This window comes from Anoplopoma fimbria, chromosome 24 (assembly GCF_027596085.1).
Source record: "Anoplopoma fimbria isolate UVic2021 breed Golden Eagle Sablefish chromosome 24, Afim_UVic_2022, whole genome shotgun sequence".
NCBI lineage: Eukaryota > Metazoa > Chordata > Actinopteri > Perciformes > Anoplopomatidae > Anoplopoma > Anoplopoma fimbria.
This window is the reverse complement of record NC_072472.1, coordinates 2,818,093-2,938,143: the sequence shown is the minus strand read 5'-3', so window position 1 is coordinate 2,938,143 and position 120,051 is coordinate 2,818,093. Positions and strand designations below refer to the sequence as shown.

The 120,051-nt window shown below is 37.0% G+C and overlaps 6 protein-coding genes across 7 annotated transcripts in view; 4 read left to right on the top strand and 2 right to left on the bottom strand.

The window, feature by feature from the left end:
* Nucleotides 1-5,196: 5,196 nt before the first annotated feature.
* Nucleotides 5,197-16,786, top strand: foxred1 (FAD-dependent oxidoreductase domain containing 1). Its single transcript, XM_054625946.1, has 11 exons — nt 5,197-5,403; nt 6,500-6,720; nt 7,564-7,674; nt 8,639-8,757; nt 8,895-8,989; nt 9,796-9,897; nt 10,602-10,678; nt 11,835-11,995; nt 13,308-13,437; nt 13,526-13,630; nt 14,300-16,786. The coding sequence occupies exons 1-11, from the start codon at nt 5,223-5,225 to the stop codon at nt 14,552-14,554; spliced, it is 1,557 nt and encodes a 518-aa protein (XP_054481921.1). The 5' UTR covers nt 5,197-5,222; the 3' UTR covers nt 14,555-16,786.
* A 5,336-nt stretch (nt 16,787-22,122) lies between these two features.
* On the top strand, nt 22,123-23,289 carry LOC129113842 (ATP-sensitive inward rectifier potassium channel 1-like; the record flags this gene model as incomplete). The annotated part of the gene is made up of 1 exon (XM_054626318.1): nt 22,123-23,289. A coding segment is annotated over one exon (1,167 nt), but the record flags the coding sequence as incomplete, so codon positions are not given.
* Nucleotides 23,290-36,517: 13,228 nt separating this feature from the next.
* On the bottom strand, nt 36,518-61,857 carry vps37d (VPS37D subunit of ESCRT-I). 2 transcript variants are annotated; one of them, XM_054626023.1, is made up of 4 exons: nt 61,597-61,857; nt 57,092-57,263; nt 42,291-42,373; nt 36,518-37,140 (listed from the first exon to the last, which is right to left on the bottom strand). In XM_054626023.1, exons 1-4 carry the CDS (start codon nt 61,717-61,719, stop codon nt 36,607-36,609), a joined length of 912 nt encoding a protein of 303 aa, XP_054481998.1. In that variant the 5' UTR covers nt 61,720-61,857; the 3' UTR covers nt 36,518-36,606. The 2 variants fall into 2 exon arrangements, with proteins under 2 accessions (XP_054481998.1, XP_054481999.1); XM_054626024.1 differs by having other exon boundaries at nt 57,092-57,257.
* Nucleotides 61,858-67,899: 6,042 nt separating this feature from the next.
* On the bottom strand, nt 67,900-74,554 carry LOC129113638 (uncharacterized). Its single transcript, XM_054626046.1, has 5 exons — nt 74,382-74,554; nt 73,603-73,721; nt 71,136-71,187; nt 69,906-69,982; nt 67,900-68,995 (listed from the first exon to the last, which is right to left on the bottom strand). The coding sequence occupies exons 2-5, from the start codon at nt 73,712-73,714 to the stop codon at nt 68,340-68,342; spliced, it is 897 nt and encodes a 298-aa protein (XP_054482021.1). The 5' UTR covers nt 73,715-73,721; nt 74,382-74,554; the 3' UTR covers nt 67,900-68,339.
* Nucleotides 74,555-75,567: 1,013 nt separating this feature from the next.
* rabep1 (rabaptin, RAB GTPase binding effector protein 1) lies at nt 75,568-101,121 on the top strand. Its single transcript, XM_054626029.1, is given in 19 exon segments — nt 75,568-75,698; nt 80,203-80,331; nt 80,482-80,685; nt 80,929-81,089; nt 82,539-82,658; nt 83,161-83,296; nt 84,102-84,280; nt 85,251-85,361; nt 86,465-86,555; nt 86,558-86,925; nt 88,333-88,437; nt 88,599-88,715; nt 91,604-91,702; nt 93,512-93,652; nt 95,753-95,942; nt 97,648-97,703; nt 98,122-98,220; nt 98,544-98,660; nt 99,473-101,121. Coding segments are annotated over 19 exon segments (2,571 nt in total). The 5' UTR covers nt 75,568-75,652; the 3' UTR covers nt 99,575-101,121.
* Nucleotides 101,122-104,965: 3,844 nt separating this feature from the next.
* The window catches only part of mpzl1l (myelin protein zero-like 1 like), a 20,614-nt gene continuing 5,528 nt past the window's right edge, over nt 104,966-120,051 (top strand). The window contains exons 1-6 of the mRNA XM_054626230.1: nt 104,966-105,045; nt 105,772-106,008; nt 110,031-110,212; nt 112,819-113,029; nt 116,299-116,428; nt 119,683-119,788. Of these exons, the coding sequence (XP_054482205.1) occupies nt 105,936-106,008; nt 110,031-110,212; nt 112,819-113,029; nt 116,299-116,428; nt 119,683-119,788 (702 nt within the window). The 5' untranslated portion in view covers nt 104,966-105,045; nt 105,772-105,935. The remainder of the gene's footprint in view (nt 105,046-105,771; nt 106,009-110,030; nt 110,213-112,818; nt 113,030-116,298; nt 116,429-119,682; nt 119,789-120,051) is intronic.

Here is a 120,051-nt window from a genome sequence, read left to right as displayed (position 1 = left end):
AACTAGAAAACTTTTTTTTTATTTAAAAGACTATTTAAAAAAAACTAGAGTCTGTATATTCAGAATATTAGCGAAAGATATACAATCTCAAAAAAACTTATTTTTATTTAAAAGAATAAAAGTCTGAAATTTTTATGCATATCAAAAAAATAAGACCTTGTCCGAATATGAAATTATAAAAACTAAAAAAAAAATCTGTATATTCAGAATAAAGCGAGATATTTTATTTAAAAGACTATTTAAAAGAATAAACCAAAGTCTGACATTTTTATGCATATCAAAAAAAAGACCTTGTCCGAATATGAAATTATAAAAACTAAAAAAAAAAATGATGCATATCAAAAAAATATTCAGAATAAAAAGTCTACAAACTCTAAAATTTTTTTTATTTAGAAAAATTTAAAATAAAAACCACAGTCTGAAATTTTGATGCATATCAAAATAAGACCTTGTCCAAAAAAATTATAAAAACTAAAAAAAAAAAAATCTGTATATTCAGAATAAAAGCGAGATATCTACAAACTAAAACTGTTTTTTTTTATTTAAAAAAATAATAAACCACAGTCTGAAATGTTTATGCATATCAAAATAAGACCTTGTCCAAATATAAAATTATAAAAACTAAAAAAAAAAAATCTGTATATTCAGAATAAAAGCGAGATATCTACAAACTCTAAAACCTTTTTTTTTTTATTTAAAAGAATAAACCACAGTCTGAAATTTTGATGCATATCAAAATAAGACCTTGTCCAAACATAAAATTATAAAAACAAAAAAAAAAAATCTGTATATTCAGACTATAAAAGCAAGATATCTACAAACTCTAAAACCTTTTTTTTTTATTTAAAAGAATAAACCACAGTCTGAAATTTATGCATAAAAAATAAACCTTGTCCGAATATAAAATTATAAAAAAAAAAAATCTGTATATTCAGAATAAAGCGAGATATCTACAAACTCTAAAACCTTTTTTTTATTTAAAAGACTATTTAAAAGAATAAAAAGTCTGAAAGATGCATATCAAAAAAGACCTTGTCCGAATATGAAATTATAAAAAAAAAAAAAAAATCTGTATATTCAGAATAAAAGCGAAATATCTACAATCTCTAAAACCTTTTTTTTTATTTAAAAGACTTTTTTTATTTAAATTTTAAAGAGTCTGAAATTTTTATGTATATAAAAATAAGACCTTGTCCGAATATAAAATTATAAAAACAAAAAAAAATCTGTATATTCAGAATCGAGATATCTACAAATTCAAAAACTTTTTTTTTATTTAAAAGAATAAACCAGAGTCTGAAATTTTGATGCATATCAAAAAAAGGCCTTAAAGTAAGACTAATTAATAATAATATGTTTCATACAAATGAATTAATAGACTAATTCACTACTTGCTGTTTTATAGTTCTATTTTATTTGTATTTTTATTTTATTGTATAACATTTATTATCTTAATCTGTTTACTCTGTACTTGAGCTGCTGCAACACCCACAGGAATATCTATCTAACTACTTATTACCAGACAAAAGTAATTCTAATGCTTTTCCTTACCTATCTAAATCACTTTGAATGTTTTTTTCAAATGTGATATAGAAATAAATAATAAGTAACCACCTGTAAAAATTCTAATAAAAAAATAAAAACAATATGAGAAGAACAGACAGAGTCAATAAATAAAACAGAGAACAAGGGGCAGAATATTGAAAATGGTTTTAAAGTATAAGTGTTTTGATTTTGGGTGATATTGCGATTATTCCATGAGGCCGCAATCCATTCCTACAAACACAGAGATTTATAAATCTTAATGTGTTACGTCGTAATTATTACTCTCTCTTTAAAATCTACACCAAAATACCTTTAGTAGCTAAATGTCCAGGATGATTGTTCCATATTATGTTATTGTTAGAGATCATTACACTTAATTGTAATTTATTACACAGAGACAATTAAGCTGCAACCCAAATGTGTCTGTTTTGGGGGATTGTGATTTATTTTCTCATTTTTTTAATGGTTTTACTTGCTATGACAGAAGCAAAGAAATGTATTTGACTACATTGAAAGTATGACTTGAAGTCTGAAATCAGCTTATATTGTATTGTGTCTCACAGTAAAACATGTGTACTGTAAAGAGGAAATGTTAATTCCTGTTTGTAGTTTGCTAATTTCACAGTGTAACTTTTTTTTAGTTGAGTGACAATCTTACTCATCTTTAAGGGTGAGCCCTCTAGTGGCCATGTCCTCTTTACAAATGTATATCGATGGTGAAAGTGATAAGCAGTATTTTATTATATATTCATATCCATGTGATTCTCTTGTGCATATAAACTCAAAGTAATGTGTCACAAACTGCTTCAAACCAAAACACAAAGAGTTCCCTTTGCTTCCCCTTCTACAAACAACATTTAAAACATGTTTCGAGTTCCGACTCAAGATACTGCCCACGTTTCATTGTATGTGTTCCTCTAATTATGCCCAACTTCCTGCCACCATGCCTGTTATTGTGTTGGCATCCTGGGCTGGTTTATTCTCACAGACGGATCAGAAATGAACAGGGGCCCAGTTCAGGTAGCTGTCTGCAGATCCAGTACTCGAGTTTCAAAACATGCAGGGTAATTTTATATATACAGTACCAGTCAAAAGTTTGGACACACCTTCTCATTCAACTACTTTGAAGAATCTAAAATATAAAACATATTCTGGTTTGTTGAGCATTTGTTTGTTTACCACATAATTCCATATGTGTTCCTTCATAGTTTGGATGTCTTCAATATTAATCTACAATGTAGAAAGAAAAAGAAAAAAACCATTGAATGAGAAGGCGTGTCCAAATTTTTGACTGGTACTGTATATCAAGGTATTTTAGAATAAAAAGACCTTGTGATATATATATATATATGTATGTATAATATATATATAATATACTAAATAAACTTGTCAAGAAAGCCAGCAGTGTGCTGGGGTGTCCACTGGATACGGTGGAGGTGGTGGGAGACAGGAGGGTGATGGCCAAGCTGTCATCCCTGATGAACAACACCTCCCCCCCCATGCAGGACACCCTGGCAGCTCTGTGCAGCTCCTTCACCACCGGCTGCTTCACCCCCGGTGTGTGAAGGAGAGGTACCGCAGGTCCTTCCTTCCTGCTGCTGTCAGGCTGCACAACCAGCTCTGCTCCCAGCAGACCACATGACACTAATACACTAATACACTGTGCAATACAATATTTATAATAGTTTCTGTCTGTATATATAATATTTCAGTTACTGTGGATTCTCTACTGTTCTTTACTGTTTTTTTTACAGTTTTTTATTGCTCATTTGCTTATTTGTAATACTTATTTTGATCTTGTGTTTTTTTTTATTTACTATGTCTCTTGTTTTGCACTATCTTCTTTGCTGCTGTAATCCTGTACATTTCCACGCTGCAGGACTAATAAAGGATTATCTTATCTTATCTTATCTTATCTTATCTATATCAAGGTATTTTAGAATAAATGCAATAAATGCAATTCTGCACAATGACATGTGGCTGTGTTGCAGAACAAGATGTAAAATGAAATCCTGTAAATCAGAAAAGCCAATCAAAAAAGAAAATACAATGTTATAAATGTTAATTAAAAAATGAATAAATACTAGTGGAGGACATATGATCATCTGTGCAAACGGTAAACTGGCTATTTGCAACATAATAATTTTGTTTATATATATTCTTTGCTTAATAAGTTCACTTTATCATTAAAGCAAACATTTATTACAGGGTGTAAACTATGTTATCACCCACCAATCAAATCTCCTCTCCTCTGTTTTGCAGTAAATTATATGACATGGAAAGACACGCCCCCCGCTGTGTTATCTCACGTCTGATTGGCCCTCCGCGGTCACATGACGAGCCACCGCCTCCGTCATCAAACAGCGTCAAGCGTGAAGGAACAGAATCCCGGTTCCATAAACAGTTTTCAAAATAAAATCATTGTTGCAGCATATTGGTTGATTTGACTCCTCTCCTGTTCAGATTCAAATAAATGTATATGTATTATATATATATATAAATGTATGAATATGCATAAATGTATATGTATTATATATATATATAAATATGTCTTCTTTTATATAAATGTATGTCTTCTTTTATATATAAATAAATGTATGTCTTCTTTTATATATATAAATGTATGTCCTCTTTTGTATATAATATAAATGTATATAATATATTAAATATATAAATGTATGTCTTCTTTTTTATATATATAAATAAATGTATGTATATATATATTTTATATATATAAATGCATGTCTTCTTTTATACAGTACCAGTCAAAAGTTTGGACACACCTTCTCATTCAATGGTTTTTCTTTATTTTTATAAATTATTTTTCTATATTGTAGATTAATATTGAAGACATCCAAACTATGAAGGAACACATATGGAATTATGTGGTAAACAAACAAATGCTCAACAAACCAGAATATGTTTTATATTTTAGATTCTTCAAAGTAGTTGAATGAGAAGGTGTGTCCAAACTTTTGACTGGTACTGTATATATATAAATGTATGTCTTCTTTTTATATATATATATAAATGTATAAATCTAAATTTATATATAAATAAATGTATGTCTTCTTTTATATATAAATAAATGTATATGTATAAATATATATATATATAAATGTATGTCTTCTTTTATATATATATATAAATGTATTCTTTTTTATATATATATAAATGTATGTCTTCTTTTATATATATATAAATGTATGTCTTCTTTTATATATATATAAATATGTCTCTTTTTATATATAATAAATGAATATGTCTTCTTTTATATATATAAATGTATGTCTTCTTTTATATATAAATAAATGTATGTCTTCTTTTATATATAAATAAATGTATGTCTTCTTTTGTCTTCTTTTTTATATATAAATGTATGTCTTCTTTTATATATATATAAATGTATGTCTTCTTTTGTCTTCTTTTATATATATATATATATATAAATGTATGTCTTCTTTTATATATTATTAAACAAATGCTCAACAAACCAGAATATGTTTTATATTCAACATTCTTCAAAGTAGTTGAATGAGAAGGTGTGTCCAAACTTTTGACTGCTACTGTACATCCAAACATGTGCTTTTATTTTGAAGGAGAGCCCTCATACGGGTGTTTCTCCTCATGACCTCTCTGTCGGCTGTTGTTGGACTGCACACTGTCTGAGATGAGACATGCACGGTTGTCCTCGTTGCTGTGAAGCAGCCATGTGGACGTGGAGGAGGCTGCAGGTGAAGGTGCGAGCTGCTGGAGGGCTGCTTACCTGCAGACAACGACCCACGTGGTCGGGTGGACGACTACCTTCATGTCAAAGCCTGAGCACATGCACACCTCTCAGGAATGACTTCTTCAAAGGTGTGTGTGTGTGTGTGTGTGTGTGTGTGTGTGTGTGTGTGTGTGTGTGTGTGTGTGTGTTGGGGGGGTAGACACTTTTCCATTCAGGAATTGTCTATTTATTTAATTATTTGTGAAACAACATGTTTGCAACTTGTCTGCAACATCTGAAACTCTGTGGTGATTAATTGGAGGTCTGTTTACAATTCGGCATGCATATTATCTTTAATGCAACACTTTCATGCATATTATCTTTAATGCAACATCTTTCATGCATATTATCTTTAATGCAACATCTTTCATGCATATTATCTTTAATGCAACATCTTTAATGCAACATCTTTCATGCATATCATCTTTAATGCAACATCTTTAATGCATATTATCTTTAATGCAACATCTTTAATGCATATTATCTTTAATGCAACACTTTCATGCATATCATCTTTAATGCAAATCTTTCATGCATATTATCTTTCATGCATATTATCTTTAATGCATATTATCTTTAATGCAACATCTTTCATGCATATTATCTTTAATGCAACACTTTCATGCATATTATCTTTAATGCAACACTTTCATGCATATTATCTTTAATGCAACATCTTTAATGCATATCATCTTTAATGCATATTATCTTTAATGCAACATCTTTCATGCAACATATTTCATGCATATCATCATTAATGCAACATCTTTCATGCATATTATCTTTAATGCAACATCTTTCATGCATATTATCTTTCATGCAACACTTTCATGCATATCATCTTTAATGCAACATCTTTCATGCATATCATCTTTCATGCATATTATCTTTAATGCAACATCTTTAATGCATATTATCTTTAATGCAACACTTTCATGCATATTATCTTTAATGCATATTATCTTTCATGCAATACCCTCCTCACACTAATGTTGCAGTTAATGTAAAGTTACTCCACTTGTATGTGAAGATAAATCAAAGTGTTTTCCAGTTTATGCATTGTTATACATGCCGAATTGTAGAGTGGCAGCTGAAGTTTCTGAATATATCTTAAGTTTTATGGTGCAAGTCAACACCTGCAAACATGATGATGAAGTACATTAAAGTTCTGCTTCTGTGAACCAGATCTGGAGACCCAGTTGGCGGCCATGCGGAAGAAGGCGTCGGACGCTCTGCCTGGGAGCAGCTGGAGCCCCCTGGAGATAAACCCGGACCTTCCTCCGGAGAGGGCCGACATTGTGATCGTCGGAGGCGGCGTGATAGGCTGGTCCATCGCCTACTGGCTGAAGCAGAAGGAGAGGGTGCGAGGAGGGGTGAAGGTCATCGTGGTGGAGAAGGACCTAACAGTGAGGATGCAAGATCAAAACATTGTTCACAGCAGGTTGCAAAACGGGAATGATGAGTTTAAAAAAAACCTTTATATGCATGCTCAAACATGTAAGGAATCCTATTTGATAACTGCATCATTCACCTGTATTCTTACTCTACTTTTGCTTTCATGGTACCATCTTGTGGTTTAAATCAAGACAAATGAGATTCTCAGTATAATGTCCAATATATATTGTATCAAATCTAAATAATGAAATTTAAACTTGTAAGAAAACATAACAAGCCTAGCTCTTCGTTTTTCACTTTCTCAATGCTCAGAAAGCAAACAATAGAAGTAATTTGCTGCAGAGCAGGTTTTCATTTATCGTGAATTTAATTATTTGCACAAATATTAAGTCACAGAGGGACCTAACAAGAGCCAGTCTTCAAGCTAAAATACTTACAAATCCTATTAAGTTTCATATTATTTGGTATCACAGGTGTGAGGTCGACTGCAGAAGGTTTTATGGATGCTAAGAGGAGAAAAACAGATGAATATAGGAAGCAGATAATTGATTTTATCGATCACAGACAGGATCCCTGTATCCTAAAAACTATAACAGGCAAATAATCATCCCAAATCTTGCATGATATTTCAAAATTTTCTTCCATAGTGGTTTAATTATGTGCATGAGGTAGGATGTAATGAGTGGATGAGAAACAGAAATCTTTACATCAAAACTTGCATCTGTTTGGGAGAAATGATGGTAAACACTCCGTCTGAAATCCTTAACGTTTTCATAAAAAACAGCCTAACATGCAGCATGTCTCTTCTTCTACACATTCCCTTACTGACTGCTTCCGTCCTGGTTTCTCCCCAGTACTCCCAGGCCTCCACTGTTCTGTCTGCTGGGGGGATCCGACAGCAGTTCTCTCTGCCTGAGAACATCTACCTCTCCCTGGCCTCCGCAGACTTCATGAGGAACATCAATGTGGGTCACCTTTAATGGTGTTTTTGTTGTTTTGATCTGTGCAGCGTCTGTGGGCTTCACCGCTCACTGAAGATGAATGACAGGTTCTTTAAATCATTAACGTGACGTGTGTCGTGTTAATATTTCACAGCTGAGGTTTGACCAACTTGTGCGATTTGCTGAATCAAACAATAAATCGATCAAACTTGTATTGGCACCTTTCAAACAGGTCAGTGCAGCTCGAAGCTCTTCACAAACAAATGACCAGCCAAAACAAAGATAGAACAAGTGTGGACATTAAAAACAACAGAAAATAAAGAATAATTTAACGATTTGAAAATGAAAGGGAATTCACGTGAGACAAAAAAATTATAAAAATGTAATAAAATCGAATTTAAAGCTATTATACCAGTAAAAGAAAAAAGAGAAATCAAAACTAGATTAATAAACTACATGGAAATTATACAATTTAATTACAATAATATAAGTGGTAAATAAAATTACAAATAATAGAAGAAAAAGTTTTCAATAAGTGATGAATAAAATAATATACAATCAAATGTTTTAACTTAAAAACAATAAGATAAGTAATAAATAAAATAAATAAAGAATTAAAAAAATCTACTTAAATAAAATAAAATAAGTGATAAATAAATAACAATAAAATTGAATAAAATGTTTCAATTTAAATATTATAAAATATGTGATAAATAAAAAAACAATAAATTAGAATAAAATGTTTAAACTTCAATAAAATAAAAAAGTAAGTGATATATAAAATAATTAAATGTTTTACTTGAATACAATGAATTAGGTGAGTAAAATAATGAACAAAAATCATTAAAAAAAAATGTCAATGTTTAAAAATATTTTAAAGAACCATTGATGGCATTGGTGTAGTGCATATTTCTGTATCTGCTGTATTTTTTTGTACCTTATTTTTCAATTTTGTTGGTAAAGAAATGACTCGTCTGTGTCGTCTCAGGAACACCTCGGCGTGCTGAATGAAGACCCAGTGGACCTCCAGTTCAACCAGTCAGGATACCTCTTCCTGGCCAGTGAGGAGGTGGCTCACATCATGGAGGAGAACTACAGCGCCCAGAGGTGCTTCATTCAGTCCAGCTCTTTGATATCAGAAATCTAACAGAGACTTACTACTTTCAGAGATTCTAGTTGGACATTCTGACTTTGGTTTGAGGGGTTTATTATTTCCATTAAACAATCTCACGTTGTGATTGTAGGTCCGCCGGAGCCAAAGTGTCCCTTCTCTCTCCGACTCAATTAAAGCAGAAGTTTCCGTGGATAAACACAGACGGCGTGGCGCTCGCTTCATACGGTGAGTCCAGATAACACACAGGTTTGATATTTAAACACTTCTTAAGAGTTCAAAGTGTTTGGGATTTAATATCTTTAGCAACAATCACATTTCTGCTGATAAGGGTCAGATTTACTGTGGAAAAAAAACAGTTGCCAAATTTTCCATACATTTAAAACACTTGGGAGATGAGAGAAAAAGTAAAATATACTGGATATTCTTGTGTTTTCCGACCAGTTTATCTATCAGAGAAGCTCCCAAAACGGATAACATTGCCATCTGAAAAGGGCTAAGTTATGTTCAAGATCATATCAACATTCAAATGGTAGTTTATGGACCAGAGTATTTTGGTTATATCCAAATCATGTCACATGGTATCACATGCAGGCTGACACAATGTTTAATTCTTCTCAACTTGTTTTGAACGGGTGAATATTGTGAAAGTCGATTAGCACGTTTAGTTCAGTTGCTAAAAATTGACTTGCTCATTTTCTAGCTTGTTTGGCCTGCAAAAGTTTCATCATTCATGATTCAACTCTGGCTCTGAGCAATGCTTTCAGACGTGTGTTATGGTGGAGATTCACCAAATCCTAACAACTCGTTTTTGGCCCGATTGTTTCCAACATGGCAACCGGGCCACAAACTTTCTCACTTTACAGCTGAACAGTGATCTAAAATATGTTCCTGAAAACATTTTGAGACGGAAAAAAAAGTAACAAAACATTGATGCATTCTTGCTCAGTGCTTCCTAGTTTGACTGTTTCTGATTTGTGAAGCCCTAGTGTAGTTGCTCACCACGTTGCTCACCAGTCCGTCCTGACTTCCAGGTTTGGAGAACGAGGGCTGGTTCGACCCCTGGACTCTGCTGAACGCCTTCAGGAGGAAGGCCATCTCCATGGGAGTCATTCAGTGCTGCGGAGAAGTCACAGGTTTGTTATTGTGGCCTCCTGATGCAAAAAAACATCCAGACGTAACTCGGATTAATTTATAACCGAGTCTTTGTTTTGTTAGATAAATGATTCTTTATGAAAATCAGTTATTCTCTTAAAGACACGCAGGGCAAACATGTTAAGACTTGTCCTGTATATGTTGAATTTTAATTTCTGTAACTTCTGTTTCACAAAGATTTTTTAAGTACTCAGATTTCTTTGTTCATGTCACATTGAAAAAACAGATAACTGACAAGTAAACGGTAATGTTTACCAAATGCAAACAGCCAATCAGAGATGAGGATTTAATCCTACATCGGCAAAAACATCTCAAATGTTAATTTTTGTATAAATTTAATTTGTGTATAATATCTCTATTAGCAATTAACATGTCAAATTAATAACAAACTAATATTTTTACAATATAAAAACAGAGGTGAAATAATAGCAATTTGGCTGAAAATTTTGCTGCTGGCTGACGAGGAACATCAAGAGAAATCGTATCATATCATATAAGGAGAATTTAGTACCAAATTGACAAGGAACAATCATTGAAGATGCATGGAAAGTTATTGCAAATGCCAACTTAATTCTTGATGTTTACACTCCTGATACATGCAAAAATAAATAGATAAAATAATAGATGAAATAGATGATAATCCTTAAACGGCTGACCGACATTAACTTTTCTATTCCTTCCCCAGATTTTAAATACACAACCAAACATACTACATCCACTGATGGTGATCAAATGGAGCTCAGGAGGATCACATCTGTCAAAGTAAGTGAGCGTCATTGACTGTGTGTGTGTGTGTGTGTGTGTGTGTGTGTGTGTGTGTGTGTGTGTGTGTGTGTGTGTGTGTGTGTGTGTGTGTGTGTGTGTGTGTGTGTGTGTGTGTGTGTGTGTGTGTGTGTGTGTGTGTATGCGTGTGTATACGTCTTTAATGTGGACTTGATTAAAGACCTTTAAACAGTTTGTTACAGTATCAATGTAAACACATTTTACAGTCATATGTTTGTGATCACCAACATGTCAGGACAGTTTTCTCCTCCATGGCCTCTTACATCAATATATATATACAAGTTCTTTACTAAACTCAGTCGACCAAGTTCTTCTTTAAAAGCACGGTCTGTCGTGTTGTATGAGCAAAAAATGAACAAAAGAGTAGCTCCACGATACCAGAACTTGATTGACAGGTCTACTTAGTACGTACACTAACAACTAAATCAAAGTAAGTCATGTTTTTATACCTTTTTTAAAGTTTTGTTTACATCAATAATGTTAGTAAAAGTAGCTTGGGACATTGGTTTAATTGAAGAAACACGACTAAAGGCCTTTACACACTGGGGGCATTACGAATAAACCACACAAAAAATGCTAAATTCTCGCCTACAAATATTTTATGTCTTAGGCTTTTATTGTGAAAGGTTGGAACAGAAGAAGTGGATCTGGTCTTGGCTGCCTTTGTGCTGTTGTTTCATACATATTGGCACAACATTTACCTCTTAGTAGCTTTATATGAACATCATTTTGGTTGCTAGGGTAGAAATTTAAGAGCCCCTTAAAGGATTTATATGGTGGAATAAAAGACAGATAATGCCTTTTTAGGAATTAACTTCCTCTTCCCCTCTTTAATATTCTGGTTATTTATTGTGTTTAAAAGGCTGTAATTATGTTTTGGAGAAAAAAAAATTAGATGAATTAAAAACATCCTTCTGAATATTGCAAATTAATATCTTAAACTGAAAAAAGTGCTGCCATTTTTCTTGAAAATCTAATGTTTCTTTTGAAATCAGTGCAAAATCCACGGGAGTTTTAGTTGGGTCAACAAGGTAGACATGCTTTAAAACACTGTGAGCTCCCTCACCGCACAGCCGCAGCGCCATAGCAACAGCGTAGCGTCGTACATGATGGGATACTTTCTGGTGTTGAGCAGGTGCAGATGCCCAACAGTCTGGAGTACCAGCCGGTGGAATGTGCCATTGTGGTGAATGCAGCAGGAGCCTTTTCTGCTAAACTGACAGAGATGCTGGGAATCGGCTCCGGTCCCAGAGACTCCATCGCTGGAATCCCGCTGCCCGTCGAGCCTCGCAAAAGGTCGGCCTTTTGACTCAAGTGGCATATTTTCCAACCTAATTGCTGTCAAAATGTCTAGTTTTCTTTTGAAAGGGACTTGCAGCGCCTCATACAGTGCAGCTCTTTAGTAATCTGACAGTTTGGGAAAACTCGGCTTTAATTTGAGGGTTTTCACTTCCGAATACGATGATGTGTAACAATTGTAGCTGTTTTTAAACATAAAGGGTAAAAAATGGGAGTTAAAGTCCTTCACTTCTCACACAAAATGAATGTAAACACCCTCAAACACACACTTAAAACCAGGCTTTACTAGGAAAGAAAAAGGTTTATACGACATGTTGAAAATATTAAAAAGTGTTAATAAAAGCAGCCTCTTTTAAACATGTAAATAACAGTGCACCTTTTTCAGACACTCCCTCTTAAAAGACATATAAAGACATTATTATAGAGATATATTGCTAAGTTGTAATAATTATATTTGGTTTACTTATAGATGTGTGGTGTTTTATTTTACTGTTTGTTTTGTTATAAAGTGTTATTTCTTTCTGGTTTTGAATGTTGTGAGTTGGTGTTTAAGGGACAGTTTGGATGTTTTGAAGTGTGGTTTTCTGGTTTTACTGTAGTGGATGGAGTTAAGAGAAACAGACAGATCAATGTACTGCTTTGGACGTATTTTAGACACCGAAAAGATTCAATCTTAGTTTAAGTGAACGCTATATTTAGGATATATTCACCTCCTTAACTTTCTCTAAGACAGCCCTTTCTACCGGGGAACTGAAGCCACAAGACTCCATTAACGAAAACAGTCATTTTAGGTGTTGCTTGTCTGCTGTTCCCTCAATCAGTTAACACATTTTTTTGTATTGTGTGAATTTGTTGAATCCAAACTAACCCTCTAAAACACCAAAGTCACACAAACAAACTGACCGACGGAGGCAGCTGCAGACCAGCAACTCTCGTGTTCTGAGAGGTAAATTTACTGTTTTTCAAAGGAGTATTTGTGGCTTTGAGGAGAGCGTTGGTTAGTGATTTGAATAGAGCGTAGATAATTTGAATACTTGTCAGGCAGATACAGTATTAAAAAAAGAGTGTCCTATTTGCACTAAACTGGCTTCAGCTTCTCTGTAAAAACCTTCTCTAAATCCTTCTTCATGCTGCCTCAAGCGGCTCTCAGCCTGATAGAAATGAGCTTTTCCACTTCAATTCAAGCACTTCAATTTTCACCATGTTCATGCCAAAAATGAACTGAATGTCGACCAATGCTTTGATGACAAGAAAGTACACAGTATTAGAAGAATATACTGCATGTATGATGTATTTATTTTCTTTCCAGGTATGTGTATGTGGTCCACTGTCCTGACGGTCCAGGTCTGGACACGCCCTTCATGATTGATTACTCTGGAGTTTACTTCAGGAGAGAAGGGTTAGGAGGAAACTACATCGCTGGGACGTCGCCAGAGGAGGTTTGTTATATTTGTAAGTTTTTCTATTGATGTTTTTTTTAATGATTTGAGAATAAATTGAATGTGTGTTTATTTTTTTCCTGCTCAGGCGGAGGAGCCAGACACCAGTAACCTGGAGGTGGACCACCAGTTCTTTGAGGAGAAGATTTGGCCCAGCTTGGCCTCTCGTGTTCCAGCCTTTGAGAAGCTGAAGGTAAGGTTGAGATAAAATGATGTATAAAGAGGTTTTATTTTTCTCTTTGCTTGGCAATCATTCCACAAGAATGCAAAGCCAATACTGATATATTTATTTTGTTGAAGCTTGTCCAAAGACTCAAACTTGGCAGATAAAATAAAGAGTTTGATTTAGCATTTAAAATTCAATTTCTATCAGTTTCACCCCTCTGTTGTCATAAAGCTAGCTTCTTTTTTCAGCTAAAAAATGGCTCTACCAAAACAAAAGTACAAAACTTCTTGATGTCTTCGTTTGTACTGGAAACAGTTTGCACATAACGCTGCATTATTTATGTTGATTTTTGTGTCAGAAAACGTCACAATAATGAAGTAATAATTTTATCAAAACCGCGTTAGCTTGGTGAGTGACAGCTGGTTAACATACAAGGTTTATGCGACATGATTGCATCACTATTACAGAATTGTTCAGTTGTTTTTTTACAGCAGAGACAGATAATAAATATGTAAATGAGGACAACTATGTCGCAGTTTCGGCTGTCTTAAAACACAGTATAGTCAATTGCAGTTAGCAGGAAGTTTGATTGCAGAGAACTTTATCTGTTTGTCTTTATAGCTGCTCAGTCAAATGTTTTTTAATTGAATTAGTAATAAAGTGTCTAAGCTCTTCTTCTCTGGTTCCCTCCTTTAGGTGACGAGTGCCTGGGCCGGTTTCTACGACTACAACACCTTCGACCAGAACGGCATCATCGGGATGCACCCGCTCATCAACAACATGTACTTCGCCACCGGTTTCAGCGGCCACGGCCTGCAGCACTCCCCCGCGGTGGGCCGATCCGTGGCCGAGCTCATCCTGGACGGGAACTTCACCACGCTGAACCTGAGCGGCCTCAGCTTCCAGCGGATCCTGGCCCAGGAGCCCAAGCTGGAGAAGAACATCGTGTAGAGGAACCAGAACTCTGGACGCCTTCATGACATATTTTTACAGCTTTGGTCTCGATTTTTGTAGTTTTGAACATTATTCCGATCAGTGATGAATGACGTTGAACTCACCGGAATAATAACAGAATCAAGGTGTGACATTATTTCAGATCCACAGAGGGAGCAGATCTGGGTTGTTGTAATGTGTCGACAAAATGGACATTGACACCAAAAATACGCGATCTGCTTCCTGTTTCCTATCGACAGTCAGTGAAGGAAGAAGTACTCAGATCTTCCTTGTACAACTAGCAACAACACATTTCAGAAATACTCTGAATGCAGGACTTTTACTTGTAACAAAGTATTAGTATCTGGGCTACACGGTAACATTACATTACATTACAGTCATTTAGCAGACGCTTTTATCCAAAGCGACTTACAGTCAGTAGTATATTACATATCATTCACCCATTCACACACTGATGACAGGCTACCATGCAAGGTGCCACCATCAGACTCTAACTAACATTCATACAACATCCAGTCCACACCGATGGCAAGCCTTCAGGAGCAACTTGGGGTTAAGTGTCTTGCCCAAGGACACATCGACTGCCGAAGCCGGGTATCGAACCACCGACCCTCTGATTGGAGAACTACCTTGCTCTCCACTACACCACAGTTACCAGGTTGCGATTTTCAAACGTTTTTAAAAAATGGTGTAAGAGCCATATTAGACTTCATAAGATGTGTTCAGTTATATAGTAACGAAAAATGTTGAAATGCTCCTTTAGTTACGCTACTGACGACGTCATAGCCAATAGCCCTCAGTTGAGGTTAATCAGTCTGCAGAGCAAGACAGTTTTTTGACCGTAGTGCCAAGTTGAGCACAGAATGAATCTTGTAACTTTGTTTTTTGTCGAGTAAACTTTTAAAATGGAGTTACTGCCTCTGAAGAATCATTTCGCGTCAAGCTCATTGCAAATACGCAGACTGTTACAGTAGTGGTAATGTGGATCACCAGACAGAGAGAAGAATGCTGCTACAAATGGCAACCAATTCTTATCAAAAAAATAGAGAGCAAAATGTACCAGAAAGTAAATATATATTTTTTATATTTGTTGCATTAGTGATATTTAAATATCGCTGTCACAGTCAGAACCAGACAACGCTGCATATGCTTTTACAATCGTGAAGAAACATGTTTTCTGACATCAAATGTGCAAATTGACAAAAAAAAACCCAGATGAACCTGAACGAAAGACAAAGAGGAATATGCTGCAAAGTATGTAGAACATCCACATTTTCCTTATTAAGCTGACGTGTCACTGCATAGTATCTTAATTATTCAAAATATATTGGCAACCATATTTTCTGTTTAGCAACCGAAAGCTGCTGCCTGGTGACCAGACTGACAACCACTTTTTAAAAGTTAGTTTTGAGCCCAGAGCATCAAAATACACTTAAAAGTACCAAAAGTTGAAATACTCATCATGCAGATTGGCTCATTTTACAGTGATAAATATATTATTGGATATATTCATGTTTAAGCATCACTATGTACTGCAGAGTCAGATACTTTATTTATTTTACCCACCTGACGTCCTGCTGACTTCGGCGTCACATCAGAAAAATGCACATTTACAACAGATGTATTTTGTTGTTCAGTTTGAGTTGTTGTGTTTAACATCGTGCACCAGATGGAGCCATTTACGTTGGATTCTTATATCAAGTTACCCACGTGAAGCATCATCATACCTTTAAGTCACATTTATGCCAAGCATCATTTTACTTTGGTAGTCAAAGGTAGAGTGATTATTTCATATCATAACAAGAAGAGAAAAGATCAGATCAGGGCCTGAATTAAATAACGTACTGTTTTAACAGTGATAGAAAAAAACTGCTAAGATGAGCGTTTTTTTAACTGAAGTAAAACTCCAAGCTATGAGGTTCTTGTATAACATGAGCAATAAAAGCACCTAATTCAAAACCCTGATACGCTTAAATTATTAATGATTCTTAAAGACGGTCTGAACGCTGTATTAATGAGGTGCATGCATATTAAATCATGGTGTCTGCTGGTCTTAGAGGTTATTTATTCAACATTAACTTTGACAAGCATAGTTAATAAAGTCTTGTTTAATATCTTAACTCTCATATTAATTTGTCTCATGTGGCACATTAAGCTTTTCACCACTCAGTCAACATTATTTTTGTTTTATCAGTGCAAAATGTATTTTTGATGTTATTGCTAAAAACTCAGACGTCTGAAACATAAAGGTTGTAAACCACTGGTTAAATCTTTAATCATGCATTTTGTTTATTATTCTATTCTATTTTATTGTCATATGTTTAATGTAAAATCTTAATCTGAAAATTCCCTCTGAAATGTGGTGTGTTGGATGTATAAAGTTGTACAAAACCCTCAAGTTAAGTACTAAATAGTGCTTCAGTAAATGTGCAGTAATGAACTGTGTATTTGGGACCACTTTGCAGAGCTCGATGGTACAAACTGTGCTGCGGTTTATCTCGTGCATCTACAAAAACACCACCTCCTTCTCCTCTCCCCACATAGTGCCACCAGCCTCCTCCACATGTTCGCTTCCTGCAGCTACATGCACCACCTGCAAAGAGAGTGACAAATGCAGAGCAAGTCACTGAAAACAAAAAGACCCCGACAGTTTCACTTGAAGAGCAGAAAAAGCCTCTGAACCAAACCTAAAGTTCAGTTCATTGACTGAAAGCACGACTACAAACTAGAGAGCGTTGGTGCTAAAGTGGATTATGTTTCCATAAACAGGAAAATAAACACTTTAATATCCACTCGTATACTGCAACAGATCATTCCCATTAAAAACATCATAGTTTAGATTATGGATCAGTTCCTTTTTGATCAAACTGTCACTTTTGACGTTGCATATCGAACCATAGACGTACTGAGTCATTTTGCACAAGAGGGTTGAAAGTCAGTTATTACAAGCAGGCGACACCATTGTGCACGTCGAAGGTTAGGAAACGAACTGTAACGATAGTTTAACAGGAAATCAACATGAAAAGTTGGTTTTAACCAGTAACTTCCTGGAGTCTCTGCTGAAAACTACAGCTAGTGTGACCAAGAAATCCAGTCCAGCACCTAAACAACAAAAACAACCTTTTACATTTTTGTGTTACGGATTTATAACAAACAACTTATAACAAGTTAATCTGTGAGCTTTAGAGGAGCCTGAGGGCAGATACTGTGACCTTTGGTCAGAGTTAAGCGACCTGTTCTACCATGTTTACAGTATTTGTGCTAAGTGGAGTTAGCTGGGTGCTCGTGAGCTCCATGTTGATCATACAGACGTGACATCTAACCCTCTGCAAGAGAGTAAACCGGATTAATTCCCAATTTTTCAAATGGTCCTTTAATAAATCGGCAACATGTTTGTCTAATTCTCTCATTTTATGGTCTGTTTTAATTTGTCTTATATATTTTAGCTTTTCATAGTCTAATTTTATTGTGAATTTATTCAAATGTGTTGCATTTTTATTTATTTATTAGCACTTTGAGCTACATCTCTTGTACAAAAAATGAATAAATATTATTTTTATTAATATTATTACTATTATTTTCATTATGTGCAGCTCTGCATTTGGCTGATATTTTGAATATTTACAGAAACAGAAACATTTTTGATATTTTTGTCAAAATTCTCATTACATCCTGACAGTGAATGAATCAAATGCTCTCACAATATATATATATATATATATATATATATATATATATATATATATATATATATATATATATATCTTAATTTATTATACTTGTTTTGTTCTTGTTTTCTTATTTATGTCTCTTGTTCGTTTGCTCTTTCCACTCTGATGCTGTAATCCTGCAAATTTCCCCACTGCGGTACTAATAAAGGATTATTTTATTTTATCTTATCTTATCTTACCAACCCTTTCTTTAAGGGGCTCCTTTATGCCACTGACTATACTGACAGTGTTGTGGCAGAGAGATGGCCTTGAGTTGAATTAGTACAGCAGAAACACTGTGTGCATCTTCATCCGTCTCCTGCTGCCTTCATTTACATGCACTTAATGGCTTCTGTGTCCTTCGCTGAGGCGTAGGCGTCGTTATCAATTCAAACCCATCTCTCGAATCAAAACATATCATCATCCTTCTGCAGCCTTGGAGAATATGGCGAAGACATTCTTGTCCCCGCAGCTCTTCATTTTGATGCAAATGTGAGGCGGCCCTGCAGGTTCGAATGCGTTGGTGGTGGTGTTGGGGGGGAGGGGATGGGGGACCAGGGGGAAACGCAATTGAAGGATTTCTTTGTGAGGCCCGACGCAAATCCCAAATGTTCTCAGGGGCTGAAAACAAAAGCAGCATGGGTGCTGCAGCGGCCACATAGGCCCCTTCAATGGACGCACCTTCTGCTGAACTAAAAGCACAGAGGCCTGAATATTCATCTCCTCACGTTGGGAGAGAATTTACAACTTGAGCCACGATGGGTCCAGTGCTGCCATCATTCCACTGGTTGGTGGGTACTTGAGTGATGAAGGGAGTCACCCTGAAGTGACGCCCGGTGGGAGCTCTCCGGCTGGCTCCGCTGTCTGTGTGGAGCCAGTGTACACGGTGGCATGTGGCTGGGATTAGGAAATTTCACTGTGGATTAAAATCTTTCCAACGCCTCCACGGCCGCTCGCTGAGAGAAAAGGAGTCTGGAGTTCCAGTGAGCACTCTGGGCCCATGGTCTCCCGTAGCAGGTACGTTGAACTGTTCTCTGTTTCTTTTAAATGAGGGTGGATGAATTATTTACCTTTTAGGCTGTTTGTCTAGATCTTGTCAAGAGTGATTAGTTTCTCCAACAACCCAAATGAGTCTAATATCTTAAAACAAACTGTTGTTTGTACTAGAGGAGCTCAGTTACTTCAACATTTTTATAACTTATTGTAAACTTTCTCTAGCAGAACATACACTAGTGGTTTTACCAATAATGTTAAATAAAAAGGACTAAACTAAAGGAATCCAATAACAGAACTTTTAAGCCCTTATTAAAGGCTTAATAGCTGGAAAAACAACAACAATAGAACAACTAGTTCTCATCCTTTTTCCAACACCAAAATTATGAGGACTTAATGAGACTAACACTTTTGTGTGAACAAAACAGTTTAAGACAATTGATTAAAAAAAAAAAAGATTAAGTTTATTTTTAATGTCTAAAACGTTTTATTCCATAAATATTTGTTTTTCAAGTCCTAGCACCATTTTCTTTTAAGGGAACAAGTTTTCTGAATGTAAGACTCGAGGTGGACTACGTGGTCGATGCTGCACAGCACAAAGGTACTAATCTAATGATGAATAAGGGAATTTAGGTGTCATTAATTCTGTTTGGACACTTAGGCACAGAGGAATATGATATATAGGGTTTCAGTTATACAGACAATACTTTAAAGTTTAAATAAATAAATTATTGGTGTCTTTGACTGTGAGAAAAATATAGATTATCAAAGATTTATCCTTTAAAGTAAGTGGAAACAAAAACAAAAAGGAAAAAAAGGGAAGGAACCAATGGAGCACATTGGCTCCTTCCCTTTTTTTCTAGTTGTGTTTTTAGATATAGTCGCACACTCGTTGCCACGAGGCAAAAGATATTCAATAGTTTATTAATTTACCAACGTTTTGACGTGGTAAAGAGACAGGCTTTGAGAAACTGTGACAGGGGTTTTCACCATTTGATAAACCAAACGATTAATCGCTAAAGTAATCGACAGACTAATCAAAAATGAAACTGATCGTCAGGTGTCGAGCTAATATAAAGTACATTTTAAACGTGGCTCGACTTTGATCAACAACAACATTTAAATTCTTAATTCCTAATAATCTAACATATAATAACATTTTTAAAAAAAGGCAATTCAGCTGCATAACAAGTACTTTTACTTTTGATACTTATAAGTACTTTTGACGATAACACTTCTGCACTTGTTCTTGATCCATGGAGTACGGAATCAAGTACTGTACTTTGTTTGTGCTTTACTTGGGTATCTCTCATTTTAAGATACTTCTACTCAGCTACATTTTGGAGACAAATATTGAACCTTTTTTTACTCCACTACATTTATTTGACTCTGCAGATTCAGATCATTAATATAACAGATAAATTAACTAATAAATGCTGATGTAGTATTATGGATTAAGCTAAAAGGCATTTTATAATGTTGCTATAATGAGCTCCATGTTTACCAGCTCCAACATAAGCGATGCTAACACTTTAATGAATCAGTAATTATAATCCACATATTGATATATTTCATGGACTTTTACTTATAATAGTGTCTCCACATTGTTGTATTTTAATTTTTACTTCAGTAAGAGATCTGAACACTTCTTCCAACACTGCTAGTTATTATTTTCAGTATCATCAGTATCAGTTAAAGTTCATTTAAGTATAAGAGGCAGTGAGGACTCATCCTGATGATTCTCAGTATCAGACTTGAGTCTTGTAAACACAGAACCCCTGCTTTTGTCACATCTTATATAAATAATCCCCATCACTCTCTACTATTACATAACATATGGTATATAAATACCATAAGAACTGTCGTATAAACTGGCCTGCCCACTAGAGGCATCAGAGAGCTGCCACGATTTAACATGATTAGCATAAAAACATTATTATAAACAATTAATGTTGATATAAAAATGAGGTCTTTTCTTTCCAAAAATATTTGTTTTTCAAGTCCTAGCACCATTTTCTTTTAAGGGAACAAGTTTTCTGAATGTAAATGTTGAGTCTGTTATGTAAGACTCAAGGTGGACCACGTGGTCGATGCTGCACAGCACAAAGGTACTAATCTAATGATGAATAAGGGAATTTAGGTGTCATTAATTCACTGTTTGTTTTTTAATCTTATGTTCTGACTGACACATGCTCTCTATTAGATACAGTTATAGGCATTGAGATAAATTGTTAGGGCTGAATATTAGCTGATATTCTATATTTTTCTCATTGTCAACAAATCCTATGAAAAGTTCTGCCACATGACGATGTTAATCTATAAAAACACGTCATAAAATATACAGGTTTGTTTTTTTTAAAAGCTCTGTAATTAACTAAACCACTGTAGTTTTTATCCAACTTTACTCAAACAGAAGTAAATAGTGCATTTGAAGTGACCATTTACTGCAGCATGATGTGTTTGGACACTTAGGCACAGAGGAATATGATATATAGGGTTTCAGTTATACAGACAATACTTTAAAGTTTAAATAAATAAATTATTGGTGTCTTTGACTGTGAGAAAAATATAGAATATCAAAGATTTATCCTTTAAAGTAAGTGGAAACAAAAACAAAAAGGAAAAAAAGTGAAGGAACCAATGGAGCACATTGGCTCCTTCCCTTTTTTTCTAGTTGTGTTTTTAGTTAAAGGGGTTTTCCTGATTAAAAAAGTAGGTATAAATGTAGTTAAATGATAGCGGGGGTCATTCGCTGCACAGATTGTGAAGCCCTTTGAGGCAAATCTGTAATTTCGGGAACATTGTCTTGACTTTGACTTTCCTGATCTGAAATACGTGGATACACATTGGTACTAATCTCTTGTTCTCTCCAGCTCCAGGATGTTCCAGGTGCTCCAGGGTCACATCCAGCCGGTGGGAAACCGAAGCCCCAAAACTCGCCTGGTCACCAAAGACGGACGCTGCAACATAGAGTTCGGCAACATCCAATACAACAACCACCTGGCGTACCTGGTGGACTTCTGGACCACGTTCGTGGAGATCCGGTGGCGCTTCGTGCTCCTCCTGTTCGTGGCCTCGTTCACGGGCAGCTGGTTCGTCTTCAGCCTGCTGTGGTACTGGATTGCAAAGAGCAACGGGGATCTGACGGGCCAGAACCGCACGGATGGACACGTCCAGTGTGTAGACAACGTCAACGGCCTCACCACGGCGTTCCTCTACTCCCTGGAGACCCAGACCACCATCGGGTACGGCGGCAGGGCGCTGACGGGCCACTGCGCCGGCACCGTGGCTCTGATCATCATCCAATCGCTGATCGGCGTCTTCATCAACTGCTTCATGTGCGGCATCATCTTGGCCAAGATCTCCTTGCCCAAAAAGAGGGCAAAGACCGTCACCTTCAGCGACACGGCTGTCATCTGCTTGAAGAAAGGAAGTCTGTGTCTCCTGATCCGAGTGGCGAACCTCCGAAAGACCTTGTTGATCGGCAGCCAGATCTACGGCAAGCTGCTCAGGACAACGACCACGCCGGATGGAGACACCATCATTCTGGACCAGGTGGACATTGACTTTGTGGTCGACGCCGGAAAGGACAACCTGTTCTTTGTTTGCCCGATGACCCTCTACCACGTGATCAACAGATCCAGTCCATTCTACGAGCTGTCGGCGGACTCTCTTCCCCACCAGGACTTTGAGTTGGTGGTGTTTCTGGACGGCACGGCCGAGTCCACCAGCTCCTCCTGTCAGGTCCGGACCTCCTACGTCCCCCAGGAGATCCAGTGGGGATACAGTTTCCTGCCCATCATCTCGCGCACCAAGACGGGGAAGTACCGCGTGGACTTCTCAAACTTCTCCAAAAGCGTCCAGGTGACCACGCCGCACTGCGTCCACTGCTTTGAGACGGACGCAGACCAGAGGAACCACAACAGCAATGACCACGACAATCACCACCACCAGCAGAAGTCTGGCATCGACAACTTGGGTTTTCAGGTGATCAACATTCCCGACTCCGTGGACTTCACCAAGATGTGAGTGTGCAAAGACTCGAGAATTAGGATGTGGGAAAAAAACTGTGATAACTCATTTCCTTTTTGAAGCAAAGTTTCACTGTTAAGTCAGACTCGACTTGACGATGAGTGAATATCTGCTTCCTCCAGTGAACATTTGAGATAATCGTTGACTCATTTTTTTGCCTCGTACAGCAGAAACAGAATCAGACATGAGCGGGAGTTAAGCTCTTTGCTCAGCAGCTCATTACAATCAAAGCACCTTCGGGACTTGTGACTTTGTCTAGGTAATGTGTGGTAGAGGGGGAGTAAAAAAAAAATGGGGGATTGAAGTTTTGACGCATTAAATAACTGAAAGGGGTAAAAGACTGGATGGCACAGTGGGTACTTTTTGAGGAGATTAATGCCTGAGCCTGTTATAATGAAGAAGAAGAAAAAACTGTGTGCCATAAAGTCTGAGGAAGGAAATAAAAAAGTAGGACAGGCCCTTTGGAGCTTTCTCATTAGTCCAACTAAAACACTATCTGTAAGCCTTGATAGTTAGGAAACTGTGGACATAGCTGCTAAATAAATGAGATTACTTTAATTATTTTGACCAGTCTACATTTTGTACTTTAAAACTGTTGTAACACTGAAACTTCTTCTCAGGGAAAATAACAACCTTAGTAGGAATAAACCTTTTTTTTCACAATTCATTGAATTTTTGTTTATTCTTTATGTCTCTTTGGTATTCTACACATTGAATATGTATCCAAATTATGATTAAAACTGTAGGGGTTTGAAAGTACATTTACTGAAGTGCAGATTTCATTTGAAATTAGAGATACTTCTACTTGACTTCAGCACGTTTTATCAAATTTATGCTTCTTTATAAGGCTAATATTTTGATTTTTCTTTCAGTACAAATGACATTTATAATCTTAAACGTTACTTTACACAGAGAGATTTTATACAATATCAAATGTTTTGGTTTCCTTTAGTCTTTTATGATTGTAAAGTGAATATCATTGGGCTTTAGATACTAAGATACAAATTTAGAGGAAAAATAGTCGCACACTCGTTGCCACGATGCAAAAGATATTCAATAGTTTATTAATTTACCAATGTTTTGACGTGGTAAAGAGACAGGCTTTGAGAAACTGTGACAGGGGTTTTCACCATTTGATAAACCAAACGATTAATCGCTAAAGTAATCGACAGACTAATCAATAATGAAAATTATCGTCAGGTGTCGAGCTAATATAAAGTACTTTTTAAACGAAGCTCGACTTTGATCACTTTGAACAACATTTAAATTCTTAATTCCTAATAATCTAACATATAATAACATTTAAAAAAAAAGGCAATTCAGCTGCATAACAAGTACTTTTACTTTTGATACTTATAAGTACTTTTGACGATAACACTTCTGCACTTGTTCTTGATCCATGGAGTACGGAATCAAGTACTGTACTTTGTTTGTGCTTTACTTGGGTATCTCTCATTTTAAGATACTTCTACTCAGCTACATTTTGGAGACAAATATTGAACCTTTTTTTACTCCACTACATTAATATGACTTTGCAGATTCAGATTATTAATACAACATTTAAATAAACGTATAAATGCTGATGTAGTATTATGGATTAAGCTAAAAGGCATTTTATAATGTTGCCATAATGAGCTCCATGTTTACCAGCTCCAACATAAGCGATGCTAACACTTTAATGCATCAATAATTATGATCCACATATGGATATATTTCATGGACTTTTACTTATAATAGTGTCTCCACATTGTTGTATTTTAATTTTTACTTCAGTAAAAGATCTGAACACTTCTTCCAACACTGCTAGTTATTATTTTCAGTATCATCAGTATCAGTTAAAGTTCATTTAAGTATAAGAGGCAGTGAGGACTCATCCTGATGATTCTCAGTATCAGACTTGAGTCTTGTAAACACAGAACCCCTGCTTTTGTCACATTTTATATAAATTATCCCCATCTCCCTCTACTATTACATAACATATGAACTGTCGTAGAAACTGGCCTGCCCACTGGAGAGCATCAGAGAGCTGCCACGATTTAGCATGATTAGCATAAAAACATTATTATAAACAATTAATGTTGATATAAAAATGAGGTCTTTATTTATTTCCAAGCTGTCCCAGTTCTGCCAGCAGACTCTCTTTCATATGCTCAGTGATGTTTGATATAAACTTTTGATGCTCACACTTTTTTCCCTCACCGCCCTGCAGTTTTGCAAAACATCACCTGGTACAGTCACTTACTGCTTCATGCCAGAGTGATGGACCTCGTTACGGCAGCAGTGCGTCTCTGCAGGTGATCCAGCAGTGGAGTTTTCGTTTAAGAAATGGCTCTGACATTTTTCTGTCAGTGAGGCAGATTCCTCTGGAATAGCTTTTCATCTCGCTCGGATTAACTGGGCTTCATCTGCATAACAATGAAAAGGGAAACTGTTGAGAGGGATTGGCACAGTCAGTCTGAAGCTGCAGAGAAGAAGAAAAAAGGAAAAAGCCAGACAGAGATGAGAGGGCCGAGTGAGAAGATGCAGCAGAGTATTTTAATCTGACAGAGCCGCTGATAATACTTCACCCCCCCCATGTGATGAAGAAGGAGAAAGGGAAAATATAGAGAGGAGGAAGAAGTACTCTCATCCTTGACGTAAGTAAAAATAGCAATATGCACAGGGTAGAAATACTCTGTTAGAAGTCAAAGTCATGCATTCAAATATATACTTTAAAATACAATCAAAATATACTTAAAGAAGCAAAAGTAACTGTAAGTATAGTCACGATAAGTACACGTCTTAATGATACATAGATAGTGATGGAAAGTATTTAAGTACATCTTTTAAAGTACTTTATTCAAATACATTTTTGAGGTAATTTTATTTTACTTGTGTATTTCTATTTTCCGCTGCTTAATACTTCTACTCGACATCTTGTAATGTAGAGCTGCAATTATTAGTTAAAAAAGTACCAAAAGTCAAAGTACGCATTATGCACCATTTAAGAGCAATGTATACTTGTATTATATTACTGGATCATAACTATTATCAATGTATTAGTGTACATCACTGTCATGTAATGCTGCAGATGGTAAAGTTTGTTTAATTGATTTGAATCATACTGAAGTGATCAAATAAATACAGTTCAGTAAAATGTACAATATTTGCTCCTGAATTCGAGTGGAATAGAAAGTAGTAGATAAAGAAAAAACTGAAATAAAAAACAAGTAAAGTTACCTCAAAATTGTACAGTAAATACTTACCTTTCACCATTGTAGTTTACAACGACAACTGGGGCAGATTTACCATCCAAATGTTTGTATTTTCTAAAATTTTATACTTCTATTTCACAATTCAAAAAAAAATATTGTACGTTTTTACTACATTTTTTAAAGCTAACTTTATAGTTACTAGATACTTAGCAGTATAAGACATTTCATACCAAGATGACAGTTTAACAAATCATGACAGTTCATCCTCAATTTGCTGTCTAAGTCCCAACGCACTGCTCAATTCCAAGTTTCTATGATTCAATTTGGGAAGTTATCTTTGACCTTTTTTTCCTTGTTGTCCTGCTGCCTCCATGTTTGGTAGTTAATCCTCTCAGAAAGATTCTTGACCAGGTACCATCTCATCCTCCTCTGGAAAATAGCACAGTAGTAAATAGCCAATCAGATTGCAGGACAGGGTAACAGGTGATTATAGGTGCTATAATCACCTGTTACTCGAGATAGGACATCCAATACCCTGTCCTGCAATCAGATTGCAGGACAGGGTATTGGATGTCCTATTGGATGTTTAGAAAAAAAAATATCCAAGCATGCCCTGTGGTGCTGCCTCCCATTGTTGTTGTGTCTTAGAAACCATAAAAGTTAGTTGTCAACCAACATTATGGTCTTTTTAAAGCCACAAACCCAAACATGGCTGACATTGTGTCAAAAGTGGGCGTTTGATTTAATTATTTATTACCTTATTGAGCCGTCAAGCTAGCTCCTGTGAAGATCAGTTGGCATTCTTAGTGGCCAATCATACTGCTTAAAAACAGTGGGGCTAACATTAGCAGAGAATGTTAGGTTTTCATTAACTAATGTTAATTAACTAATGTTAATGAAAAGATAATGTAACCGATTCTAGTTACAGAAGAAACACTGTATCAAATTTTCTAGACTTTTAAGCTCGCAAAACAAATAAGGAACACAAACTCAAATCACAATGGCAAATTTATTTTATTGACAACTCCTGGATCCACACGGGCAGCAAAATGGAAATCATTTCACATGTAAACATGTTGTTTAAGGTCACTTGAATGTTTTGAGTGTTGGCCGGACACACACACACACACGTACACACACACACACACACACACACACACACACACACACACACACACACACACATCGAGCATGAAGAGATGTTATCCCACTAAAAGTCTTCTTCAATAATATGTCAACATGATCATATTAGTGGTTTTCTTACTGTATGTAAAGCTGAGCATGCAGAAGAACTTTCCCAGCAGCTTTCATTTAAACCCCCAAAACCATTAATATGGTCAGAGTATTTTTTTTACAGTAAAGCGTTTAGATCACATCCTTCAGATCAATAACATTTAACACATCAGAGGCCTCGTAGATAAACAGAGTTAATGTCCTGAAGTATTGATATCTCACTTTAGAGATCATTTAGTCAATGAATGATTGAAACCATTAAAGCACCATTAAAAACAACATTTGTTTTTTATAAAATATTGTTATTTTAAATGCTGAAACAATATAACACCATGATTTAAATATTTGATTCATCATCTTGGTCATAAATTGGGTAATAATGCAAGACTGCAATGCAAAGTCTGGCTCCAGCTTCTAAAATGTGCTGCTTTTATTTGTTTTATCTTAGTAAATTGAACAGATTTATGTTTTTTAGACAACACAAGCAACTTGAAAACATCAGCTGCAGCACAAAAAAACTCTGATGGGTATTTTTCTGGCATTTTAAAAGAACAAACATCAGAAAATAATCATGAGTTTCAGTCCTAATTTTAATTTCTATCATTTAGTCCGTGGATTCCTTCCCTAGTGTTGTTAATCAATTTCAAAAGCATGTCATGGTGACAATCAAATGCAGATGTGTTGTAAAAATTCCCCCTTTGATTGTGCAGGAAAACATGTTCATGAAAGTCTTACTTATTACTAAAGTTCCTGACCAATTATACCTTAGTTTTCTAAGCAGTGAGCCTGAAATCACATCCTCTGACTTATTATTAGGTGCAAGAATGCAAAGAAAAATGTATTTACTCATGCAGGCAATTTAAAACCTCCAAATCACCTTTACGCTTTGGGCAGAGGGAGAAACCGTAGTCACTCAGAACGGCCTATTATAGCAGCTGCTGTGAGGTAACAGTGCTAATAACTGAGCAACTCTGCTTCCATTTAATTAACTTTGAAATGATTAATTAATTAATCAGTGGAGCTAATGGAGCTACGTTTCATTAAGGACCTATTTGTGGTGTGTAATTACCGCTGGGCTTTCATTTTCCCAACACGTCTGCCTGTTCAAAGCAGCGTTTATCTGCTCGGTTACTTTTTATTATAAATCTCTTACTGAAAACTGCCAGATTTGACTGCTTATTATTAGAGTAATGTGGAGTTCCAGAGGCAGAAAACCACCCAAAGCAAGCTAACAGACACACAGCACTGACAAAGTAGCGCCTTTTAAAGTTACGGCTAACGTGTTTGCACCAGTTAACACATTTAGCAGACACAGAAGAGTATTAGCATTTATTACGGGGAAAATGGCCATAACTGCTGCAAACTCATTCTAACTCATTCTAACTCTCGCTAACTGCTGCTAACCTTTGCTAACTGCCATTCGGTGGGTTTAACAGAGAGTTTAGGATCTGCTGAAACAAGGTTAATGAGAGCAGTAGCAATACAGTAAAACTTCTGTTTGTAACTGCAAACAAGGAGTTAAAAAAGGCTATCAATTATTTGTTATAGAAATCATAATGGAATGGAAAAATCCCATTGGCCTTTTGTCAAAGGAACCAGTGTGATGCCAACTTCCTGGTTGACCTAAAAAAAACACAAAATCCCTGCAGTGCTCTTTACAAACTTTGTATAGATCAAAATGACTTGGGAGGCAAGAAACCCCCGGGGCATCTTCCCCGGGTCTTACATTAAGTTTTATAATAAAGTTTTATTCTACTATGTTTTAATTAACCTATAAATGTGAGCAAACCTTTGTGAACCAATTATGTTGATATTAAAATAATGTATATTTTATTTGTTCTTTTTTTGTTTACTCATTGTGCAGTTAAATGTTCCCTGTCAATATTTAACTTTTATGATGTTTCTGGATTCATATTACAGCTGCATTAATATGTATGGAGATGTTTATGGTTGTGCTTATATTCATTTTTAAGTACCTTGAATTTGCAAGTACAGTACTTTGCAAAGTTTCAATCTAACGAAATTGTGACAATCTGATCAAACAAAGGCTTTAAAAAGGTCAGAATCTACAACAAAATATTTTTAAGTACATTTTGTTTGTAATGCTGACATATTTTGACTTAAATTACATTTCGAATGCAGGATTTTTACTTGTAATAGAGTTTTTTTATTCTTCTGTATGGATTGAAGTGAGTGAAGCATCTGTTTCTGCTTTCGGTGGCTGTGAGTGAAGAAAATGTTGCACAATCTTTTGAAACTATTGTTCTAGAAATAATGTTTCCACTGAACAGATTTGACACAAACCCACAGTTGTTGTGTTTCAGTAAATCAGATGTTCAGACAGTCGACCAGCCGGTTTGCTGCAGGCGAAAAACACACATCACGTTTAAGGTTTAGTGGCTTCTCACCCGTACGGAGAGAGAAGCTGGACTAATGTGCTTGATATAAATATTTTATCATGATTGAGGCTCAGCTGCTTCATAAAGACTGGTGTCAAAATGTCCCGAAGGAATAAACCAGAGATGTATGTAAATATATTCTTATATCGTCAATCAATCATAACTTTGCCCCAAAATTAAATGACTTATTGAACCCAAATCGGTTAAAAATTCATCACTATGAAGCATTTTTATTGTTTTTTTCTGCCCACATTGAGGGACAGATGGCTCTCAGCTGGACCAGTTAAACCAGTGACCTTCCAGTCTCACACCTGCTGGCATTAAGATAAATGCTTTTATTGTTTTCCCCTATCAAACATTTATTGCCTCTGTGAATCTGAACTAATGCGATATGAAGTGTCCATAGCTCTACGTTTAGAGTTTGCCTTCGTTAAAAAGGAATTATTGGTTTAATTTGTCTTCTTTACGAGTGTTTCCCCTAAAAATTATTTTTTTTAAGTTTACTAAATAAATAAAATCCTTTTTTTGGCTAAGCAGAAACAAGCTGCAAGTATTTCACGATCTTTACCTTAACCGAACTAAGAATTTCACGATCTTTTCCTAAACGTAAGTATTTCACGATCTTTTACCAAACGTTAGTACTTCTCGATCTTTTCCTTAACCTAATTAAGTGTTTCACTAATCTTTTCCTTAACTTAAGAATTTCACGATTTTTTTCTTAATGTAAGTATTTCACAACCTTTTTCTAAACGTAATACTTCATTTAATTACGTTGAGAATGTTCATTACTCTCAACGTAATCTTTTCCTTAACTTAACCAAGTAGTTTTGTTGCCTAAACTTTTCTATCGCGTTTCCTTTATTTTGAAAAGACTATTCATGTAACGACAGACATTGACACGTGTTCTTGGACTGTATAATGTTGATTAATTATCTCAGAAGTCCCTTAAATTCATCCTGTGGCCCCTTTGTGGGGACCTGACCCACATGTTGGGAACCACTTCTAAACCCCTCTGCAGTTACTTATTTATTTTATTCATCTTTTTTTATGTTGCTGCCGTTTCCTCTGCTCAGCTTACAGCTCTGAGGTATATCTGACTTCTCCTGTGTATTTGTAACCTACTTAACTTATTGTGAAGCTTCTTCTGACTCACAGTTCTAATGGAGCTGAAACACAGAAATAAGATTAACTTCCAGTTCTTTACTACATTTAAATAGTTTTATTTGAGCGTTACGTTCGGATGTGGTCGTTACAGCCTAAACACTTCAATAGTATCGGTGTTCTGAAACGTTGCCATCTTTAGCGATGCGACTCCGAAGCTTCATTGCGAACCCCTTTTTGGTTTAAAGTCGTCTGGAAAACGTTAAAGTCTTACGATCATTTAGCAGAAATTATTTTGGCTCGGAAAGAAGCCGTCACAGCTCGTTGTGGCCTCGAGTCTTATTCAGCAAGAACGGTGACTCCAGAGATTTTATGATTCTAGACCCAAGGGAGTGTATTCAAGATCACAGCCCTGCTTGCTTTTGTGTAAAAATACAAACTTTACACAGCGAGATAATGAACATTTTCTGTTCCCTGGACATCCAGATATTCTGCTATTATCTGCAAAATCCAAAATGTTCCAATTAAAGACAATTAAAGATGATTTTTCTTGATTAATATTCCTGCTGCATTAATGTGTATGTTGCATTTGAACTATTTTATATCCTGTTGGTTAGTTTAATCTTCATTAATGCATCATATTCTAAAAGATCATCATTTGTTTGTAGCGTCTCTGTCCTGTGAGAACCACGTATCTCTAAAAAGAACAAACAGCCTGTTTTCAGCTTTGTGACGATTCATTTTCCAGCTGAACCAAGATGCTTTTTAAAGAGTTTATTTAGATGAAGAAGGTGAAAGATTTCTTCATCTTCATCCTTCAGTTTATCACAAACATTCAACATCAACACTTCTGGAGATATGTGTTTTTTTACTGGACAGGACAGAGATAAAAAAAAAAACTGTCATGTGAAAAGAAACTAAAGCTGTCAGAGAATCATAGTGGAGTAATAATTATTAAGTTGCATAAAATAAAAATACTTAAAGCACAAGTACCTTGAATTTCTACTTTAGTACAGTACTTTTAGTAAATGTACATCCCGCCACTTTTAGTCTTTGTGTATTTTGTTGCTCTTTAACATAAATTACAGATGAACTTATTAAATATGAGGAATTTAAACCGTCTTATTGTTATTTTTTTGTTACGAATCCATAAAAAGTTTATAAACGAGGCCTCTGATTAAGTCGACTATCACTTAACCACCAATGATCCACTCATTACATGATGATGCGTTCAAATGCCAGGGCACGTTAGAGCTAATGAAGCCTCGTTACTTCTGTGTAACGAGGTCAAAGATCAGCATTTCCCACAAGTTGACATTTCCCTCCGTCAGCCACGTGTGTGCGTGTGTGTGCAGTCACACACATACTGTAACTGCAGCTGCTGAGACGACAACAACACACAAACACACACACGAGCCGACGGCGGAAATGACTTTGACTTGGATATTATTAGCTTGTCTCCGCTCTCTGCGGCGCTGATCGGCTTTGACATCGCTTCCAATCATCTGGTACGAAACGCCTGCAGCAGCAGCAGCCGCCGCGGCCTCCTTCATCTCAGACGCTGCAGATGCAAATCATCTGAGATGTTTCGGGGCGTTTGGCTCAGTGAGTGGCAGTATTTTATTTATAATTACTTTTTTTCTTTTCAACGTTCATTCATCTATGTCAATACTTTTTTTATTTTTTTCCTTCTTTTGGGAGCAAAGGCTGCTGGGATAAATCCTTGGATTAGAAAAACACACACAATATAATAAGAGCGGACAAACTCACAGTCGCAGAAAAACAAGAACTTTACATTTTTAAAGTTATTTTCAACACACATGAATCTTCTGGCCTGAATTAAAATCCCAGTTTTGTTTTTTGTTTGTTTCAGACTCTTTTACGATTATTGGAGCATCAACTGTTACAACCTTCATTCGGTCAAATCTCACTGCAACAAGGGAATGAGGTGATTTGGTGTCACTGTGGTTATGTGAAGGGGATTGTGGGTGTCCATCCGTGCTACAGGTGAAGCAGCAGCACTGCGTTTGTTTTTCCTGAGTGGACACAGAGCGGCATGTTTGTTTGGAGCCAGCGCCCAGTTACACATTAAGTTTTTGTCCTAAAGAAGCTTATTCGCTTTCATGCTGAGATGAGAAGATTGATCCCTCTCTCAAATCTGTACAGTAAATATGAAGCTAGATATGTAGATATGTTAGCTTAGCTTAGCATAAAGAGTGGAAACAGAGGGAAACAGCTAGCCTGGATCTGTGCAAAACAGATGCAGCTCTAAAAGCTCACTGATCAAACATACAAACATGAGAGTGGAGTCAATCTGCTCATCTAAAGCAAATGAGCGACTTTCCCAAAAATGTTGAACTATTCCTTTAAGTTGAAGGAAACATGTCAAACAGATTTTTGCGAGTTAAGTTCTAATATAGAGTGATATTTCAGACCAAACTTAATGACATATTTAAAGAGGCGAGGTATCCTTTCTGAGAATGTGATCAAAGGCAATAAGTTAAAAAAAAAAAAATGTACAAAAGAATAAATAAATTCAAATTAGAGTAGGACTGGGCAATATGGACAAAATGAAATATCGTGTATATATAAATTTTGGATATCACGATATCCAAAATTTAAGACGAGTCTCAAATCACTATATGGATATAATAATCAATATATTGCCCAGCCCTAAATGAGACAAAAGTGGACCTACAATCACAAAAAGGGGAAACTATTGCAGCATCATGCAGCCAAATGTCCTTGGTACATTTAAATCACTTATAAACCATTTTTTTTGTGGACCAGAAAACAGACTTAAAAATTTGATTGGGTCTTTTAGTCATCACATTATTGTTTAATTATTAGAACTATTATAATGACATTGTACTCTTCAAAGTAAGATCTGTGAATGTGGCAACAGACGGGCTGCAAACAAGCCAAAACAAAATAAACAGGAAGACAAAAAGAAAAACAGACATTGGGTAACTTAGTTTTTTCAACATTTTGCTCGTAGGGATGAAAAGATAACCAATGTTTACCTCAATTAAGATCATCAGAAAAGAAACGAACAGAAATGTAGAATATTGGATAAGTAGTTTTGTTGCCCGGACATTTTGCTTCTCTTTAGCGACGTAGCTTCATTCACAGATCTTAAGAGTTCGTATTAGATATGAACGATGGCCAAAACTTCTTAAAAAAAATAACAAAAACAGAATTACCCTTTAAAGAAACCCTCAACGCTTTGAAATGCATTTAAGAATATTTCTTTTATCTCTTTATATGAATCTTAAAATATATGTAATGTAACTGGGCACTGGTCGTCAAAAGGCATTTTCATGTATTTTGTCAAGCTGTAGTAATCATGCACTTATGAGTTATTAATGAGAAAAAAAAAACATCAAAAACTACAATCCAGAGCTTTTCCCTTTAAATGCTGAAGGTTGAATGATTAAAAAAAAAAAAAAAAAGGAGAGCGAGATGAGAAGGAAAACCTCCTAAACCTCCTTATATTCATCCGGCTGTGGGGTTTCTCTCATAGAGATTAAATCCCCCTCACTCTTCAGACGAGAGAGAGAGAGAGAGAGAGAGAGAGAGAGAGAGAGAGAGAGAGAGAGAGAGAGAGAGAGAGAGAGAGAGAGAGAGAGAGAGAGAGAGAATAAAAACACTGGCTGTCTTGAAAAGAGAGGAGCAGCTCTTCATTTAGCGACGGTAAACAAGGAGCTTTGAAGTCAGCCATTTAAAAACAGGATTTACATGAATAAATAAATCATTTGAGCTCCGACAAAAAGGCAGACGGCTTTTTTGGGGGGGGGAATCATCTGTGACGCTGCAAATAATTTTGACAGGTTATTATTAATAAATACCACCTGATGTTTGTTTTTGTTGAAAGAAAAACCCTGCGGCGATCTATTTATCAGCATTCATGATCTCGGGAATGTTTCCAAGTGTGACTGTAACTATTTGATGAGATGAAAAACAATGAGAGTTTATATTAAAACACTTTATTGACTCTCGTCTCACAAAGCCTCTTTGTCCTGAAGTTGTGTGAATGAACAATGAGGTCCTTTTTTCTTTGTTTCTTTTTAACTGAAGATGTGCTTCACAACCTTGTGCTTCACATCTGTTTAACGTATGAAAAAAATAATAAAATTAAAAAAATAAACAATAGAAACGTTCACGTCCTCCGTAGGGATGGGGTTCGATAGCATTTTATCCAGTCCAATTCTCGAATCCAAATCTTTTTGAATCTCTTTTTAAATCTCAGGTTTACCATCAAACTTTTACAAGTGATTAAATGTTAAAATAACAAGATGTTTAATCCCCTTTTGTTGGCTGAGGAGAAAGAAGGCAGCCTAATCCATCTTCACAACCTGAACCTTAAATGAGACAAGTAGCACAATACTTATGAAATATAAGTTCATTTTAGACTGAACGTTTGTTAGCTAGAATTATTGTAACGTTTGTAAAAGGATTTCATCTGTAGTCGATCCTGTGGAACCTTTTACACGTAGAAAACAAGGTCATTAAACGCCACTGAAGGATCCACTTAAACAACTTTAACTTAAATTATATTTAGTTCAGTTTTAACAGACAGCTAGACGACCTTTCTGTTAATCAGCCACTCCAAAAACAAATAGAGACTTTACAGGAGAAAACAGGAAAGAAGAAGCCACAAGACTCTACTCCCTGGAATCAATTTTGCTTTTCCTAAATCTCTATTATTGGACATTATTATTATACTACCCCTCATATCTCTTGCTAGCTCGGTACCCTCTTATGTTTCCTGGCTGAAATTCAGCTTGTATAGTATCTCCTGTCTCCTAATTTTGATTAAATAACGCATTTCTTGTGATTTAAAATGCAAAAAATCCTGAACTTTGAAGATTTAAATCAAAAGTTTAGTAATTAATGCTGGGTTCGATTAGCTGCTCCACATCCAGACTGTGGCGGTCGGACAGAAGCTGAACGTTAATGTCATAATTTTGACCGAGGAAGAGGCAACTGTGATAACCCCGAACATCTCCGCTTCCTCTCTGAATGTGTTCCGCTCTGACATCACAGTAATGGCAACGACGCCGGATAGCACGGTAATCTGTCATAAATGAAAAACAAAAAGGATGTGTTTGTTTTGAGAATGGTTATTAATGACTATCGGAGCCCATCCCTAGTCCTCCCTCCTCCTCCGAGTCCTAGTCACCTGCCACCTCGCCGCCTCTGCTCTGGTTTCATGTGTGTGTTTAATGGATGGAGAGCAGAGACGGACGTCTGCGGCGCTGCCTGTCTCCAGATCAGTCTTAGCTTACGTGATTTCTTGACAGCCACTGTTTGGTTCCATGTCTCGGAAGACCTCTCAAACCAGGCCCTTCCTTCCTTCCTCCCTCCTTCCTCCCTCCTAGTGGAGATTATCGGTACGGCGGTTCTGGCTGTTGAGGGTTCGGCCTGTAAAGCTGCTGCACTCTCAGCGGCCGCCCGTGAGCCGGCCAGCCGCCCGGTAGCTGTCCGATGACCCTGAGGCCGACCGGCTGCCCGTGTCCCGGCAGCGGGTTGCTGGGGCTCAGGATGTGGGTCTGACCCAGATGGGGCTCGGGCGGCGGGGTGCTGCTTTGATGGCTCGGAGCTGAGGCGGGGGAGACGGGGTAATGTGGGAGGAGGATGGCGGGCGTGAGGCCGTAGCGGACCTGGAACACTCTGAGGGGTCCCTGTGCCACGAAGCCGTTGGGCCTCTGAGGCTCCTGAGTCTTCTCCGAGTCCTTCCTCACCTCCCTGCTCTCCTCCGCCGTCGTCTTGGCTTTGCTCGGCTGCCTCTTCGCCCTCGCCGCATCCTGCATCTTCTCCGCCTGAGCCCGGCGGACGTGGTACGTTTTCCTGGAGCTCTGGAAGGAGTCCAGGAACTCGTCCAGGCTCACGTTCCCCTCCATGAACTTCTCCAGCAGCTCCTGTGAAGCGGGGCAGAAAAAATAAACCCCAACATCAGTGGACATGAGACGACACACAAAGGGAGGTCCGGCCGCGGGGGAGGGGAGGGGGCGTTAAAACAAACTCCTCTAAGAGTGAAGAGGATTTCATCAGCTCGGGGGATGTTTACCCGTGAACTCTGGCACAGTTGACTATATTTCTCTGTAAGTACATTTCACACAGCTGACAAAAGGTCCGTGTGATGCAACTGTTACTTTTGGCGGCGCTTGAAAGCAGCGTGATCCGTCTTTGTGTGTGTTCTCAGGATGTGAGAGGCTTCCTCTGAACAAGGGCAGAAGTTATAACCACAGAGAGAGTGATTAAAAGACAATTCTGGTTCGGTTTTAGAGGCCTTGGACTTAAAATAAAGTACATTCTGGTCATTTATTTACATTCTTGTAGAGAAAATATGGTAACTATGTGTGTTTTTATGCACTTAAATAGTAAAGGTGTTGGTTTTTCTGCGGTAACCTGATTTCTTTAGATGTTATGTAAATGAGGTTTCCATAATCGAGGTAAGGGATTAGAGAAACATATTTCATGGTCGGTTATAAACATAAACAAGGTGCATAAACGTGAATGACAAAGAATTCAGGTGAAGTATCGATGCGGAGGGATGAAAGGAAACACTCTTGTATTTTGGATAATTTCATGCAAAGCCAGACCGACACAAAGCTCTAAATGTGTTGGTTTTCCGGCTTTGTTATTTGTTATTTATGCTGTGAGGAAACACTGTTTACTCATCTCGTCTGGCTGTGCAAATAAAACTGTATTGGTGGTTTAATAATGAAGGATTCTCCTTGCAGAATTTTTTCTTGCACGTTTCATTTTTTTGTCTTTAATCTGATAAAGAACCACGTTTTTTCGTTTCCTTTTGTGTCAAAGATCAACTAACTGTGAATAAACACATGTGGAGAAGAATAAGGATATAGTCGTTGACTTTTACAGATTAAAACTATCTGAATAACTACATTTAAACTACTTCGGGACAAAACTATGAACAAGTTTACGCATAAAAACAAAATTTGTTCAACAATTTGTCATTAAAATGTCTGAATTTTTGTTAAAAGTGAAAACAGCAGAAGAACAAAACCCCCCAAAATATTAAATTTACTGTCATATAAGACAATAAATACTGAAATTAGATAAATTGAAACAATTATCATTTCACCTTCAGTTAGATCTGCCTTTTATTCCCATACAAAGAAGTCACTGATGGACAAGATATGTGATCATCTGAAACTAGAAGACTAATCTGGTGAATATTCACTCAATTAAATCAATTATCTGGTCCACTAAATGTGCATCACAACGTCCATCTACTGTCCAAAACTCAAACATATTTAGTTTATTAGACAGAAAATCTGAAAAATGTCACATTTGAGAAGCTGGAATCATCTCATATTTGTCACTTTTGCTTTGAAAAACCCTCTTAAATGAATCATTGATTATAGTAATTGTTGCCACAGTTTTTTCAGCCGACTGACTGATCCATTGTTTCTGGTCTAAACGTGTCCTTGGTGTCTCTTGTAACCTGATTTCTCTCAGTGACCTGGTTTCTCCTCGCTGACTGACGCAGAGTGAACAGACTGACCTGCTGTCCAACAGTGTCTCTGAATGACGACTAAAAACAGGTTTTCTCCACACAGAGTGAAATATAAAGTGTTGTATAAAGATACGGATATCTTTAAAATAGTCCTGAAACAGAAGAAAACTGCATCTAGACTTAATGGATAGGTTTGTTAGTTTTTAGGGACTATTTTTAGCTGCGGATTAATAAACATTTATGGCAGCATGATGGTGTTTGTGGGATTTAGTCAAAATAAACTACAGCCAATGGAGCAACATGTCACGCAGAGCAATATTAAGGCTCATTGATGTGTTTTTAACAGTTTTTTGGCAAAAATTAGGCTTCAGATACACAGACGATATTAGGAGACATTTGAGAAAAATATCGAAAATCACGTTTAATTCTTAATTTAGAGCATTAATATAGCAGCAAACAACTATATACTCAAAACACGCCTTTACTCTCCATCTTTACAGAGAATTAAGTCACTCTCCATGTTGAGAGCCGTGTGGAGTCAATCCCTCAATCAAAGATAAGCTCAGAATTTGGAATTTAGCACCTTTAAGAAAAGTCTGTTTAGAAAGGCTAAATCAGAGCCTAAATGTTGTCTCTTTCCATTGGTCATCCCCGTCATGTGACTGGTTGAGTTTGTGGTTTATTACGTCTCCTCCCACTGTTCCCCCCCCACTGAGACTCGAGAGTTTCTCCATCTGGCGAGGACGCTGTTAAATAACCTCGGGTTGCAGGGAATGTAATTGGCCTTTATTGCTCACATACAACAGCTGTTAAAGGCAAAGCTCATTTAATTTTAATGTACAGTGAGCGAGTGTGTGTGTGTGCAAACAATCTGCATTTAAGTGTAATGTGTGTGTCTATTCAAATCTAAATAAAAGCCCAAAGCCACGGCTGAATCTAGACGATGATTAACATTAAAATGTTTTATATAATCCTTTAAATCTGCTGGCTTTTGCTGATTTAATGGACTTCAAACTAGAGGAAAAATGATTAGTTAATTAATCGATTAGTTGAAAAATTGTGTCAGAAAATGAATTGCCAACTGTTTTTGTAATTGTTTAATTAACATTCTCTGATTCCAGCTTCTCAAACATGAGAATTTGTCTTTATTTTGACTTTATTTGAATTACAATTTTGGACAGTTTTTTCACAATATTATGATATTTTGTAGACAAAGCAAGAATATATCAAATGAACAAAAAACATATTGATTGGTCGTTTAGTTCTGTTCGTCTCTGATATTTTTGTTTTGTTTCGATTCATAAATAAAAATGTCATTAAACTTGGTCATTATTCACAGAAGAAGCATTTTGTTTTGTTTATGATTGACAGAAATGTTTCCTCATTAACAGCTAATTAGTATTTGTTTATATTTCAGCTTCTCCACAGTTTCTCACTTCTACAATCTTTTTATTCGCAGTAACTTGATCTTTGACACATAATGGAAACTGAAAATAAATGGTTTCCTTCCTCAGAGACTCTGTGAATCCTTCATTATGAAGTCATATGTACAGCTTTCTAAAGGTTGTTTTTTCTGTACATGCGTGTGTGTGTGTGTGCATGACGAAAACCCTTAACAAGAGAAAACGTCATTTTGGCAGCAGTGTAACATCAGTTCCCTCTTGGCAACAATTAGACGGCTTCAGCAGAGAAGACGAAGCTGTGAGTTCAAACCCAAACCGGTTCTCTCTCTCTGGGAGTTCCCTCAGCTCGGCACATCAATGTACAGATGCAGTCAAAACAAGCTGCGTTTAAAGGCCGGAGGGTCATTTGAATTGATTCTAAACGAGCGCCGAGGACAACAAGATGAAGTTGTGATTTCTGTCTTCGTGTTGGTACCTGACGAGGAATCTTCCTAACAAGGAAGCTTGTTTGACTTTAGGCGACATGAAGAAGAAGACGGCTTCACAATCAGGGATTCTTTGTTTTTGTTGAGGCCGTGGGAAGACACGCTCTCTTCCAGATCTTTCCCGGTCACAGTGGCACTGCTGTGATTACTGCTTTGTGGATTCTGATAGAAGTTTTTTTTTAATGGAAACTGCTGCATTTCTTGTCACAGAAAAACCAAGATGGTTTTTTTTTTTCACTGAGGCCACAGACCCTCTGAGGGCTGAATCTCAAACATCTTGAGATCAGAAGAGAGATAGTCATAGAAGAAGAGACTCAAGAGAGATATCAGTTCTACTAAAACACAAAACCTCAGTTAGACAGAGATATATGTTAAATAGAAAGGATAAAATAACGGCCCAAACATTAACGGATACGTCTGCTTCTAAACGACTGCACTGAGGCTGTGTGGGGCTGTTTGGCTTGTGCTGGGTGTTGCTTAATCAATCAGTGGGACAGCCACTCTAATGAGTCATGGAGGTATTGATCGGAGCCGGGTGAGGTGGGGGAGGTGTGCAGAGCGGATCAATCTGAGCCCGGAGCAGCAGAGTGGGTTTCACATGTGAATCAGACTCCCTCGCTGTTCCTGATCAAGGCCAACAAGCAGCAAGAGGGACTCAAACAGGACCGCTTATTAATGCATCGTGATTATTATGTTATTAATTATTGTAAACCTGCAGCTGAGGCTTCTTGTATGAAATGCAAACAAACAAAGACAGAGATAAATGATGCAGACTGTCTGAAGATAACTGCTTTATCCCAACAAGGACCTTTTTCACGTCTACATTTATGTGTTTACACAGTGTGCAAACATAACATAACAAATTATATTAAAATTCTAAATGGAACCACAACAGTCATTAGTTAAATTAAAACTGAACAATGTCTACACTTGCAGGGACGTCTGTAAGCTGTTTAAAGTTGTTATCATAGATTTCTATCATGTCATACACAATATGTGGGATCCTCTCTATTTATTATAGTCGTTAAGTGTATTTGAGCTCATTGGTTTCTTCTCTATATAGTGGTTAACAATGTCAGTGGTGGAATCCGCCATTTCATTTACATTTTTACAAGTACACAAGAGTGTATCCAGAACATTTTCAAGAAGAAGAAGTAAAAATAATATGCAATATAGAGCGATTTTTAAAACATAAACATCAAACGTTAATCATGAAACATAAAATGACAAACAAGTTCCTCGTCTTCTTCTGTTGTATTTTTAAAAAGTTTCTGCTCAAAAGCGCATTTCCTGCCCCCCCACTGATCTATAAAAAGTGTCATTTGAACTCTGCGACCTGTATTATTAATACGTTCTTAGGGTTTAAATATAATCTTGTAAAACTCGCTGGGTCTTCAGTTTTCAAACCTGTAAAATCTGAATGCAGGATTGTTAGAACACATGATCAGTGTGGAGGGATGTCTGCAGAGGGTTGCCATGGTGGGAGTGGGTTTAGTTGCTCACTGTACGAACATGCACCGTGTTTTTTAGAGCTCAGATTGCACGGTAGTGGGTGGGTGGGCTGTCAGCTTGTCTGCAGGCTTTTCAAGAATCCTCCACAACTCTGCTGCCAAAGTGACGCAAGACTGCATTTGATAAGAAGCAACAACCAGAGAAACAGAGCTCCACTGTAGGAGCATTTTTGATTGCTTTTTTACCTCTGAATGCTCCTCGGCACGAGCCACCTCTTCCTGCAGGAGGTTCTGCGCCGTCTGCAGGCTCTGCTTCCCGCCGCGAGCCTCTGCAACGACAAAGAAACACCACTGATGCATTGTGGACAGAGAGAGAGAGAGAGAGAGAGAGAGAGAGAGAGAGAGAGAGAGCGAGAGCGAGAGCGAGAGAGAGGAGGACGGGGGTACGAGATGGAGGAAAACTCCAAGAACCAAGAAAACCACAGGAGAGAAAATTATTTTCCAAAATCACAAAGAGCCTTGAGGGTATGTGCTGACGAGGAGATGGTGGTGACGGCGTGGACAGTTGTTGGCTTGAAAAAAGGGGAAAACAGGCTGCAAAGATTCTACTTTTTACTATTTTGAGAAGATCGTCTTAGTTGGGTTTGACCATGAAACTGAAACCGATTTCCAAAGTCTCATTTTTGCCATGTACTCATAATGCACCACTCCTTTTTTTTCTGTTTGCAGTTGATAAATCTATGAAACTTAAACAAACGATTAATTATCCAAGCCCTCTTTGACATCAAGCCTCGTCAAGAATGCCCGAGAGCTCAGTGTTCACGCGCAGATACCTCTGAATTATTTATGTTCATGTCAATACAATAAAAAATGCAAGGAGCCTTATCAAAAGGATCGAGGCGAGCAGCTCGCGAGAACCACATCGACTGTAATCTGCCGCAGAACGTTCAAACCAGCTCATATCAGCTTCATATCAGGATAAAGCAGGCGGTGGCATGATGTTTGGTGGTTGTGATGCATCAGTTCAACTGTCTGGAGACTGAAGGCTCAGGAATGTCTAACATGCTGATCATCATCAGCAATGTCACCATGTTCCCAGATCCCTGCAGTAACAATAACCAGAACAATGTTCTTTTTACTGATGGGAACGGAGGCCAAAACTACAAAAATGGGACCCAAGCCGTAAAAGGAAAAAAAGGAAATCCTAAAAGCTTTGAAATATATAAAACACATGTTACTTATTTCAGGATTCTTCCTGAGGACATGACTTTAAGTCAAATTAAAACAAACCTTTGTTGATGATAAGAATCGTAGATTAGATTGAGGAGCCCTGGTGGCCTCGAGGTTTAAGTTGCCGAACATGAACCACAACATCTCTTCATGTCGTTTCCCCGTCTCTAAATACAGGATTAATTAATAATTTCCTCGTCAAATTGAAAGTGAGAGTTGAAGCTCGTAGAGGAAATTAAGGCACTTTAAAACCGTTAGCCCCGATGGCTGCAATTTGCATCAGAAATCACAGTCCTCCTCAGAGTAGTGACTCAGTTAAACATGAACAGACGGACACATATTTGTATATTCAGTGTGACTTTTACTTCCAAAGTATATCATTAAAAGATGCTCCTTATAACCCCAAAACTTACTTGGTGATAATCACATTTTTTAAAAGTAATCCAGTGACAGTAGCTTGTACATGCATGAGCACAACGCATACAAAAACTGTTAATAGCTAATTCTGCAAACTTTTAATGGTGACAATTTGCCAAAATGTAAACAAATATGAGCTCTTAAACGGTTCTTGTATGGTTTCTATATACTCCTGTTCTTCTTTTAGTCGTATCTATTATCTATTTTCCACTTTCTCTATCTGCACTTTCTCGACTGTTATTTATGTGCTGCTGCAACAACCCGAGTTTCCCCTCTGGGGTTCAATAAAAAAGGCTGATCTTATCTCACTTTAAACAAACGGAGCCTCAAGCCGTAGACCAGCTTTGAATTCGCTTATTTTATCATGGGAAAAAAAGGAAACGTATTTACACTAGCTTACATACAGGAGGCCCCACTAAAGCCTCGTCTAGATAGAGGCAGAAAAAAAGCCACATGGTTTTATAAATATGTATAAGTGCAGCACACATGTGTTCACCTCCCGGGGATCGCGGTCGGTCATCATTATGAACAAGCTTGACCCAGCTGACTGCAAAGTGTGTCTTGTCCCTCCGAGAGACGCTGTGACAGCCCCGCTACACCCCCTCCATCTCCCCCCACCCTCCACGATTCAGACCGGGTTCACTGGAGACTGAGGGGCAAATAAAGGTCACAGTAATGACTCTAATAACTCTAAAGCCTCGGGGGAAATCTGGGAAAAATGGACATTGTGTACAGGCTGATTCTTTTTAAATGTGTTCTGCTTGTCACTGAGGTAACTCACTTTTACTTTGAAAAAAAGGTTTCTAAGCAGAAAACATTACGGCTTCAACAGAACGTTCTGTTTTCTAGAACGCGTCCCCTCAGCATTAATAATCCATCGAACATCTCAGCGCTCTGGCCTTCATTGTGTGAACACGGAAAAGTGAGAAAAAAAAAGCGAGTATGCATTAAAGAATGGCCTTGTTCCTGACCGCTGGCAGATGTGGGGAGATGGGGGTGTAATGAGAGGTGACAGCCAGGCAAACAAATACTCCTTACAGCAGCTGTATGTGACCTACATCTGAGGAAGGGGGGAGGTGGTGGGGTGAGGAAGTGGGGGTGGGTGGACCTGGAGGCCAGCATAGAGCCTATAGAGCTGCACTCACAAGTACATGGTGTCGGTGATGGAGGACCACGTTTTCGCCTGGGAGCAGACATGAGATGATGAGGAGTCGTGGAGCTTTGTGTGTCTGTTCCTGAGATGTTCAGGAACATTTCCTGCATGGTGTGGACCGGAGCAGAGGTGGGTAGTCACGGCAATATGTTAACGGAAATTCTTCCACCTGAAAACCTTGTAAAGTTTCAGGGGAACTGCCGATACGGTTTTGTTTACGAATGGAAGCAGTAACATCTCAGGGAAAGACGCTTTCTTGTGGAGCGAGCGAACTAATCACAACAATATCTGTATAATGTTTCCCTAAAAGGCCATTATTGACAGTGGTCAGATCGCTGTCCTATTTACACTACACAACTTTCACAGTGGTCAGATCGTTGTCCTATTTACACTACACAACTTTCACAGTGGTCAGATCGTTGTCCTATTTACACTACACAACTTTCACAGTGGTCAGATCGTTGTCCTATTTACACTACACAACTTTCACAGTGGTCAGATCGCTGTACTCTTCACACTACACATATTTCTGTCTCTACACTACATGACTGACCGGCGACAGGAGGTCAAACACTCCAAGATCTTTCACCAATAAGAATCCCAGATGATGTCTGTTCTCCAAACTACATTTTCTCACACAAAAACACAAAATGACACTGGCGGAGTCCTTCTTATTGTCGGCAAACATGTTCACATAATCGGTTTTCACACCTCACTGTTCCTCATACAGTATGCAGATCAGTCACTGTTATGTAATGTTTATTCATGCCAACATTCGACACCCCCGCTGCAATAACCCCTTGTGTGTTATGCATCACATAACTCACACAGTTACAGGCCTCCACCAGGTTTCCCCTCAACCCGTGTCTCAGGTTCTCATTGGCTAAAGTTCCCTGCCAGGTCCATTTATCCAGCATGCATCTCTCCCTTGGCCCGCACTGAGCGCCAAGCCAACGAGGATTTGCCTATGATCTGGGGATTTTGACAGGGGGGGGCTCAAAAAACGGTTCGCAAGCAGAAAATCAGGGCTAAAGTCATGTAGAGTGAACTAGGCCCGAAGAGTCTCCCTGAGATGTTGTGGCATTTAGTGATGTAGCACATTCTTGAGACATTTCAGAGACCAAACTGTTCAATGAATCAAGAAAATAGCTGTTGGTTGAGGGATCATGTACTACCTTATCTTATTCAACAAGGCTGAAATGGTAAAGCCCCTCTGGTGGCCCCTTGAAGCCTCAGTGGTTATGAAACACCACAATAGAAAACTATCTGGATGGAACAAACAACATACTGAAGGATTATTTTTCCACTGGGGTCAATGATATCTGCAGATAAATTCATTCAAACATGGGATACTTTGCCAGAGACCAGATTGCGCATCAGAAGGGATTTTCTGACTTGACGGAGGCACAAGATAAAAACCAAAACTACTCTGAATTATATTTTGGGAACAAACAGATGGACCAACTGACATCACCTCCCTTGGCCCCACTGTTAAAGGGTCAGTTCACAAAGTGATGGAAAACACAATTTCCCATCCAGGCAGATACTGAAGAAACAGTCCTCATGGAATCTTTGTGTTCCGAGGATTATCAGCGATTATAACGGAGACGCTGTTCCTTAAAGAAAGAGGGGTGGTTTTTTTTTGGTTTTTTTCCTCAAATGGTAAATCAAACTTTGTGTGAGGACCAGAAAATGAAACCCCTATATATCTCCATTGTACCTGGACAAATAAACCCAAACTAGAATTTGATCAAATATTTTGGACTGACATTAAAAATCACATGTGGATTAACCAAGATATACTTGATTCTAACAGTTTGATTAGAAATGCAGTCTCTTGGGAAACTTATCAAGGTATGACAGGTGTTAGATTTTATTTCTAATACAAAAATACTTTTTGAAAAATTGTTGTTCCATGTTCTTGCTTTCTCCCTTTGACCTAAACCGCCATGGATGTCTTGGACTGTGTCACATCCCCGGCTCAAGACTGGATCTTTACTCTATGCTGCTGTAAGCCTGCAAATTTCCCCGCTGCGGGACTAATAAAGGATTATCTTATCTTATCTTATCAAACAAAGTGGAGTCATTAAAAGATGAAGAGCCTGTTCCCACAACAAAACAATGAGATCGGCCACCAGGCACCAGTTCCCTTCGAGTCCCGACTGTCAACACATGCAGTGAGGTCAGGTTTTAGACTCAGCATTAAAATCCTCTGCAGCCATCTGAACACAAACATCCACCGTGTTCTTGGAGGACACGTGCTGCAGGGAAACTTTGATCGATGTGACAGTTGCAGTCACTGTGAGGCCTGAGCAGCAACCTCCCGGCGAACAGCTGATGTCAACAAGTGATTAGACCATGCTGAAGCCTATGGAGATGGAGATTGAGGCTCTGCTACGTCTCGTAATCACTTGTTGGTCACTTGGTTCTGCTGTGATCTGGTCCCTAAAAGCATTCTGTAAGAGAGTGATAAATACTATCAAAGTTGAGGAGTGGGCGGTTTGTATTCACAGTTTGCGGCTTTGACGAGGGCGATGGACACAAAATTGTGGACGTTCCTTTTCTTATAAATGCTTATTTTGCTCTGCTCACAAAGAACTGTAAATGAACAAAAGCATAAATGCTCTCAAGAAAGAGAGAGACTTCCAGCCATCAGCAGAGCCATGAGTGTGAAAACAGACAATAAAAACGATGAAACGATTGAGACATGTGCTGACCAAATTAATTGACCCATAATCTAGTACATTTTTTATTATAAGTGTTCATTTTAAAGTACATTTGATGTGCAGGTGTGAGGGAGATAGAGCAAGAGCTGCAGCCTTATAACGAAGTTTGAAAAAGAAAACTTTAGAAGATAGTAGAGGAAGATCTTAAGTATCAAGCTCAACCTTTTCCTTCTACTTCCTGTTTACACCGGCATCCGCATGCCCAGTGTACGTGAATAATCATGTGATATTTTTTTTCCGGAGTCTGGACGGAATCACTTTGAAAACGATGCTGAAACGCTGGTGTAGACGTAGATCAAGTTTTCTTTTTTAAAAGCCCAGTTTTAAATGGAAACGTATTAGTGTGGATATAGACTTAGTTTCATGACATGATAGGATGCTCAGGTAAATTTAAGGCCTTAAGGTAATCTGACAACCATGCATAACGATTGGCCAGCAGGAATGAAAGCAGGCAGAGTTTGAACTTGTCTCTCAGAGTATTTCTTCACACCACTCCTTCTGTCACTTTTCATTTGTACCACCAAGTACAACACCTGGAATGTCTCTGAGTAAAGACTGTGAAAATGTGCGCTGTTATCCACTGTTGTACAAGTCCTTAAGTCGGGACAAAAAGAGGCAAAACAAAAGACACCGGGTGCTATTTGACTTTGTTTAAAAGAACTGGCTGACGTGGAATATAGATCGAAGGGTGGGGTGATTAATAATTACACTCTCAGCCAGCCGCATCACTGGTCTCATAGCTCTGAGCCAGCTGTAACCACAGTGACGCTCGAAAAACGAAGAAACGACTAAACCAGAAAACCATGTTGTCTGGTCGGAGCATATCGGCCAACATGAACACACAGCAGCACAAATCTGCAGCCAGAGGCAGAATTTAATTAGTATAACGACGACTGAAAAAAACTGTTTGTTGAAGCCGTTTATATGATCCCATCAAGCGATGCCATTTCAGTCATAATACTTTTGTCTTTCATCAGATCGTAACTGATGTGATACAGCAGTATTTCAAGAATGCAAGGAGCTCCGCTAATCAGATGTCTTCCGCTTAAACAAGCAGGACAAGTGAGTTACAATAATACACCAGTCTGGTGTGTGTTTGTAGAGGCGTGTTTGGTTTGCTCGGTAGCAGTTTGGTGTCATTTAATGAAGGTAAACTAAGCGGATGGTTGTGTGTAAAGGCATTGCACTGTTAGGCCACGTCCACACTAACCCGTTTTCAAATGAATCCGCATATCTCTTTCTCCGTTTGCTCCGAGCGTCCACACTACACAGCGTTTTAGGGTTTGAAAACGAATAAGTTTGAAAACGCTCCCGAGGACGGAGAAGTTTGAAAACGCCGCGTTTTCCTGATAGTGTGGATGACTGAAAACGAAGAAGTCCGAAAACGATGACGTAGGCACCGGCGTTCGCTACTTGATTGGTTCTTAGCAGTCATGACGTGTCATTCCCTGATTCGTCACCCCCTTACCACGTGACCCCTTTCCGTAAGAGAACAACAACAACAGCCTTGATACCGATCGACTACCAGGTTAATTCAACATAGACGTTCAAACATGTAGGGACTTGGGACCCAGGGGAGCACAGGTGACCCATGGCAACCCGGAGGGGGTTTAGCGGTCTTTGGCTTCAGCTGGAATCAGCTGATATGGAGCGATTAGAGCGCCGTGTCCCGCGGCCTTATCAGCCCTACAGAACGGACTTCTGACGTACTTGTGTTGACCAGATGTATGGACCCATCATCTAGTAAACTTCGTTTAATGACTGTTCATTTAAAGTACATGTGCTGTCTGTGTGGGAGAGATAGAGTTAGACCTGCAGTGTTGTAACTAAGCTTGAAAAACTTCTAAAAACTTCCACGAAATGTGTCTGTTTGAGTTCATGGAGGAAGATTTTAGAGGAAGTTCTTAAGTATCAAGCACGACGAGTATCAAGAGTAGTGTAATCGTATTATCTGTAGCCAAGCAACCAACGTACTTCCTGTTTACACTGGCATGCGCATGCCCAGTGTACGTGAATAGTCACGTGATATTCGTTTTCAGGGGAGCAAGTCTGGACGCACATAATTTCGAAAACGATGCTGAAACGCATGTGTGGACGGAGATCTTAAAACCCCGTTTTCATTTGAAAACGAGTGAAAACGGGTTAATGTGGACATCCAACATCAGAGGCTGCAGACTTATGGACACATCTGTTCTGTTGTGATCAGACAGCTGCAGAGAAGAGAAACTTTTCATACAGTACAAATCATCAGATGCAGTGAGAATCACTCATGTCAATCAATAGATCAATGCAGACGTTTCTGCTTTAATCATATTAGATGTTGATGCCTAGTTAACCATATTTATTCATCGGAAAGTGTTTGACTTAAGGCCATTATTGCAGCTCATGATGTTTTTCGTGCAGCATGCACATTTTCACAGTCTCTACTCAGAGAACTTCAAGGTGTTGCACTTGGTGGTACAAATGAAAAGGAGTGGTGTGAAGAATGACAGAGACAAGTTCAAACTCTGCCTGCTTTCACAACTTCTGGCCAATCGCTATGCATGGTTCTAAAAATGTGAAGTTTCTCATTTATCATGGTGACAATTCTGACATGAAAAAGAGACTTTTTGCAAGCTTGTGCAACAATGCGTGAAGGTCTAGTGAAATGCAAACCAGGAATGATCAGAAACGTCACTAAAATATCCGTGCACGATGGCTTTTTCTTACAGCGTCCGCTCTCGCCCTCTAAACACAACAGATTTCATGCTTTTCATGCCTGACCTGTCACCAACATCGTCTCCGGTCGATCAAAGGCTGCGAGAGATATCAATGAGAGTGACTGATGGAGCGCCAGCTGGAAACAACTCAGAGATGCCGAGGGTCGATAATAATACAACAACAACAACAACAACACGGTACTGAGTGGTTTTGAGAAATCAAGTGAATAAACGCAGTTAAACGTGCCAGGAAGGCGTTCATGCTGCTGATCATACGCAAATTAGGTCATGGTATTACAGATGGGGCCTTGCAGGGATGTATCAGAGGCTTGAAAATTAGCCAGCGAGTCAGCAGTGAATTACACCCCTGCGGCGCTCCAGCCTTATGTTTGTCCTTCGCTGACACGGCGTCGTAACACGGCCAACCTGAGAGGATTTGTGTCGCCTCCAACACAAGTGTGATAACAGCTTCACAGCTCCATGTGAAACAAACCGAGTGTAACAGCTACGAGTTCATTCACGAATCTGAGCTGAATGCCGTCACGCTCTACTTGGAGAGAAAACATCTGTAATCATGATATCTTCATTTTTATTCAAACAGTGCAATCAGCGCCATGACATCTTTTATTTCCGTGCACTATCTGTTGTTTGAGTTGAGATGCGGCTTGATGATCTTTCCTTGGCCTGTTCAGTCCTGGTCAATGCAGCTCATGGGATTAATGCTGGCTTCAAGACATCGGTCTGATGCCAGAACCCATGTTTCTACAAGAGGAAAAGCTATTCCGACAGCTTTATATTCAAAGTATTTCCAAACCATTTTTCTCAGTTTTTTTCCCCCCCAAATGGAAAACCAAAGTCCCTGCAGTCTTGAATCCATGTCACTGCTAACTCCATTGTTGGTTAGGGGAAGCTATCCGTCCAAATCCCCCACTGTGCAAGTGCCCTAACAACCCAGTACGAATGGCATTAGTGTGGCTGGGACTGAATGAATTAATTGATTTTACACGGAAATTGTGGTTTGAAACAGTGATGGAGTTAAAATCTCACGAGCCAGGACTTTAATTGCGACTTACTTGATTATTAGCGTCAAAACAAGCTGTAGAAAGTGACAGTTTGAGCCGGCAAATATGGATTTCACAGGTGATAACTGTCGCATTCGGTAACCGACCCTGCAGACATGGTTACATAACTTGGGTTTATTCAATTCAGCCGTAATTCACAAAGTGACGTCAATCAAGCTCTGAACACCCAAGGTCAACTTTTCATTATTTTCTAAAAGGCCTTTAACGTCTCACAATAAAGAACTCCCGCCGATTAACTCAGCTGAAGCTAATTAACATTAATTCTGTGAGGTGTTATTCAGGTCCAATTTGGATGCTTTTCTCACATTCTAGAGGCATTTTTTTGAATTCACAGAAATGAGGCACTTCAGCCCAAACCCTGGGTTTCAGTTCCTCTTTAATATTCTGTCTGCATGCGGCTGTCTGAACTATTTACACTTGACCAAAGATGGTTTTGTCAAAAGAGAGAATCTCCAGGATTTGGGGCTGTGAAGTAGAGTTGAATGAGTTTGGAAAAAACATCTTGTTGTGATTATTTTCACTGATATTGGGAGGTGATTTGCAACATTAGAGGGAAAGATCATTTTCAATATTCTAATCAACATTTAAAAACATAAAAAATGATTATGGTATGATTTTTGTTAAGTTCTTTAATAAAAATGGATGTTTTCTTTAGTCTGTAAAATAAAATGTAAAAAAGAAGACACATTCGCTTAAACAAATATTGCGCTTCCTGCGATTTGAAAATTGCAGAAGGCCATATTGTGACTTTGATAAAAATGTTCAATTAATTGTGGAGCCCTACTGTGAAGCAGCTCATCCTCTCAGCCTTTGAAGTTAATATTAGCTCGAGCAGCTACAGTGCAGAGCTGTTAAAACACTGTCACACGTTTCTTTCCAGCAGTTTAGCATTATCCTTAACATAAGACAGAAACTGCAAAGCCTTTGTTATTGCCAAAATAAGTAATGTTTTGTTTAATGATAATGAAATATTTTGGAAAACCTCAGCTTAATTGGTCAGTTTTGCTATTCAGAAGTTGGCTTTTATCTTAGAAACCCAGGAGGATCTCAACAAAAAGAAACTGCATTATTTTACCCGATTCAAATAACGTATGCAGTTTAAAACGATGTTGATCAGAAACAGATGGTTTTGATTAATGTAAATATATGTGTGAGTACACAGCCAAGCTGAAAATGCCTCTAACGGGTATCAACCCCCCGGGTTTTTGAGGGGGAAGACAGGAACTCTACCCTTGTGTTTTGTCTGACAGCTTTACCGTAACACCCTCAGCAAAAGAGAAATCTGACCTGACGGCGAAAGCACCTCATAAATATCTAAAATATCTACAAAGCAAAGAACAAACATTCACATCTTTTACAGCCTTCAAACCCACAAGTGATTTGAGTAAAATGCTTTTACTCAAATCTGAAAATGGAAACTCCCAAAACGAAAAGCTTTGTTACTAGACAGCGTATGCACTAAGTTCTCTGGCTGCTCAACAGCCGGCTGGGTTACCAGAGGAAGTGAATATAAAAGCTTTGTCTCATAGTTCACGCCCATTCAATTCTGCTTCAAAGGGAACAAACAAGCCCATAATCCCACTTTGATGACCACACCCAACATTACAAATACAAGTATGGAAATAAGACGCGGCAAGTACAGTCTAGTAGTGGGGTGTTCAGATGATGACCTCTAATTGTTCTGAACTGGTGGGAGTGTGGAGGATTTACTGGGTTGCCGCGGGGCTAGAGTTTGATTTGATATTATATTTCACATATTGTTTTGTCATAAGAACGTCATGTCTGGACTCTTTTAATGTAAATGGATTGGCAGATGAATTACAAGGGAATACAAGAAGAATTGTACCAGACTAAAGGGGCTTTCTAGTCGTTTGTCAGAAGACTGGAGAAGTCAAACACTGAAAACATTCAATGGCGTCAAAATGGTCCGCCAAAGTCTACCTCCAATGACTAAACTGATGAAAACATGAAACTGTTGTGCTCACATAGCTGCCAAAATGGTGTTATGGTTATAATTAAGTTGTCAAAGTCATGCGCTATTTTCATGTTAATATGATCTTGAATTCAAGCATCTGAATTGAATGGTGCTTAGTCACAACAGGGGAGAGCTATGATACTAGGCCCGTCACGATAACTCCTTCTGTTGGACGATATATTGTCCCTGAAGTAATTGTGTTAACCGTCATTTTAAGACCATTTTATGCCACTGATATAATGCTAATATAATAGCATAAAGAGCAATGAACTTTAAAATCTTAAGAATATTCAGGCATTGGAATAGAAATGTGAGAAAAATATTAAAATCTTATAACGGTAGGAAAAAACCTGCTGTTTATTCTGGCATCATGTCGGCTAAAATGTTCTTATGTAAACAAACACCAATGTAAACACAACAAGGTCATGTTCAAGTAAAAATGATCGAGGTCATGGGAGCAATACTCTTCATTAATACTCTAGGCTGGATCTGTTTTAATGCAACCCATAACCCCACAAAATAATATATGCATGTTGGAAACCACATTTCAAACATGTATAGGAAGTGGCCTCATGGTAATATGAACACACTGTCACATGCCTTTGTTCGTGGTCATATCTCTAACTAAAAACAAAGAACGGTTATTCTAAATTTAGGCTGCAGTGCGTTCTGGTCGACTAAAGCTGCCGTCACCTAAAAATACCTCAGTTCTTAACTGTTTTTAACGAGGACTTCTAACTGTATACGTGCAGAGAGAAGCTGATACTCTTGGATTCATAGTCAGTGACACCATATCTCACACTGTGTGCTGATGATTTAAATAGCACCAGCTGGACCAAAAATATCTCTGAAGTGATCTGAAGCTGTCAACATGTGACCCGTTTAAAGATTAAAAACAGGCCGGAGGCAAAATAAATATATACCTAATCCTGCTTTTTATCTCAGAAGTCCCAAAATGTTCACACTGCAAAACGTTCCCTGACACTACTACATATTTGTTATTCTACAATATCCTCTCTTACAAATACTATAGCATCCAAAGCAGTATTTTCATGGTTGTGTTAAAGCGGCAATCCTTACGTGTTAAGTCCTGGATGATTTATAAGTTCTTTATGCTTGAAAACAAAGAAATGGTGCTCAGAGATTAGCAGCCTGAAGACTTGAGCTGTGTCTGAAAATCTACACCAACATGTTATTTTTCAGAATTGTGTGCATTGCTCTTTTTTTAAATTGAGAAAAACTGTATTACAGCATTTTTTTTTTAAATGGGAACGTCTCCACAGACAACCAGTTTGAAATACTGCAAATATATAAATATATTAATCCTTCACTAATAAATCAGTGGGCCACAAGTTACCTCCTTCAGCGAATTAAGTGACTCAACAGACATTTAAGTCACTTAATTCTTTGTTAGGTTTGGGGAAAGAACCTCCTCATGGTTTTGGTTTGATATATATCAAAATGTAACAGTGACTCAAAGCACAAGACCAACTTCATTAACATATAACCAAAACCACAATCTTTCCCCTAAACGCCAAAGTGCCTTTGTTGCCTAAACCCCAAACCACACTCAGGCGCCAAAGTCCTGCGCTTTGTACGCCCACCACGCAGCTCCCCAAAACTCAATAATGAATACACTTCCTGTAAGTCGCTTTCGATAAAATGACTGGAATGTAATGTAATGTAATAATTTAACACAAAATGATGCTGGCAGCAACCCCAAATTAGGAGTATATATATATATATATATATATATAAATAATTTTTCCAAGAAACAGGGTAGCTTTAAGAGATCAGGGTCACATGTGTTTGGATGTGTGTGTGAAGCATACACTGTATATAAGAAGTGGACGTAGTCATCGTGACGTCATGCATTAGTTTGTGGACGGCCTTTTTGAAGCCTCTTGTTCCACGATTTCGCCGTCGCCATGTTGTTTTTTTGGTTACCAATGAACGGAAGTTACCATATTTCGAATGTGGAGGAGTGACGTAGAGATGCCGTATACGTCTCTGGTAGAGACCTGTCAATCACAGTAAGCCCGCCCTAAAGCATACCCTGCTTTCATCATTTACTAAATGAACATCATGCTGTGTTGAAGAAGACTTGAAACTAGAGATTGAGACCATAAACTCATGTTTACAATGTTTACTGAGGGAATAAATCAAGAGAGAAGTAGAGTCATTTTCTCATAGACTTCTACACAACCAGAATCGTGGTCAGTAGAGAGAATGCGAGTTTTAAGACAGTTCCTCATCGGCTTCACTCGGCAGAACCGGAGGTTACCGCATGGTGTGAAGGGGATCTTTATCTTTTATCTCAAACGGTTAAGAAGTCAGAGCTAATCAACATAAGAAGCAAGAGGATGCTAATAATAGTTGTGAGTAACTGTCTGGAACTGCAGACGGTAAGAAACACTCATGGTCTTTACTCCACCTGGGAACCACGACCACAGCTCACTCCGCCAGCGTTCTCTGATCTCAGATCAACGTCCGCCAAACAGCAGGATGCATTAAACAACACAGCTGTCCGCTCTGATCCACTCCACAGTTTGTCTTTGCTTGCACCTCATTCATCTTTTCTTTTTTTTTTTTCTCCTCCCTTGTTGCAGCAAATGAGAATCAGATGCTTTTTGCAGGAGGAAGGACGGACCCCCACCCATCCTGCTTTGCTGGGGAGGTGGGACAACATCTGTGTAATGCTCGCACACATTGACAGGAAGTTTAACATTCCACCCAACTTCCATCACCGGCCGGCAGCTGAGACCGGAGCACAAAACCTGGCAACGTCTTTTCATTACAGTGAACCGAGAACTGGGCCTGCTGCTCCATAAAAGCTTCCTCTCAAACAGTGGACATTACCTCTGGTAATCAATGCAGCGGGATTTATTTTATCACCTGCTCTCGGCTTGGCGCTCTACACGAAGGCGGAGGAATTTCTAAAGCTTGCCCTGAGAGGCTTAAAATTTAGGGTCTGAGGCTTAAGAAGACATCCTCTGGTGCTGCCCTATAGATGCCCCGTCAAAAAAGCATGACTTGCCCAAACAAAGACAAGGCCCCTTTTCAACCCGCAAATTCCTTGACAACTGCTGCAAGCTTCCTGCTGGCATTTGATATGCTCTATTTCGTTCCCATGACCAAAAAACTCCAGTCACGCTGAGGCTGCTCTCTCGCTGAGCGGTTTGAAGGCTCGTCTCGCTGACGCTCTGAAGCTTTTCTCTGTACTCTGATGTGAGACGTCCCTCATTCTCTGCACCAGCGAGAGTGTCACAGCGAGTCAGAAGTGATTGAACGTCGCTTTAGGAGTCTAGAAAGCGTGCAGTTAGGGCGGTTTGTCTGCGATTAAAAGCTAAGACAATGAGGAGCCACTGTGGGGACGTCATAATTACTTTTAACCTTTAGCGGCGAGGAGGACGAAACCTTTAATTCAGCTTCCTGAGATTCCTTCTTTTGGTTTGTTTTCACTGTTGTCCACACAAAGCCTTTTGTGAGCTCTGCTGCAGTTTAAGTAAATAAGGACAACAATAGTCCGCTGTTTAAGGTCATTTAAAAACAGAAAAATGCAGCTTTTCTGTGCTACCCTTTCACTTAGCGAGGCCACATTTAAACATCCAATACTGGACTCTGAACCTTGACCTCGTCATCACAACCAAACTCCTTTAGACGCATGTTTCGACACCGATCGTCCACTTGCATCCCAGATGGAAGCAGACACATCACTCCCCCCAAATATTCCTCTCTGTCTCTTCAGCGTTGGGTCAAACTCACCGAGCCGACTCTGTTTTTCCCAGCATGTGGTTGCCAGGTTGGACAGTTCCCGGTATTTCTCCGCCAGTTGGAGTCTGCCGTTGCAGAGGCGGGGTTGCCGGGCGAGGCTGTCCTCGGCCAGGCTCCGATTGGTCGCCTGCAGCGTCTCCCTGTCCACCTGGAGCTCCTGAAACTGAACGGAGGCACAAAGTTAACAAATGTGTGATGAGCCTATCGCGCATATGGTTAAGCAGTGTGTATGTTGCCCTAAATTATGCACAGGATATCCTTCTAAAGTACACGTGGATTAGGCTTTTATTTTGAAGGGCATGCGTTAACTCTGTGTGGGAATAAATTACTTTTCATATAGAATTCATACACTCTTCTACAGAAGGCAATGCCTTATAGACCATGCTTATCTTACACTGAATGTGTACTAATGATAGCGCTACTAAAGGTACGCCCATACAACACAATGCAGAAACAGACCAACTACAGTTACTTGAGGTCAAACAACCTGAATCACCCCGGAGTTGTCCGTTAATAATGAATCACAACTGTAGGCGGAATACTTTATCTTCTAGTGCTCGCTAATGGAAGCAAATACACCTGAAGGTGAAGTGAAGAGGGTCAATCTGTCACATTCACAGCACCCATCACACTGAAGCCAGACTTACACTGGTGTCCTTGTCAAACCACCGTCGCCATCACTGGTCATACTAGACTCTGAGCACAAACAATCAATGGTACATTCTCCTCAACCCAGCAGTCCCCTTTTTTAATTATAGTAACCTTTGAAAAAACACCCACGAGACTACAATCATTACAAACTGACACCTTATCTCTAATATCTTCTGCTGCCTGTCAGTTTAAGTAGGTCACTTTTGAAAACTGAATTATTTTTGTCTTACAAATAAGACTTTTTTTTTTTAAGTCAAAATCAAAGTATAAGTGAATAAAAACATTTGAGCATTTGTGTTGTGGAGATAGACAACGATGCTTTTAGAGCCAGAAATGTGGGCACTAAGGAAAACAATAAATATGAATAATATATCCGTCCAGGGGGTCTTCATTCTGCAGAACAAGTACTTGAACACTACTTCTGGATTTATGTGGGACTTGTAAATGGAGTATTATGGCTTACTTTTACTCAAAGTACCACCACTGATATACTGGCCGTTTCATGTAACAAATGGAAACACTGAGCCTTCAAAATGTATTTTATGGTCAACGGTCACATTTCTGGATGTTTATTGCTTCAACATGCTGCTGAGGGTCTGAGAGATGATGGTCTGGGTCTGTCATGTGTAAATGGGGGCGGGGGGATGGCCGGGTAATCGCTGTCACCAGACCATAAGAGAGCTATAAATTATTCAAACGAATGCCACTCCCTGAAGTCGTCAGCGCGGCTGTAAAGAAACCGTCGGTGTCTCAAACGCCGACACAAAAGCCACTTTGTGAGCTTCACGCCAGAAACCCCCCCCCCCCCCCCAGAATCCTCTCTGACTGCCCCATCAAGTCACCGCATTCCTGTGACTCTGCCCAGCCGGATACTTTTCTTGCTCAATTTGCTTTCTTTCAACAGTCAGTCACTTAGAGCCTGAAGGGGCCATTTCATTGGGTCCAGTGCTGTACGGTGCATCTGTCTCGCATTTTACGGGTCATCAAAAGGATGTGCGATGTTCAGAGGAATTTGCAGAATGTGCCCTGTAGTCTAAAGAAGGTCTGAGAGCGGAGAAAGAGATACTACAAAACTGCTGTTCGTTCAGAAAAAGGTTCCTGCAGGAATAAAGAGAACACAGACTTATAGCTCCATTATTGGTCTTTAAATTGGAGTCAAAGTGGACGCTCCATTTCCTGCTTTGGCTAGTCCGCCCCCCGTTTATCAAACAACTGCTGCTGCCGTCTTTGGGGAGTGAGTGCATTTTTGTGTTTTGATCCACGAGCTGTAAAGCCGAGCTGACAGTGTTTACCATCGCTGACAAATGACACTTAGGGAGCACAGGGAGTCGGGAGTTCTGCTCCGGCGGCGGCGAAGGAGCCGGCTTCAACATTTGTGACCACGTGAAACGCACCAAAGAGGTGTTTTTACTTTTATCTTGAATGAGGCTCAAGCTTAATTAGGCTTCTGAAGACCGAGGCCGTCAATTTAACATTCAGTCTGAGGTGTAAATTGACGGGTGGCAAAAGTCTTTTCCATGAAAGGGAATTCTTCATGTGACGCCAGACCTGCACTCAGCTGAGAGAAGTCAAGATGGGATGAGTTTAAAAGCAGCTGTGATCCATATTTTTACATGATTAAACGACGATGCGTCATGTGGAAGGTGTCTGAATTCTGATAAACCCACAACCTGCTCAGCATTAAACAACATAAACGCATCAACCTAGTGGTGCACTTAGCAGATAAATAGCCATATCTTTCACCAAATCAGAGCTGAAAGGGAGAGTGAATATTCATTAATGAGACAGAAACACAACTGCAGATAAATGTTCATGTTGCTCTTTAACAACTGGAGGTCTTAATAGGCAACTGTTTCCGAACAAGTTCACGATATTAACATTATATGGATGTCAGTTTTTACAGCTCATTTTTGCAGGTTTCACATTCATTTCTAATTCTAAAAGAGATGAAGTTGTTCTCTTTTTAAAGGACTACATGCCTGTTTTGGTTGTTTAGGTTTTAATCGTGCATAATCACAAATTTATCATGTAAAAAGTAGAATTGTTGATTTAAGGTTTTCCTTTTGTCTTGCATGCATTTTTAAGAAGACAGAGCCGGGATAGATATGAGAGTGGTACGATATTCTCATCTAGCTTTCTCGAACTTTACCTTTAAATGTTCTAAATTTGGTTTAAATCTGGAACTGTCTGATGGAAAAATGTGTAAACAAAACTATGAATCTGACAAGACATCAATGACAGCTTTTCTTCAGTCATGCAGAACTGTTTTATGCACCCATTATTGACTTTTTCCCTCAGTTTCATTCTTAAAAACGACCTCCTCTGCCTCAACAAAGCCTGATGCACCGTGATGCATCATATCATGTAACTGGAAATACCACGAAATTACGTACAGCCTGTTGGTTGTTCAAGTTATTAATGAGAACATGAAGAACATGACATCAGGCTGTAGCTTCCACGATGATTCATCAGCGTGGATGCTACAGGTTTTACATAACCTTCATCAGAAACATGAGATTAATGAGGCGCCCTGCTCCCGAGAGCTCATATGGAGATGAGACACGTGAAGCCAGCCAGCCATGATAACATATCGTACATTTTTGATGTATTCTACGTTCTGTAGAGTCGACCACATCGCTGCACCAAACACAAAAGCTCTCCATTGTCAGTTTATAACAGACGTACAGTTGTTAAAACACCACGATCGTCTCACTGTCCTCCTCCCACCCCGGGGGAGATCCAACCACAGTGGCTCCGTCTTCCCCATTCATTCATTCATTCATTCATTCATTCATTCATTCATTCACTGCACCAGGTTTCAAATGTCACATCCTGGACGTCCAAGAACCAGAGCAAACGAGTAATGTGTTCCTTTGTTTTCTCAGCAAAACAAACAAAAAATTAAAAACACAGGACTTTCAGCTTTCGGCGTCTTGATACATCCAGGAAGAAGAAGAATGCAAAATGTGGTTTTCTCAAAGTGTGCGTGTGTTCTTTCATGATACAATCCCAGTGAGAACATGTATGACGATGACAATCCCACCCAGGTTATGTTTCACTGCTCACACTGTTGTTATTCCTCCACCCATAGCTGGGAAAGCCATGCAGCCCTGCAGACATCTGAATCCTGGCTGAGACGCCTTTTTCTGTCCAAGGCAAACCTAAGCAAAATGGGGCCCAATGGAAAAGTTTGGGGGAACCACTGGTCCACCTTGTATTCATGTGTTTGAGATAGAGATCCATATGACTTTACATCAGGAAGGTCATCATGTAACCCCCCCCAAAACGTGCCTCTCTGACATGGAGAGGAATGCACGTGGATTTCCTTTAAAAAAATCTGCTATTTCTTTACTTTTAAATGTTATAACTCAAACACACACCCATGAAATCACTCATCTTTGGGTGTTTCCTGCCTCACTAGAAACCTCTGCTCAATTCAGCTTGAACACAATAAACCAAAACACTTTTATTCAGAATTGAGGGAAGAACACTGAGGAAAAACCCAGTTGTAAAAGTTGAAATTGCATTAAAATACGTTTTACTGTGCCTACTAAAGCAACCCCGAATGTACAAGTATACAATAAGGAACATAATGCATGATTAAGGCATCTTTTATCTCACATGCAACACCTCTAATGCATGAATAATCTTAATTTTCTGTATTTTTTTAAAGGGAATTCGTTTGTGCAACACCTCCATATGATGCTTTCTGCACAATAATAAGACTTATTAAATAAAAACACCTCACATAAACACCTCTGTGGTGAGGACTTATTTATGCACCGCAAAAAAAAAAAATTCTTTCAGTGGCCACGCACACAATCGGTGATCCGTGTCCCGCATACCTTTTCATTGAGTCGCAGGATTTGGTCCATTTTGTCGTCGTTCTGCAGAAGCTCTCGCAGCTCGCTCGTGTTCAGAGCCCTGTAGCCGTCAGGACACGTGTTCGATTCCCTCAAGTTGGACATTTTATTTTTTGGGGGGGTTTTATTCCCTTTATCAGGTCGGAGGAGGAGGAGACGGAACTGTCCGCACGCAGCGGTCACATCTCGCTCACATCGGAATGCGATGCGCTCAGCTCCGCATGCAGCAGCGTCAACACGGACACCTTTAACCGGTGCGCTTCCGGTTGGCGCCTTCAAAATAAAACAAAGATAAGATAGGATTATATTATATTATATTATATTATATTATATTATATTATATTATATTATATTATATTATATTATATTATATTATATTATATTATATTATATTATATTATATTATATTATATTATATTATATATATATTATATTATATTTTATATTATATATTATATTATATTATATTATATTATATTATATTATATTTATTATATTATATTATATTATATTATATTATATTATATTATATTATATTATATTATATTATATTATATTATATTATATTATATTATATTATATTATATTATATTATATTATATTATATTATATTATATTATATTATATTATATTATTATATTATATTATATTATATTATATTATATTATATTATATTATATTATATATATATTATATATATTATATTATATTATATATTATTATATTATATTATATTATATTATATTATATTATATTATATTATATTATATTATATTATATTATATTATATTATATTATATATATATTATATTATATTATATTATATTATATTATATTATATAGTTGATATATTATATTATATTATATTATATTATATATATATTATATATATATATATATATATATTATATATATATATTATTATATTATATTATATTATTATATTATTAGCAGATTTAGCAGGCGCTTGGAATATAAAAGGGTTCTTGGCGGCACCCTATAGAACCTGTATAGAACCTCCATAGAGGGTTCTAGTTGAAACCATTACACCATAGAAGGGTTCTCTGTAGAACTTCTCATTGGGGGCTCTTGGTAGAATCTTTCACAGATGGTTGTAGGTATAGCCCTTTATGTTGGGTTTTAGGTAGAATCCTCTTAAAGGGTTCCAGGTTTGGTTCTCATATGAGGAAAAGCCGAAGAACCTTTTATGGTTCTAGTTAGATCCTTTATTTCTAAGAGTGTAGCAGTTGGTTATCTTAGATTAGCATAAAGACTGAAAACATGGGGAGACTTGACCTCAGTCTTGATTACAGCTTCACATCTAAAGTTCATTACATTACATTACAGTCATTTAGCAGACGCTTTTATCCAAAGCGACTTACAGTCAGTAGTATATTACATATCATTCACCCATTCACACACTGATGACAGGCTACCATGCAAGGTGCCACCATCAGACTCTAACTAACATTCATGCAACATCCAGTCCACACCGATGGCAGGATATTTGGAAATTTCCCCGCTGTGGGACTAATAAAGGATTATCTTATCTTATCTTATCGAAAACATATTCTGGTTTGTTGAGCATTTGTTTGTTTACCACATAATTCCTTATGTGTTCCTTCATAGTTTGGATGTCTTCAATATTAATCTACGTAGAATGTAGAAAAATATATAAATTAAAATAAAGAAAAACCATTGAATGAGAAGGTGTGTCCAAACTTTTGACTGGTACTGTATATTTAGCATATTTTTATATATTATTTGCAATATTTTTTATATTTTTTATTCATGATTATTGCTGTAGGCTACTTGTTTTATATTTTACTTTTCTCTTATTATGTTTATTTAATACACCAAAATACCAAGACAAATTATTTTCTATGTGAAATAACAATAATAAAATGCAGCTTAAATAAAGAAAAAAGCAGACATATTAAGCTATTATCATGCATTTTAAAAGAGGAAAGAAGTACAATAAGATAAGATCAACAATAACACAGAGGAGGTCAATATGAGGCCCAGCTGATGGGTCGATGCTCGTGGTAATATTCTGTTTGCATGCTTGAATGTTTGCCGGCTGTGAAGTCATGTGTATAAACTTTTCAATATACTGTATAAATACTGTACTCATATCCCTAAATGTAGGGTTCTACTTATTATACCCAGATTACAGAGTGTAAAGTGTAGCAACCTGAAGTCCTCGCTGTACACATTAAACATAATTTGCTTGTATAATAATCTTCTAAATTGTTGGACTAATGGCTCAGGTGGTTTAATGGATGCTATGGGATGTAATATATAAAACATAATGATGTGAAATCCATGTAGATCCTGTGTGGTTTTGATGACAATTGTTATTGTTAATTGTATCTTAGTGTACTTCCTTCCTCTTTTAAAATGCATGATAATAGCTTAACTGTTGCATAATATGTCTGCTTTTGTCTTTCTTTAAGCTGCATTTTGTTATTGTTATTGTGTACAGATTTCAATAGTTGACTCCAGTAATTAGGGCTTAAACCGGTTAGTTGATTAATTAATTAGTCAATTGACATTTTCAAAGCAAAAGTGACCCCAACATTCACTGGTTACAGTTAAGTTGTAAGAACTGCTGCTCTTTTTTGTTCATTTTACAGTATGTGAATTTTTAACAAGAATGTATTTGGATTTTGGACAGTTAAGTGAACAAAACAACGATTTTTTGTTAATTTGATTTTGAAAATTCATCAAAGGTGATGTGTAATTTTCAATATTTGTGTTCGCTTTATTCTGTAGAAAAAATGATTAATCGACCCATTAATCGAGAAAATAATTGGCAGATTAATTGACAATGAAATAAGCTGCAGTACTGGGTAACATGAATAAAACACAAACTAATTTAGGAAAAATAATCTTAATAATAAACTTAATTCATTCAGCATTTTTCACAAAGTGTCTTGGATGGTTAAACTAGGATTAAAACATTTCAGGGCAAAATATAAATAGAGCAAATAAAATCAGACAATACAAAATAAAATACCCAACAATAATATAAGATAACAATAAGAAAACAATAATAGCCTTTCATAAAACTGATACATGTAATAAAAAGCACATTCATATGTGTCTGTATCTATTTTTGACTTTGTAGCGAATTTAATATTTAGTTATTTGTATTTATTGGTGTAAAAGATCATAAAAGAAAATGTTTAAGGTGTCAATATTCCTTTCAGACTCTATTTTCAAACAGTATTTTTTCCTCACATCTATTAAAACTATTTAATAATTATTTTATGCTAATATTAGTTTCTTTTTTCCACCAAAAACAACTGTCGCTTTTCTCTGCTTCAAGCCAGCACCTTTAGCTCTTTCTAAACCTCCGTTTTAGATTTTTCAAAATTAAAGTCCTCACCAGAAATTTCATTTTCACTATAATTTTTTTAGAATTCAGAAAAACACGATCCCTCTTTATTATAACCTTATTATAAGACGATATGAGTGTTTATTAATATAGTAAAAACCAAAACTCTACCTGTATTCTATAAACAGATAATGAATTACAAAATAAAACACAGTTGTTATAAAGTTAAATATGTCTTAATAGGAGAGGTTATAATTGTTGGCAATCACAGCACATTAATATACAGTTAAAGATGTCCTTATATCTGATTACAAGCACATTACAGTGTGTTAAAACCCATTTATTAAATGTTTATATACTGCTTATAAATGCTATAAAATGATGATTATATCATTGTTAGTTGATTCACCAAGCAGGTGGACAGTGGGTAATGGCTGCTTGAGTAGCACAGGCTGAGAGGTGAGAGTAGAAAGTTATGAGCACAAAAATAATTTGTAATTTTTGCCACTTTTTCCCGTTATTTAACCTCAATGACCTTCAGGTGTTTGGGCAGTTTTTTGCCCCAATGTCTCAGACTTTCACCTTCTTTTTTTTGTGCATTTTTGTTTCCTGCATCGTCTCTTTGGAGCGTCATCAGCTCACTAAACCGAGGCATTCAAACCCACTTATATCCATTAAAACTTCCCAGGGCCGAGTGAGGCAGAGACCGATGACTGACAGGATGTTATTATGTGGTCAGTGTGTGAGAGATTATGTATGTAGGTCACCAAACTATTGGCTCATGGCGCTTTTTCATAAACGGAGGCCAAATTACTATTTTTGTAGATTTTTGCCCCATTTTACATCTAATATTTTGATATATAGACATAATCATAGAGTATAAACTGACTGAGAGGCTGCTAAGGGCCCTGCTGCCACCAGGGGGCCCCAACACTGGGAAAAATGAAAAAGAAAATGATGGATGGATAATATTTTTTAAGGACTTGTACTTTCTACTTCTATTCTGCTACAATTCAATTGGAAATATTGCACTCTGTAATTCACTAAATGTATTTATAACATCTGTAGTTACTAGTTAACTACCGGGAAGGCTAATTAATGTATCTTTTTAGATTAGGATTAAAAAAATAAAAAATAACAAGAAGATACACTCATGAATACAAAAGATTAAACTTTTGGTTTTACAATAAATAAAATTGGGCCCTTTGTCGCATTTTAGATGAGTGTGGTGGAGGGTTTTTATATATTATTTTTTAAGATTTATTGTTGTCAATAAACAAATTCACTAAACTTTTTAATAACAATTGGGTTGCCAGGTTGTGAAAAGAACCTCCTCGGGCAGCACACTTTCTTTGTGGTTTTAGCCACGAGTCGACCTCTGTTGCTGAGAAATGCAGTTCCTCAATTGGCCACTTGAGGCTCTAAACCCCCATGTTGAAATGCCAAACTTTATTTTATCTTTTGACTTCTATAGTTTTACTAAAGTGTGAGTTTGATTGCATGACTTTTACTTGTTATGAACTATGTTTAGTAAACACTTCAACAACAATTCAATGTGACTTTATACACAGGAGAGTTTTAAAAATGTTGTCAAAGCATCATGTTGTGTATTTGTACCACTGATCTCATATACAAAAATCCAAATGTATTTAACAGCTGATCAAAGTGCTGTACAATCAAAATACAGCATAAAACATAAAAACACAGTCAAATAAACATGTTATTGTAAGCTCCCACACTCGTTTGACGAGGAGAGAATTTGAAATGTGAAAATTCATTCTAGTTTTTGGGGTTAGTCTTAAGGGAAGACCTTGGACAGTTTCTCATGATGCTTTTTTTGTGTGAATTTACTGTGAATGGTGCAAAGTCACTATGACATGCTAAATTTGAACCTTCCCTTCATAAGCAGTGCCACTTTGTGCAGGAAGTAAAAGCTTCTCTAAAATGGAAAAATGCAGAAGGGAGTTCACTCACATAACAATCTTTCTAAAACCAAATAAATAAATAAATGAATAATATGTTTTTACTGTCAACAAAAGCTATGAAAAATGCATTAATCTGTTATCATTACTTTCTGGCTTTCCTCTGCCTCTCAGGCTCCATTTGTTCCTACTGAAGATGCACATTTTCAAAATATGTATCACAAAAATATAGATTAAATAAAATAAAAGAATGCTAAAAAAGGCACTGTAGTTTTCAACAAATGGTACTCAAACAGTAATAAATTGTGCATTTATTGGGGACTATTTTCAACGGTGGATTAATACACAGCAGTCAAAAATAATATACAGCACTTTGTCATTGTGTGATATTTTTTCAACAAAAATGTACAACAATGGAGCACAGAGTGATAAGCAATAGATGTTAGTTATTATTTCAATTAAATTGATTTTCTTGATTATAAGAAAAATATTGTCCAAATGTATATTTTATAAATAATTAAAAGTGAGAATATCAAAGTTGAAAATCCTCTTTACATTTCTGTACGATGGATTAAACAATTACATTTAACATGTTAGACAAAGCCAGGCTAGTTGTTTCCTACAGCTTTCTGTCTTTTTGCAATGCTAAGCTAAGCTATGCTAAACTAAGCTAAGCTAAGCTAAGCTAAGCTAAGCCAATCGCCTCTAGTCTCAATAACTTCATATTTAGCAAAAACATATCAAAGTGGTATCAATGTTCTTAAAAAACTCTCGGCACAAAAGCAAATGAACATATTTTAAACAATATCAAACAACTTCTTTAAATGGTATTCAACAAAAAATCAAAATAGTCATTTAGATTTAAATATATATATATATATATATATATATATATATATATATAATATTTAAATCTAAATGACTATTTTGATTTTTGATATATATATATATATATATATATATAATATTTAAATCTAAATGACTATTTTGATTTTTGATACTGTATATATATATATATATATATATATATATATATATATATATATATACAGTATATAGATCAGTTAGTCGCACATGTTGTCAATATAAACAATAATGTAACTATGCAAGATATGTCATATAACTGCTAGTTGATTGTTGATAACAACCACCAAAATAACATTAAAATAAACAGTTTGAGGCTTGTAATGTTTATTAAAGTTATATAAGTAAAATCAAACATTTCTGCCCCTGCTGTCTGAATAGTACTTATATTTCCTGCAATTTTCTGCCTCTTCAGGGCCCTTCTTTGTACTTTAAAATACACATAAATACAGATAAATTCACTTATTTTAGTTCTTATGTATAACATCAAAAACTAGAACCAGCAAGAGTAACATTTGTTCTTTCTGCTCAGCAGGATCCAGATATGAGAGTCAAAAGTGTCTTTTGTACATTAACCTCTTTCCTGTTCTGTTTTCGTCTTAGCCCACATCGTCGTAGTCCTCTTCACCATCGTTGTCCTCTTCACCTCCAATGTCATCGTAGTCATCCATGGAGGAGTTGTCTGCTGCTGGATCTGGATCCTGGAACGGTGGAGGAGGAGGAGGCAGAGGCTCACCGTCGTCCTCCACCTTCAGATAGTCAGACAGTTTGTCCTGCTCGTAGTCTGGGACACCCTGAACGTAGTCAGGGATGCTCTGCTCGTAGTCTGGGACACCTTGAACGTAGTCAGGGATGCTCTGCTCGTAGTCTGGGACACCTTGAACGTAGTCAGGGATGCTCTGCTCGTAGTCTGGGACACCCTGAACGTAGTCAGGGATGCTCTGCTCGTAGTCTGGGACACCCTGAACGTAGTCGGGGATGCTCTGCTCGTAGTCTGGGACACCCTGAACGTAGTCGGGGATGCTCTGCTCGTAGTCTGGGACACCCTGAACGTAGTCAGGGATGCTCTGCTCGTAGTCTGGGACACCCTGAACGTAGTCAGGGATGCTCTGCTCGTAGTCTGGGACACCCTGAACGTAGTCGGGGATGCTCTGCTCGTAGTCTGGGACACCCTGAACGTAGTCGGGGGTGCACTGCTCGTAGTCGGAGAAGTTCTGCACAACACCCTCAGCCAGGTTCTCATAGCTTTGGGCCTCTGAAACAACAAATTTCGCATTACTGCAGAGTTCATTATTACTTCATTTAAAATTTAACAATATAACAGTGTACAGTTTGGTGGAAGATTGCGGCAATAATGGACAGTATGACAGCGGTTTGATTATTTTATTAAAGCCCATACAAAAAGCCATTGACGTGAATTGACTCTAAACATACATTTTGAGTTTATTTGATTCAATAAAATATACTTAAATACTTCATATATGGCTAAAACTATTCCACACATCCCTTGGAATTTATGGTCCTACACCATTAAAGGAAGACGTACTCAAAACCTTACTTAAAGCTACTACATGGAACTTTCATTTTGTGCTGATTATGGCGGTCCCTGTGGACAAAAGCGGTACTGTTAATTAGCACTACTCCTGCTTAGAATTAGTATGTACTCGTAATGTAGTATGGGTTTAAGGGACTGTGTACATTTTTCACATCAGCTTTCACTTAAAGGAATAGTTTAACATATTGTGGGGAAAAAAGCCAATTCGCTTTCTAGAGGAGAGTTATATGAGATGATTGATACCTCATACCTGTCAGTTTAATATGAGACTACAGCAGCCAGTTAGCTTAGTTTAGCACAAAGACTGGAAACAATGGAAACAGCTAGCATGGCTCTGTCCAAAGGTAACAAAATTCACATACCAGCACTTAAAGCTCACTTATTAACATGTTATATCGTGTTTGTTTAAAGTGTATAAAAGCAGAAGCACTTTACCTCGCTAATGTTAGCAATGATAAGTTTAGAGTTAAGGGCCTTTCTTTATGTTTTTCACCCCACTTCTAATGAAGAAGACTGAAAACCATTTATTTTGACGTGATTTGAACAGTGAACATTAAAGATTTTAACGTCATCATTGGTCAAATGTTTTTTATTGTGTTTTGTGTCCTGCCTGCTGTGAGAAACTGTGACCGAGAAGGTAACGGTGGGGTCTTCCCTTCAAGGTTTCTCTCCTGGTAGAAGTTGCTCCTGAGAAATCAAGAATAGAAAATGTTTCATGTTTTTGCAGTTCGGTGAGTAAAATCTGACCTAAAAGGAACAGTTACACATTGTATGAAATAAGTGTATTCACTTTCTTGCAGAGAGTAAGATGAGAAGATTGATACCATTGTCATATTTGTCCTTTAAATATGAAGCTACAAACAAAAGAATTAAGGGTGCCAACGAGTTCTTCCTGAAGGGCTGAGGTTCTACCCAGAACCATTTATCTCTGAAGAACCCTTTTTTGGTAGAAAGAGTTTGTTCAAGGACTATTGGAAGCGTGGGAGTCAAAAGATGCTCCCAGCCCAGACACCCAGAAACTGTTAATGTGAAGCCTAGATGTAGAGTTCTAGATAAAAACCCTTGGAATATAAAAGGGTTTTCGGTAGAATACATGGATTGGGTTCTAGATAAAACCCTTGGAATATAAAAGGGTTCTTGGCGGCACCCAATAGAACCTGTATAGAACCTCCATAGAGGGTTCTAGTTGAAACCATTACACCATAGAAGGGTTCTCTGTAGAACTTCTCATTGGGGGCTCTTGGTAGAATCTTTCACAGATGGTTGTAGGTATAGCCCTTTATGTTGGGTTTTAGGTAGAATCCTCTTAAAGGGTTCCAGGTTTGGTTCTGAGGAAATATGAGGAAAAGCCAAGAACCTTTTATGGTTCTAGTTAGATCCTTTATTTCTAAGAGTGTAGCAGTTGGTTAGCTTAGATTAGCATAAAGACTGAAAACATGGGGAGACTTGACCTCAGTCTTGATTACAGCTTCACATCTAAAGTTCACTAATTAACACGTTAAATCTGTTTGTTTAGTCTGAACAAAAACTGCAGTAAAAAATGTAAATTTACAATTTGACGCTGGCCTTTTATAACCACAACTTTACGTTTTTACAATTAAGTTTCAGATCAATTAAAATAACTAATTCTCCTCAGAGACATGCTAGCTGTTTCCCACTATTTCCAGTTTTTTTTTTTGCTAAGCTAACAACATATACGTTATGTATCAATCTTCTCATCTAGTGCTCGGCAAACAAAGTGAATAAGTGCATCTCCTTAAATGTGAAACTTTTAATTTATACAGTACACTAAGATCAAACGTATTCAATATAAAATGTGAGAAAAATCCAGTTTTCATACTTGACAGTGAAGTCCGAAGATGGCCTGGGAAACTGTAAGATTCTGTGTTTTCCTTTGGAAAAACAAAAAGAGAGTGCAATTAACTTTAAGCAACACAGGAAAAAGAAAAGTCCATAATAAAAAGTTAAACAGTTGATGTCAAATCTTTGAGCTTAATGAAAACCAGAGGGTTATTATTTTAGGGAATGAAGGATTATCTTGTAAGAAATGAGGACAAAAATAAATACAACGGGATTTTTTTAATATAAGGTTCTTTATTTGCTTTCAGCTTTTAAACAATAAACATTTCCACATTGAATAATGTTTATATCTAGATTTATATACAAACAATATTCATGTTTTCATAATCCTTATATAAGCCTTTACTCATGATTATCAGTTGTATTTTGTTTTCTTTATTTCTTCTGTGTTTAGGCCCAACCTAAACCATCACTGAGCGCCTCACTCTGCCGCTGCAGCCCAGTTTTCCTCAGGGATCATTAAAGTTTCATTAAAGCTAATCAAATCCAGATGGCACCACTAATAATAGCTATTCATACAAATATAATAGTTTGTTCTTTGGCTTTGCAACAAACCCTCAGAATCATACTTTCACTTCGTCTCGATGCCAGTGAGTGTTTTGGGTTTTGGTTTCTCTTCTTGTTCTGGGTTTTCATTTGTGGTAATACAGTGTATTAGTCTTTCAGTTAACTAAATAAAAATAGGTAGTTCATGATATTGAAAATGTAACTTACATCTTCTGTTCACTTCTTTTTATTGTTATGTGAACATATACTTGAAATTCCGTCCTAATAATCAGATTGTAAAGCGGCTGATGGTATGGCACCGTTCTTCTCGGGTTAAATACATTTACTCAAGTATTTCCAATTTATGCTACTTTATGAGGGAAATATTGAACGTTGTACTTTTTACATAAATACATTTTTTGCAGTTTAAGTTCCATTACATATTAGGATTTCACGTACAAAATTTATGAAGAGCATGCATAGATTTACTAGCCCAAAAACCCTCAACTTCTGCCATCTGCAACAGCAATTTGCTAAAATACTAATGCTAAATCCATAGAAATAGAAAAGTTGTAGAACGACCATTGAACTGTTTGCCGTGGTCGTTGGACTACTGCAAAAGAAAATGGCGATTGTTGTTAGTTGTTATGGGGAAACTTGGGATAATATGCAAGCTAGCTAACTAGCATACAACATTAAACTCTTACTTTTAATTGAAATTACTTTAACACTTACATATATTTTTCCAATGCAGGGCATTGACTTAGAATATAATATTTGTATATTAAAGTACTGCAACTTTCACAGTTTCATGAAACCTTTTAAGTAAAGAATCTGAGTGTATCTTCCACTATGTTACTGGCTTATGTCACCTTGTCACTTGTGTTTCACTTCACACCAACATATGCCTTTGAGGATTATGACGTGCTGCTGGTTTGTGCAGCTTATTAATAGCTTATAACTCTTGTCTCACTGTGAGATACCACACTGCCCCCCAACACACAAGGATAGTGCTGAAAATAAGCTCTTATTGTGGTCAGCTGTCACTGATGTGACAAACGCCCGTCGTGGTTTCACGTCAACAAAGTCTGTTAACACCTTCTATTTTCAGATTAAAATACCATCAATTGTTTACCGTTTACTCTGTTTTTCTTGTCTTATATGGCACCATTTGTACTATATACATCAAGTGTTGTGCTATTTTCTACTTCTACTCCACTACATCTCAGAGTTAATATTGTACTTTTACTCTACATCTCAGAGGTAAATATTACATTTCAGAGTTAATATTGTACATCTCAGAGGTAAATATTTACTCCAGTACATTTCACTACATCTCAGAGGTAAATATTGTACTTTTTACTGCACTACATCTCAGGTGTACATATTGTACTTTTTATTCCAGTACATCTGAGGTGTAAATTTAGTACTTTTTACTGTACTACATTTCAGAAGTTGTACTGTTAACTCCACTACATCTCAGAGGTAGATATTGTAATTTTTTCATATGATGATATTATAGAATATGATGCATTGATGTAGATTTAACTAGCCAACAGAATATAAAGGAGTTAAAAACATCTACGCCAGTAATATTTAATATACACATCAATGCAGCAGTAATATTAATCAAGAAACATAAATGAAACCAAAAAACTGACATGGAACATTTCAACACTTTTACTTCTCATACTTCAAGTGAACTTTGCTGATAATACTCACATTCTTTTATTTAAGGTTTTGAATGTAGGCCTTTTATTTGTAGTGGAGTATTTTCACAGTGTAATGTTAGTACTTTAAAATATCAGAATATATATATATATATATATATATATATATATATCAGGAGCATTTATTTCATGATACAGGAAAAGAAGAAACGTGCTTCAGAACAGGAAAAAAAAGCAAAACAATTTTCCACGTCCAACGAATGAATGTGTGTGGGCAGAGGTTCAACCTACCTGCTCTTGATATGCACTTGTTGATGAAGATGAAGATGAGGGTGATTACAATCCACGCGAAAATAACCACAATGACCACCCACAACCACAAGAATTCACGCAGCAAATCCATGGGCCCTCTGCTCGACACAAAAAAAGAGGATTTAAAGGAGAAATAAAATCACTTTAAAGCCTTTGGTAAACTGCAAGAAGACATCTGACTTGTTGCTTTTCAGTATACAGAACTGAGGATCGGAAAGAAGACCATTCACCACTTCCCCTTTTTGTGCGTTGACTAAGTCTTAAAGTTATTTTGGTGTTTAGGTTAACACAGTGAGAATGAAACCAGCCTCTTAGCAATCACTAGGGACTTTTTTTTCCTTGTGAAACAGTGTACCAAAAATGTGACAAAAAGCTTTTGTTCAGCTGTGGCATCTGTGCCTGTACTTGACATTAACCACTTTTTCAACTTAAATGTGTATGTCAGCTAGAAAGAAGTATTGTTATTGTTAGTATATGTTCCCTTATCTACATGAACAGAAGAATTAAATGCTCTTTTTTTCTCTTTATCTGCATGCCTCCGTATCCTCTTTACAACAGCTTCCTGCCAATTTCCAGCAGAGTCTGACAAATAACGCCCCTATCACACTTAGATACACAGTTAAGTGTTATCTTAAATAACAATACAGCTATATTTATTATGAATAATTTGGTGATAGACCTGGGTTCAAAGGTTCATAATAGTCCATAGTTCATCGGACATCTTCTTTTTCTTTCCAATTACTCAGAATGTGCCTTACCTTTCCAGTGAACAACTGATGTCGTCAGGGCTGGTTAAAGTGGGTTGAAAGGTCTCAGTAAATGGATGATAAAAGTGTCATGTGTTGTATTTGCATGACAGTTTCTAATTTTCTTAGTTAACCAGATAAACTTGAAGGCTGAGGCTGGGCTATATCCTCCCCACCCTCTGCCATGCTCCACTGACTACAGCTTGTGTGTGTGTGTGTGTGTGTGTGTGTGTGTGTGTGTGTGTGTGTGTGTGTGTGTGTGTGTGTGTGTGTGTGTGTGTGTGTGTGTGTGAATCAAACAAGCATGCCATATATATACATCTATGTGAAGACTTGAAGTTTGATGTTTTTATGTGAAATAATACTTCAAAGTCTCTGTGATGTAAAAGATGTGAAAACCAATATTTAATTCATAAATTTCCCACTCAGAATATGCAGTAATGTTAATGTCATCTGAGAGCTTATGTCAAGACCATTGCATCCATTTCCGAGTCTCTTTACATTTTCAGTTCCTCTTAAATCAGCACATGTTGGATTCGTTTTATAACCATATAGCAGCTTTAGGAACTAGCTTTTAAAAGTGCTACGTGGCTGCCTTTTTAAATTATTATTTTTTTTTTTTTTTTTTATCAAAAAGAGAGAACCTAAATTTGAGTCTGGAACTTGATATTGATATAACTTGACCATTTTATTTTTTTTAATTTGTTTTTAAAAATATATATTTTTTTATACAATAATAAAAAAAAAAAATTACATTTTTATTGTATAAATGTTTTATTTATTATCTGTTTCTATGTAGTTGAGCTGCTGCAACACCCGAATCCCCCCCCCCCCAGGGGAATCAATAAAGGAATATAATAATAATAATAATAATAATAATAATAATAATAATAATAATAATAATAATAATAATAATAATAATAATAATACTTCTCTTAAATTGTTTTTATTTTGAAAGGTCACACCGGAACTCCGCAAGCTAGCTAAAATGTAAAATTCAAAAAATATTATAATTCTTGAAAAAAAAAACATTACAAGAACGTACATGTACACAAAAAAAAAAATGTTATTCAAATTCAGTTTAATATTATACATATATATATTTATTTTTAATTTTTATTCTTAACGGGCGTTGTCGAGCAGTGACGTCACGGTTTTATTTTGAAAGCGTCACCCGGAACCCGCACCCCGGCCGCCATCTTGTTAGCTTCACACTAGGTTGTGATGTTAGCCTGTTCTCCTGGCCGCCTGCTAGCTCTCATCTCACCCCCCTCGGGACAACCATGGCCGACCAGGCCTCGGGACCCCCTCTGTCGTCCCCACATGACGGTAATATGTTTGTTGGGGGGGTTTTAGCATGTTTAGCTGCGGCCCTCCATGACAACATTAGCTTCGTTAGCATTAGCATCATGGGCGACGTGTCACTGGCTGTCAGTCAACATTCAACACTACGCAGTATATTATGGGATGGAGCTGTGCTATTGCATGTTTATATATATATATGTGTTTGTTTATTTGTTTATTTATTTATTTAAATACAAGATTGTGTTTCTCCTGCAGCTTAGTTAGGTTAGCTTGAGAGCTAAAGCTAACATGGTTTAAAGGTCGGCTCTGGTCTCTGTTAGTCCTCAGTGTGGATCTTATGGGTTCTGTGAGGGCTTTACGGGGTCACTCAGGGGCTGGACCACAACACAGGAGGTGTCTCCCTCTGGGTCTCCAACCAGGGTCCATGTTGGGGTCCCTCTGGGTCTCCAACCAGGGTCCATGTTGGGGTCCCTCTGGGTCTCCAACCAGGGTCCATGTTGGGGTCCCTCTGGGTCTCCAACCAGGGTCCATGTTGGGGTCCCTCTGGGTCTCCAACCAGGGTCCATGTTGGGGTCCCTCTGGGTCTCCCACCAGGGTCCATGTTGGGGTCCCTGCAGGAGGTGTCTCCCACCAGGGTCCATGTTGGGGTCCTTCTGGGTCTCCAACCAGGGACCATGTCGGGGTCCCTCTGGGTCTCAAACCAGGGTCCATGTTGGGGTCCCTCTGGGTCTCAAACCAGGGTCCATGTTGGGGTCCCTCTGGGTCTCCAACCAGGGTCCATGTTGGGGTCCCTCTGGGTCTCAAACCAGGGTCCATGTTGGGGTCCCTCTGGGTCTCCAACCAGGGTCCATGTTGGGGGGTCCATGTTGGGGTCCTCTGGGTCTCCAACCAGGGTCCATGTTGGGGTCCATGTCCATGTTGGGGTCCCTCTGGGTCTCCAACCAGAGTCCATGTTGGGGTCCTTCTGGGTCTCCAACCAGGGTCCATGTTGGGGTCCCTCTGGGTCTCCAACCAGGGACCATGTTGGGGTCCCTCTGGGTCTCAAACCAGGGTCCATGTTGGGGTCCCTCTGGGTCTCAAACCAGGGGGTCCATGTTGGGGTCCCTGGGTCTCAAACCAGGATCCATGTTGGGGTCTGGGTCAAACCAGGGTCCATGTTGGGGTCCCTCTGGGTCTCCAACCAGGGTCCATGTTGGGGTCCCTCTGGGTCTCAAACCAGGGTCCATGTTGGGGTCTCCAACCAACCAGAGTCCATGTTGGGGTCCCTCTGGGTCTCAAACCAGGGTCCATGTTGGGGTCCTCTGGGTCTCCAACCAGGGTCCATGTTGGGGTCCCTCTGGGTCTCCAACCAGGGTCCATGTTGGGGTCCCTCTGGGTCTCCAACCAGGGTCCATGTTGGGGTCCCTCTGGGTCTCCAACCAGGGTCCATGTTGGGGTCCCTGCAGGAGGATCTGTGCTGCAGCTCTGAATCTGTGTGTTGCTGGTATAGAAGTGTTGCACGCTTTACATGCAGCAACAAAGATGTGTAGGGCTGCACGGTGGTGTAGTGGTCAGCCCTGATGCCTCACAGCAAGAGGGGCCTGGGTTCAATTCCCGGGCGAGACGTCAGCGTGGGTTCTCTCCGGGTTCTCCGGCTTCCTCCCACAGTCCAAAGACATGCAGCTTAGGTTCATTGAAGACTCTAAATTGCCCGTAGGTGTGGATGTGACTGTGAATGGTTGTCTATATATGTCAGGTGAACCCTGCCTTCACCCATTGACAGCTGAGATCGGCTTCAGCACCCCTGCGACCCTTAACTAGGATGAATGAATGAACAAAGATTTGTCCATATGCATAGTTTGGGAGTAAAACAGTCCCTTTTCATCCTGCAGTTTCACTGGCATGGACACAATACTTGTGATTTTACAGGTGGCTTTTTGATCACTGCTTCACGTCAATCTTTGTTTATTAGTGTCAGGGGTTACAACACATTATATAAGCACAATTCCTCCATTTGATCATTTTAAAAAAGCCCTTTCCAAGAGAGTATAAGTGTCTTATTTACTGTTGTAATTAGATACACGTTGACAAACCTAAAGCAGCCGGCTGACCCCCAACATCTTTATCAAACACCTCGACACCTGTAGTGAAACATCTGTGGATTTGGAAACAGAGCATGTTGTTATAGTGTAATACAGGTTATGAGGATGCTTTTGGTTAGTAATCTTCAAAGATTATTTACTATAAACACTCTGATACTGAAAGATGACTATGAATGTTGTATAACTAGTGGCAGTTGTGGTGCAGTTGTGGATACATGAATTTTATGTTTTTGATTTTCTTTCCTGTGTTTTTCTCCTGCAGTTATCTGTCTTTCAACTATATTATATAACTATATGTTCTGTGTTAAAGGTCGAAATAATCAAAAAAGAATCAGAAGCTGGTCTGTTTTATTATCAGGTGATGATGCAGTAAGTGTCAGGTTTATAGCGTGCAGCCTTTTTTGTTGCATATAATACTGCTCCTGCTAAGTGCTCAGAGGTGAAGTCAGGTCTTGATTCTCTTAAGTGTTTATATCGACCCTGTTCATGTCCTCTCATTTTCTCTGAAGCCTCTTTTCTTAAAAACTATTGTTTCCCGGCTACTTTTATTATTACATAATTGCTATTATATGGATTATAGATGTTTCCACTTTTGTGTTTGTGCTGAAAAGTGGAGTGAGATTGAGCTTCATCCATATTTGCACCTCAGGTGAATTGATTGTTTTGTTAATTAATAATTACTGACTTTGTTTAAATGGCGTTTCATGTGATCTTTGTGCATTCCTAAATTGAATATCGAATGTCCAAGATGGACCGAGTGACAAACTCTTGTTTGGGTAGCTATTATTTCATAACCATAGAAGCACAGTATCTCTGTGTTTTTGAGTCTGCGTAAATTCGCCAAAAAGCCCATGTGAATATATGCTGAGCTTATGTGGTGATGGAGTTTCTGCTGTAGTGTCCGCTCAGATGTCACATGATCGTGGTGGAGTTCTGCTGAAGTGCTCGGCTGCCTGTGTTTGTAAATGTTTCCATTGGTCTGTCTGTGTTTTGATGGTATCGTTGACTCTCTGTCCTGGTCTGCTGGTTTTGAATAAGAAAGGAAAATATATAAGAGGTAAAGCAGCTCTAGATGTAGAAGGAAAAACAGTTTGGAAGACTTTTTGTTCATAAGTTTAGACTTTGGAGTGTTTGTTTGGGAAGGATATGAAGTAACCTGAGACTGCATTAATATTTAGAAGTATGGACTATACAGAGAATGGGCTTTATTATTATATATTAGTTATGTTAGAGACAGATACAGCACATTAAACAATACTTATGATTCAACACTAGAGTTAAATAATCCCCAAAGTTTGTTAAGATAATTATGCCTAATTATAGGTACCTATTGAATTGTTATCGTGATTATTTTTACTTATATTTCAATTGCTGAATATGATTTGCGATATTCTCATTTTCATTGAAAAACATATTAAAGTGATTATTGTGTACTTTTTGCGGGCATCTGTACCAAACAAGTCTGTAGAATCTGATGTGTAGGCCATATATTCAATTTAAAATGGTATATCTTCAAACACATTTGCCTTTGAAAAACATTGCCCCTCCTGCGATGAATTAGAAATTTGCAGTAAACCGTGTTGCGATTTAGTTTCAATTTAATTTAAAAGTGCAGCCATGAAAAAAATCAATAAGGCGGGGGTTTATGTAACTCAAGACTTTTTTATTCTTCATTCTCTGGAGGCTTGAGAGAAAAGTTTTCTTTAAGAATAAAAAAAATTGATGTACAACGGGTCCTTTTGTGGATGAATTATTCCTCAAACTCTAATCTTTGCTTTTCTTTTGTGAATTATTAACAATTTCACGCCTGAAGAAATAATTAAATCAGATCAATCCTGCAATTTAAAAAGAATCGTTTTGGTTAGGGGCAACAAAATGGACTTTGCTTCATTCGTGCAAATGCAGTTACTGTCTAGTTTTGACTACTCACTAAACTAGAATAATCATTTATTTTGTTGAAAGATTCTATTTTAATCAAGTACATAAAATGAGGGCTCCACATAATGATTATTTCAAATATGAATCAATCATTTTCTTGATTATTTGCTTGGTCTATAAAATGTCAGAGTACTTAAGTGAACAAAATGGCCCTGGAGCCCAAGCTGACATCTTCAAATCATCTTGTTTTGTCCAACAAAATGTATATATTACTCAAAAATATTTACAATCATAAAAGGAAAAGAAAAACCTGAAAAAAGACTCAACAATCAGTCATCTGTCAAAATTGTTGTGGATTTTGTTTTTGCTATGGAATTTTATTTCTTATTGTTATTTTTTTTTTGTGTCTTTACTTATAAATACATTGAAGCTGAAGTTGTATAGTGAATGCAAGTTGAATTTGCACATTCTTGTCTTTAATTTTAAGGTTGTGATTTTATATTTCCATAACCATCAGATGATTACTTACAGCCCTGTGTTTTTATTTTTAAATCTTCTCCGTCATCCAGAGGTGCTCCAGCAGCGAGTGGCCGCTCTGGAGCAGGAGAGGGCCGAGTTCACCAGACTCAAGCAGAAGCTGGAGGCCGAGTTCAACCAGAAGCGAGCCAAGTTCAAAGAGCTCTACGTGTCCAAGGAAGGTGAGTGCCCCATCACCGTGCACGCTCTCTGGGATTCTACACTCTGAGCTTTTCATAATGCACATGTAAACATGGACAATAACGCAGTAAGTTTTGAGTTTTTGCTCTCCATCGTTCATGTCATCTTCGATCCGCCTCGTCTCTCCTCAGAGGAGCTGAAGAGGCAGAACGTGGTGCTGGAGGGCGCCCAGACCGAGCTGAGCTCCGTCCTGGACCAGCTGTCTCAGGCCCGGACCGAGATGGAGACCATCAAAACCGTCGCCACCTTGTCGGAAAACACCAAGCAGGAAGCCATCGACCAGGTCCGCAGCCAGTGGCAGGAGGAGGTGGCCTCGCTGCAGGCCATCATGAAAGGTAAAGCTGAGCTGCTCTCACATGTACAGTACAAAAACTTGATTCCTAACAACGTGGTTTCATTTATGCTGCTCTTAAATACACCAAATATTGTATTTTCGCTGTGGGATGTTGGACTTGATGCCCCAACTCAACCATTTTATTTCACATGGCACAACAAGAGCAGAGAAGTGTGGGAAGAAACCATCGAAAACTGAGTCTCAGTGTTTCATTTTGTTGCTTTCATCTCCGTCGTTCGACCAGACACTGTGTGCGAGTACGAGGTCCAGTTCCACCAGCGTCTGGACCAGGAGCGAGCCCAGTGGAACCAGTACCGGGAGGCAGTGGAGAGGGAACTGGGAGAGCTGAGACGCCGTCTCACCGAGGGCCAGGAGGAGGAGAACCTGGAGGACGAAATGAAAAAAGTAGGCTTTGGTTTTCTCTCTTACCGTTGTACATTAACATTGTATTTATATTTTAATATTTTACAGGAAGTGAAAAGACATATATAGATATTAAAACTTTACACTTTACACATATCTGACAGAAATTGCTTATTTTTGAAATGTTGATTTATAATGCAAAATTTGTTTTTACTTTTTTTATCCTTTTTATTTTTTAAAGTATGACTATTGATATCTATTAGTGGAGATATCTAAGCCAATTCTTGCTTCTAACCTCTCCTTAGTTTTTTTTTTTTTATCCTTATTGTCTTTTTAAATAATAATATAAATAGATTAAGACAGTGAAACAGGATTAGAACTTGAAAAATGTATATTTTAATTCAGTATGTCAAACAATTTACAATTTTTTCTTTCCTTAATACAGCCACAAAAACTTGATATAATATTCTTATACTAAAACATTTTAGTCTGATAATATTTGTTTTGTGTTGTGAAAGCATTTATTTAAAAGTATTATTACACCTTTACATGAAAATAAATCACACTGTTTTAAGGTAGGAAATTGTCATGAAAAAAACCAGGAAGAGACAAAACTTAAATAGTAACCTAAAGGAACATTTTTCCCTCCATACAATATACATTTTCCATCTCTAGGCTTTCAATGGTCCCAGAAAAAGGTTTCATTTGGTGTTAAGGAAAGCAAAGCGCCCAGAAAAATGAAAGCATATCAACACAAACAGCTTTAGAGTCAGAACAAAAACAGCAAAAAAAAGGGTTTGAAACATTCTGAAAATCACACAAATGACTTCACTGGACGATAATCCGGAATAGCTTTGTTTGGCAAAAGCTGAGCCAAAATGAACCCACAAATAGATGCAAGACACTTGCTGCACAGGATATTTTCAGAATGTTTTTTCAGACGTTTAAATCCTTTTTTTGCTGTTTTTCATTCGCCCTCCGTTGATTCTGTTTACGCTGATATGCCTTTATTTTGTGGGCGCTTTGTTATCCTTAATGTCATTTTATGAAAACCTTTTTCTGGGGCCATAGAGAGCCTATGGAGGTGAGTACTATATACTATTTATATTGTTTTGGATGAACTGTTCTTTTAATCCCACCGAAAGATCTTGTTTTAGCTGATCTTGGTGTCTTTAACTTCTGGCCTCACTGCAGTGATGTACAGATGTACTCCAGGACATCGTGACATCACTGTTGGGTGTGGTCTGAGGTGAAACAGGCTTTGCACTTTCAGGGCTACTTTCAAGCCAGGTGTTAATTTACTCTTTAAGTTTTGTCTCTTTTACTTTGAATAACAACAACCGGTACAAATCCTTTTTTGTTTGAAGTGGAGATTGTCTGTCTATAAACTAAAATGCAGTTTCTATATGAATCCTGTTTTTGTAAAGACAAACCGTAACTTGTTGCGTAGCTGTACACATGTTTACATTTGAAATGCAAACCCTTTTAAAGGCTCAGGAGGATGCAGAGAAGCTGCGTTCAGTGGTGATGCCCATGGAGCACGAGATCGCTGCCCTGAAATCCAAGCTGAGTACAGCTGAGGACAGGGTGAGGGAGCTGGAGGCCTCTAAGGTGAGTCTGCAGCAGAACACAATCATGTATTGATCTAATAGTTGCGTGTAAGGTATCACTTGTAGGGATGAAAAAACACAGAGGATGCAGTTCTCCTTCAGCTCATTGTTTTGCTTTCACAGTCCACAGTTTTACCGTTTTGATTCACTCCCATCCCTCGTTTACAGCCGAAGCTTTTATAATTAAATAATAAAACAACATTGTGCGCAGTTTGCAACTAGCTGGTGAAGAAAGTGGAGCGTTTAGCAGCTAAAGAGACGGATAATTTGAAATGAAAGCAGAGCTAAAAGGACAGTGAATATTGGGAGTTTTATTAATCTCAGAACTCCTTATAGATGTCAATGTTGTTTTTACAGCGTGTTCTGCTGCCAGAATATGGAATAATGCTGCTTCAAGTGGTCTCTCCTCCTGCAGTTACAGTCATTTCTGATAGAGACGTTTCTAAAAGACGCGTTAAGCCTCAAGGCCAATAAACGTTTTCTCGTCTTGGGTTCTTCTTCAGGTGAAGGAGCTCAATCACGTTCTGGAGGCTGAGAAGTCGTGTCGTACCGACCTGGAGATGTACGTCGCCGTGTTGAACACTCAGAAGTCCGTCCTGCAGGAAGATGCAGAGAAACTACGGAAGGAGCTCCACGAGGGTACTGAGTTATTTTATTAATGAAAGATTATTTTGATCGTTAAAGGAAATGTAACGGCTGGAGAGAGAGAGAGCGAGAGAAAGGATGGAGCTGAGATCTCTCATTAGTGACAAAGATCAGTGAGATATCTCTGTTATTTACATTATTAAAGGATCAAATATATATATTTAATTTATTAGAAGTCACTGGGGAGTATAACTCACTATACAGTAGCATTATATTTAATGCAACTTCCTATTTTTACTCCACTATATCTCGGAGGGAAATATTTTACTTTTTTCTCAATACCATTTATCAGATTTAGATAAAGATTTTACATTAAATATATTAGTTATAAAATAAAATACAATGCATTGTGTCAGATTAAACTAGTGTCCAAGTCATTGTGTTTACTGTTATTTTATTATGTTCACATGACTTCTATTGTCCCTTTGTCACGTTACAGTTCCACAAAAAGACGCTTTTTCCCCGTTATTAATATTTATTTGTAATTATTGTTTGAGGCCCCAAAGAGGAAAAACTCCAGTCCAAAAAACCGAAATAAATGTGTGTATTGTGACCCTGCTGTTTTAAAATGAGAGGTTTTCTAAAGGGACTCTGGTGCTCGGAAACACTACCACCTTCATCCACAGGGGGCGCCAGAATTCACACAAAATGAAAGTTCTTTGCAGTAGCTTTAAGTAGCAGGACTTTTACTTGCAACAGAGTATTTTAACATACAGTATCGGTCTTTCAAAACATTATCTCTAAGTTTTCTCCTCTCTCTTTCTCTCTTTCTTTTTTTTTCTGTTGTTTGGTTTTTCAGTCTGCCACAAGCTGGAGTTGGAGCGGCAGCAGCACAACCAGCTGAAACACACGTGGCAGAGAGCCAACGACCAGTTCCTGGAGTCGCAGCGTCTCCTCATGAGAGACATGCAGCGGATAGAGAGCGTGCTGTCCTCAGAACAGCTCCGCCAGGTGGAGGAGATGAAGAAGAAAGACCAGGTACACAAACACACACACAAACACACACACAAACACACCTGCTAGTGTCTCCTAAAAATAGTTGTTCAGTGTTCAGACAGCTGATTGATCCGGTAGTTTGACAGATAACTACTCAATATATAGTGAGTTTGCCATTTTGTTGTGCTCTCAAAGTACAGTGAGAGTTATTATACCTTATATTGTGGACTCAAAGTATCCCACAATGCATCAGCTATTGTACAACCGATCCACACTAACCGAGCACTAAATATATTTAACTGATTTTATTTGTTGCAAACGTACAATTTGCTTCGTCTTTTTTTTTGTCCTGTTGGCTACTGGATCTTATTTGTTTAGGTTTTTTATTTTGAAGCACTTTGTAACTTTGTTTTTAAAAGGTGCTTTTTAATTAAAGTTATTTTTATTAATATCATGCATTGCGCTGAAGGAAAAATGGCAGACGGAAGAGATGAAAAAGAGAAGAGCAATTGAGGCAAAACCATCAGTTGTGGTTTAAAAATATAGTTTTATAATGTGAGCAGAGCATCACAACACAAAAAAGGCCACAAAGTATATTGTATTTATTTATTAATTAGGGGAAAAAATGCCTATTACTCCCACATCGACACCTGCAGCACATACCGCTATACTTCTTCCGTTCTTACCTTTCACAATAAAAGCCCTAGAGACATAAACGGCATCCCTGGATAACTTAAATCACTCCGAGCTTTTTCGCTGCAAAACTCAACATTAATAATAAACATAGTTAAATAAAGCCTTTTTTTATAGTTAAATTAAAATATCTGTGACAGTGTTGAACAAAAATTAACATTATGATCTTTTTAAAGGTAGAATTAAAGTCTAAGCTGTTGTATTGCATTGAATTTATATATTTTCTACCTAATATTAAAGTGGAGTGAATCCAATCGATTAAACAATAACGTGACACATGTGTGATTAAAACTTTTTTCTTTTTTCCTTTTCATCATAGGAGGAGGACGAGAAAGAGAGGCTGAGCCAAGTGAAGGAGCTGCAGGAGGAGGATGTGGGAGACAACACGGAGCCTCTGGAGGATTTATTCCTCGGGCTGAGTGTCGAGGAGGTACGAGCATCACGTAATGCGATATGTCCCTCAGAGAGAACGGAGCAGAGCCATTATCCTCTTACGTCATTTTATATTCCCTTCAGAGTAACGTGAGCTTCACACAGGCAACACGGCACCTTCACTTCTGTCCTCAGTGCTTTGTGTTTCCAGCAGCCATTATCTGACGCTTCTAGGCGAAGAAGATGATTTGAAATGTGACTTTTAACTCTACCTAAAAGATTTACGTCTTTTGGTATTTGTCTTTATATAAAGTTTACAGCAGTGGTGGAAATTAACTGACTATATTCACTGAAGTACTGGACATAAGTACACATTTGAAGTACTTTACTTGAGTACTTTCTCCCCAGATCACAGTGTGTGTCCTTGAGGTCTAACAAATGCGCTGAATGTTATTCCTTCCTCATAAAACATCTTCGAAGCCGAACATTTTAAAGCTTCCACTGTTAAAATCAATGTTTTAATTAATTATGTTGTGCTGAGGAAAACATCTTTTCATGTTTTTTTACCAGATCTGGTAGCTGAAAACTAGATAAATCATGTAGGATAAAGGGAATTTTATTAAATATCCCAATATTATGCCTCAATTCTGTTGCTTTTCATGATTCAGACATTCATCACTGATGATATGTTCAAAAACCATCAGAAAGTTGAAAATCTTTGATAAATGGTATTATTTGGCAATTTGTTTAAGAAAACATGCTTTTCAAACCCAGCACCGGGTTTTGGGGTTATAGAAGTTTAATTAAATAAAGTCTATGGTCTGCCCGGCTCGAAATAAACAAACATCTGACCTTCAGCATGAATGCAGCATGCCGATGTTTTCCCTCTGACGTTAAAGAAATCAGAGCCAGAAACTGTTTATTGCCAAGTATGATTGCACATACAAGGAATCTGGCTTGGTGAAAGTTGCATGACAATAAACACAGTGAAATAATGATAGAAATATGAAAAATTACACTAGAATATGATAAACAAACAACCAATACAGGAGTTTGTTAAAATAGATCTGTTATTAAAGAGTTGTCCAGGGATGTGTAAACGTATGTAATTGTCCATATTTACAGATCTCTCAGAACTCTCCTTTGCTCTTTCTCTTGCAGCCTCATGCCAACCACAGCGGCCACGGCTCCATGCACTCGTTGGACACTGACGTGGTGGCGGGCGGCCCCATGGACCCCTACAAGGACAACCTGCGCGGGTCCAGTCCACGGACAGCCTCGGCTCCTCGCTGTCCGTCCAGCAGGGCCTCGGCGGACACAACCACAAGGCCAAGTCGGCCAGCCACCTGGACGAGTCGGACTTTGGGCCCTTGGTGGGGGCCGACTGCAGCACCACGGACAGTAGCTTCGGCGAGACCTTGTCCATCAGCTCCATCAAGCTGACGGCGAGCCACTTCCTGCTGACTAAAGACCAGGAGAAGGCCATCAAGGCCATGACGCCGGAGCAGGAGGAGACGGCGTCGCTGCTGTCCAGCATCTCTCACGCACCCGACACCGCCTTCCTAACGCCGACCGGCTACAGACTCGTCAGCGACAGCGAGTGGAACCTGCTGCAGCAAGAGGTGCAACACCGAGGCTTTTTAATCATTTAAATACACCGCTGTGGTTTAATATAATACAAAATATTTAGTGGTCTTAATTCGTATATAGCACTAAGTAGTGTTGGAGGTTTCCCTCTGATTTTAGGAGGATTACCTCGAGGGAAAACTTTCTCACCATAAATTAAACTTCAATTTAACATCAGAGCTGCAGATGTTTAATAGCATTTATTGTAGCATAATTGTAGTAATATATTTAGGAGAATTATATACACAGTAACACAAAAAACACAAAATGCCAAACTTACAGAATCATTTGCTCCTCTGTTTTTCCTTTTGATCCACTTTAAAGTTTTACATCCGAGCAGTTCTATGGGACCATCTGACCATCATTTGGCCCTGATCAGACAGTGTGTTTTCCAGTGATTTGTTGTTGCTAGGGAACCATTGAATGAGTGCTAGCGTTAGCTGAACACGATCCATGAACTGTACGTTACCTAATAGTTAATTAGGTTTAAATTAATGACAACAACGTGTCCGGAATCTCAAGTTTTCTTCACTAATTTGCCTCCTGCTGTTTTCTGTTCAGATCATTTTATCTACGGTTGGTAGGTTTTCAACTCGAGGCGTTCATGGCGCTCCTGCCAAATCGCGAGGCTCATAGAGCGGAAAAAAAGCCGGAGACCCTCAGCATCGCAAAAGCAGCTCGTAATACACTCTCAATGAAAACAATTATAAAAAACTCCCCCAGGCTGTTAAAATCTGTTTGATCAGGTTAACTAATCTGAGGTTATTACTGTGTGCAGTGTCAGGAAAGGAAAATCCATCAAATGCAGGAATGTTATTTAGATCGTTGAAAGAACCAGATTATAAAGTCTGCAGTTTAAAATAGTAAGTTTTGGATTATACGACTTTTTTTATTCATAAACGAATGTTTAGTTCTAGTTTTGTTGTTTTTGAGCGTGGCCCCCAATATCTTAATTCATCTGTACAATTTTCTCCGTTTTTTTATCCCTTATTGACCGTGGAGACCTGAGAGAAAAACAAAGTTTTCTTCAAGAATTCAAGGTTTCTGTGGAAGAAGGTCGGACTACGACCATTGCCTAGGAGATATCATGAGGTTTTGAGGATAGGTCTTTGTTTTGCTGTACAATGTTCTTCAGTTTATGAACACACCAATGCACATAGAGAAACACATTCTTATAATCTCGAGTTCCTGCAGTCATTTATTCCCAAGAAACAGGACGATATTTTTGCAAGAATTCCCGGAACATACTGAGATGTCACCTCTCTGTATTTAGACCTCGGAGAAGAAGTACTTTACACTTCATAAATTGATAATCTTTTTGATTAATAGCAAAGATAAGCACACACAAGGTCTTTTCATTTTCAAATAGTTGCTTCATGGTTCTGTTGTCGGTGTGTCACCAGGTGAAAAACGCCGGCAGGAAGCTCGGCCGACGTTGCGACATGTGCTCCAACTACGAGAAGCAGCTGCAGGCCATCCAGGGACAAGAGGCCGAGACACGAGATCAGGTCTGTGTCTCTGATGTCACTTTATCAAGAACGTTTGTTTACATCAAACCACGGATGTTTTTAGAAGCATGTTAGATGATTGGACGGCAGAAAGAGAGTGTGTCGTCATTTACGGCAGTGTTTTGAAAATGCTCATCAGAGGGATTGTACGTCTGTTCCAGGTGAAGAAACTACAGGTGATGCTTCGTCAGGCCAACGATCAGCTGGAGAGGACGATGACGGAGAAACAGAATTTGGAAGATTCGGTCAAAGTGGGCAACGAGGAAACCGCTACTAAGGTTTGGAATGTTTTTAATAACTTCATGTTATTCCCTTCAGATATCTGGTTAAGTGTGATTATTTGTGACTTTAAGATTTAAGTTTCTATCCCAGCTTGTCTTTCTTAAATTAAATTTGATGGACTGAAATAGAGTACAGATGTACAGATGTATTATTAGAGTAGATTATTTTAGTGTTTATGTCTTATATACCCAGATGTAGTGCAGTGAAAATCTATTGAGTTCACTGCTTTAGAATAATATTGTTTCAAAGGCAGTGAAGGGGTTGCCTTCCTGAAAATAGCCACTTTCTACGTGGAGGTGTGTTATCTAAAGTGCACAGTGAGGATTTCTTCCCATCTGGTTTGGTATTTGGATGACTTACCACAGTGGGAGGAGAGGAGCAGTAGGAGGGAATGTAACTGGCGATCCAGCACTGCAATGTTCAGCTGTGTGTTGCCACTGTAGTCCTGAAGGATTTTGGTTATGTTTTTATTTTTTTATCTCCATTTCAGTCTTGTCTTTTATTAGCAATATTACATGTTTATTTAGTCACAGTTGGCGTTTAATGAAGTCGGAGATTCCTCGTCATAGTCTCGTCGTGGCCTCATCATCATCTCGTTACCCTCTCGTTATCGTCTCGTCGTGGCCTCATCATCATCTCGTTACCCTCTCGTTATCGTCTCGTCGTGGCCTCATCATCATCTCGTTACCCTCTCGTTATCGTCTCGTCGTCCTCTCCTTATTGTCTCGTTACCGTCTTGTCATCCTCTCCTTATTGTCTCGTTATCGTCTTGTCATCATCTCGTTATCATCTTTGTCTCCTTATCGTCTTGTCATCGACTCGTCATCCTCTTGTCATCCTCTTGTCACCGTCTCTTCATTGTCTCGTTATGGTCTTGTCATCGTCTCGTCACCGTCTCATTATTGTTTCGTTATCGTCTGTATCTCGTGACAAGGAAGATGGAAAAGGATAACTAATTTAACTAAAACTGTAAAACTTATATTCTCATTCTGCCAGAGAATAAACTCATTTTACTGCATTCATGACCAAACTGCCAGTCTTCCATATTGTAGAGAAAAATATGCTTTTGAATGGTAGGAGAGGAGCTGATGTGATTGGCCATTCATTTGTTAAAAGCCCACTAACAAACCGCTGACACAACACGCCCACTGATAATGTGTGATAATGGATTCCTCCTAAACCCACACATTTGCCTGGATGCACCACAGGCCGCCGTATGTTTTACTCTCTTGTAATCCAGGCGGCAACCTCCGGTTCAGAAGAGTGAAGCCGATGCAGAAGTTGTTTTCACCTGCATTCTCTCTCCTGTCCACCAGGGGGCGACTCCTCTGGCTGTATAGAAGTCTATGAGAAAATGACTCTACTTCTCTCTTGATTTATTCCCTCAGTAAACATTGTAAACATGAGTTTATGGTCTCAATCTCTAGTTTCAAGTCTTCTTCAATACAGCATGATGTTCATTTAGTAAATGATGCTCCATTTAGAGTCAAACAGACCATAAAGCAGGGGATGCTTTAGGGCGGGGCTTACTGTGATTGACAGGTCGCTGCCACTACCTATTATGGCAGCGACCTTTACTTACTATTATAATGCACTATACTCTAGTTGTAAGCAGATATAGTTTTTTATTAGTGTATTTGACAACTTTTCCTGTTGGCTTACTATAAAGTAAAACACACTTCTAATAATATAACATGTCTTAAATAGAGTTGTTATAACGCTGTACGTATATAATCATTTAAAATATCCTAATTTCTACTCACAACTCCACGATGGTGTGTTTAAATACTATTTATAACATGCTTGTATACTTTTACTTCTGTAGCTGAGTGCTTCAGAGTCACGCTGTCACATCGACCGCAGCCTTAACCTTTTGTCACCTCACAAACCACCCATGCACCCACGCATGCAGCTGTGGGTCACAACTGTTGCTCCAGTGTTTCTTCTGAAGCAGCGTGAAAACCACGACGCTCAGCTGTTTCTGCAACTGTCGAATAGTGCAAAAGAGAAGTTCCTTCAACTTCAGTGTCAACCTGAGTTTTTATTTAGTTTTTCAACATTTACAAGTAACATGAAACCGTGCACAAAAGATAATACACAGAAAAAAAAATGTTAGGGAATATCATATTCTCATATATTAAATCAGTTGTTCTTTCCATCTGCCTTGTCACTGTTTTGTGTCCTGTATAGAATCAATTCCTCACAATTTTCTCTCTTTTGTTCGTCTTTGTATTATGTAGATATCCTCTATATTTGACATTCTTCTTGTGCAGGGGGGGTCCTTCTCACTCCATTTTCTTGAAATAGCTTTTTTTTTTGCACCAATCAACAGTATTTTTTACAGGTATATGTCTCATCTTTATTAAAAAAGAATCAGTAAAATTAAAATGACACGGATAAAGCACCAAAAAAACTCACAGGTAAACGGTATTCCAGAACCTTTTGAGGAGATTTGTGTACGTAAAGTATTACGTGTTGGTATTATGCATAATGAGTAGAATATCACTTTGGTACTTTAAGTATATTTTGATGCTAATACTGTTGTACTTTTACCTCTGTAAGATGTTGAATGCAGGACTTTTACTTGTAGTGTCCTATTTTTACACTGTAGTATTGCTACTTGTATTTAACTATAATATCTGAATACTTTACGATGATATCATTATTTTGCTGCTGATACTTTTGTCCTTTTACTTAAGTAGAAATAGGAATGCATCACTTTAACTTGAGTATTTCTACACTGTGGTATTACTACTTTTACTTACCAGATTACAAGATGTTTGTCCTTCTTCCACCACTGAGTATTTCTATCTACAGTCTAGTCTGAAGTACTTTTTGAAGGCTTTCTGTTGTATTAACAGTGTGTTTTTTTTCTGTGTCGTAGGTGGCCGCCTTCATGCAAAGAGTCCAGGAGTCAGAACTGCTGCTCAGCACACTACAGCAGGCCTTCAGTGAAGCAAAGAGGAACACACAGGAGCAGATGGTGAGCAGAGGTTTTCTTCCTGTGTTGCTTGTTCTTGCCAACTGTTTTCGGATGTCGAGTTCCTTCCTTCCGTCATGTCAGAGTCTGCTAATGCTGGCCGGACTTAAATCCCTTCAAACAAGCGTATCAGTCAACGGGCTCCAGTGCTGTTATCGCACATGCAGCCAAACTGAACTGCAGTCTGTTTAGTGTTTTGGATTTAATTCATCTCTGCCTCTGTGGCAATAACGTCACTGTTCTTTTCCACCACAGAATATTTGCTGACATGTCTGAGGTGGAGATGGAGGATTTTCTCACTTGTAAAAATGCTGTTAAATATGTCCAAATGTTATCCACATTAAGTCATCCACCACAACAGAAATGTACAGATTTATACATGGTACATTACTGCAAGTTTCCATATGCGTTGCCAAGTTATACATTGTAAAAAAGTAAAACATTGTAAAAAAGAAAATGCCCATCAGAAGATTTAGGATTTCAAAATGACATCTTTGGATCTGTTGTTTTGTCCAGCTGACGGTCCCAAACCAAAAGATATATATTTAAAATAATATAAAATACAGTAATTCACTTTTTTATTTATTTTTGAAGGATAATGCAATATATATAAAAGTTATTTTTTTAATTTAATTTAGATGTTTATCTGTTACAGTCCACTAATCGATTAATAGCTCAGGTCTAGTTTAAACCTAAAATAAAGAAAATAGTCACTATTTTTGTATGTAAAATGGAATTGTTGCGTAACGTCACTGTTCCTCTGTAGCAGAAATGTTTTTTCTTGACAAGATGGAGATGGAAAATGATGTTAAATATCCCAAAATGTTACTCATCCATCACAACAGAAATGTACAGATTTGTATCTATTCATAGCGGCACTTAGTTGACATTCAATTGGATCGTAAGAGGAAGCAAGAAAAATACATTAAGGCTGGAAATACAGATTTTAGAAAAGATAAAAGCATGATAAAGGTCAATGAAATCCAGATTTACTTTAAAACTAAATTGCCATATGCATTGCTGAAAATGCATATATGGTTATATTTTATGTTTTGATAGTTCAAGGTGACATCTTTGTAAGTTTTGTTTTGTCCAACCAGCAGACCCAACTGCAAAGTTATTTTAAATAATTTAAAACGCAGAAGTTATTGATTTGCATTTCTGTCTTAGGCCACTAATCAACTTTTTCAGTGGTAGTTTAATCCTTCTTGAAGGTGAAACGGAACTGTTTTGTAAAGTCATTGTTCCTTCCTACCAGGACTTTTAACTTTAATTTAAACGAATTACAAATTACGTTAAACATATCCAAATGTTGCTCCTCCACCACAACAGAAACATAACTCGTTCTGTAAAAAATAAATTCCCTATGCATTGCTAAGAAAAGAAAGGGCGCTTTGTTTTTCAAGCATATCTTTGTGAGGAAAAACAACAGGAGGAAGTGAGTGAGACAGAAACATTTTCAATAATGAATGTTCAGCTGCGAGCAGTTTCGCAGCACATGCATCGATGGGCCTTCAAAGCCTTTGCAGACAAACTCGTCTGCCAGAAAAATGAGACGTTCCTGTTGCTGCATGTGGCTTTAATCTAAAGAAATATGGGTCTTTATACTGTCATGAATTCAGCCATAATGTTCCACCAAGCAGAATGATGGGCTCTGCAGGGAGAATCGGAAAGCTGGTGAGTCACTTTCCACCAGTGACTCGTTCCACATGACAGAAGTTTAAAAAAAACAAGACGGTGAAACAAGCTGACACACGATGAGACACACGATGAGATGAAGTGATTTGTTTTCTTTTGTTTTGTTTGTTACAGGTGGTGCTGGTGAAGTCGAGGGAGCAGGTGGCAGACGAACTAAGCCGACTGCAGAGAGACAACGAGAGCCTGCAGGGAAAACACAGGCTGCATGTAGAACTGCAGCAGCAGGAGGACTTCCAGATGCCCAGTACCGTGCAAGTACGTGAAGCCCAAACTCAACATTAGCATCAGTAATGGGGCTCGAATCAGAACTTCAACTCTGGTATTGTGTTTGCACCCGTTCAATAATTAAATATTAGTTGGCGTTTAGCTTTTCAAAAACAACATTTTCACTGCAGTCAAAATATTGTTTGCTCTCCTGTTGCCTCACACAAAGAGAGGCACACGCTTGTGTAAAAGAGGCGGTCTAGCAGCAATCTAACAGCACCATTAATTATTTATACAACAACAATAACACACATCTATTTCCGCTCTAACACCATTATAGTAAATCATATTATGAATCTGCATTCTCAAGACATCTTCACTTCCATACCAACTGTAGAAGGATGACAGAATATAAAAATTCAATGAATACTATATAGTATATATATGACCTGCTTGTTGCTGTTGTCACCTAGGGTGAGAAAGTTATAAATATGACCCATATATTCAAAGCTTCTTTCCAAAACCTCAATAGAAGTATAAAAAAAAGCCTTCGGTATAGCACTAATTTTGGACTTCCATGGTCAAATTGCATTAGTAGAACTTGGTTTTATATGAGAAGATGCTACATAGGTGTTTGTACGTTTAGTTAATGACTTACGTCGTTACAAAAACAAACAAAAAATCTGCATTTTTTGGTGCTCCGTCAAAACATCGTCATTTCATACCAACGACTGTAAATGGATGTAAAAATAAAACGCCAGAAGCATTCAAAGTTGTTTTAAATAAATAAAAAAGTCAAATTAATTTAATCTGATGAATCGCTTTATTCAAATTTAGGATTGTTTTCTTTATAAAAAACTATGACGTCAGATGATAGAAGCTTAGAAAAAGAGACATTTTGTACATCCGTAATTTTGCACTTTCATGCCAAAATTGTGAAAAAAAGTATGAGGAGATGCTTCATGGGTGCGCTCCATTTATCACTAAACAGCTGGCTGCTCTTCGGAGCTCCATTTTTTAACTGTCACAGTATGAGCAGTACTTTCCAAATGTATCCAACATAGAGAATCAGGAAACCAAATTATAGAAAGATAATCGTTGTAGTGCAGCGGTCAGAAGATAATTGCTTCAGTGGTGACTCCTTTTGTGGCTCCATTAGCTCATTTTCAGAGATTAACAACAAGGTGAGAACAGAATCTTGTTTTACAACTGCCTGCTCTCAATCACACACATCATCGTCCTCCCACACTGCTGCTCTTAAACCTCTATCTGAACGATGCTGAACGCCGGTATATCTGTCAGAGTGGGCCGGTGCTTTAGTGGAGGTGGAGTAACACGGATGATCCGGTGACATTTTCAGCTCGTTGGTGGTTAAAACAAGCTGCTCACGTAACATTTAAATCTGTGTTTACTGCATCAAGATACCAAAAATCATCTCAAAACAGCTATGATTTTGATAATATCTGATTTGGGTTGCACAGATATTTTTAATATATCCATTGCTACATTTGTGTTTAATATACTTCCTTTCCTTCCTCAGTTACTGCTAGTAAGTTTCCAACCATTGATTTACACAAAATAACTTCAAATTTAAGGGGTCAAGTGATGAATTATCTATAAATCGAACTTCCTATCCTGTGAAGGTTTTATTAATCATGCATAAATGGAGAACTATGAGTTTTACAATTATTTTTATTCTTTGACATCTAACTGAACCTTGTTTTGTCTCTAAGTGTAACATCAATGGCAAAAAAATAGTAATTTGATGTGTAGTAGTGCAATAAATAACACTTATTGTAGTTTAGATGTTATCACCATATAAATATAGAGATGCATGTCATCAGCATACGACGTCACATTTTCCAGCTCCGTCTTTACCAGACATTTAGATAAGAGATCAGAGAAGATGGAACTTTATTTTTTCTGAGGGAAATTATTGTCCAGAACAACAGTTGCAGTACAAAGAATGAAAGAGTGCAAATAAAAACAAAATAGTAACGATCAAAGATTATCAATAAAGTGCAACATCTATAAGGAACAAAGCCAACGCCCTGTTTGCAAACTCCTTCCATATAAATGTCCTTTCGTCTTAACTGATAGAACTACAAGATGATGATGATGATGTTGATCGTTAGTTTGATTCTTCCTCAGGAGCTTCATGGCCTGGTGCTGCGGTTACGAGAGGACCTGGTGGGGTTGCGGACGTCCGCTGATCACATGGAGGAGAAACTGAAAGCCGAGATTCTGTTTCTGAAGGAGCAGAACCAGGCGGAGCAATGTCTGAAGGAGAACCTGGAGGAAACCCTGCAGCTGGAGATCGAGGGCTGTAAGGAGGAGATAGGTGAGTCTCAACCGTCCAGTTAGATCATCGATTAACCTTTTGATATAGCTATACGGTAGATAACTAACCAATCATTTTAGTGAACAAACTTTAACACTTCTAAAGGCATAGTTCACCCAAAAAAGAACATAAATGTTCTATTGTCACCAGCTCCCGAGGTCTTCTCTGGACCCAGAAACATTTTCTTATCAAATGGCATTTAGGAGAGGGGAGCGCTACTATTTTTACTATTAATATTGATATAGTTTTTTTGATGAACTATTCCTTTAACTTCTGTGGGGATGTTTTCAGTAGACATACTTTTTTTATTTCCTGGACATTTTTCACAAATCTCTTCTGTTTCTGCTTTTGTTTCTTCTCCATTGATCAATGTCAGACATCTTGCAAGGTATGACAAACACTTTGAGCGAGCTCACTTTTAACATTTTGTGTGTATTTGTGTTTGTGTTTGTGTGTGTGTGTGTGTGTGTGTTAATGGCATAGCTGTCAGACTAATAAATAACTGTGGTTAGTCTATAGCATAAAACGTGTTTGGAACGGCTGAAGTGTGCATTTTTCACTGTATATCTAGGGTGTTTTTGTATCCTGTGACGAGACATTTGGTTTCCAAATCGTCTCTCTTTTTGGTCAACAGTTCTGTCTGGTGTAACACTAACATGACATGTATCGTTATTGTAATTATCGATGAAGTTGATGTTTATTTTTCCCAATTTATTTTGAATTAATTATTCAAAAACATAAGTAAACAAACCACCAAGACGCATTTTGATCATTTAAACCACTAGCCGAGGTGGTCTGGGACGCATTGGTCCACATATCTTTTTTTAGCGTTAGCGCTAATGTGTCCTGATGCTGAAAAATTGAGGGGGGACTCGATAAAAATTGCTAAAATTCAGAAACAGTCAATGTGATATTCTTCTTAGAAGCACTATTTAAACGTCTAGGGAATATACAAAGAAGTTCAATTTGTTTTTAGATGCTTTACAAACAAGAAGACTAAGATATTTTGCAGCCAAATCAAATCGTTCACAGGATATTCAACCTTTTGTTTCTTTATGATAAATATAAAACTTCATTTCTTTCTTAACAGTGTTTGTATAAAGGCAATAAAGTAGTCCATGAATATGAAATATGAGTTTACAGATAATTAAAATCCCAGCTCATCATTGAGGAGGTTAGTTTATGGCTTTTTTGTCAGTGGAACCTTCAGTCTATGGGCATATTTATGAATTATACTCGTTGTCTTTTTGATTTCTTAACAGTTCATTTTGTTTGTATGAACTCTGGCGTTTCAGAGAATAATGTAGAGCAGAGAGTATAAAAGCCTCCGATAATGCTAGAAGCTTTAAACTACTTTCACAATTTGGTTTATCTTTTTAGATTTCCTCTTTTAATTTCTACCCATTGCTACCTCCTGCCTTTTATAAACAACAACACATTTAGTCTTTGTAAACGGAAATGCTGTACGTATTTATTTGCATATAGATTGTGGAAGGTGTGAACTGTCTGTTTCACACAAGCCATCACAGACTTTCAGTAAAGCTCCTTTCCTTTACTAAAGGTGCAGCTTTGTTGCATTATTCATGAATTTCCCGAATAATTTCCTATAGAGCACTTAATGACTCCAGAGAGAATCAGACCTTTTGAGATTCAGATGAGTCTCCGTGCAGTTTGATCCTCTAATGATGTCTTTCTCTCCCAACAGCATCTTTCTCCAGTCTGAAGACGGAGCTGGAGCGAATAAAGGCGGAGAAAGAAAAGGTACTTTATTCTGTAACCCCCTTTTCACACATGCACTGCAACCCCTGAAGTTATCTAGACAAAACCCAGAGGAGCTGTATGTGAGGGCCCACATGTTTGGATCAGTTGGACTGGACGTTAAACAGACTTCACCCTCAGTACAAAGTCTGTTTAATGTCCGATTGAGCCCATGTCTGAATATTCCAAGTCCCTTAATTGCATCCAAGTTTCCTTCACTTGCGTGTTTTCCTTGCATCTTAGTCCCTCCCACCAAGGATGCATGGAGGAAACGCAAGGAAACCATGTTAGGAGAGAGGAAACGAGGAAATCTGTTTCAAGAAAAAACGAGACCTCCTTTCCTGTTGTAGCCTCTTGGTGCAATGCTTTATCTGCAGTACTTTTTTGTGTATTAATGATTGATTATCTGTTGTTCGTGTAGTTGCAGAAAAGTCTAGCGGAGAAGACTGAGACCCTGGAGAGCATCCAGGGTCTGAGGATCAGCCTGGAGAGGCAGCTCAGAGAGCTCAGCACCACAAAGGTCAGTGTCATCTACTAACATTTACCTCCAACACCAAACTCCATCTAAAACAGCTGCTTTAATTAATGTTGTATGTCTTTATTTTAACTAAAATATGTAGTATGCAAGATGAAGTTGATTATATGCAGTATGTTCAATATTTTACAGCTTTTTTAGAAAGTCCAAAGTCCTTTGGAAACTCCTGTGTGATTCATTCATTCCAGTGTTTCCGTAAAATGTTTATCTCACTTCCTCTGTAATGTTTAGGAGGTTTTATTGGCTCCATTTAGCCTTTCTAATCGAGTGTTTGTGTGGGTTTGTGTGTGTTTGTGTTTCCACTGCAGAGTGCACTAGCGAATCAGGTGTTTGAAGAGAAAGACAAATCTCAGCGGCTGCAGACGGAGCTGGATGTCAGTGAGCAGGTCCAGAAGGACTTTGTCAAACTTTCTCAGACCCTTCAGGTAAAGAAGAGTCCTCCTCTATCTCTTTCCTCGGTGCCATAGAGCTCCATTAAAAATACATCAATGCTCCACACTGTTGCTCTGGATGACCTGTTCCTTCATCACCATGAACACTCACACTTCAGTTTATTTTGACTCAATCACACACACACGTCGTCCTGCTGCCACAAATACTCACTAGAGCACCAAATGTGGATTAATCCGCTGCTGAAAGTAGTCCCCAACAACTTTTTTTTTAGTAACGTTACTTTAAAAACGACAGTGACCAGCTATATATGGCTTAATTTTAACAGTAATTGATGAATCTGTTCAGGATATTTATTTATTTATATAATTATTTATTTACATTTTATATAAATATACATATATTTTTTTATATATTTTTTATTTGTATATATTTATTTATATATTCATATATTTTATATATATATTTTTATGTTTTTTATATATTTTGATTTACATTTTATATATATATTTATATTTTTTATATATATTTATATTTTATCAATATTTTTTTTTAAATTTACATTTTATACATATATTTATATTTTTTATATAATATATATATATATATATATATATATATATATATATATATATATAAGTGTGAATTGATTAACTGATTAAAAACATTATTATTGAATTCCTTTTCAGGCTTATGAATGATGTGCATATTGCAGTATTATTTATATACCAATGGTCTCATACTTAGAAAATAGATACTACTATAGCTAAATATTTACTGCAAAGGTTGGCTTTTTGTTTTTTGTTTCTAAAATATATTTAAATAAAATGAATGTTGGCGTCTTCAGGTGCAGATGGAGCGAATACGACAGGCGGAATCCTTGGATCGAATCAAAGTCATCCTCAATGACACCAACCTGACGGACATCAACCAGCTCCCGGACACATGATGTCACTGAATGGAAACTGCCCCCCAAACCCCCCTCCCCTTCTTACTCTCATTACTGGCCCCAATAACATTATTGATCCGACCCTTCCTCCTCCTCTTCCTCCTCCTCCTCCTCTATAACCACCACTGAAGAAGAGTTTGAAAAGACAGACGTGGAAATGAGGAGGCTTTTTTTTGTGTACATGAAGAGTCTTGGAAACACACCGTGGATAGAATAATGAAGAAGAACACTACTAAAAAAAAAAAATGTAAATAAGTAAATGTGTGAGTGTGGACGGAGGGAGTCCATCTTCCTGTGGGTCTGTGTCTCGTTTCTACTGTAGATATATGACTGTCTGTATTAGCTCGACCAAAAAAAAAAAAAAAAAAAAGGTTTGTCGTCTTCTAAAAAGCACTTTTCATCTGCGGCTTCTCTTTCCAGGTAAATATAGAAAACTGTTGGATGCATAACTTTTCTCTTCCTTGTTCCACTCACTTGTTCTTTCCCACCTCCACCACCACCTCCACCACCACCACCTTTTCTGTGACTTTTTTCCACTTTGTTCTGGTCATCTCACCTCGTGACAAAGACACAATGAAGGAGATTCATGGAAAAAAACACTTGCACATAACTTAACTGAGATAAAAATACAAATTGAGCAATACCCTCCATTTCCTAAACATCCTCTACTTTATCTTTCTTTGTTCTTGTTCTTAATGTCTGACACTTTTTTTTTTTTTAAGCTGCAGAATTTACAGTGAAGAAACATTCATGTCATGTTGCTAAGTTTTATTTGTCCACACTTGTTTCTTTATTGTTAGAGAGATAGTTTGGATGTTTTTTTGTGTGGTTGTATGAAATACTTCTATGTTCTAGTAAAGTAATGTTCTGCTGTGGACGTATTTTAGACACCTAAAAGAATCAATATAACTTTAAGTGTACGCTATATTTAGAGTATTTTCACCTCTTTTCTTTGCTGTCAGACAGACCTTTCTGACCGAGAGCTGAAGTTATCTATGATCTCTTTAAAACCACCAGTCTCCCTCAAAAAAAATAAATTTTACCCCAAAGAACACATGAGTACCATCCAAAAATCGTTCACGTTGGTGAATCTGAACACTTTAAAACACCAAAGTTACACATTAATGTAAACGAATGAACGGATCGAGGCAGCAGTAGAACCGGCAACTTTGTTCTGTGAGGTAAAATGACTGTTTTTGTCAATGGAGTCTTGTCGCTTTGAAAAAAGCCTAGATAACGGATTCATTCAGTCAGAAAGGAAGGTAACATGAGGAAATAATCTAAATATAGCGTACATTTACACTGATATTGACTCTTTTAGGTGTCTCTAATACGTCCACAGTAGTACATTACTTTGTGCTAGTACTCCTGTCTGTTTCTACTGTAGTAATACTCTGACTATGAAGAAGAACTTCATACAACCACACATCTAAACATCCAAACTATCTCCTCATGGGCACAGTTCTTGTCTGAGTAAAAAAAGTTTGGTGAAGAAGTTAAATGGAAAATAATGGATTTTAATACACACACTGCTCCTTTTTATTGAATTATTTTTGAGTTTCTTTTTGTTATTCTAAAGCTTCTTTAGGGGCTTTTAGATTCTAATGAAAGAGTTCAGAATCACAACACTGGGACAAGATGTGTCTCTTGGGGACGCCGTATTTAAGGACCCTTTCAGATGGTGTGAGGAAAAACTAACCTCTAACTAACAAACCAACCGATATCTACAAGGTTCATTTATCACTACAAAATATTCTGTTTTTGAGGCTACTTATGGATTTAATTAATCCATTTTAAAGGGTCTTATAAGAATTCTACAGGACTAAACCATTTCTGTAACTTTCCTAAACTGACAATCCGACTTTTGACGCCAACTTTATTCCACTTCTGTCACTTTTGATGTGAATAACACCGTGAAAGTTCTCAAGGAACGACCTAAAATCCCTTTTAAATCTCCTAAAAAGAAGATTATTTAAACGCCTTCAACACACATCAAGAGCTTTTATTTGAAATAGCAACACTTCTTCTTCTATCAGTTTGAACTCTTTGATACTTAAAACACCTTAGTTAAGATTAAACCAGATACATAACAGACAACATTTTCATTTGTTGCGTTTCACTCGGTTGTTCACATGAAAAGTCACTTTTCAAAGAGACATTTAATGAAAACAAGGAGAGATGGGACTCATTTAACATCTGAACAAACAACTGTCTGATTGTCTGTTTTCGTAAAGTCGCAAAAAACTGCAAGACACAGATGAAAGTTTCAGACTCTTTGTTTTTAAGCAAACCGAAGCCTTCACAAACTACAAATAATACAATTGTTCTTTTTCAAAATCCATATTTATTCTAGTCTGATCACGAGAAGGATTTAAAACCACAGAATTACAGATGTGGCGTTCAATAAAAAGCAGAACTCTGGGTGTTTTGAGGCTGTAAGTCAGGACTGCTCTTTGGATTATATACTAATGTGAGAATATAAACATGACATGATGGCATGATTTTTAATAAGTGACTTCCTGTTCTGTTTGAGGTTTTATTACATATTTGACAAGTTAAAGCAGGTTAATACGCAACTAAAGAGGTGAAACATTATCAGCTGGGTTTATAATGTCTGGAATGATTTTAACAATCAATAGACAAATGGAAAAATACCGACTACTGGCACTGATAAAAGTGGAAAAATACTCAAAAAATTTTTAGAGGAATATTATTTTTTTTTTAGAACATCAACTAAGATTCTCTGTTATGCAAATGTTTTCAAACTGTTTCCCATCAGCTGGCAGTCATGTTATCCTTGAATTCATGAATTTGATGGAAAATAAGAGGTTGAATTGTTGTAAAAAACATATTCCTGAAATGGAGGGATATATGTAAATGTTTTGTTAGGTTCAAGGACATGTCGATCACTGTTGTTTTTGTTTTGACGTGCATGATTTGCATTTCCTTTCTGTTGCATATGTCTATAATGTAGATATCTTGAGTTGATATTTATGATAGAATCTTAGAATGTGTTGTGAGAGGATGTTTGGGGCAAAACCGGCCTGAAGTTGCACTGACAGGAAAACTATGTTATTGTTGTTTTTTTTTTTTTTTTTTTTTTTTGCTTGTATGATTGCGGGCTGAAAACTGAGAACTGGTGGATTTAAAATAAGAACTTTTACAGCGTGAGTTCTGGATGTTATGGTTTTTTTTCTTTGAACGGCCTTATTGCATAACGGCTTGGTGTATTTTTAATTTTAATGTCCCTCTAATTTAATGTGTGTTTATTACGGTAACACATTTGACTCGTGGCTCATACGGCCTTAACATGAAGATTCTAGCATCATTATCACAGATATTGTTAGTTTAATCATTTCTGGTCTAACAATAATGAATTATTTGAAAAACAAATGTGTGTTGAATCCCGAACATGATTGGAGTAGATGTTAAAAATGAGAAGGACGTTTGAAATTTGTGGAGTCTGAAGGTCTGAAAGCTCACACTGTGCACCGCCTACGACTTTTTTTTAGTATAAATTGAAAGTCACGACAAATAAAACACACACAGCTTGAGTGTGAGGTTTAATGATTAGTTTTTAAAGAGTAGGAGAATCAGTTTTTTTGTGGTTTTCATAACGTGTTCATTCAGCAGTTTCACCAGTTTTTTTTTTTTTCAAACAGCATCATGTGGATTGGAGCTTTTTTAAATATTTTGTTTTTGCACTTTACTGATGATTAACATTTATTTTGTTGCCACTTAGTGTTGACTCTCCGGTGCACAGTTTGAGCTTTCAGATGCATCTTTTATCATTCCATTTTAAGCACTGTTATCATATTTTACATTATAAGATGTGTACGAGGGTTAGGATGATATTCTCATTTGCTGACAAATTAAATGGCATCCTTGTTTAAAATAAACATCCCAGATCCAGATTTCTTTTTTTTCTTTTTTTATAAATAATAAATCAGCTCCAGTTTAAATAACATGTATTGAAGCATGGGTTTTCAGCAGATGTAAATGCTGTTTTCAAAACAACAAGAATAAAATCCTCTAAAGTCGTGAATATTTTTAATTTCCGGTCGCTTTTATGCCGTAAAAGTGGTCGAACTTTACTGCTGAATATTTCCTGTCATAAAGTTAAAATTTCATATTAGTCAAATCCTGGTGTTTGTAAATGCAAATCCACTTGTCACATTTCAAATGTCGAAAGAAAATGTTGACAGGAATTGAAAGAAAGTCATGGGCAGCACGCTTGACTGATAAATACGACTACATTTAAACCATATTCACTATAAAGTACAACCCACTAAATGTGTGTGTCAATCAAAACCTACTTTATCTTGTCCCTTCATTTTGTAACACGACGCCATCAAAGTGTAAAATATTTTTTTAACTAACTACTTAGCTGCATGTGCAGGCACCTCTAAATTTATAGAGTATAGTCAATCCGGGGAAATAATATAAGCTATATATGGTAGTCAGAGCATTAATTATATTTATTATTTGTATCATATGTATTATATGTATTATATTATTTATTATATTTATTATAATTATTATATGCATTATATTTATTATATGTATTATATTTATTATATGTAATATATTTATATATATTTATAATATTTGTTATATGTATCATATGTATTATATTTATTATAATTATTATAATTATTATATGTATTATATGTAATATATTTATTATATTTATAAAAAATATTTTTTATAATATTTATTATATGTATCATATGTATTATATTTATTGTATTTATTAATTGTATTTATTTATTTTATTTATTTATTTATTAATTGTATTTATTTATTATTATTTATTATTTATTGTATTTATTTATTAATTGTATTTATTAATTAATTGTATTTATTAATTAATTGTATTTATTTATTAATTATATTTATTTATTATTTATTTATTAATTGTATTTATTAATTAATTGTATTTATTAATTAATTGTATTTATTATTAATTGTATTTATTTATTTATTTATTAATTAATTGTATTTATTAATTAATTGTATTTATTAATTAATTGTATTTATTTATTTATTGTATTTATTAATTAATCGTATTTATTAATGAATTGTATTTATTATTTATTGTATTTATTAATTAATCGTATTTATTTTATTTATTTATTTTTATTTTATTTATTTATTAATTAATTGTATTAATTAATGTATGTATTAATTGTATTTATTTACAGTATGTTTGTTTCTTTATTGTTGTTAAAAAAGCCATCATAGCGCCTGTAGACCTCTAGGGGGCAGCAGTCGCGTTTAGAACTGCGCACCCCGCCGCCACAGCTTCCCACGAAGAAGAAAAACGACTTGTAGGATAGAGAGGGTGGAGGAAAGAAAAAGGAAAAGCAGAGGAGCTACTCCTGTTTACAACAACACAATGGAGCCCAAATGGTCAAATATCATCTGCAAGCGAGTTCTACTGACTGGATTTACGCTGTGTGTTGTGTTAGGTGAGTGTTGGAGCCGTGTTTGTGTTGAATATGAATTTTATATTTATTATATTTAGTATATGTATTATATTTATTGTATTTTTATTAATTGTATTTATTAATTAATTGTATTTATTTATTAATTAATTATATTTATTTATTGTATTTATTAATTAATTGTATTTATTTATTTATGTATTTATTAATTAATTGTATTTATTAATTAATTGTATTTATTAATTAATTGTATTCATTTATTAATTGTATTTATTTATGAATTGTATTTATTAATTAATTGTATTATTTATTAATTGTATTTATTTATTAATTGTATTCATTTATTAATTGTATTTATTTATTAATTGTATTTATTAATTAATTGTATTTATTTATTAATTGTATTTATTTATTAATTGTATTTATTAATTAATTATATTTATTTATTCATTGTATTTATTCATTAATTGTATTTATTCATTAATTGCATTTATTTATTCATTGTATTTATTTATTAATTGTATTAATTCATTTATTAATTAATTTATTTATTTATTTATTGTATTTATTAATTAATTGTATTAATTAATTTATGTATTTATTTATTGCATTTATTAATTAATTGTATTAATTAATTTATGTATTAATTGTATTTATTTATTTACAGTATGTTTGTTTCTTTATTTATGTATTAATTGTATTTATTTATTTATTTACAGTATGTTTGTTTCTTTATTGTTGTTAAAAAAGCCATCATAGCGCCTGTAGACCTCTAGGGGGCAGCAGTCGCGTTTAGAACTGCGCACCCCGCCGCCACAGCTTCCCACGAAGAAGAAAAACGACTTGTAGGATAGAGAGGGTGGAGGAAAGAAAAAAGGAAAAGCAGAGGAGCTACTCCTGTTTACAACAACACAATGGAGCCCAAATGGTCAAATATCATCTGCAAGCGAGTTCTACTGACTGGATTTACGCTGTGTGTTGTGTTAGGTGAGTGTTGGAGCCGTGTTTGTGTTGAATATGCATCGTAAATGTTTGATCTTGGGCTGCTTGTTTAAGGTTAGCCAGCTAGCATCTCCTGCTCGGGGGGGACGTCTACCTCCACCCCAGACCGGGTTTAACACCCCCGAATCCGGCTACCCGGGGTGGGTGAGCCACACCCATCCGTGTCCACATGTGGGCACAACGTTACGGCCTCCTGTGTGTTTAGAGTCGGTCCGGAGCAGAGAGGCTACCGCCCTACAGAGAGCGGTGCGTTCAGGGTCCTCTGCTGCCTCACACAGGCTGCTGGGGGGGCTGTATGTTTTTAAATATATATATATATATTAGATTTTTTTGTATATATATATATTACTTTTTTTTATATATATATATATATATATATATATATATATATATATATATATTATATATATATATATATATATTATTTTTTTTTATATATATATTGTTTTTTATATATATATATTTTTTTTACTTTTTTATATATATTTATTTTTTTACTTTATATATATATATTTTTTTTGTATATATATATATATTACTTTTTTTATATATATTTATTTTTTTTTTACTTTTTATATATATATTTTTATATATATATATATATATATTAGATATATATATATATATATATTATTACTTTTTTTATATATATATTGTTTTTTATATTATATATTTATTTTATATATATATATTTATTTTTTATATATATATATATATATATATATATATATATATTTTTTATTTATATATATATATATTAGATTTCTTTGTATATATATATTGGACACACCTTCTCATTCAATGGTTTTTTTATATATATTATATATTTATTTTTTTTTTATATATATTTTTTATATATATATATATATATATATATATATATACTTTTTTATATATATATTTTTTTTATATGTATATATTTTTTTAACTTTTTATATATATGTATATATTTTTTTTACTTTTTTATATATTTATTTTGATATATATATATATATATATTTGATTTTTTTGTATATATATTGTTCTATATATATATATATATATATTTTATATATATACAGTACCAGTCAAAAGTTTGGACACACCTTCTCATTCAATGGTTTTTCTATATTTTTATTTTTATTTTTTTCTACATTGTAGATTAATATTCAAGACATCCAAACTATGAAGGAACACATATGGAATTATGTGGTAAACAAACAAAAACAAAAGAATATGTTTTATGTTTTAGATTCTTCAAAGTAGTTGAATGAGAAGGTGTGTCCAAACTTTTGACTGGTACTGTATATATATTACATTACAGTCATTTAGCAGACGCTTTTATCCAAAGCGACTTACAATAAGTGTATTCAACATAGGTATATAAGAGAACTACTAGTCACCAGAAGTCTCCTTTCTTAAACCTTTCTTAAACAAGCTTCTAAGAAGATATATATATATATATATATATTTTTAACATCTCGTTTCCTCGTTGGCTAACTTCCTCCTGACCCAGATAATAAAGATATCATCATGCAGATATATTCTGCATTTAATGATACAAGTAGCAACACCAAACGCCATCAGCTCAAACATTCATAAACCCTCATTTGCATAATAATAAACATGTTTTTATCACTCAGACACTGTAGATTTGGCTGCAAACTGAGGTTTTTATGACAGATATGCATGAAAATGTGACTAATTTGATGCAGATGATTAAAAAAATCCACCACCTTAATATCCTATTTTTCACTGCCCAGCTGGAAAGCAACATCTTGAAGTTTAGAAAAGTGCTGTGGTTGCTTTGAATCTCAGACTAATAACATCTGACTTGAGGAAACAGATGACCGGCGCTTCCTTCCCTTTAATTCTGTGGTATTATCTCCAACTGACTGCTGACAAAAGAGTTTTTTCTGCTTTTAAATGCACAGTATTTCCTGCTGGACTCTGGATCTCTGTCACCGAATTTGGTGTTATTGCAGTGCAGACAGGAACTATATATGTTTTATATACGTCACGGTTATTAGATCCTCTCTGGGAGCAAATGTTAAAGTCATATGTTCATGTTTGCCAAGGTTGTGACTTGGTTTATTAAAGTTTTTCAGTTCTGTGAAGGTGACATTAAGTCGAGCGTGCTGTCAAACATTCCTGTACTCGTTATTAATCAGTAAGCTCTGCTGTCTGAACTAAACAATTCCAAAACCAGTTGTGTAAGTTCTGTCTATCCACTCTGCACAGTATCTGATGTAATCATTTCTAAGAAACCTCTCAGGAATATGACAGTTTTAAGGATGTAAAAGATTAACGCACTGTTGTGTTTATCATCCAAACAGTTCAAAAATATATTAACTTCTCTTGGTCTGAAATCAAACTGAAGCTGTATGAAGCTCAATCAGTTCATTCAGATTGTTCATGACCTCCACTGTTTATTTTGCCTTACTTCCCTAATGATATGTATACATTTAGCACACAGCAAAGAGGCAACAAGAAGTACTAAAACAACAGGAACAGACAGAAAGTTTAGAAGGGACCAGGACAAATTGAATGATTGAAATATATAAGACATTATAATTCCAGTAATTTGTGAGCCCCTCCGCACTAAACCAACAACTTAAACAATCTGTAAGCTTAGTTGTTACTGCTACAATAAATGAATGAATACAATTATTTGAGCAAATTAATTTAAAAATAACAATAATAACAATACTTTTTTATGTAGAGCACTTTAAAGGCTACTCAAAGGTACAAACAGAAACTGTTAAAGCAAAAACAATATAAAAAAAGAAGATAAATGCCATTTTAACAGCAACAAATCTAAGTGACAACTAATTGTATCAAAAAGCAAATGATACAAATTGAAGAATATGAATTATTAATGTCCTTGATATTGCAAAACACCACAGTATTGTGTGAGAGAGCTGTTGATTCATCTCTTTATGGATTATTCAAACAGTCAATCAATTGTGATGAAAGTTTCAAGCTTCCTGTCTGGTTTCAAATGTGAATATTTTTATATAGATCCAAAGAGGTCACACATAAACACCGGCAGAGGTAGAAACACACAATATATATATAAATTAGGGGTCGGGTCAAAGATGGATTCAGCAAAGTGTTGTGATATTTTGAGTGGCAATATGGTATCAATACACAGACGACAAGTATCGATCTTTTATTACATAAACTATTAACGTTGCAAATTTTTGGTGCTTTAAAGGCAGCAGGATTGGCAGGAAGTCTGTCAAAACAAAGATGGCGTGTTGGTCAGTGTGTCTGCTTCAATCACAAACCCATTTAGCTGCAATAAACATGATTAAACTGAAAGAGGAACATAGTAAAAAAACAGACAAACTGCATAATTTGTTTTAAAAAAAGCAAGATATGTTCTCAAAAGTACTCAGCATATTGCATAATGTTTATAATAACATAGGGGCCTCTGGTGATTCACAACCCTAATAGGAATAGACAAACTGATTCACCAGCAACTTGTATATCTACGCTGACGTGTAGAATCAGTGGAAACGTGGAAACTAGACAAAACAAAACTAAAACAACAGAAGAAGGAAAAACTCCAATGTGAATATTTGCTGTTTTTTGTCATTTTTTATGACAGTAAATCTGAGAAATATTTGTAAACAAGTAGTTTGTTGACACTCCAGTAAAACAACACAGGGATTGTCCTCCAATGCAACGTCTTTTGTCCGATCACATACATATTTCTAATGTTTACCTCGGAGTCGTTGTTATTCACAGAGTTGTAAAATCCCTCCTGTGGCTTTTACAAACACTGTTTTGAGATCTGAGAAACCTTCAAAGTCTTTAACCTGCTTCAAAAACTGGACTTCCTGGACCGTATGTCATTGTTTCACTGGTACCTGAAACAACACAACACATCCGCTCTGATACGTCCAGGCTGTTTTATGTCTTCATGTTGTATTTTCATTCTATTATAACGTGTTTTTCAGCGCATTCAACAGTTTGAACTGATCCCAGGAAACTTATTTCGATCCCTCTTAATTTATCAACAGCCACAAAACCTTCGTCGGCGATCGAAATACACTCCGACCTGGAAGTGATGATGCAGAACGGCACATTGGGGACCCTCCGATGCTCCTTTAAGTCCACCGAAGTGGTCAGCACCGCCACCTCGGTGACCTGGACCTTCCAGTCGAGTCAACCCGACAACCAGTTATTCAAAGCTCCGTACACGGTGAGTCCTTGTGTTTTCCTGCTCCTCTGGGCTGAAGCTCACCGTGACAACATGGTTTCAACATACAGCAGGTTTCACTTTCATTTAGTTGTTTATTTTTAATTTGTGTTTTGTTTTGCTGCTTCCACTTTGTGTCACTGCTGCTCTGCATGCATTCTCTGTTTGTTTTCTGTTTATCTTGTTTGAGCGTCTTAATTCAATCTCATGTTGTGTTTGTGTTTTTTTTGTATTCCTGTTTATTTCTTATTCTTCTGACACAAAGCTCTTTTCTAAACGGTTTCAGAGCTGCAGGACTCATTTCCACAGTTTGTTTATATTTGTTTCTGAAAAAAAAAGATTCATGAAGCGTGTTATTACCACATGTGTCACGTTCAAACATATTAAGATTTACTGTCAAGTGTTGAAGCTGTCTTTGTCCGCCTCAGTTAACATAATTAATTACTTGTATGATTGTGATTCTATAAATGTTTACTAATCTGAGACACGTATTCAGAAGTTAAACTGAGCTTTAAATCACATTTAATGACTTTTTCATTGTGTTATCATTTGAGCAGAATGTAAACAGTTTATTCTAGAGATTCTGCTGTATTTACTTGTGGGGCGGATCACTTCTCCGTCCACGACACCGTCTCCTTTATGTAAACGGAGCAGTCAGAGGCTGGGCGGAGGCCTCCTGTCTGCTTTGATCTCCTGCTCACATATAATGACGTAGCCGTAGGGTTTCTTTAATGGCAGAGGAGTCATGCCAGAACAGATACACACAGTCAAAACCTGGACAATAAACACACTAACTGGGTTAAAAGCATCTATTTTCTCTCCGTCAAGACAGAACCAACATTTTCTTTTCCCCAATAACAGAGTTATATGTTTCCTGGAATGACTTTTAATTGAGCGGTCGCAGTGTGAGCTTCCACCTGTGCTTAATGTTAGAAAATGAATTATATTCAACATGCTTTTTATACAGTTTCATGCACATTTGTATCTAAATCACATCGCCATAAACTCTTATTTTGAAAAAAGGCCGTTTCGGGTCACGATAAAGTTTTCCTCTAACTGTAACTTTTACACTATTTGGGATTTGACCAATAACTTCAGTTGTTGTTTGACATTTTCACAATGTGAGCGATAAGAAAGTCCAGTAGAACGATGGATCCAAGAAATACCTGTTAGGAATAAATAATCCTGTTTGAGGGTTTATGTGCTTTTATGTTTTGAAAACCAGATTCTTCTTCAGACTTTACAACAAAGTGCAGAGAGTATCCATCTTTAATACCCATATTCAACGTATTCAAGATGGCGACTCTCTGAGCTTTTTAGAAGTGTGAGGTAGAGCCTGGTGTTTGAAACGTTGGTGCAAATAAACGGGAGCTACTTGGTTTCATTTTCACAACCCCAAGTTTATGAGAGAAGCCATGTTGATTTGGTCTTTCTCGCTCCTTACCAGATGTTGTATGACAGTTTTGTTTGTTCGTCAACTGAAAAGAGAAACAAAAACATATAAAATCAAATAAATAATCAAATAAATGAAAGAAAAAGGACAAAGAATCTCTACAAAGCTGGACATGAAGACGTTCTCTCCATCGAGCTGAACAAATGCCGGAAGGATAAAAAGAAAATATTGGATATTTGATAACACAGTTTCACTCTCAGTATTCTTCCTGTTATTGCAAAATCAAAGTGATATCAAGTTAAGGACACAATTCATAACAATAGAAATTCCTTTTATTCCCTTCCAGAGCTCTGTTTACACAGCTGACACGGCAAAAAGCACTATTTATACAGCATATATTATAACTTACTTTATAGGTATTAAGATAATAATTACATTTATAAATAATGAACAGGGATGACACTAGCTATTGTTTTCATTATCTATTAATCTGTTGATTCTTTTCTCAGTTCATTTATTAATAGTTTAGTCCATCAAATGTGAGAAAATTGTAAAAATGACACAAAAAAAACAGGAATACCTTCTCAGATTCTGATGAGCGGCTCCGTCCCTGATAATTAATTAAACATTTGGTCCAATAAAACATGTTAAATTATAATATCTTTTCAACCTTTGAAACAGATGTTTTTTTTTTTACTATTTTCTGACAATATAGACAAATCCTTTATCAATGAATGAATTAAATAATTGTACAGTACTGAACATCTGCTAGTGTTTCTGTAGTTCAACAGAGTGATGCCTCTTCTCTCTCGTGGATCTCTTTACAGTTAAACTTTCATTCTTACAGTATCTAATCAATAATTTAAGTTTAAGCAACTTTGTAGTTTTTAATCAGAACCTTCAGGATTTGGATCAAACATATCAGAAAAAATAAAATGGGTCGAATGTAGAAGGCTTTGTACGATAGATATTTATTTAACATTTAATGGAATAAAAGGATCGGATCAGACTCTGTATATTTATTTAATATATGACCCCAAAAAAAGCATAAAATCCTCACATTTAGAAGATGGAATTGGTTTGGGCATTTTTTCTTATCATTAATTATGGTTCTAATATAAAAAAGATTTTTTTGTTATATTGTGTAGCTTTTTGCTTGTCTTAAATAAAACATTTGTTGACTTTTAACCAGGGTTTCCTTCCCTTGTTCTGGTAGATTTTCTACTTCTCCAACGGGAAAGGGTTCCCGGGACATACCGAGTTCAAAGACAGAATTCAGTTTATTGGAGACATAAACAAGAGGGACGCCTCGATACAGCTGAATCCGGCTCAGTTCAGCGACAACGGGACTTTCTTCTGCGACGTGAAGAACCCGCCGGACGTGACGGGAACGCCGGCGCGAACAGAGCTCAGGGTCGTTCTCAAAGGTGAGAAAAACGCTGAGGCTTCTTTTCAAACTGAAATCAAATGAATGCTCATTAATCCTCTGAACCAACAGCAGTTTTTTTTTTTTTGCTTCTATCACATATTTCTCTCTGTGGCCTTGATTTCCACTGCAGTATAAAAGTCCTGCACTTCTATGGAAACGGTACAACCATGACTAGAAGTAGAGAAAACTCAAACATGTCTTTAGTGCAGAGAAACTCAGTTACAATGCCATAAATCATAAAAGCTAAGTTGAATTTCTGTAATAATCTATTTACAATAATTGGAAAACAATGACACCTTCTATCCAACAATTTTCCAAGTTAAAACAAGTGTTTACAATGTTGTAAAAAACAATTATGCTCCACTTGCTATGTATATTGAATTATTTCTCTTTTTACAACCTCTCTGCTCCTCTCTGCTCAGTGTTCAGCAGCCTCCAGTTCAGTCTCACAGTTTCACAGAATTATTGTCACGTGACTGTTGGTCTTAGAAGATTCAATCATGGCTTCCTAGTTGCACTGAATAGCTCAGAATGTATTGATTTTTACAGAATCATGTTAAAGGAAACGGTTTATTCATGGGCGAGATTTAAAATGAGACATGTAGAATAAATGTTTTTGATAAATATCACAATTACAAGCTTTGTTTCGGCTGCTTTTTCCGATGGAAGCGTTCATTACACAGGATGTGTTCAAGGACCGATGAAAATCTGACAATAATTACGTTTTTCACAGCTTCTTTCTACGATAAACATTGTAGTTTTGCCGATTGTTTTAAAGAAAACATGCTTTCAATCCCGCTAGCTGGTTTTGTGGATCAGAGGGTTGAAACATAATTATTATCAAGGATGTCTTTCTATGAAAATCTGTTTCAACTTGAAGCAGGAAGTCCTAAAGATTGTGATTGCACAAGACATTTTTTTTATGTATCTGCGTCTTATAATTATATGAGCAGGAGTGTGGCCTTGGCCAGAAGACACTTGTCAGTTGTGTTCACCCACTCGCCGACTCTCTGCAGGCTCACTCTGATTGGACGGTGCGTAAAGAAAGAAACGCTGTCTGAGCCTGCAGCGCTGCTTCATTGTGCTGAATCCGTTTTGTTAAGTCACACGAAGGGTGCCGTTTTGGACACGAATATATTAAAACCTTGATTAAATAACAGTTTAAGTTAAAGCTAGTTTTAAGCTGAATAGGATTAACCTTTAATTCTTCTTTAAATCCCTCTTTAGTCAGCTTTAAATCCAGATCAACATGTGTGTAAAAGCCAAACGTTAAAGGTGAACGACACACTGGATCCTCATGAGCAAGGCACACACCGCATGGATGACTTTCAACCAAACAGGATGATATAAGGAGTTGTTTACATTGGTTACCGTGGTGATAGAGGTTCGCTTGTAGAACCGGTTCCAGCTTTTCATATAATCAGTACTTTGTGGCCGTTTCTTCTTGTACTGTTCCTGCATGCAATATTTAAAAACTGCTTCCAAAAGAAGTGCTGATTGTTTGTGTAAGATAAGATAAGATGAGAGAAAAGTCTTAACGTGAGCTACATGCGTTGTCTGCAGCTCCTTTGCGAGAAAGCTTTTAATGTGAAACGAGAGCAGCAGGAAGGGACGGTTTTAAATTACAGTTCCAGGAAAAACTATTGGGAAAATTGAATTACTTTTTATCGATTTTCGATGGCGACCGCTGATGTAAACTGTTAGAATAAGCTCAATATAAACAGATTTTAAAGATGTGTTTTGCAGCTCAAGGTGCTGTCAGACTGTTTGTTTTGTGTATTTTAGTCTTTTTCCTCCTACAAGCAGAAGGTCGTCCAGATTCATACATTTCAAATTAAGTTTGCATGCTTCTCACTCATTTTGGATACACAGATTCCATTTATGATCTTTGGAACTACAAACAAACACGACAACGGTCAGAATAGAGGATTCACTGTGATCAACGTATAACTAGGATTCATCTTGAGCCAGTCCTTGTTATATATCCAGTAGATTTCTCAGCTCCTCTTATAAAATCTGTTCCAGCAGTTGCATTCTTGCCATTTGTTTTTCAGTTACGAGGCCCTCATGTGCATGTGATGGCTTGTTATCTTTTGGCTCAGCGGCGGCGGCCCAACCCTCCAGGTGGGAGATTGTTCTTTAACGGGCGTTTGTATCTGGGAAGCAAAGCAGAGCCTGAATAGACGACGTCTTTGTGTTTATCAGAATATGTTTGACTATGATTTATTTTTTTATATAGCTTATACAAAGAGGTTAGTTCCTTAAACACACATAGGCTTTGTTGCTGCTGGATGGCCAGACAATGTTTTATGTAAAGTAACAAAACTTTATTGACACACCGTGAAGAGGCAAGCTGAGAAAACCAGTTTAAAGTGCTGAGGTTGGGCTTTCACACAGAATCTCTTCTATGTCTCTAGAACACAAATATGTGATTTTAAGTATATTTTTCATTGGGCAAAGATTGAAAAAGGCACAAACTTTGTATAAAATCATATTTGAATGTTAACAATTAAATCCATTTCAAATGTAAGTAACTACATTTTGTCTGATATTTATGTCCAAGACTAGGCTAGACTTTTGAGTGATTATCACTAAATATTTGGACATTTTTATAGGTTCCTGTGCCATTGTTCTTGCATTTTGGGTTTCTGGCAGCTTCACTCTGTCTTAAAGGGCCTCTGTGTCGCACAGAAGTGGAATATAATATTAATAACTATGTTTTTGTTAGTGTATAATCACCAGAAGAGCGTTAATACAAAGAAGAGCAAGTCTTCTTAACCAGGTCTGACATGTTGCACTGCCATGTTTCTACAGAAGCCCACAATGGACAAACCAAACACAAAAGAGAGAAACTTTTTGTGTTTTTTTACGTTACCTGAAGGCCACCGTAGTTCTCTTAAACGCTTGTGAAACTACATAACATGAGCCGCCGTCTGACTTCTGTTGCTCCTAAAGTAGTGTTATTATGGTATGGATGTCCTCTGAGCGAGGGGAACAGCGTTACCATGGTTTTGCACTCGGCAGCTCACTTAACCGCAGTTTCGGAAAGGGAGGAGTGAGAGGTTGGGTTTTCAGTTGGATGCAATCTGCAACCTCACCACTAGATGTCACCAAATCTTACCGCTGAGTTTGTGCTTTAAAGAAATATACCATGAACGTGGGAGTCTTAACATTTTAAATAAAGAAACAAATGAATCCATAATTCATCAGAGGGTTTTGAACGCTGTTGTAAATGTCGACTTCATATCTCGTGTTGTGTTTCCCCAGAATCTCTCCCTCAGAGTAACACGGCCGTTATAGTCGGAGCAGTCAGCGGAGCTTTACTTCTGCTCGTCCTCATCGCTGTGGCCGCCTGCATCGTCATGAGGGTTCTTCACAACCGCCATGAATATGAAGGGTAAGTGGGCAGTCTAACATTTATGATGCAGTCACACAACTCAACACCTGGAATAACAAACAGAAATTGACTTAAAGTCCATAAGATTATTTGTTACACTTTACTTTTACCAAAAACGCATTCATATTAAGTTTATAAACATTTAATAAATGGTTTCTAAACTATGGTGTTGTTGTTATCATGTAGACATGTTTATTAATATCGTATTAATCTTGTGAAGGGCTCATTTCATGGATGGAATTATTTAATGGTCTTTAAAAAAGTAAATTATTATAAATATGTAACATAATATATATTATCCTTTTTTAAAAATCCCTTGCACTCTACTGATTAGGTGTTATAAGCTTCTGATGACAGTTAATACATAATATATATATATTATTTATTTTTAAATTATTGTAATAAGAATAAAAAAACCAGCTGATCTTAAATAAATCTTCTCAGTGTTTGTTGTTGTTGAAATGTCAGGTAAGTTTCTCAGATAATTTTAAGCATTGTGTGTTTTTGAGCTGGTTTCTTCAATCTTTTTTTTTTATTTCCAGTACTATTTTAATATTTTACTCCCTCTGAGATTGAATCATCCGACCGTAACACCTGGCTAACTCTTTCTGCATGGGAGCAGGTTCACTCTCTGTGTGACGAGAACACACCTGATTGTTTTGGGCTTCTTCTTCTTCTTCTTCTTCTTCTTCTTCTTCTTCTTCTTCTTCTTCTTCTTCTTCTTCTTTTTTTTTTTGGGATGACCTGATGTCGTTACTAATTATTAACAAGTTAATTTAAAATCAAAAGCAAGACTTTGCTGTGTGTGCTCGAGGAAGTTTGATCCTGTCTGCCTCGCATGCTGCAGAAACACTGAGAAAAAACATTGATCCATAATTATGATGTCGTAAACGTAGAAATTAGCATTAATAATAATAAGAATGCTCTTGTTTGGCTGTTGGATGGTTTGAGCCGGCGATCTTTTTTGGGGTGTTTCACTGGTGCCAGTCACTTTCCTCCATCTCAGTTTGTTTACCTTCTAACTCCACATCAACACTCTCCATTAACGTCATTGAGCAGCTCGTCTTCAGCTTGTCGGCATGTCGTCTAGTCATTGATTGTTCATCGTCTTCCTCCACTAACACGCCAAACTAACCAGCAGCTTCTTCTTCATGTGTGTCTCTTCATCACCAGCTTTTTTACTAAAAGAAACATAGTTTGTCAACAGAAATGTTGAATGTTGAAATGTTAACCGCTCATTATGTAGCAAACCTTTTACCTGAACTGCCTCTTTTACTGTACAAACTGTTATAGATTGTCTCTACTAGAGGTGCACTGATAACCTTTTATTGATCCAAGTACAAATCAATGAACGGCCGGGCTGCACCCAGTGATGGAGGAAGTATTCTGATCCTTCACTGCAGTAAAAGTACTGATACCACACTGTGAAAGTACTGCAAGTCCTGCGTTCAAAAGTAAACCTAAGTAAAAGTATTATCAGCTAAATGTATTTAAAATAAGAATAGTAAACATACTCATGCATTAGTTACCTATTATATATGTTATTTTTAAAGTAATTTACTGCTGCATTAATGTGTATGAAAGTACAAGTATTTAGAATTTGTATTTAGTACAGTACTTGAGTTCACGTACTTATTAACTCATTCATTTCATCACTCGCTGCACTAAATGATTCTTTTCATAAATCGATTAATCTGCAGATTAATCCCTCAATTCATCGATTTGTTGTTTGATCTGTGAAACATCTTAAAGTAGAGAAAGAAAATAACATTATTTTAAAAAAGTGAGTCTGAAGTTATTCAGTTTACTATAATTAAATACTTTAGGACGTCCTAATCCTGATTCAGGTTCTTTAATTTTGTTCGATCTGATATTATATTAAAATATGTATCAGACACATTGAAATACCAGCTTTAGTCTATTGAATCTGACATTCCTTTTTTTCCCCCAAGCTATATGATTCAAATTCTGAAGATCCTGGTTCAAAATGATTACGTTTCTAAACTTAAACCATTAGTATGTAATGAATGAAAGTAGAAATTGACGTGAGGCGATCATCTACAGAGCAGACGTATCACTCTGTTCGAGTTGTTTGCACACAAAAAAAACCTCTCAGGGATTCTTCTTTATCTTCATCAACATTCCTTGGCTGAGTTGAGGCACCGGCTTGAACACAAAGCCGACGAAAGCCAAGTTTCATTTGCAGTTTGCGATCAAATTCCAGTTCATTCAGATTAGTTTTCATTTAACAGGAACTTAAAAGAAAACAAAAAATACGACTGCTCGTGTCTGTTTCCACTGGACCAGCCAGCAATGCTGACACGTTTCAAGAACTCAGCAATAACCAGACCTGCAAAGAAACATCATTTTTATTGTAGATTAATCTGATTATTATTATCAATTAAGTCTTTGGTCTATAAAATGTCAGAAAACAGTAAAAGGTGTTCGTACAATTTTTAATAGCTTCAAGCTGACAATTCAACATTCTTTGTTTCAACTGATTTTCAGATTAATTATAACATATGACAAAGAAAAGCTGCAAAAAAACTCACATTTGAGGAGCAAAAACAAGCAAATGCTCTGTCAATTGTTAAAATAATTGTTGCAACTATAGGGATAAAAATAGTATAATAATAAATATAAAGAGCTTTCTCGTTAAAGACAATCACAAATATAAAAAGACCAGCAAAAAAAGATATAAAACCAACGATAAGGTAGAAAAACAATTATTGCAGTCCAGCAAATAAACCAAACAAGAGTAGTAAACATTTATAAAAAATCTAGTATTATGGGCACAATCAGTCTAGTAGTCAGAAAAGAATGTAAGCCTATAAAAATAAAGAACACATATTATAATAATCTGTTGTTTTCAGGCCTATTTAACCTGTGAAACCAGAATGTTCTTCAATACATTTAAATGCTTTCACAACAGGAAATTGTTTCCCTTCCTCCAGAAACTTTTTACATTTTGCCAAAGTCTGCATCTTAAAGTAACGTATAAAAAGCAGAGCAGCATCTGCACCAGTCTGATAAACTCTGAATCCCATCAGTGCACCTCTAGTCTCTCACTGCTTCCAGTATCTCTGCTGAACACACTGGGAGCTGCAGCATCCAGTGTGTTTCATGTGCTCATCACTCATTGTTTTATTTTTGTCTTGTGTCCCATTTATTTGTGTTGTGTGTCTCCATTTGACTGTGCACCAATGATCGCTCGACATCGCTGCAAATCGTAAACACCCTCTAAAAAAAAATAGATGTACGTCCTTGGAGAGCGTGAGCTCCCAGGCTCCCAAACCACGAAAGAAGGTGGAGTCCAACCTGGAGGGCTCCAGGTGTACCAGTCCCTCGGGTCCACTACAGGTAGGAGCTGGGGGACGGAAAACATCCACTGGTGGCCACAACTTTACTGGGAATATGTTGCATTTATGTTCTTTTCTGGGATTGCTCTATGTCCCTGTAAACTTGTCCAAAAGTAGACATGTTAAAGGTATTTTATATCTCATTTGTCCAAAACAAACTTCAACACAAAAGTAGAATTTAAGATTATGTGACAAGAATATTAAATAATCCAGAATAAGGAATACGATGACACACATATATAGAACAAGTTCAAATAAACCGTA

Excerpts from the sequence above, each read along its gene's own strand:
- LOC129113638 (XM_054626046.1), bottom strand. The coding sequence starts at position 73,714 with ATGGATTTGCTGCGTGAATTCTTGTGGTTGTGGGTGGTCATTGTGGTT. Across the intron at positions 71,188-73,602 it reads CAAGTGCATATCAAGAGCAG|GAAAACACAGAATCTTACAG; the intron begins GTAGGTTGAACC and ends GTTTTTCCAAAG. Across the intron at positions 69,983-71,135 it reads TCTTCGGACTTCACTGTCAA|GAGCAACTTCTACCAGGAGA; the intron begins GTATGAAAACTG and ends TTGATTTCTCAG.
- vps37d (XM_054626023.1), bottom strand. The coding sequence starts at position 61,719 with ATGTCCAACTTGAGGGAATCGAACACGTGTCCTGACGGCTACAGGGCT. Across the intron at positions 42,374-57,091 it reads GGAAAAACAGAGTCGGCTCG|AGGCTCGCGGCGGGAAGCAG; the intron begins GTGAGTTTGACC and ends TTGTCGTTGCAG. Across the intron at positions 37,141-42,290 it reads GTGCCGAGGAGCATTCAGAG|GAGCTGCTGGAGAAGTTCAT; the intron begins GTAAAAAAGCAA and ends CCCGCTTCACAG.
- foxred1 (XM_054625946.1), top strand. The coding sequence starts at position 5,223 with ATGCACGGTTGTCCTCGTTGCTGTGAAGCAGCCATGTGGACGTGGAGG. Across the intron at positions 6,721-7,563 it reads TGGTGGAGAAGGACCTAACA|TACTCCCAGGCCTCCACTGT; the intron begins GTGAGGATGCAA and ends GTTTCTCCCCAG. Across the intron at positions 11,996-13,307 it reads CCCGTCGAGCCTCGCAAAAG|GTATGTGTATGTGGTCCACT; the intron begins GTCGGCCTTTTG and ends TTTTCTTTCCAG.